At 42.1% G+C, this 144,179-nt stretch overlaps 1 protein-coding gene and 2 long non-coding RNA genes across 8 annotated transcripts; 1 reads left to right on the forward strand and 2 right to left on the reverse strand.

Annotated features, from left to right (window-relative positions):
• Nucleotides 1–4,223: 4,223 nt before the first annotated feature.
• Nucleotides 4,224–18,653, reverse strand: CA1H5orf47. 2 transcript variants are annotated; one of them, XR_006219862.1, is made up of 5 exons: nt 18,321–18,653; nt 10,209–10,294; nt 8,875–8,974; nt 7,217–7,255; nt 4,224–4,602 (listed from the first exon to the last, which is right to left on the reverse strand). It is a non-coding gene; the product is annotated as a chromosome A1 C5orf47 homolog (long non-coding RNA). The 2 variants fall into 2 exon arrangements; XR_001510346.2 differs by lacking the exons at nt 10,209–10,294; nt 18,321–18,653 and having other exon boundaries at nt 8,826–8,967.
• LOC102970701 lies at nt 18,580–26,941 on the forward strand. Its single transcript, XR_006219864.1, has 3 exons — nt 18,580–18,659; nt 25,435–25,627; nt 26,846–26,941. It is a non-coding gene; the product is annotated as an uncharacterized LOC102970701 (long non-coding RNA).
• Nucleotides 26,942–36,402: 9,461 nt separating this feature from the next.
• CPEB4 (cytoplasmic polyadenylation element binding protein 4) lies at nt 36,403–105,984 on the reverse strand. Of its 5 annotated transcripts, XM_042992077.1 has the most exons (11): nt 103,829–105,984; nt 83,771–83,852; nt 64,733–64,783; nt 55,358–55,381; nt 53,464–53,637; nt 50,224–50,313; nt 49,732–49,850; nt 47,452–47,566; nt 45,936–46,117; nt 43,030–43,260; nt 36,403–36,664 (listed from the first exon to the last, which is right to left on the reverse strand). In XM_042992077.1, exons 1-10 carry the CDS (start codon nt 104,951–104,953, stop codon nt 43,033–43,035), a joined length of 2,190 nt encoding a protein of 729 aa, XP_042848011.1. In that variant the 5' UTR covers nt 104,954–105,984; the 3' UTR covers nt 36,403–36,664; nt 43,030–43,032. The 5 variants fall into 5 exon arrangements, with proteins under 5 accessions (XP_042848011.1, XP_015393239.2, XP_042848030.1 ...); XM_015537753.2 differs by lacking the exon at nt 36,403–36,664 and having other exon boundaries at nt 42,705–43,260; XM_042992096.1 differs by lacking the exons at nt 36,403–36,664; nt 103,829–105,984 and adding an exon at nt 94,535–95,031 and having other exon boundaries at nt 42,705–43,260.
• Between the last annotated feature and the right edge of the window lie 38,195 nt (nt 105,985–144,179).

A 144,179-nucleotide genomic window follows, 5' to 3' on the forward strand; every position in this document is an offset into this window, starting at 1 on the left:
ATATAAAAAGACATTACCTAATGATAAAGTTGTCAATTTCTCCTTTACCATAGGTCAAACCATTCTAAATGTGTATACACCTAATAACTTGCATGAGAACAGCATTACCTTGATACTAAAACAAGACAAAAATTACAAAAAAAAAAGAAAACTATAAACCAATATCCTTCATGAATATAAAGGCAAAAATCTTCAACAGAATAACAAGTCAATTCCAATAATACATCAAAAATATATATATTACATCACAACCAAGCAGGGTTTATTTCAGGAATGCAAGGCTTGCTCAGAGTTTTATAATCAACCAATGTAATTCACTTTATTAGAGCTTCATGAACTTCTCCCAAGCCCCACCTCCTCCTTAATCCCTGGAAACCACTGATCTGTTCTTATTTTCTATAACTGTCCCATTTCAAGGATGGTACATAAATGGAACAATACAGTATGTAACCTTTTGTGACTGGCCTTTCTTTTACTCAGCACAATTCTCTGGAGACTCATTCAGGTTGTTGTGCATATCAACAGTTTGCTCCTTTTCATTGCTGAGTAGTATTCCATGGTATGGAGACACCAGTTTGTTTAATTATTCATCCACTGAAGGGCATCTGAGTTGTTTTCAATTCTTGGCTCTTATAAATGAAGATGCTATAAGTATCATGTATTTTTATTTGATGAAATCAGACCAATCCAGTTTGAACCCTTTGCTTAATTCTATGTCATTAAGACTTTCTCCTATGTTTTCTTCTAAACATTTTGTGGTTTTACATTTTATATTTACACGTATGATCCATTTTGATTATTTTTTTACATAAGGTGTAAGGTTTAGGTACAGGTTCATATTTTTGCACATGAATATCCAATTGTTTCAGCTCTATTTATTGAAAAGACTACTTTTCTTCACTGAATTGCCTTTGTACTTTTTCTTTATAAAATATCGAGACGTATGCTTCTGGGAAAATAGATATACTTTTCCCTATTCCTACCACTAAAACCTTGGATATTATATATATAACCTTGGATATTATATACATAACAAACATAAGAAGACTCTGAAAGGTGTAAAGAAGAAGACAGATCAGCTAAGAACCTGAGTACCCAAGAAGCCAGCAACCTGGAAATGCCAATGGGCACAAACAAAAAATTCCCAATAAAAGCCTGCTCCAACTGAAAAAAAATAGCTTAGAAAGACAGAAAATTTTAATAACTTCTCTTCTCCAGCCAAACACCACAGAAAAAAAACTGGATCCCAAATAACACCCATGGCAGCAAAGGCTGAGTGGAGACTTCAGACTTCCACCTTTCCCCTGAATTGAAATGCCCCCTCATAACTCAATGGGGTTATGTCAGAAAAGGCCGAGTAGGGAGCCAGAATTTTCAACCCCACTGGCAAGTAATGAGGCTTCTCTTTCTTCCCACACTCCCTTACTCCCCCCTTTCCATTGTTGACACAGTGTCAATGGACATCACATGAGCAGCAGGAAGGCAGGAAAAAGAAAACAGAGAAAAGAAGAAACAGAAAACATAAAATAAAATAGAAGAGTTAAACCCTCACATATCAAGAACTACCTTAAATATAAATGGTATGCGGTGCCTGGATGGCTCAGTCGGTTGAGTATCCAACACATGATTTCTGCTCGGGTCATGATCCCAGGGTCGTGGAATCTGCACTGAATGAGGAATCTGCTTAAGATTTTTTTTTTCTCTCTCTCCCTCTGCCTCTCCCCTGCTCTCTCTCTCTCTCTCTAAAATAAAAAAAAAAATGAAAAAATATAAATGGTATAAATATATCAATTAAAAGACAGAGATTGGCTGAGTGGGCTAAAAAAATGACCCAACTATATGCTGTGTATAAACATTTCAAATATAATGAAGGATATAGGCAAGTTGAAAGTCAAAGGCTAGAAAAAGATGTATTAATTAAAATAAGGGAGAAGTAATTATATTAAGATCCTATAAAGTAGACTTAAGAGTAAAGAAAATTACCAGACACAGGGAGGAACATTAATTATCTAATGATAAAGGGCCAATTCACAAAGAACACAGGGCAATACTAAATATGTTTGCACCAAGTAATACACAAAATATGTAAAGAAAAACTGATAGAACATAAAGCATAGACAAATACACAATTAAATAAAAAATGAAAATGCGACATACAAAAACCTGTGGGACATAGTTAAAGCCGTGCTGAGAGGAAAAATTATGACACTAAATGCATACAATAGAAAAGGGGAAATGTCTCGAATCAGTAATCTAAGCCCCCAATTTAAGAATACAAAAAATAAAAAATAAGCCCAAAGCAGGCATAGGAAAAAATAATTGAAATTAAAGAAATCAATCAAGTTCCTGGGCAGCCAGTGATGACAGGTGGCTGACACCAACTGGTCATCATTGTGTCTACTTAGCTGGTCAGTGTCTCTTCAGCGGTGGATACTTTCTCATGAGCACTGGCAAGTGATACAAAAACTTCACACTTTGTGCCCCTTCCCGTATGTCCATCCATATGCCTCTGTATCAGATCTTTTTGTCTCCAATATTCCAGTCCTTCCTACCACGCCCCAGATCAGATGACCAGGTCATCGACAGATTCATATGGATTCTCGCCTTGAACCACCCCACCTATCACACAAAGTGGATAACCATTTGTGCAGCTCACAACTCTGCCCTTTTCCCTTTCCAGTATCTTTCAGGGCCACTCTGGAACATGGCTATAGTACTAACACCCACAATGGAAAAATCCATTCGTAAACCAAAGCTCAGACTTTTCCTCCTCTTTTATCTGGTTGTATGGGACCGCTTACATGGCCACAGGTGCAAGCACAGGGAAGGGAACTAGTACAACTGATGTCGGTGACATGAGGACTGGACTATCTGCTCACACAGCCTGCTGCTTGTGCTGTCTGGCCCCACTTAGGAACTTTCTGCTGGGAAGTCTTCCTTCGCAGATGTGCTATTTCCATTTTGTGAGTCTGCTGCTGGTTTTTGTTTGTTTGTTTTTGGTTTTTGCCTCACGGCCAAGCGATTTGTTTCTACCAAAGCCTCAAACATGTTAAAGCTGTCTCTCAAATGGCATTTAATTTTATGCTGTGGACAGTATGACCTTGATTTATAATTCCACTATGGGGCCCCTTTGGTTGGCTTTTCATAAGCTTCATACTACATCTTTTCCCACTAATGATATCTCCAACACCAAAGGGTCTTCCAAATCATATAATTCAAGGAGCAGGACTGCTTATTTCCAGGGCTGGACCTACTGCAAAGCCCTTTCCTGAACTGGGTCCCACTCAAAGTTGGCAACCTTCTGTGTCAGCTAATAGATGGGCCTGGTCAATATTTCTAGGTGAGGAGCGTACTGCCTTTAGAACCAAAAAGGTCTACCATGCACGTGCTTCAATTTTTGTGGCAAGAAATTCAGGATGGATGTGGAATTTTTTTTTTTTAATGTTTATTTATTTTTGAGAGAGAAAGAGACAGAGAGACAGAGAGAGACACAGAGCACAGTGGGGGAGGGGCAGAGAGCGAGGGAGACAGAGAATCCGGAAGCAGCTTCCGGGCTCTGTCTGAACTGTCAGCACAGAGGCCAACGCAGGGCTTGAAAGCATGAACTGCGAGATCATGACCTGAGCCAAAGTCAGACCTTAACCAACTGAGTCATCCAGGAGCCCCATATGGGATTTTTTTGGTCTTGTGTCTTGTTTTGTTTTGTTTTATTTGTTTTTATCACAGGCAAACTCTTTTTGTCTTTTCCTCCTAAGTTTTCAGTTCCACAGAGGCCTTTAAAACAATGCAGGGAAAGAGACTGCATCAACAAAAAGCAGATAAAATGATCTACGTAACAGCTGATTACTACTTAATACTGAGTAGAAAATAATGGTTCTTCACGGAGAAACATTTCTAAATTATTTTCAGAATTCTAAATCTCTCACTTATTGACTGAAAAAAATAATGTAGCTATTAGTTAGGGGCCTGAAAAGGAGAAGAATGTTTCCTTTGATCTTTGCCCCAAAATTATCCTAAAATACTCCATATTACAATTAGGATTTGCATAAATTTTCTAACTTTCCTTAGGATGAAAAGATGTGTTAAATAACCATTAGTTTTAACACCGAAAATAATTGTCACTATGTAAATTGTAGGTTTTTATCATAAGACAATTGGGAAATTTAGAAAAAGGAAGCCAGAAACAATTTAAATGAATCGAAGTTTAATTTAAAGCAGTTATATCATAATGAGGGATGAATAAAGTGGTGGTTTGCAGACGCATTCATTAAAGGGAAACATTGGTAAATATAAATGCCTGCAATTGTATTGCTATGTCAATTTAAATTTTATGTATAAGATTAATTTAAAAGAATACAGAATAAGTACTAATTCACACTTGAAAAACACTTGCATAACGCTTGTGTGCATACAACCATATTTAATTAATTTGTAAACAAACACTATTAATTTATAAAGAAAGTAGTTTTTCTATTCAAATATTAAAGTCCCAATACCAACAAAACACACCAAAATTAACATATAATTATGATTCAATTTAAAGTTCCATCTTTAAACTCTTCACAATCTTCTTTGGTAAACGGATCCAAAGATAGGTTAATCCTAAATAAAAGATGACAAAAGTGATTCTTGTTACTATAAGACGGTTAAGAGTCACTAAAATATTTTAACTTTTCTAACATTGCAAAGCAACAGTTAGCCATTCTCTGTATTCACTGTTTTGGTAACTTTCACTTCCAGATTTTTCTTCTCCATTCCAGCACCGGCCAATAATACTGACGACTTCAACAGCCCCATTTACAGAAACTGTGTCACAAAAACTGTGTCACAAAGGCCTTAATCTCCAGGCCACTTCAAGGCACTCACAAGCCAGGGTACCGCTTGGGCAATGTCATCACTTGGCACTTGTGCCTTACTTCTAGGAACTCTGACATTGTTCCTAGCTGACTTATTTCTACACTCCTACTTTTTGTACCCCTACATTCTCACTGAACAAGGCCATTGCCCTCCTTTGGACTGCCAAGCCCCTGGTCTCCTACAAGCTTCATCCGTATCCCCCACCACCCCACCATCACTTCTCATTACTCCTGATTAAGCACCCAGAATCACTCTCTGAAACTGAGAATTGCTCTTCATCCTAGACATCACCGACATTCTGTTCTCCTCCTTTCCTCTCCTCCCATCCTCACACTGAGGTTTTCATGCACATCCACTGCCAGAACTACCTACGACCTTCACGCACCATAGACTGCACACTAGCCTCAGTATGAAACTTCAAGCTGCTCGCTTGGAATTTCTACCTGAACACCTCACTATCACCTAAAATTCAACATGCCAAAATGAAACTCAGTAGCTTCACAAAATCGGTTCTTTCTCTTGACTTCCTTCTTTCTTATCTCCTCATTCTCAGAACTCAAGATGATCTCTCTTATCTCCTATGGCCAATCCTTTGTCTCCTCTCCACAAACTCTGCCACTTCCATTTAAGTGCATTTCACTCACTTGGACTGCTGTTAGAATCCTTGGATTTTCATTTCCTATCTTGCCTCCATTCCAAACCTTTCCACATTAGTAACATCAGATCTGATGTAAATGCAGATCTGATCAATCCACTGCTCTAAAATGTTCTATACTGGTGATGTTTGAGGTATTTGCATAGTCTTTTATTAAGTTTCCACAAAATACTTATTAATTACAAAAGGAAACATAAATTTCCTGAATTTGATCATTGTTGGGTGGCTTTATGAAAGATATCTTTGTTCTTAGGATATACACACTTAAAGTATTAAGGGGTAATATTTTATTTATTTTTTTAATGTTTATTTATTTATTTTGAGAGAGAGAGAAAGAGCATGAGCAGGGGCGGGGCAGAGAGAGAGAGAGAGAGAGAGGCTGAGAGAGAATCGTCAGCAGGCTTCATGCTATCAGCGCAGAGCCCAACATGGGGCTCGATTCCACGAACCATGAGATCGCGACCTGAGCTAAAATCAAGAGCCGGACACTTAACCAACTAAGCCACCCAGGTGCCCCAAGGGGTAATATTTTAAACACACATACATACACACAGGCAAAGAGAGAAAGTGCCTAAGAATGAACCTGCAAATGTGACAAAATGTTAAAAATCAGTGAAGTTAGGTAAAGGTTATGCTGGAGTTCTTTGAATTTTTCTTGCAAACTTTCTGTACTTTTGAAATCATTTAGAATAAAGGGTTAAGAAAATGTTTCATGTTTCTTTACTGTCTATTTAACTGAGTACAAATCCTTGGTCCAGTGCTCACATAGGACCTTTTGAAATACAGTCTCAGTGGACTTTTATACCTTCCCTCACAAGGACTCCATAAACGAGCTTTGATCAAACTATATATTCCTGGACATTTTCTTGGACTCCATGAACTTGCTCACGGCCATGTCTAAAATATATTTCCCTCCCCCACCTTCCATGTACAAAAGTCTGATTTCTTTTTTCCAACACCCATCTTACTTTTCTAGTACTTTCCGAACCCCACTAAACTGGTGTCATCTCTCCCTAGAAATTTAATGAGCCCAGGTAATTAGCAAACCAAGACACAACTGAAATAAATGGAGGAGAGACGATGCGTTCGATTTAAAACATGTAATATTTCAAAATAACTGTAGAATAGCCTGAAGGAATTCAGAGGTCAAAGGCAGAAGAGAGATTTAGGGGTCATACATCAAGAAAGAGTAACTGAAGCTATAAAGTGGGTAAATTATTTTAGAATAAATATGTAAAGAGAGAGTCGACCCAACAACTACTCCTAGGGTAGCGTTGGATATCAAGTGGTAACAGAAGGGACAAATTAAAAAATACACAGAAAATACAGTCAGAAAGGCAGAAAGTGAACCATGTCATAGCTCCCAGGACACTAAAAAAGAAAGACTGAAAGTAGCAGTGAGATAATATTAAATGTGAAAAGTTCAAAGAGAAAATAGAACTAAGAGATATTAACAAACAGAAACACACAAAAAAACCAAAAACCGTGGACCATGGAAAGAGTAGTTACAATAGCACTGTTAAGACAGGGCCCAAATGAAGCTTGTTAAATTTCAACAAATATTTAATGAGGCCTTACTGGGTTTAAGGAAGGAAACAGGCTGGAATTAGCAATGGGTATACACTAAAAGTTGGAGAAGTTAAGATATAAAAGGGGAGGAAACAAAGTCTATACTTTATAATTATCATATAAATGAATTCTTACCAGAAGATGATAAGAAGATTCATCTTGTGTAATCTGAGTCTACGAACAACATAAAATATATGGGAAAATTCAACTTGGCCTCTAGTCCTGGTTTTCCCATTAATAAATACATATTAGGAAATAAGAGTCACAATACATTTCTAAATGTATTTCTATTAGTTTTTGTAATCTGGTTTAAAATTATAATACAAAATAATGAATTACAAGGATACTTGTTTATAACAGGCTATTTCTGGAAAAGCATAGCATATTATTTTAAATTACTAAATAATTCTTACAAGATTACTTGATGTTTAGTAGAAGCCCTCTTACTGAGGCACAAGAGACTGACAAGATCAAGGTTATGGCCAGAGCAAAATTAGATGTAATCTAATATGTTTATTAAAGTAACTGGATCTGGATTAACACTTGGAACAATGTCCAGGTTTCTTGCACGTTGTTCTGCCTATTCAAACATCTTTTTCTCCCAATAAATCACGGACTACTTTTTCTTCCTAATCCCCCCATCTGCCTCATTCTTCTCCTTAATTGAACAAATAAAACCGAGTATCACTAATCTGAACATTGTTCATATGCCACTATAGCAAACAACTTATGCTATTATTGACACAATATTACACTAACAGTCATGAGTTTCCAGTGTGACATTGTTTACAAAATGGCATTCTGTCCTAATTATTATCTTATGAAAATATTCTTCACAAAATTAAATTCTGCAGATTTACTGACTGTCAAAATAGAAGTTGCCATCGAGTGACTGTAGTAAGAGCTGTGCATTCAGCATGGTAACATGTGTATTAGGACAAGCATGTGAAGGAAAGGAAACAACTATTATGATTTATCAATTGATATGGCATTATCAGTTACATAAATTGTATCCAACTTAATTGTTTGAGAATCCAGAATTTCCAGTGACTTTAATAAATATACTAGATCACATCTAATTTTTCTCTGGCCACAATATCAACTCATTATTTTTTTAATATGAAATTTATTGTCAAATTGGTTTCCATACAACACTCAGCACTCATCCCAACAGGTGCCCTCCTCAATACCCATCACCCACCCTCCTTTCCCTCCCATCCCCCATCAACCCTCAGTTTGTTCTCAGTTTTTAAGAGTCTCTTATGGTTTGCCTCCCTATTGATGGAGCTTTAGAACATAGTTTAATTTATGAGTTGTTTTCCAGGAATGAAATAATGACATCAAGGCCATAATTCAAGAGCAGTTTTGTCAAAAGCATTAAATTATACTGCAGCATCCATGGAAAGGAAGTGACCATCAGAAGTGACACAGAATGTGTAATTTTATATTGCAGTTAAAATGTTTGTCTTCGTCAATATGGATGAGTTTTGTAATCTATATTAAAAAGCGGCCATTAAATCACAGGCAAGTGTGGTCCTTTCGCTCAGTAAATTCTCATCAACATTTACCTTCTGCTCTTCTCTACTCACACCTACATCGGCGGTCTAGCCTGTAACTCAGTGCTTTAACATTGTTTGTACTTTTTAATTACGATGAATAGTTGTAGCCTCATTTCTATAGTTCTGTACACCGCATGTGACAATTAGGAAAACTACTAGACTAATGCGACCCAAGGGTGACTGACCTGTTAGGAAAGCCAGTCTTCTTTCATACAATCAACTGTGTTAACTTGCTTTCACTGGGTAGTTGTTGGTATTTCAGCCTGAGTCTGTATTTTGCATTTTCTTCAAGCATTCTAGAAATGACTTTGTATACTTTATTCCATACTCGAACCTTAAAAATATAAACACAGTTAAGGAACACCGAGCAGAAAGGTGGAAATACATTTTGACAGAGGCAACTGGTAGTGACTGAACTGTTGTACCTCAGCTGAAACCACGCTAAGGCAATTCTAGCACTTACAGACCTAAAACTTAAATGTGACGGTTTTCCCACGATCAGTGATCTCTTCTGCTAATTTCCTAGCATTTCCTCTCTGTACTATTTAAATGAGCTACCCTGGGTGAAGGCAATGCCTATAAGGTCCTATCTAAATGGTTCTAACACATTCAATTTTGTTTTCAACAGTTATGAAAATACTGAATTTCTATCCCACTGGGAAATTACTCGATTTTTAATGGGCAAGTGTTTTACATCTCATCTAGTAATAGCTTCATACACTGGATTGTTAGGATTAATGAAAAATATACGTAAAGCACGTACCCCAATGTCTGGCATATTGTAGTTACAAGTAAATATTGGCTATTGCTCTTTTCTCTTCACCCAAGAGGAACTGATTCTCGGAAGAAATATTTCTTAGTATAGTGGGAAGATCAGGTGCACACTCAAATTACATTTGGGGTTAGTCACCTTGAATGCTGTTTTACACTATACACGGATTATAACTCATATAAACTCAAAGCTCAGAAACAATACAATTTGACGTGTCATTATCAACTAACGATTTCTTTAAGCTGAAGTGCTTAAGATACGTGGTGGAAAACAAAGATTCGTAGAGCTACTGATCTCGAATATGTTTAAAACACTCAAGTTGCCATGACATTTGGACAACCAGAGGTGAAAATGGTTCAGCAGTAAAGGTTCATCCTTGTTAGCTTTCCTTCTAGGAAGTAAATGTATGTCCCTTGTCTTTAAAAGAGCAATATGTCGTTAATACAGATACATTATTCTTTTCTGTGAAATCCGTGATTTTCTCCTCATATTACACTACCTATCAGAGTTTGTTATATTCTGTGGAACATATATTTTTATGCTTTGAAAAATCTCCCATTATGTTTTGATTAAAATGTGTTCATATCTTCAAACACTGGAAGGACTGTTCTCTATAGTTAATAAATATTTCCAAACCCAGTTCTATTTCTGCTAAATTAATTCTATTTTCTCATTTCAGTAAATTAAATTTTCAAAAGATGGAACTGTTTTTACTGTTGAATATCTTCACACATTTGTGTTTAGAGAAGTTAATCTAAAATTCAAATATTGCTCGTTCTCCTTTATAATAATATACCTTTTTCTTTTTCTTCATTACTTTCGAAGCTTCATGCAAAGGTATAGGGAAATCAAACTGTTTAGCTAAATTCTTCTGGGTTAAACCTAATTTTAGAAAAAGAGAGAGTGAAAGCTAAAATATCAAGGCCAGCACATATTTTAAAGGATTCACTATCCTGAGAACAAAGACAATTATAAATGTCTCCTGAGCTCTCTTTGGGGATTTTTACACTCGTTGGTGTATTTCTGATCACAAGATGCTACCAGTTTACCAACTAGCTAATACTATGCCGAGGCGAGAAAACCAAGAAAACTAGAGACAAACTCCCTTAGAAATGTCTAGAAATCCCTTAGGAATCTCCTTTCTTTTTTGATTTGAAAGGTGAGTCCCCAAAAAATCAGCAATAGAATAAACAAATACCAGAGGCCACATCTTAACCCAATGCATCTCCAAACTCTCCTTTCTTCTCCGTTCAACTCCAGACACACATTATGCTTTCAACTATTCAAAATGCCTGTGGTTCTTCAAATGTTTTGCTCTTATCCTTCCTAGCCTTTGCACATGCTGTTCTGTCTGGCTAAAACACTCTGTGTGCATGCATGTGTACACACACACACACACACACACACACACACACACCCCTGCCAGGCAAATTTCTACCTGCTCTTCAAGACTCAGCTCACACCATCACCTCCTCTCTACAGTCCCCTGAACAGCACTGGCTCTAGGAATGCTTAGGTCAGAGCACTTAGCACACTTTTATTTTATTTTTTTATTTTTTTTTAATGTTTTTATTTATCTTTGAGACAGAGAGAGACAGAGTATGAGCAGGGGAGGGGCAGAGAGAGAGGGAGACACAGAATCCGAAGCAGGCTCCAGGCTCTGAGCTGTCAGCACAGAGCCCAACTTGGGGCTCGAACCCACAGACCGTGAGATCATGACCTGAGCCGAAGTCGGACGCTTAACCGACTGAGCCATCCAGGCGCCCCCTTAGCACACTTTTATATCACATGTTTATAATGTGTTTCCTCCACTAGGCTGTGACCTCCCAGAGGGTAATAACTATGTGGATCTTAGTCATCTTTCTAGCCACCCTACCAGACACACAGTAGGTACTAATAAAGGTTTGTCAGGAATGAATAAGCTTCCTCTCTCTACTCACCAGACCATACTGCCTTCCCAAATATTAACTGTGAGAAGAAAACCCAAGGGCTTGTGTGTCCAAAGACAAAATCATAAAACACTAAGTATGTGTTCCCTGAAAGCCTTTATATTCCCCTATATTACCCACCTTATTCCTACCCTGCCATCACCACTCTATACCTGGCTTTCTTCCACTCATTCAATATTTAGCTTTCCAGGAACCTTCTCTGATTTCACAAAGCACCCTATATGCTCAGTAATCATAACGTTTACCATGTTGTTTTATTCTTTATTAGAGAGCCAATATCTAATACCATACACATTAGAAATGCAGTAAGCATTCCATTTGTTAGCGAATTAGAGTATGTTCTAAAATGGCATTGCCCAATTTCTTAGAAGCACACCACGAATTCCGTGTGGGGCACACACACAGCACTAAAGAACATTGACTCACACAGTGAGAAACTCATTCTCTCCCATTCTTTTTCATTCTAATTACATCAAGGAGAAAGTTTGGAAGTAGTATGTCATTAAGACTTCCCTGAGACTTGCTCCTCTCTCTTTATGACCACAGACCACCTTTATTAGACAAGCTGTTTGGCTAGAATTTAATAATATTGTTGTTTCTTTATTAGATTGCTTTTAATTAATTTCTATTTGTGGCAAATGGTACAGGCTTGCCGCTGAGGTAATGATGTAACGTGTTCTAAAAAGAAAATTTAGTCGAGAGGGGAAAATGCACATATTAAGTAAATATATTAAGCAAATGATAGTACAGATGAAATGCAGATAGGGCATAGGAAAAGAACTCAAGTCTGCGAAATCTCTGTTCTTCATTTACCCATACGGACCCTTCTCCCCTAAATGCCTAAGCCTTTGGAATACTATACTTGCATCATTCCAAATGTTTTCCATTTGTAAGCCTTTCCTAACCTACACATTACTCGCCGGGGTCAGGATAGGAGCCGTCAAGTCGACCTGTAATTATCGGGGATCTAAAACGTGTCAAGGAGTATAGGGGATGCGAAAAAGAGAAAGGACGAAATCATTTCTTCTACTCGTTTTGCATACTTCACTGAAGGTAGCTCCAGTACATACCAAAGGCTTTGTCCCAACTCGTGTTTCCAAGCTTCCTCTAGCCTTCTTTCTGCACAGTTTCTACACACTCAAAATACGCTTCTGGTTCTTCCCTCATCACTCTCCCTCATGGATCCATTCCCAGGGTTATGCTCACACATTTTTCCCACATATAATTCCTTCCTAGCTCAGCAACATGTGGGACTCTCGTGGAGTTTCTGCCACTGTGAAGTCTTCCCTAATTCTCTCATCCTCAAATTCCTCACCACTCCAAAAGCATTTATTTGGACCTCCACAATAGTATTTGTCATCCCCTATGATATATCAATTATGAATATATCTCCCAAGTTCTGTGAGAACTAACTTATCAGTCTTGCCTGAAATGTTAGATGAGTTTCCTGATTTGCCTGTCCCTGGATTTCTAAACTCCACTGCATCTTACAAACAGCCGAAGATAAATTTGCTTATCTTCCAGAAGTGTAACTGTCTCTGATAGCTTCACTCCACCATTCAAAAATCTTCAGTGACTATAAAATGATTGTCTCCAAGGCATTCCACAATATGGTCCAAAACTTGCTTTTCATTCATTCTACAAATATTTAGTCCATTCTCACTATATACCACTCACTGGAATAACCACCCCCTTCCCTTCAAGCCATCTCTGTTCGGTAAGCCAACATTCACTGGTCATTTATTCCATATCAAACACTGGGCTGGGCCCTATGCATACATTACATACTGCATTTAGTCATTATAGTGACTTATTAAGGTAGGAAATATTATCCCCATTTTACATAGAAGGAAACTGAGGATCAGAGTGGTTAACTAACTTGGCCAATATCGCACTGCTAATAAATGACAGAGCCAAGATTACGTCTTTCTGACTTCAAAGCCAATACCCTTGATAATTTCTACCATCCCACTAGGAATGTCTCCATTCATGTCCCTTGATTTCCTGCCTTTATGCCTCTCCTTTCCCTAAACTATCAAAGCCTTTTGAAGGGGTCCATCTTACAGCATTCAAGTCTACTAGCTTATATTCACATTATTCATTTAGAAGTTCCTTATGAGCGGAATATTTGTCTGATCCATCTATGTCACGAGCACGTAATCTAGTGTCCACAGTGAGGGACACGTTCATGTTGTTGAACAAATAATTCACCTGGTTCCCCAAGAAGAGCTAGGCATAAGCATTTAATAAATGTCCCTGTAATATTAATATTAAATCCACCCAAAACTGAGTAAAACGTAAGCACTTTCTGGCTTGGTTTAAATATACATCTATGCCCCTTAACTCTACTCCTGGTCGCCCAAGCACAGCAGGGGGGGCTCTGAAGTCAAGGGCTCCATCCTCTGCCCAGCTGCCTAGCACAGAAACTTCAGAGTTGGCATGAACCCTTCCTTCTCCATCTTTCTGTCAGTCATTGGTCCTGTGTGCCAGCTCCATTGCTCTGCCTTAGGTCAGGCCTTTCATCTTTGTACTGGACCACTGTGCCCCCTACCAGGGCTGTAGACTCCAGTGTCTCCCAGCCAACCCCATCGTAGTTCTCCTTCCTCCAGATCTGATCCTGTCACCCCTGCCACAAAGGAGCAGCAAAAATCCCAAAAGAGAAGCCAACTAGAGGAAAGACGGACACCTTAGGTCTGCACGGGGTAAAGTTACAACAGCGCAACGCTGCTTTCATAATCCTGCCTACCCAGTTACTTCTAACCGACATAGGTGGGGATCTCCAGCACGAATTCATGTATCCCCTCCCTTCTCCCCACCAGCTTCTTCACCTGCTTTCAGTGTTCTTCACTTCCAATCCACTACCTTGCTGATGGACTATTATTTGTCCTCGCCATTTGTGGCCCTAAAGCAATACAGGCTTTCTGTTGAATCCATTGTATTTGTCCTGGCTTCCTGCCAAAGCTGTAGAGCTCCCCACCACCACCACCACCACCACCACCACCATACTCTTTCCTCTTCTTAGAACAGGACTTTCATTTGTTTCTATTATTCAAAGAAGCTGGAAACCCAGGGCTAAAATGTTTTATACTACCCCCGGATTTTTTAATCCCCAGCAGAGGGGCCAGGAAAAAAAAAACCCCAAAAACAAAAACCTGAGTGCCTTTTAACAATGAGGCCATCAGACGGGCTTGAAGTCCACAATAATGACCCTGCTTAAGTATCTCTGAAGGCTTCCCACCACAGCTCATTCTCAGGAGTCAATCAAATTATACAGAGTACCATTTTATACATCTAAATTATCAAAGCAAATTTAATCTGGAAGGATACCAAACAAATATAGATTATAGAATATAGATTATAGAATATACAGAATATAGATTATTCAACTTGGGCTTCAGTCTTGCCTACCTCCAATTCAATCTCCCTTATATAGATAGCATGGCCTAAATTAATCCAACCTTATCACTTCTCTTGTTCAAAACCTTTCAGTTTAGGATTTCAGAGTCACTGAAGACAATGGGGAAGGCGTGGTAACTGACTTCCCAAAATTTCACCCCAAACAACTTCACCTTTTGAAAATTCTACATAAAACCACGCCCTCAGCATTACTTGAAGACACAGAACATTGAAACTGCAAAATAACTGGAAGTAAAATAAGAAAAATCATTGAATCGCAGAGCTATGATCCCATGTGCTCCCCCCCTCACCCCAAGCAGGGCTTTGCAGCCAACAGGGAAGCCAAAGGAAGGACACTAGAAAAAGTGCCTGCAGGAGGGCTAGAGCAACAGAAAGACTGAATCCACCCTAAATCTGAAAACACTAAGACAAAACCCTATGGATCATAGCACAAATTACAGGGAAGGGAGTTCAATGGTCAATTTAAAGGCCTAGACACCACATAAAGTACTAAACATGCCATTTAATGGGACTGACTCAATTTAAAAGGGCAAGCATGATTTAAAGGGACAGTGTTTCAATTGCATGGCTTCTGGGGGAGAAAAAGAACAAAAAGGAAGGATCATAAATTAGGTCACAAAGAAAACATCGGTAGTACCCATAAAGTGGAGACCTTACAAACACTCTGACTACAGTGCAATAAAACTAGAGTTTACTAACAGAAACAAAAAAGTCCTGAAAATTAAAAATGTTTTAAACTTTAACTCCACAGTGAGAAGGGTAATACAAACTGAAATCACAGAATGAAAAAAAAATAGTGACACTGAAAATACTACGTATTAGAATCTATGGGATTTATAATAGTGGTTAAAGGAAAATTCATTGCACTAAATATTTTTATCAATAAAAAGAATAAAAATAAATGAATGAAATGTCCTGCTGAAAATAAGTATAAAAAGAACACAGTAAACCAAAAGAAAGCATGTTTCATCTTTATTATCTATCTTCATTTTTTAATGAGGAAGAGACCAGAAAAACAAGATGTCTCATTAATAAATCAAAATCCTGGTTTTTTTTTTTTAATTAACAAAATGGACAAGACACTGGCTAACTTGCTCAAGAAAAAGGGAGAAAGCACGTACATACAGAAAAAAAAATGACAATTTGGAAATAAGCACTGAAACACAAGAAATTTTTTAAAATTTTTTTTTAACATTTATTTATTTTTGAGACAGAGAGAGACAGAGCATGAACGGGGAAGGGTCAGAGAGAGAAAGAGAGAGACACAGAATCTGAAACAAGCTCCAGGCTCTGAGCTGTCAGCACAGAGCCCAATGTGGGGCTCAAACTCATGAACCGCGAGATCATGACCTGAGCCGAAGTTGGACACTTAACCGACTGAGCCACCCAGGTGCCCCAGGAAATTTTTTAAAAATCATAAAATACCACTTGCGGACCTCTATGCAAACAGATTTGGAAACGATGAAATATAATTTCCTAGGGAAATACAGATTACTGTTAGACTTAGAAAGCTTGAAGAGAGCAATATCCATAGAAGGTATAAAGAAAGTTGTTAAGGAATTATCCCACAAAAAGCACTAGACCCAGATGGTTTCACAGAAGAATTCTACCAAACCTTCAAACACCAGGTAGTCCCACTGTTCTATAAATTATTCCAGAGCATAAAAAAGAAGGAAAAGTTTATTTTCATTCCTTTTATGAAGTAAGTATAACTCTGATACCTAAACCAGATGAAAATGTACAAAGAAAGAAAAACCACAGATCCCTATCTGTCACAAATACCAATGCCAAAACCTAAACAAATTCTTAGCAGAGTCCAACACTACTTTAAGAGAATAACACATCATAACCAAGTAGGCTTTATTTCAGGAATGCAAGGTTGGTTCAATACTAGGAAATCCATTTATATTATATGCCATACTAATAAATCTAAGGATAAAATATATTTATCTCCATAGATCTGAGAAAGCCTTTGACAAAAATTCAACACCCATTTATGATAAAAACACTGAAAAAATAAAAGTTGAAGAATACTTTTTAATATTTTAAATATAAATGCCTTGGTCCTCAAGCCAGTACCTTATATAATGGGCAACACTAGAGACATTTCCCCTAAGGTCAGGAATAAGGCAAGGATACCCCACAACCTCCACTACTATTCAACATTGTACTCGAGGTATTAGCTGATGTATGCAGTATTATGCATGCAGTAAGATAAAAACAGGCAATATTTTGATACATGGCAGGCATAAGAATGGGTAAAAAAGAAGTGAAATGATCTCTACTTACAAATAATACCATAGTATACCTGAACAGTGACAAAACTCATTCTAATAATAAAAGAATGCAGTGAAGTGCTAGGACCTAAAATTAACACACCAACAGGCTAAGTGAAAGAAGACAATCAGGAAAGCTCATATATTGTATGACACAATTTACACGAGATGTCCAGAAAAAGCAAATCTATGCAGATAGAAAGTTTAGCACTTGCTTAGGGCTGAGGTTAGGGGTAGGGGAGGCCAGTAAAAGGGAACAGTGAGTGTCAATGGATACAGGGTATGGTGCTAATAGGTACCCGGTTCTTTGGAGGGCAATAGAAATGTTCCAAAATTGAGTGTGGTGATGGTCGTACAACTCTGAAAAGCACTGAATTGTGCATTTTAAATAGGCGAGTTGAATGAACTCAATAAACTTTCCAAAAAAAAAAAAAAAAAAAAGCACATGTAGAGGGATGAGCCCTCAAAAGAGAGGCAGGACTTTTCCAGAAGGAACTGCTCTCTATCTTAACTGCGGTGGTGAGTTACTAAAGAATATAACCTTGTCAACCGCCTCAAAATGTATATAAATCAATCCTAAATAAAGGTGATTTCTGAAAGATCAAGAAGTTTCCTATATACAAACAACAAGCATTGAGAGGACTTTACGAAGAGGAACAGACGAGAAGGCCAAACACCTGGAATAAATTTAACAGGATATACGCAAAACCTATGGAAACGTTTCAAATAGAAAACATTCCCGAAGGACACCGAAGCAGATGGAAGAAATGTTTTCAGGGAGGAAGTGACTCAACAGGGTAAAGATGTCGGTTCTGCTCACGCGAATTTGTAAATTCAGCGAGCGCTAGGAACGCCGACAAGCACCCCGACGCCCCCCTCATTCTGGGGGACGCCGGCGGCTCCCTCCGGTGCCCTTCCCTGTCCGTCGGGCTGACCTCACATGACCGGCGTGTGCCCCTGGGCGCCCTCTCCGCCGCACGCGTGACGCCGGGCACGCGAGGGACCCGTCTTTCTGCCCCCCGCGCCGGCAGCCGGACTGACGGGAGGCGGAGCTTGGCCGCCGATGGCCCCAGTGCCCCGCCCCGCACCAAGGCCGCGGGCCGCGGCGGGGCGGGAGGGCTGACAGGACGCTGACGGAAGGCCGAGGCCCGAGGCGCCCCACCGCCCTGAGACGGCGGCCCAGGGGACGCGGGGGCCGACTCCCAGACCGGCCCCCGACGGGCGGCGCGCCCCGCTCCCGCACGCCCGCCGCCCCCTAGGCGCCACCTGCTCGCGCCGCAGCCCGGGGACCGCTCCGCGCGCTCGACGCCGGCGCCGGTGGGGCGGCCGCGGGAGCCCGAGGGCCGGGGGCCAGCTCCGCGCCGGCCCGGGCCGCCGCCCGCGGCTCCTCGGGGCTGCAGCCGGCCCCGCGCCCGGTGCTCCCGCCGCCCCGAGCCCGGCGGCGGCCCAGCTGCAAGACGCCGCCGCACCGGTGCGAGCCGAAGCGCGTCACGTAGACGAAGCGCGCCAGGTCCCGCTCCTGCTCCCTGCCGGCCGCCGCCATCGCCGCCTTGGTCGCGCAACCGCCGTGGAGCTTCCTCAGCGACCCGCGAAGCGCGACGTCCAGTGAGCGGGCACGCCGGCTGACTGAGGGGGGGGGGGGGGGGGAGGGGGGGGAGGGGGCGGGCCACGGGGCGGGGCGGGGAGTGAGGGGCGAGCGCTGGAGCGGGATCGTGGGGCTGGCCGTGGGCAGGGGATGTGCGTGAGGAAGGAGGGACGCCCGGTGATCACTCGGGAGACCGCCCTTTAGAGGGCGGGGGACCCGGAAGGGTTTCTTTGCGGGGATGGTGGACCACTCCGCTGGAGAGTGGTGTTGAGGTTTGGGGACCAGATCACTCGGGGGTGGGGAGCAGACCGTGGGGGCACAGCCCTCTGAAGAAATGAGCTGAACCAAGAAGAGGATGGGGGAAAGGAAGCAGGCCACCGGGGCTCCCTTTCCCGTGGCTGAGGGTGAGAAAGGTTTCAGAGTGATGAGCTGACCCCGGACTTGACCGATCTAGAGTGTCAGTCAATGAAGTTGGGGGCCTGGGGGGAGGGGAGGGGAAACAGCACCCCTTACTGCCACAGGGTTCCGGTGAGACCTTGGCATGGCATATGTTGTGCTGGGCCAAGGGCCTGAGGTAGGCGGCTTACTCATGCCGACTTGAGGCCCATCGCGGTTCTGCTGCTCCCCAGATGGATTACCTGGAGGCTACTTTCCCTCTATAAACTTTGTTTCCCCAGGGGCGCCTGGGTGGCTCAGTCGGTTAAGCGGCCGACTTTGCTCAGGTCATGATCTCACAGTTCGTGAGTTCGAGCCCCGTGTCGGGCTCTGTGCTGACGGCTCGGAGCCTGGAGCCTGTTTCAGATTCTGTATCTCCCTTTCTCTCTGCCCCTCCCCTGCTCATGCTCTGTCTCTCTGTCTCAAAAATAAATAAAAATTAAAAAAAAAAAAACTTCGTTTCCCCAGATGTAAACTCCGCATGACTGGGTTGTTAAATCAAAATAAGGCATTTTAAGCATCTGGCACATAGAGATAGTTCCCTTAGACTTAGACTTAACATTTCACATTTATTGAGTGCATAGCCTATGAAGTGCCCATGGTAATATCTTTACATTTATACTTTACAAATGGTTTTCCCATAGACCACCCTTTTAAATCCATCCAGCATTTTATAGCAGAGGAACTGAAGCTCCAAAATGAGTGACTTCCCCCAAAGTAATAGGCAGAGACATATTTTTCTTAAAATGAATCTTTTTCATTGAATTATAAATACGTGCAGAAAAGTGCCCTGATCATCAGTATCCAGATGGATGAATTTTCACACACTAAATATATCCATGTAATAGCCACCCACGTTCAGAAACGGTGCAATGCAGAAGCACCTCATGTCCTCACCCAGGCCCAATCCCTTTCCCTCCTTTCCCAATTCAAACCGCATCAGTTAGGTTTGCCCATTGTGTTTGACTTCCTTCACTCAAGTTGTGTTTGTGAGATACAAGGTATGGCACGAGTTTGTACATCATTTGACTACACCGCCATTTATTCATCGGTTCCACTGTTGGTGAACATTTGGTTGTTTCCAGTTTGAGGCCATTATGAATAGTCCTGCAAGGAACATTAAAATATATCTTTTGGGGCGCCTGGGTGGCTCAGTCGGTTAAGCGTCCGACTTCGGCTCAGGTCACGATCTCGCGGTCCGTGAGTTCGAGCCCCGCGTCGGGCTCTGGGCTGATGATGGCCCAGAGCCTGGAGCCTGCTTCCGATTCTGTGTCTCCCTCTCTCTCTGCCCCTCCCCCGTTCATGCTCTGTCTCTCTCTGTCTCAAAAATAAATAAATGTTAAAAAAAAAATTAAATAAAATATATCTTTTGTTGAACATATATCACAAGGGGTATACTTTATTGCTTAGGGTATTCATAGGTTCAGCTTTAGTAACTACTGACAAACAGGTATTTAAGTGGTTGTACAAATTTTCACTTCCACCAGCAAAGCATGAGAATTCCAGTTGCTCCACATGTTCATTTTGCATTGTCAGTGTTTTTCATTTTAGCCATTCTGATGGGTATGTGTATTAGGGCTTTCCAGAGAAACAGAACCAATAATGATGTGAGTGTATATGTGTGTGGAGGGACAGAGAGAGAAAGGTTTTAAGGAATTGGGTTACATTAGAATGTAGGCTGGCAAATCCAAAATCTTCAGGATAGGCCAGTAGGCTGGAGACCCAGGGAAAAGTTGATGCTGTAGTTCGGGTCTGAGGACCAACTGCTGGCAGAATTTTCCCTTCTTCAAGAGAGGTCATTAGTTTTCTATGAAGGCCTTCAACTGTTTGGATGAGATCCGTCCACACTATGGAGGATAATCTGCTGTCCTCAAAGTCTACCCCTCTAAATGTTAATTTCATCAAAAAATACCTTTGCAGAAACATCTATGATAATGTTTGACCAAATATCGGGGTACTGTGGCCTAGCCAACAAGACATGTGAAATTAACCAACACAGTGTGATATTGCTTTCTTGTAATTTGCATTTCCCTGATTACTTAGGAAGTTAAGCTCATTGGCTATTTGGATATCATCTTTTGTGTTTAAATCTCTTGTCTATTTCTATATGGGATTTTCATCTGGTTCTCGGTCGTTAAGAGGACTTTTTAAAAATATGTTCTGTATATTAGTTATTTGTTAGTCATATGTATTGTAATTTTTTTCTCACCTTGTGACTCACCTTTTTATGCTGTCTACGAACTCTTAATAAATAAAAGTTTTTAACTTTAGTCCAATACATCCGTATTTTTCTTTAGAATTATACTTTTTGTGTTTGATTTAATAGATCTTTGTCTATCCCAAGAAGTTCTTGGCTACCTTTTAGAAGCTTTATTGATTACACTTCACATTTAAATATTCAATCCACCTGGAATTGATTTTTATGAATAGTATAATATAGAGATTTAAGAATCATTATTTGTTTATATGGATATCTAGTTCATTTTGGCTAAAACCTCCAGTATAAGGTGAACACAAATGATAGTGAACATCCTTGTCTTATTTCTGTCCTCAAAGTAAAGTTTCAATGTTTTATTATTAGGTATAATAATAATTAAGTACTCTAGTCGCTATAAATTTTTTTTTAATCATGGTATTTGTCAGATTAAGGAAGTTCCCTTCTATTTTCAGTTTAGTTTGGTGTTAAATTTTATCCAATACTTTGGCTATAATCTATTGAGATGGTTATATAATTTTACTCCCTTTGTCTGTAAATGTGATGAATTGCGTCGATTGAATTATAATGTTAAACCAACCCTCTATTCAGGGATAAATCCTACTTGCTTGTGGCATATTATCATTTTATATGATTGATACACTTCTAAATTTTATTTTTCAATGTTTTCTTTAGACTTTCCACTTCTGTGTTCATGACAGAGAATGACTTAAAACTTCTTTCTTACGTATTTGGTAGAATTCATTGATGAAGACACCTAGGCATGAAGTTTTCTTTGTAAGAAGGTCTTTAGTAGTTATAGAATTATTCAGATTTTCTATTTCTTTTTGGGTCCATTTAGTAAACTGTGTTCTAGGATTTGTTCAGTCTGTATTTTAAAGCTTAGTAGCAAAAAATGTTCAAATATTCTTTTATTATCTTCTTAATGTCTCTAGGAGCATTGCAAGATCCTCCTTTTCATTCCTAATATTGATAATTTTTGCACTATTTTTTCTGATTTGGTCTCAACAGTAGACCATCAGTTTTATTAATCTGTTCCGAGAATTAACTTTTGGCTTTGCCAATTCCCTCTGTTGTTCTTTAATTCTTTCTATAACATCCTGTGATGGATACTTAAATCATTGATATTAAGCCTTTTTTTTTTTTTGTAATGCAGGCACATAAAGCAATACATTTTCCTCTGAGCATAGCTTTAGCTGCATGCCATAAGTTTTGTATTTCATATTTCCATTATTCCATTCAAAATATTTTAACTGTAGTTTCTTAGACATATGGGTTGCTTATAAGTATATTGTTTCATTTCCAAACATTTGAGAGCTTTTCAGTCTTTTTGTTATTTATTTTTAACTTAGTTCCATTGTAGTCAGTGACTATACTCTGAATGATTTCATTCCTTTGAAATTTTCTGAAACTTGTGTTAGAATGCAGCCTGTGGTCTACTTTTGGGAACTACCTGTGTGCAGTTGAAAAGTATGTGTATTCTGTAGTTGTTGGGGCGAGTGTTCTATATATGCAAATTCGATCAAATTTATGAAGTGTCTTATCTAGGTTTCTTTTTTTAAATATTTATTTACTTTAGAGAGAGAGAGTGCACACGGGCACACACACAAACAGGGGAGGAGCAGGGAGAGAGGGAGACACAGAATCCGAAGCAGGCTCCAGGCTCCGAGCTGTCAGCACAGAGCCTGACATAGGGCTCAAACCCATAAGCTGTGAGATCATGACCTGAGCGGAAGTCAGATGTTTAACTGAGTGAGCCACCCAGGAGCCCCTTATCTAGGTTTCTTAATGTATCCTTGTTGATTTCTTTTCATCTGTTTTGTACTATCAGTTAAATAAGGTCAGACTGTTCTGTAAGTTGCTGACAAAGGTGTGCTGAAAATCATCCTCTATAGCTCTGAATTTTTTATTCTCTTAGTTTTGTCAGTATTTGCTTTGTAGGTCTTTAACTGCTGTTAGACGCCTACACATTTACAATTGTTGTATCTTCTGGTAATTTGACCCTTTGATTTTTATGAAGTATTAGCTCTAATGATGCTTCTTGGAAAATATTCTGGTGGTTATTGTTTCATGGTATATCTCCATTATTTTACTTTCAACCTTTTTTCCTTATAATGTCTGTTGTAAACAGCATATAGATTTTTTTTGGTAATTCTACAATGTATTTTAAACATCATGAGACATTAACATTATTATTGTTTTATACAGCCAGTATTCATTTTGACTTACCAAATTTTGATAAATCTACCTTCTCTGTTGTGTTTTCATTCATTCCTACATACCTGTTTTTCCAAATGGGATTATTTTCTCTCTACCTGAAGAACAGCTTTAACATTTTACGTTAGTGTGGTTGTGCTGGTGATGAATTCACTTAGTCTTTTTTGTAACTACTTTCATAATTTTTTTTACATTTATTTATTTTTGAGACAGAGACAGAGCATGAACGGGGGAGGGTCAGAGAGAGGGAGACACAGAATCTGAAACAGGCCCTAGGCTCTGAGCTGTCAGCACAGAGCCCGACGCGGGGCTCGAACTCACGGACCGCGAGATCATGACCTGAGCCGAAGTCGGCCGCTTAACCGACTGAGCCACCCAGGCGCCCCTTGTAACTACTTTTAAAGAATGTTTTTGCTGAATATCAAATTCAAGCTCGCCCGCTATTCTTTCAGCACTTTGAAGAAATTCTATTGTCTTGTGATTGCTATTTCTTTTGAGAAGTCAACTGTCAGTCAGATTACTGCCCCTTTAAAAGTGGTGCAAGTTTTCAGGGCACCTGGGTGGCTCAGTCGGTTAAGCAATCCGACTTCGGCTCAGGTCATGATCTCACGGTCCGTGGGTTCGAGCCCCAAGTTGGGCTGTGTGCTGACAGCTCAGAGCCTGGAGCCTGCTTCTGATTCTGTGTCTCCCTCTCTCTCTGCCCCTCCCCTGCTTGTGCTCTGTCTCTGTCTCTCAAAACTACACATTGATAAAAAAAAAGTGATGCAATTTTCCCCTCTGCCTGTTTTTCAGATTTTCTTTTTGTCTTTGCTTTTCAGCACTTTTATCACGAAATAGTCGACTGAGTATGGTGTTCTTGTATCTATAGATCCAGCTTGGACTTCATAGTGCTTTTTTTTTTTTTTTTTTTTTAACGTCTATTTATTTTTAAGACAGAGAGAGACAGAGCATGAACGGGGGAGGGGCAGAGAGAGAGGGAGACACAGAATCAGAAGCAGGCTCCAGGCTCTGAGCCATCAGCCCAGAGCCCGACGAGGGGCTCGAACCCATGGACCGCGAGATCATGACCTGAGCTGAAGTCGGACGCTTAACCAACTGAGCCACCCAGGTGCCCCTCATAGTGCTTCTTGAATGTGTGATTTGCTATCATTTATCCGCTTTGGTAGATTCTAAGCTATTATTTCTCCAGCCGTTGCTTCTGCTTCATTCTTTCCCTTTTTTTCTGAGACCCCGCTACACATATTAAGTCTTCTTTTACCCTGTTCCATATATTTCTTTTGCTCTTTCCTGTGGTTTCCGTCCTTGGTTCCGTCGTCACTTCTGTCTGGTTATTTTCTGTAGACCAGTCCACTAGTCCACTTTCCACGAATTCACTAACCTGCCATCAAATTCTAAATTTCAGTTACGTTTTTCAGTTCTGGAATGAAATGGAAACTGAGTTTTCTGCCTCTGAATTTCTTCAGAATATTTTCTAGAACGTATTGATCAGGGTGGTTTTCCATCCCATTAGGATCCGTGCAACCACTTTTTTTCTTTCTTGTTTTTTGGTTACTTGATTTTTGAATCCTGGTGTTCTGGGGAATTTGTGCATGCCAGATAATGTATAATTAAAACTATAGATTATTTGAGAGTCTGGATAATATTTATCTTTCGTTTCTGGCAGGCAGGTAGGGTAGGGGAGTTTGAATTGATTTATAGCTTCGCTTGAGTCTTTATAAAGGTCGGTGTATATCTTGTTCAGTCTTGCTCCTTAGAATGTAGTTCCTCAGATGTCCCAATGTAAAGCCTGGGGCATTTACTAGGCCCTCCTTGGGTGACCTTGAATGCTAGGCTGCCACTCATAACCTGGGCAGCATCTGGGGAGGGGGGAGAATTATGGTGGAGAGTCCTCTTGGTGGTTCTCTAGTGTTTGATTGTCTTCTTGGCAGGAGAGACGCTGGACCTGACACAAACTAGTGCCCCCCCGGCCACCACAGGGGTGGGGCAGAGGCAGGGACCAGAGAAGACCGGCTTCCACGCCTCACCAGCGTATTCACTCTCACTGGGCCCACCCTGTGCTCCACTGGCAGTCGGTGGGGATGGCCTCTGACGGGACTGCCAGCAGGATGTCAAGAGAGCCAGGTGGGTGGAAGCATTTCCCAAAGCCAGAACCTTCTCAGGGTTCAGATCTCATCCCAAAGGACCCTCCTGAGAGTAGCCCCCCGGGGTCCCTCTCTCCAAAGCAGCCTCTGTGCCCAAGTCCCTTCCTCACCCAATGTCTTTCCCGCAGGCTGCGAGGTTCTTTCTAATGGAGCGGCTTACCCCACAAGCCACTTGTCACCCCACAAGCCCTCCAGTTGCTACATGAAAGCAAGGACCCTGACCCTTTTGTCCCCACAGCCTGTCCCCAGGCACTTAACGCAGTGCCTGACACACACGTTCCACACTCCCCTGTTGTATTTATGAAGAAATAACGAAATGAGTGGCTAGACGCATTAGAAAAGGCCAACAAGAGAAGGAAGTTGCTCAGCTAACTTCCTCCACCAGGTGGCAGTCACAGCTCCCATATAAAAGAGGATCGCCCCTTTCAAGGAGAAACCACTCCGTTTTTATTTTTGCCAAGGAGTTAGTAGCCTGAATTCAAACCACGGCTCTTTCCTTTGGCTTTTCGAAAGTAACACTTGGAGAAGGTGCGTTCCCAACCCGTATGTCCCGTGGGGCGAGTGGTCCTGGCTGCCTGCGCAGGGGGCAGGCTGGGGTAGTGCTGCGTAGAAAGACCAGGGGCAATTGTATAAGAAGGCATCTCAGCCCACAAGAGATATCTGCTCCTCCGTCGCCCCTCATCAAACAGCTGCAGGAGCTGAAAGAAAAACCAACGGATGCATATTCCTAGCCATGAATTTCATTTGGCCAGTCGTAGGCCTGGGGACATATGGTCCCCTCCCCACCAGGAGGCGGCCGCTGACGACTGTCGGATAAGGGCCTTCCCACCTCATCCGTGCTGAAGTGCTGTTCCTTCACCCTCCACTGGCTCTGACGAGTACTTCCCGCAGCTTCTGCCTCGTTCCTGGGAATGTACAGGGTGGGGGACCTGGACCGGTCCTTGCTGCTGAGCCCTAACTTCCAAAGAGCTAACCTCAGGGACTCCTTGAGAAAGAAAGCGGCCCAGGCCAATTCCATGTCAGGGGGTAGGAAGCAGGGGGGAAGGTAGGTTTTTTAACAGGAAGAAATTGTGATATATTTTAAAACGCTTACATTAAACAAATAAAGCTTTCACCCTCAAAATACAACTTAGAATTCTGTGTTTCCCAAGGAATTATAGGGGTTCCTCTTTAAGACTGGATCCTTTATGTGTTACAGGCAGAGGACGAGGTAATGGTACCTGAGTTTAAAATGGTACCAGAGGGGCGCCTGGGTGGCTCAGTCGGTTAAGCGTCCGACTTCAGCTCAGGTCACGATCTCACGGTCCGTGAGTTCGAGCCCCGCGTCGGGCTCTGGGCTGATGGCTCAGAGCCTGGAGCCTGCTTCTGATTCTGTGTCTCCCTCTCTCTCTGCCCCTCCCCCGTTCATGCTCTCTCTCTGTCTCAAAAATAAATAAACGTTAAAAAAAAATTTTTTTTTAAATAAAATAAAATGGTACCAGAGTTTAAAGGCGTGTGACGGTTCAATTCTATTCTCATACCTGTCAGCAGATTTCTGCGGCCTTTGTTTCACCTGAGATAAGGTCTCCCCCTCCCTTTTTTGGCCCTTTGTGAATGAGAGAACCACGGGATGGGACGCAGCAGCTCAACACTGAGTAAGTTGGGATTGAATGGATGGGAGGACCCCGCCCTGTGGGGAATGCAGAGAAACTTCACTAAACCTGGTGGCAGGGAAATCAAGTATTCCCTCCCTCCCCTGCTGCCTCCACCACCAAATCGACACCCACTCTCACCCATACACATGCACACACACATGCTTTGGCCCCTGGTTTTTAAGCCCCATCTCTAAGATTAATTAAATTGTCTGTGTCATTCATCTAGCTCATCTTCTTTCCGGAAAACCCCTCCGAATTAAACTAATGCTTAATCCGAATTAGAGCCCATCCAAGGCATCTAAGCACCGCTCATTACTTGCTAAAGCAGGATCTCTCTTGCCCTTTCAAACAAACAAAGGATTTCAATGAGACCTCCCAGGACAGGGACGGGAACGGGGTAAGAAGTTCCCTTTGTAAGCGACATGCTCCTTTGGAAGCTTCTGTGTGTCTAGGTAGGATTAGAACTGCCTCGTTTCCTCCGGGTTCCCCGAAGGTTTCGCTTTTGCAGAAGCGTGCCAAGGGAATGGGATTAGGACCGCTTGGTAAATTGTGCTTCCTCCAAAATTAGCACAGCGTGGACCCAAGTCGTTCTCACGTATCCCTCACTCCAACCTATAGCCTTCCCGTGCCCACCTCTCTCCGTTCTGCCATCACTCTGGCCCATGCCGCTGTCATCTGCCAACATCCACCGTCCTCACTCACAGACACCCCTGCCATCCCTTCCTAAATTGTTCTTCTGCTCCCACTCTAGCTCCCCTCGGACCTAGTCTCCACACCATCACCAGAGTAATCCCAACTCAGTTCCCACCCTTGCCCTGCAGCTCCCTTTCAGCAGCTCTGCGTCTGATTTAAAACAAAACCCAAAGCCTCTGCCCCGGCTAACAAAGCCCTGCTTTATCTGGCCCTTTGGCCTCTCTGAGCTCATGCCACGACCTCTTCTTCCCCTTGTTGCTGTGTCCAGCCACACTGCTCTTCCTGAAGTATGTCAAGCTTGGTCTTGCCTCAGGACTCTTGCATGTGCTGTTCCCTCTGCCCAGAATACCTTTCCCTTATATGTCACCTTGGCTTGTTTTTCTCCTTATTCAGGTCTCGGCTTAAATCTCGCCTAGAGATGCCTTCTCGAACCTCCCAGTTCAAGTAGCTCCACTTCTCGTCTCCACCAAGTTACCCGGTTTTATTTTCCTCGTGACTCTCAGAACATTTTCCTGTTTGTATATGTGTTTGTTGATTATCTGATTTCTGCTTCTGAATGTAAATGCCTACAGGACAGAGACTTCGCCCCCACAATATCCCCAGAGCCCAGAGCAGTGCAAACACTTGGATGAATGATTGACTGAACAAGGAAACCCCTCAATATAATTCTCCTTTGCAGATTTCCACCTTTGGCTAATAGAGGGCAAGTTCAAAATTCAGATGAGTGGTTCTGTGCATAATAATGCTTTATCTTTGTAAGGCACTGTCTCCTGAGAATGTCCTGGCAACTCCCCATGTTGGGAACAGGCATCGCATCTTGCCAGGGCTCAGAAGTTGAAATGACTCACCCAAACCTCTCTCTCTTACACACACAGGTGAGGTCTCAAATCCAGGTCTTTGTTTACAGGACGTAAACGCCAAGAGGACAGAGACTTTGCCTGTCTCGTCCCCACAGTATCCTCAGGATACATAATATCCTCAGCAGGTATTTGCTGGAGAAATGAGGGATACATGAATGAGCAAACTCCTGGGTAGAAGTCTCTCTGTGAGACGGAGGCACAGTCTAAAATAAAGCCGATTCCGACCTTTCACCCCATCTGGCTGCTCTGCTCTCCGTATCCAGAGGACGCTCCTCCCCTCTTGGCCCCTGGATCCTGGGTCTGAGAAGCTTCCAGCTCAGGAGGTGTGCGCACCACCCCTCCCAGCCACTATGCTCGCCCTGTCCTTGGGACTCCAAGGTTTAAAAATTCAAGGCTTGGGGGCGCCTGGGTAACTAAGTCGGTTAGGCGTCTGACTTCAGCGCAGGTCATGATCACATAGTTTGTGAGTTCGAGCCCCACACGGGGCTCTCTGCTGTCAGGGCGGAGCCCGCTTGGGATCCTCTGTCCTCTTCTCTCTCTGCCCCTCCCCCACTGGTTCTCTCCTCTCTCTCTCTCTCTCTCTCTCTCTCTCTCTCAAAATAAATAAACCTAAAAAAATTTTCAAGGTTTTCACGAGGCCAAAGTTCTTGCTTCTCCGCATGGTCTGTGATGCAGCAGTTCGGAGAAGCAGTTCTGAGAGCTTGTTAGAAAGACAAGAGTTTCAGGCCCCCAGGAGTGCTGAACCAGAGCCTGCATTTGAACAATATCCCTAGCTGAACTTGGTGCCCATTAGGACTGAAGGGCTCGGAGCTACCTTTATCTGGCATTCCGATCTCTATTTTGCTTGTGAAATACCCGAGCCTTGGGGCCCCATCAGCTCTCAGGCCCTCCTTCTGAAACACAGATCCTTTGGCGGCTGTTTTGAGAGCAGGTCTAGGAAAGAGAACTAATATCCAAATCCCGTGAGTCACTCATTCAGTACACATTTATTAAGCACTTACGCTGTGCAAGGCACATGACTGCTCCTGAGGACACAAGCGCGGGTAAGACAGTATCTCCCCCGCCCCAAAAAACCGGGTAAACAAATGATGTATAATGCTAATTACACATTGTAAGAAATACTAGTCCGAAGGTGTGCTTCTGATAACAAAGTGTGATGGGTGGGGAGGCGGGACGGGGAGACTTGAGAAGGAGCGATTCAGGAAGTCCTCTTGGAGGTGATGTCTAAGTGAAGTCCTGCAGGGTGGAGGACTTGAGTTGAAGTCTGAGGTCGGGGAGAGGCGGCGGGGTAGGCAGATACTTTCTCACTGAGGAGACAATTGGTAGGAAGACCCTGCCCCGGAAGAAGGGGCTTGCATCGGAGGAGGGCCGCAGTGTGGCTGGAGTGCACAGTGGAGAGAGGTGGGGGTGGGGGCCGGAGCCAGATCCCATAAGGCCTATGGGCTTGAGAAAACAAAAGCAGTTTTTCGGCTTTTTTTAAACATTCATTTGTTGTTGAGAGACAGAGAGACAGAGTGTGAGCAGGAGAGGGGCAGAGAGAGGAGGAGACACAGAATCCGAAGCAGGCTCCAGGCTCCGAGCTGTCAGCACAGAGCCCGACGCGGGGCTCGAACTCACAAACCGCGAGATCGTGACCTGAGCCGAAGTCGGACGCTTAACCGACTGAGCCAGCCAGGCGCCCCAAGAAAACACAAGCAGTTTTATCTCCAGGGCCATGGGATGTTGTGGGAGGGTTTGGCAAGGCAAGGGCAGAGCCAGATTTCTGTTTGACCCCAGCTAACATGGTGGGGTGGGTGTTGGGGGGAAGGAATTGTAGCAGGTGGAGGCAGTAGCAGGGAGGGTGACCGCAAGGAGGCAACACTGAGGCGGGGCAGGGGACCGGGCGTTCTCCTGACTTGGTTCTCACCACAGCCCTGGAGACCGGTGTCCTTGTCCCCTCCATACAGAGATGGCAAGTGTACTGTCTCAGAGAGGGGAAGGGACTTCCCAAGGTATTGGCAGGCCACGATGGCCAGATCTGGCACAATAATGGTGATGATAATGACAGTCTCCAAAGTTTATTGTTTAAATGCTGCTTTGTTTACGATTGCCTCATTGAAGACTTAACCTCCGCCCCGAAGATGGGGATTTCATTTTTTTACCCCTTCTGATTGGTGAGACAAACAATATTCAGAGCTGAACTGAAGTGGCCAAATTCACTCACCCAGAGGTGGCAAAGGGACAGAAATCCTGGGGTCTCACCCTAGAACTATGTCTCCTGTCTCTGGGGTATGAGCCTGACTTCTAAATCCCAAGTCACCTCTAGTACCCAACACCACGCCTGGGGCCACCTTTGCCTCCGTTTTGCCATTTATAAGGGCAAAGGGGAAATAGCGGAGGAAGGAAAAATCGTATTTGCTGGAAGGCAGCATGACGGAGCTGTCAGCTCGCAGACTCCAGGCCTAATCTCCAGCTCCTCCCCTTCTTTTCCTGCTTATTTCCCTAAAGTGAAAGATTCTTGGCTCACCTAAAACTCTCCAGAACACCAGGGTTCCAGGGCACCGTCCCTGGGAGTTTGTGTTCAAATCGGTAGCAGAGTCCTGACCCTCTGTGCAGGGTATGGTTCCCCACCGTGGGAGGAATCCCGTTCCCAACGTGGAAGAGAGACGGCAAGAACAGGGCGCAGCAGCGGCACTTGGCCTGGAGTCGCCACACTTTCCCCGTCACCATGGCAACCCTTGCCGGCTGGATGGGACAGAATGCTGAGAATACGCAGAAGGGAAATGATGTAGGACAGCGGCAGCAAGAGGGTTCCTGCCTGACGCACGCACGGCCACCCTGCCACCCTGTCCTGCCCCCAACCCAGCACAGGCACCAGCACTAAGTGCACAGAGAGTAATAAGAACAGCAGTCGTTCGGATGCTAATAATGATTAACACGTACTGAGGGCACTAACTGCCGGACGGAAACAGATCAAGGCGCCCAGAGACCCCACGTCTGAAGGTCGTGGAGCTGCGCTCTCCGTATTAACTCAAAGGGGAAAATGATATAAAATAAATACACCGAAATCCAGGAAAGATTCCAATTTTCTGCCATCGTGGGCAACTACTTGCCATCATTGCAAAATGTCCCCGACCCGGACGAGAGAGGAAATGGTGTGGACGGCTGTGGCCCCAGCTGTTTGCAGCGGGTGTGGAGGGTGGGGCTACTGACCTCTGACACAAAATTGTATTTCTTAACTGAATTCCACTGCCCGCCTCTTCCAGTTCTTCCCACTCCCCCTACTGTCCCCCTTCACCCACCCTCGTTCCGCACCCCCCCCAGGGACACCCCTTGGGGAGGACTGCTGATTCTGACTTAAGTAGGACACTTTAGGGGACTAAATCTGAGTCCCCATTTGCATCCTTTCCAGTTTTAGAGTGTCGAGTTTGCTCTTTGTTAGGTTTGAATTCTTTGGGGGCAAAGAAAAAGGAAGTTGCTGATGACTGTATTTGGCTGTGGCCTTAATGTCTCCCTCAGAAGGGTGTTGCTGCAAATCTATGTTCAAACATTCTAAGTTGGTTCTTCTAGGCTCTCTAGCATCACATCTGTTCAGAAACAGCTGTTCGGGCTGCAGCAATGATCAAAGCTGTGTATTCCGGAGCTCCGGTGCTCTAAAAATGGCAAACACTTCTCTTTCTCTTTATATATATATATATATGTACATGTACATGTACATTTACATATATGTATATGCATATAATATATTATATATGTCATATATATTATATATGGATATATATGATATATGTTATATATGGGGTATATATAATATATATGATATATGTGTATATATGTATATACGTGTATATATATATATGTATATAATCAAGAATATATATTCTCTGCAGAAATCTATTTTAATTATTCTGACATCTCAGTCCAGAAGCAAAATATTCATGTGCCATTTTAAAATTCACCAGGAAAATTCGTCAGTAAGAAGGCCTCTCCCTGCTCTTTTGGATTTCAGAGCTTTTTTTTTTTTTTTTAAGTTTTTATTTTGAGACAGAGAGAAAAAGAGAGGGGGAGGGGCAGGGAGAGGGGAAAGAGAGAGTCCCAAGCAGGCTCCACACTGTCAGCACAGAGCCCGATGCACGGGACTTGAACTCATAAACCGTGAGGTCATGACCTGAACGGAAATCGGATGCTTAACTGAGCCACCCAGGTGCCCCAGGACCATTTCTTTAAGTTTGTTTATTTGAGGGAGAGAGAGTTTCTGTGCACCCACGCGCGAGCGGGAGATGGACAGAGAGAACCCCAAGCGGGCTCCATGGTGGCCGTGCAGAGCCTGACACAGGACTCAAACTCACTGTGAGATCAGGCCCTTAGCCGAAATCAAGAAACACCTAACCAACTGAGCCTACCAGGCGCCCTGGATTTCATGATTATTTGGAGGAGATTACAAAGACTGCAGTCTCAAGAATGAGATGCGTGAGGGGAGGCTTGATTTGTACGATCTCTATATAGAACATGTTCAATTATAGTTCTATAGGAAGAAATAAAACCCTTTCTCCTGGGTGAGAGTTTCTTTGAATCTAAAAAAATATATCAGATGTATAGATGTATACAATATGTATGCAAATCTGTCAGTCTGTCTGCCTGCCTACCTGCTTATCCATTCACCCATTTGTCCATCCATACACCCACCCATCTGCCCATCCATCCGTCTAGCTAACTAGATATCCTTTCTTGACACCCATGTGATTTGGTTGGTCGGGTTTCTCCTTGGCTTTCTCAATTTAGGAGATGACATAACTACACCCAAAAATAGCTATCACAGCATTGTTAAAGACATCCTTGTCAGAGACAATAAAGGGCAATGATTTGTCAATGGATTTGTAAAATGGTATTCTTTCAGTATCAATTTCTTTTTAATTTTTAATGTTTATTTTTTGAGAGAGAGAGAGACAGAGCACGAGCGGGGGAGGGGCAGAGAGAGAGAGGGAGACACAGAATCCGAAGCAGGTTCCAGGCTCAAGCTGTCCGCACAGAGCCCGACGTGGGGCTCGAACTCACAGGCTGTGCGATCATGACCTGAGTCAAAGTTGGACGCTTAACCGATTGAGCCACCCAGGCGCCCCGCAGTATCACTTCTTGGTGAAACTTTAATGCAATTCCTCTTTGATTGGTTGGAAACTTAAAAGGGGGGTGAGGTCAAACAGGACCTGGGCGTCTGTGTGCCTGGGTTGGAATCCTGCCTGGCTTTGCAGACTGGTTAACCTTTCCGAACATTAGCCACACGAACAGTACCTACCTCGTGGCGTTGTGGGAGGTTGAAAAGAGGAAACGCCTATAGCAAGCGGGATGCCTGGCATCTGGTAGGCACGCCATCCACGCTAGTTGATGGGGGAGCGTTAGGCAAGCTGAGGGGCCGCACCCCCCCCCACTCCCACCCCCAACCAGGTGGGATGTGTGCTATTCCTTGGGCACTCCTGGCTGACCAAGAATGAAGGAAAGGGGAAAAACAAATGGTTAACCGATAGAGATCATAGTCCCTCAGGACCTCAGTCTCCATCACCCCTCCACAGTGATGTGGGAAACGAAGGCAGAAGGAAATGGCGGATAGAACTAACTTTACTTATAACCGGCCGCCTATTGACAAATACTTGAGGCTGGCAGAGTAAAACGTCCAGGAACTCCTTACGGTCTTAATGCTTTGCTGGAAAGAAAAACAACCTTAGCCTGGCAGTAGCCAGGCCTCCAGTATCCTGGGAGTCTTCTTTAATATATGAAAATCTCACTGGAAACTTCCCCTGGACTTTACCTCCCCCCAACCCCATAGTATATACCCAGTCTCTCCTCGTGGTCCCCGGGGCAGCTCTTCCTGCCCACGGGTCCCGTCCCCGTGCTTCAGTAAAATCACCTTCTTTTGCACCAAAGACGTCTTCAAGAATTCTTCCTTGGTCTTTGGCTCCAGAACCCCACTTTCACTCCAAAAAAAAAAAAAAAAAAAAAAAACAAACCTCATCACTAGCTGTTGTAATTGTTATTCTTACTCGAGAACTGTTCGTGATTCTGGAAGTTGGGGGTTCATGGTGCTGGAGGAAAGGGTCTTCCTTTGGTCTTGGTTGCCCGCCCCAAACTGATCGGTCTTTCACTGGTGGTTAAGTCAAAGAGAAAAGGTATGCATTAAGAAGTCTGCAGCTTCTCCAAGTGAATAGAAATGACACTTCAACTCCCTTGCCCCTACTCCTGGAGAAGTCCACCGAGTCTGGTCACTGAACCAACGACACACACTTAGGGAAGCCAGTAGATACACCAGAATCATAGAGATGGCCCAGACCCGATCAAAACTCCCATTCTCACCTGCAACTTTTGTTTTGTCTCCCTGTCTCGATACTTTCAAACATGATACCTTGCGCCCAGATTAGTTTTAAGAACGAAGCTTCTGTTTTAAAAGCAAATACCAATTGGAAGACAAAAAAAAAAAAAAAAAAAAAAAAATCCCGTCCATTGCCATCCCCGTGGCAGTGAGGTTTATGGGGAAAGAACGTGGGATTTGGTAGATGGGGCTTGAATCCAGCCTTTACCTCATACGGGTTGTGTAACCTTGTAGGACACCCAACTTCTCCCAGAGATAGTTCTGTCTCCTGTTCAGTAGCTCCCAAGGCAGGGGTGGGGGTGGGGGCGCGGGGAAGGGAGGGTGCTGGCTATGCTCATGTATGTAAGTGCCTAACATACCAAGGTAGTCAGCAATTACGGGTTCCCTCTTCCAGAATCAAACCATTCCCTCACTGCCGAGTCAGGCGAGCTGAGAGTCACCTGAGAGATGAGGCCATTCTACACCCCTACCCCCAACCCTATAGCAGATCTTTGGAATCAAATCTTCAGTAGCCGGTTAAACACACAAGGGGCCGCTTCCCTTTTCCCTCAACTATGAGAGGTGAATTATGCCTCCACGCATTCAGATAAGGCGGCTCAGGTCTGTACTGGACCCCGCCTAAGACCTTTTATGCAGTTTCACACATGTTTATTACACCCAGTTCTCATCCTGGCTCACTCACTCCAGAACACGTTTTGAACGTCCTGCCGCCTGTGGCGGGTTCTGCAGCGGGGTGGGAGGGTCATTCCTGGGGATGTTTGGTCCTTTTCTCTCTCGTGGTGTTGGGGGGGGGTGCGGTGGGAGACGAGTGGAAAATAATCTCTTTAAATGGTGACATTTGCTTCATCACGTTGACATTTTTATGGTATCGAAGCCCTGCTTACCGAAATAGAACTCCAATGAAAAGGATAAAGAAAGCTCGGGCTTAGATTTGGACACCGCTGTTCATTTTTAACTTCCTGAGACACAGGGCTCTTTTCCAACTCTGGTCACCGCACTGAATCACAGTAAGACACTTTTTTTTTTTTTTTTACTCTCCTTTTCCAGCCAGTCAACAATGACACCCAATTTGACTAGGAAAAAAGATTCCAACTTAAAATATTCTGACAAGGTTCAGGCATGCCAAAAACACAATGTTCTTTAATAAGAGACTGAATTGGTACTGCAGAAGAGTTCATAGTAGGGCACGAATGTTCATTTTCTGAATTCTTAGAGTTTATTCAAAGCCTGCGGTCCGGCTCTCAGAGCACTGGCAGGGGGTGCGGGGGACATTTGCGAGGGAAAATTTTCAAAGTTGGGAAATGACATGAATTATCAGGACCAGCATGTCACGAAGGGCAGATTCAAACCACAAGGTGCTTGTCTGAAGCAGCACTTGCCGTGGCACGCATGAGCAGTAAGGGCCGCTCTGAGCCAGGGAGAGGCACGATGAACAATCGCTTCCTAAGGTATGACGGTCCATTCTGCAAAGAAACTTCTCTCTTCTGGAACTGGGAGTAGAGGGAGGGGAATTAAGAAGCTAAACCGGAAACGGTGCAGGGGTTAGAAGCTAGGCAATGACTTCGAAGCCCCGTAAAGTTAACGTGGACAATGGTTACCAGCCTTGGGAATAACTAAGGAGGGACAGGACCAAGAGACGTTCCAGAACAAAAAACAGTAAGGTTCTTTGACTTCCTGATACTAGTAAACATACTAAAATGGAGAGCAATAGATCCCAAGTATGTCCCATGGGGCCCTGTGTTATCTGTAAACAGAGACCGTAGGCAAAGAAATTTGGTGGTGGGGGGGAGGCACTTTTAAACAAAGTAAAATGGGTTTCTTCATTGTCCAACCTCTCAAAGCCTCAGCAAGCTAATTGCACGATTTGATTTTCCACGAAACAGGGTGCCTTATTTTCTATGTTTATTTAATGACCGAACTTCACATTTTTTTTGTCTGTTTCTTATAGAAAGGATTACCTTACTGTTTTGAAGATCCCGATTTGGGAAATAAATATGGAGTTCCTTGTTTATTATTCTGCCATTCCATACTTCAGAAAAGAATTACTCTTTTGTATCATTGACATCTCCACAGTTCCTTAATTTCTAAAATCAGGAATTTACTTTCCCCATGACTTTCGATCAGACTTTAAGGGGGTATTTATCCAACTTTAAGAAAGAAATCCATAAAAAAATCATTTTCCTTTTGAACTGGGTGTGGATACAAAGCCATTACCAAAAGAGGTTATGAAACAACTTGATTGTTAAGGATGGTGAAGAATGGGGTAGAGGACTTTCCTTTTTGGGTGAATTTGGGTGAACTACCAGTGAATAAGAAAATGCAGCCCAAATAGCCTCTCACACGCTATAGATTCACCGTTCTGTGATTTAAAACACCCACGTGTTGCACCTACATATTATTTTCAGATTTAATTGTTATATCACTTACAGTTGATGTGCACTTGCCTAACATAAATATTTCTAAAAAAAAAAAATAAATAAAACAAAAATAAAACAAAAACCAAAAAAAAACCCCGGAATCTACTTATGTCTTTTTTTTTTTTTTTTTGCCCCTACTTTAAGTGCCTAAACCAACCCAGAACGCCCAGGGATGTTGTCGAAGTGGCAACCAAACACCACCCACATCTCCAATGTCCCCTGGGGCTTCCTCAGGGGCCCTTCACTGAACTGGGAACATAAGTTTTCCCGCTATTGTCAGCCAAAGCTTGAGTGACCCAGTATTCCCGGGGGAATATCTAAGCGCTGCTTAGCCCTTCAGGCTAAGGCCCCTCAGGCTCCCCTACAGCTGGAAGAGCTACAGGTTGGAAAGACAAGTTAGATGCAAAAGACCTCTACAGTCCATTTGTCTCAGGACGAGAACGGCTTCTTCTCGTCTTAAGACTACTATCCTCGAGGTGAGAAAGAACAGAAATTAAATTTGACAAGACAGAACATTCTCTGTGTTATGCTTCATGCCATAATAAGTCCTGAAGTTAAAAGTTTGAAGATGTGGTGTAAAACGTAAACGCGAATACATTGTGGTGCTCGGTAGTCCACGTGATTAACGAATCGAGTCAGAGATCGTACTTTCAATTCACATGCTACAGAGATTATTATCCCAGAGGCCATATCCTGTGACGTTAGGATCCAGGGAAAAACTAGGGGTTTGAAAGTCCAGACTTATTAACCAAGATCCTCTTGTATGGTGGCCAAAAATCAAGGCTCTTCATTAGCAAAGACCACAAATCAAACCCCCCACATATTGACCTTTCCTTACTTTTATTGGACATTGGCCTTCAGCAGGTGACCGAATGCTCGAATCCTGGCCGAGGCCTCCCATACGCACGGGAGGCTATTTAAAAAAAAAAAAAAAAAAAAGAAAGAAAGAAAGAAAAGAAAAGAAAGGGAAAAAAAAAGGACTCTGCAGGGCAACGTGTGAACTAATAGTACAGATCAAAGACAACAACCCACAGATATTTACAAACTTACACAAGCAACGCATACTTGCGACTGGTCCCTATATGGCTGGACATCTTTTCGTATCAGTATGTTCTGCCTTGGCCCGAGATATACACCTAATATTTTTTTAAAGGTTTCATTCCTGATCATGGAAGCATAACCTACTCATGTTGCAAATAAATAAGTATATTAAAAAGAAAGCTGAGTTAAAAGTTTTATTCATTCAACATCTCACATTACAAATATTTAAAAATTATATGCATACTGGTATAAATAGTCATTTGCAAACTATTTAATAACATTAATTTTCCACTAGCACTTCAACAAATGAACTCTTTTAAAAAAGGAACTGTGTTATATAACTTAAGAGTAGAACATACAAAAATAGGAACTTAACGTGAAAATGACTTTAATAAAAAATGAATTACCCTTATTTAAAATGCTATAATAAATACTACAACCTCCCCATACACAGTAAAAACTATATGGAAATTCAGCCAAGTAGTACAATTAACTGACATACTTAAATAACTTTTCCTTCTGATAATATGAGCAATACACTGGAAAAAAAAAAAAACATTAGGGATTAGTAAAAACTAGACACCCACTTGCTAAAAGTTTCACTTCCAAAAAATATAACAAAAATCTGATGAAAATTATAAAAACTAATTATACTTTAAATTTTAAAAATATAAAAAATAAAACAGTTGAATACAATATTGTCCCAATTCTTACAATGCTATCAATCACAGTAGCTTTAAAATAAGATAATAAAATAAAGCAAATGACCAAAACCTCTTTTATTCCATTTTTAAAAATAATCTCAAATTTACATTAGTAGAAAGATTGATTTCTGATTCTTTTCTTTAGAAACACCAGCAAGAAAGAGGATTACTCTTAACAGTAGAAAATGACATTTTTAAATGTCTGCAATTAAAAACAAAGAATTACACTGCAAAGATCTTTCAAAAGTTTGAAATAAGTATTGCACATAACTTGAAGTTAACTTGCCACAATTCATCACATTCAAGTTTTAAATCACCTTTTAACAGAAGATTCAACTCTTCAAAACAAAAGGGGTGAATTATCAAGTCTTTCCAACAGCACTCTCATAAAATGCTAAATTCGTTCACTGCAAGTTTTATTTTGCATTCTGCAGAGGTCTGTGTATGGAGAAGTATATATATTATACCAAAGCGTGGGGACCAGAAGGGGAAGGGAGAGAGGGTTCCTTTACATAGAAAATAATCAGAAACACTTTATTTTACATTGCAAAAATAACCATGTAATTACTCTGTAACTACATTGTAAGTACATGGCTGGTGCCATGCTAGTGTGCTAGAACTACATGCTTGGTAAATTGAAGTGATACCCTAAAATCTGTAAACTAATTCCATGTTAATTACGTTTTGAGTTACATGGTAACTCCCAACTACAATCCCGTGTAATCTGAAGGACATGTAATCAATAACGTTCAGAGTAATAGATAATAATTGTTTATGCCCTGTAAATTGAAGTGTAACCAAATAATCTGTAAACACGCTTGTCACACAATCACAAGTAAATATTAGTAGAATAACAATTTCTTACATTAGTCATGCATACTAACATTACACACCTGTCCCACGGCAGGCTATTTTTTTTTTCTTTATATATAATTAAAAGAGCAGACATCTCTGAATCAAACACTTAACATCAATTTATTAATATTAAAAATGGCTAAACATTCACCAAGAATGTCTGCGTTGTGAATAATTTTAAAAACTTAGTAAGAAGCTGTAGACAATTTTGTTATTTTAAATTTCTACCCTATGCTTATGCGTTTAATTTTTTGTCTTTTTAGGAACTACCGTGTTATCTGTCATTTTCATGCGAATTTTTTTCATTAATTTGTGACTTTACATAGACTATTTCTTAAATTATAGGTGCACCAATAGCTGGTGCTGGGGAAGGATGTTTAAGCAACATGCTTTCTCTTCTCTGCAGACTCTAAAATAGCATTGCCAGTGCACAACATTCATAATTTAAAATGTATGCAGAGCACTGAAATGTATAAAAAGCAGAATATAAGAAAATAAAATTTATTAAAATTATTTATATTAAAAAATGAAGTATATGAAGATCTCTCAGTAATAAAAGTACAAAAAGCTACTCTTTGCAATATGAAAAATTGAGGTATTGCATAAAGAGATATCCCGTCAGTGAAAAGTGTGCCTAAAAATGTTCACTGTTGGAAAAACAAGATATACAAAAGTAGTGCATAACAAATATACATTATGTGCATGACAAAATAAGTTAGCTACAAAAACACTGTACCGAAATTCAGCAGGTCATGTACAAAGGGAAAAATTATTATTCAAAGCTAGTTCTCAAACAGTGTTATTTCTTGTTAACTCATCACACCTGTTTACTGAGTAGGAACAGTACAATAGCACACCCCAAGCCACCTACAAGCATCGAAAAGAATAAAAAGAGGCAAATGAACGTTTCGGTTAGAATCATGTAGTTCAGGAGAAAAGAAAAAAAAGTCCCTGACCAGCTACACAAGAGCACCCTCCATTCGCATGACTGCTTTCCGTATTTGCAGGGAATTCTTTAAAAGCAGCTCCCTTTCTATGTCTGACCATTAGACAGCATATGCCTCCATTTTGACCTTTGGAACTTAACAGGTATGCAGTTCGTTAAAGCCTGTGCTAAAAATAAAGGACTGCTTTTCCTAACGATAATCAGCAGGGGTCATCAGCCAGGTGGTTCCACCGTAGTGCTGGGGCAAGTCTTTGGTTTTGAAGGATCCAAGACGGTACTGTTAGGTAGCACAACTAGCAGGATTTTTGTTAATGTTTTGCACACCGGTAATAATCCTTTTGGTGGTGGGTAGGGCATTTGATAAGAGAATGTCAATTAAAATAAAAGTTACTTCCATGACCAGGGCTTCAAGAGACTATTTTAAATTTACCCCTGAAGCGTACTGTTCAACACATAATAACGCCTTTCGAAGCTAGAATTTTATGTATAATAAAGCATGCATTACTTGATGAAGTTGGCACTTCAAACACTGACTATGTCCCATGCTAAGTTCTGAAACGGTAATGTTATTTTTATTTTATAGGAAGAGTAAGATAAACATACGTACCTTTGCACAGATTTACACAGTTACTTAGTTCAACAGTGCAAAACACTCTGCAACTACTTAACTTTTTTTTTTTTAACTTTTTTTTTTTTTCCGTTGTCTATGTTACAACTAAATTACAGGATACCCAAAGCAACTTTAAATCTAAAAGTAAGCCAATCGGCAGCCAATTTGTATATTGGTTTTGTTTCCCAGTTTGGGCTACAACTGTACTGTTAACGCAAAATCAAAACTGATGTCCTTGAGGTATCTCTAGATCCGTTCTGTTCTGTTTTGTTTTTTAACGTCAAAATGGAGAGCAAAGGCTGACACCTGATGAGTGTTTACTAAATTAGGATATAGAGTTTATATATAACATCAAAAATAAAATTTATACATTTGTTCTTCGGGGGGAGGAAATGCTAGTTTTCCCACCAGTTGTCATTAATTCTAGCTTTGGTAGGTTTCCTGGGGCCGTGACCAGACGAGGAAGTTTAAAAATAAATAAGTGCACTCCCCTCAGTAGTACATTTACCCAATTTTTACATTCTAAAGGTTTTTAAATGGTTGAAAAGAAAATAAACCTAGCTCTGCCTACTTTACTATTTTTTTTTTTTTTTTCTGCTGTGGTAGTAACTCGGAGGCGTCATGAAATTCTACTCGGCCTCGAAACCCTTACAGTTTGTTCTAATGCTGCTTCGATCTTGCTCATGCATTTGTGTTTGCTTTAACATGCTCTTTCCTGTTAATAATTGTTAACTTCCTCCACTGCTGTAAATGAATAAAACGGTGGGGGGGGGGGGGGGGGATGGCAAAAAAGAGAGGCAAAAAAGAAAGAAAGGAAAAGGCAAAAGCACTTCTCTGGGGGAAAAACTGTGTCAGGACAGACTGATAGTGTTACTGTTGCATGGTTAATTTTAATAAAAAGTATTCTTATATGTTATATTATTAACAATAATTTAATTAAAAACCCAAAATACTCTATTGTTTCATTTCTCTTTTAATATTTCTCTTTCTCCTCTAAGAAAATGTTACAGGAAGTTTTGGATCCTCTTGGTCTCCAGCAAAACAAGAGAATAAAACTTCCGTGCAACACGATGGCAATACGAAAAAGGAGTTCGTACGTACTGTTTTCAGTGACACGAGAATCTACAAAACGCCTATATTATAGGTCATTCTTTTTGTTACACTATTGTTAAGTTACGGGCTGCTACAAAAGGACATGCCAGCGTGAAGAGGGCGAGGAAGGGGTCAGAATTAACAGAAGAGTGCACTTATTCTGAGGCCTGAAAATGAGCACTGTAGTTACCCTTTAGTTCCAGCGGAATGAAATATGTCGCGGACGGTCACCGCCTTCCTTCACCAGGGGCTTGTGGAACTCCCTGCCAGCACGAGAATGAATAGCAGCCCAGCAATATTCACAGTAATACTGCAGACAGGTAACGTTAGCACAGAAAAATGGAGCAAATTTTCCACCACAACGGGCCCCCTGACATTCATCACACAGCTGATCATCCAAGACATATGGCTTAACTTCCACCTGCAATCGAAAAGAAAAGGAAGGCGTTTACACTTTTCAGTGAATGGTCCAGGCACCTCTTACTGTGGTGCGTGCACTTCCAACCTCTGTCTGAATCAATCTGTGCCGGGGTGCCCCGGAACAAGGGTCAGTAGCTCTTTTCCTGAAATTAAGGCAGTCCAGTCCATCCTTAAGGACCTGGTGAGGCTTTTGTACTCCTCATTTTACATTTCTGTCTTATTAAAGAACCACTTTTCAAAGGAAAAACAATTCGGCCAGAAATAAAGAAGGGAAGCCAACTGTTTAGAACATCACGAGATTAAACCCACAGGAGCATTTTTATAGACACAAACCATCGCTTTAATCAGTGGATCTGGATTTTTGTCATATGTGGAATTGTAATTTGAACAAAACCAACGAAGGGCTTCCCAGTTCCACAAAATAGCACTTCAGTATTCGCATCAGAGGGAAGATGCCTGACTTCTGTGTCATAAGCGTCTAAGTTGTAATAAAGGCTGGGTCACGGTTTCTATTTACAGTGTGCACATCGTGGGTTATAATCACCCAGACTCGGAACTCTGAGCAAACAAGACACGGCCGTAGTACTCATAGTCTAAAACCTCGCCTTATTCTCTGTCAGTAAGAATGGTTCAGTCTAAAAGTCAGAGGTGAATTTCTGAAACTGGGTCTGTTCCAGTGTTCAATAGGCCAACCTGTCATTTGAGTCTCTCAAGCATTAAAAATAACCTGGCTGTTAATTCACCAGTGAGAAAAGAGTTGGTTATTTTTAGTCGTAGAGAGACTCAGGGTTAAAATTCCCTTATACCAGGCCATCACTACCACCGGTGCCATCCGGTTGTGACAAGGAATCCTGACAAAGGTTAGCCATGAACAAAAGAAGACGAGTGACAGGAAGACGGGAAGAGCAGACAAACCAGAGCATTAGCCTTCTGGCCCCGAGGCCACTCCGTGACATCTATGGAGCTGCAAGAACGCTGGTCAAAGGGCTTGATTGCAGAGGAATACAAATGAAGTGTGCATTTCCATGACTAACCTTACACCTCTGACACCTTTGCTGGGATGAAGCGGCGAGACAGGAGACACTGCTTGGTCAGACGTAGCTATTTTTTCAGTGAACTAAAAGCATGTGGGCTTGTTAACTTATACTGCAACGTGTCTTGCCCTCTCCCTCCGTGTTTATGTTCGAATCTAGACCTTTCTTTTCATACGGTCACAGTATGACAGCCACTATCACCTTGTATTTCATACCGACACTGTAGCAGCGTATACATGAAATGAAACAAAAGCAGTAAGTGTCAACCACCATCGCCTTGATAGTTTCTACATAATGAATTGAGAACAGCACGATACGATCAATCAGTAAGGACTTTTTGGAGCACAATGCCTCAGAGTGTTGATATCTAAGTCAGTCCTAATGAAAGTGCCAGTCTCCCATGAAATAAGGAGCTAACACCAGAATATAAATCAACACACTGCTTCTTTCATCAGGAGGGTCTTTCTAGGGGGAGAAAAAAACCCCCAAAGAACCCCAAGTCAGCTGAACTAATCAACACCACGCTTCCTAATGTAGCTGATTCACATTCTGGTGTAATGGTGTAAACTCCTATCTCACCACAAGCTAGTAACCATTTGCTTCTGGCAGTCAGCTCACAGGCCACACTTTGAGCAGTGTCAGTGTAAGATACAGTTATATCTATCAGAACATCAACTCCTCAGGAGATGTTCCCGAGAAGAACATCAACTACTTGTCCTAGGTGCTAAAACATCTGGTGAATGCATGAAACACCAAACTAAGAAATAAATCTGTGAATGCAAAGAAATAAGACGGATAACGGAACACAGAGCTTCAAATACAGTAGCTTAGAAAACAGAGGAGAGCGCTCTCTCCGAGGTTTTCTCCAGCTTTTTAACTCAGAAGACAAACCAACAAAGAGGAATTTAAAGTACCGAAGATAATGCTAATTACTGCCTGATTTCAGGTGGTAGAATACACTAAAAAGATTATGATTTCTTTCACTTAATCTGTTTCAATGAAATATTTCTAACGCAGTCCTACCAGTGAATTTATTCAGTCATTTGTTACATAGCACACTGGAAAATAGGGCTTACGAGATAGTCATGATGTCTCGGGATTAAAAAAAAAAGGTCAGGGGATCTCAAGGGCATCAATATATAATATATTGATGTGATATAATACATCAATATATAATATATTATTATTATTATATTATATATTATATATAATATATATATAATATATAATTATATATTATTATTATATAATATATATATACTTATATATATAAGTATATATACTTATACTTATCAATATAAGTATACTTGATATTTATATCAAGTATATTGTACTTGATATAATGATATTTACTGAATGACTAACTGAATAAGTGAATGGATGGAGGTGATAGCTTAGGAGATTAAATCAACCACGGTAAATTGATGCAGGGCTCTGATTAGGCTACTCAAGAAACTAAGAGACAGAAAAAAATCACAGGAACCCTTAGATGCATTAAAGAATATACACCTAACTGGTCCTACAGGCATAACTGTCAGCTGCCAATTTTATTGCCATATTAAAATTCCCCCATTCCAATCTTGGTAATGACACACCGAGAGGGCCATTTCCAGAACTTTCCAGAATGTAATCTAGGACTTACCCGTTTATCTATCTCTCCATGCTGCAGCTGAACAAAGCGGGCACTGATAGCAGCTATGTAACTCTGTTGATTAGAGAATGCGACTCGCCCAGCTCCTTTAGGGTATTTCAGCTCAGGGTCGGTATCAATCCCCGCATAGCACACACCTCCATACAGACGATCCATTATCATGGCAAGCTCCACTAAATAAGAAAGGAACAAAGACGGCATTTGAAATCAGGAAAAGCCATCTCGCTCACCAAAGATTTCATCAAAAGCAGTTCATATGTATTCTGAGCTCACGTCCTTATGATAATTATGAAATCAATCTTTAATCTTTTAAATAAGGGCAGGGGCTCTGCTGGGTTTTTTTTTTTTTACGTACGGTCACTTTTAATCTTCACAACAACCCTATGAAGTAGGTAGTGATTTCCTGGGGAAATTGAGCCACCGAGTGGACGTTCAATCTGTCCAAGGTCACAGATGGTTAAGTGATAGTGCTGGGTCGGTCATCTTGGTCTGTCCGCTTTCTACCATGTGGCCACCATGGCTTTACAAGTAATAGTGTATTGCTTAATATAAATAATCAGGTGAACGCTAGCAAATTGACAGTATGGAGGTCGTTCTAGAATATCTCCATGAAAGCCTTGTTACCTTTCCCTACAGTCTAGTTTTCCACCAGTTTTTTATATAAAAACTTGAAATAACGAACGTATGGTGTTCTCCATGAGGCGTTTAAATTTTGAAACTGCATTCTCGTTCGTTTTTATCTTATCTCATTTATACTATTAAACCTCAAATTACTTGAAGTCAGGGATGAAATTTCTCCTGTAGGTCCTACTTTTAAAGACATGATGCACTGCTGAAAACCCTCCCATGTTTCAGAGCTCAGTAAAAGCCGGTGGGCAACTGGGGGCTTGGGAAATAAACCCTGAACATCTTGACATCTAGTCTACTCTTGAAGGGCTCTTCCAGATGATGACAAGAGTGATGCTCACTAACACCACACGGAGCCCTTGGCCCTGCTCATCACACTCAATCCTCAAAACTATCAAAACTCTTTATGAAGCAGATACACTTATAACTCCTTTGGACTGATGAGGACATTGAAAATTAGAGAAAATAACTTGTCCAACGTCACTCAACTATTAACTGGGAGCAGGGCACATGAATTCAAAGCCAGATACTTTGATTCTAGAATTCTCTTGGACATTAACTCAAATGCTTACGGAGAATTTTTCCTAAGATATCTTTATAAGGGGAGCGCCTGGGGGGCTCAGTGAGTTGAGCGGCCGACTTCTGATTTCAGCTCAGGTCATGATCTCACCATTCACGAGTTAGAGCCCTGCATCAGGCTCTGTGCTGACCACGTGGAGCCTGCTTGGGATTCTGTCTCCCTTTCTCTCTGCCCCACCCTCGCATGCATGCTCACTCTCACTCTCTCAAAAATAAATACACATTAAAAAAAAAAAGAACTTTATAAGGTTATTTCTTATGCTAAAGAATAAAGGGGGTATTTTTGTTTGTTTAATCATACCAGCTCGTAATGGTCGAGGAACACCACCAACAAATATAGTTTTTCGTGGGTCAAGAGGCTGTGAACCATCCATCACAAAGTCACTGTCACTGAGATTCCAAGGCCGAATCTGCACCTAGGGACCAGACAAACCAAAATGTCTCATTCTTAATGCTGACAATTTATGGAGAAATAAGTTTAAAATTACTGCAGAGTATCTGAAGAGCAACAATAATCCACATCATTATAGATCAATAAGGCTGTAAAATTAGGGGCGCCTGGGTGGCGCAGTCGGTTAAGCGTCCGACTTCAGCCAGGTCACGATCTCGCGGTCTGTGAGTTCGAGCCCCGCGTCAGGCTCTGGGCTGACGGCTCGGAGCCTGGAGCCTATTTCCGATTCTGTGTCTCCCTCTCTCTGCCCCTCCCCCGTTCATGCTCTGTCTCTCTCTGTCCCAAAAATAAATAAAAAACGTTGAAAAAAAAAAAAATAAGGCTGTAAAATTAGAAGACTTACAAATAGCATAGCCCAACCCTTCATTACATTTTTAAGAGTAAACCAAGTGATTTTTTTAAGTGAACCGATGTTAAGCGAACCAAGTGAACCAAGATGGAAAGTTCAGTTTCATTACCTATTATAAACTAAATCACTAACACTTCAATTATCGGTAATTAGCTGTTTTTCACACTATTTGGGCTTCCATCCCACCCGATCCCCCCAAATCTACATAATGTAAGTTAGCATGGTACTTGAGGTTAATCAGACTACAGTGCTAAAGGGGCGCCTGGGTGGCTCAATCGGTTGAGTGTCTGACTTCGGCTCAGGTCATGATCTCACGATCTGTGAGTTTGAACCCCGCAGCGGGCTCTGTGCTGACAGCTCAGAGCCTGGGGCCTGCTTCGGATTCTGTGTCTCCCTCTCTCTCTCTGCCCCTCCCCTGCTCATGCTCTCTCTCTCTCTCTCTCTCTGTCAAAAATAAATAACATTAAAAAGAAAAAAAATTAAAAAAAAAATACAGTGCTAATAAGTAAACTATGATTGTGTGCCCAATCCTACAAATGCAAACTACTCCTAATACTAACAAACCTGTTGCATTATTTCAAAAAGCATTTCAAAGTAAAAACATTAATATTTGCACATAGCGATGGGTCCACTGCTTCAGCCAACCAAGAATAATATTTGCACATAGCGATAGTTCCACTGCTTCAGCCAACCAAGAATCATGTATCTCATCCTAATTGTTTGCATTTATTTATTGTTACAAATGCCCATACCAAAGGCTATGGGTAGGTTCATAGTGGGGTATTCCCAATATGCCCATCAACAAAGTCCTAGGCCAGAGGTCCAAATTCAAATACTGTGAAGACTATGGGGGAACATAAACAAGTCAAGTATAAAGAGTCTAGGCCATGGGAACTCTGGGAAGAGTGTTCCTGACCTAGACAACCCCGAGGGAAGCTCCACTAATTACTGCTTGAGCAGTATGAACCCATAGGCACCTCCATTCTGAACTGCACCCCATTACCAGATCAACCTGAGTGATAATCAGTTGTTGATTTGCCAGATTTGTCAAAACAGGACAGTTGCTACTATTCTTAAAGACCAAATTTTTTGATAAAAAAAATTTTTTTTTTTCAAAAAGAAAAAACCAGGGGCGCCTGGGTGGCTCAGTCGGTTAAGCATCCGACTTCGGCTCAGGTCATGATCTCACAGTTTGTTGAATTCGAGCCCCGCGTCGGGCTCTGTGCTGACAGCTCAGAGCCTGGGGCCTGCTTCAGATTCTGTGTCTCCTCTCTCTCTGCCCCTCCCCTGCTTGTGCTCTGACTCTCTCTGTCTCTCAAAAATAAATAAACGTTAAAAAAAAATTAAAACGGAAAAAAAAAAAGCCACGTACCTTTCTCTATATACATAATTCATTTTACTTTGGGAGAATACCTTGTGCAAAAAGTTAAGGACATTTATTGGGTAAAATTTTGATCAAAGAGAAGAAGGAGATAGACAAATACGTATTTGTGATTTTTGAGTTCTATTACTCAGAGGAAATTCAGCTACTTTATCAAACGTATTATCGACTGAAGTCTTTCAATGGTAAAGATTTACCAATATTTTAATTAACCAAAAAATTCAATGTCAAAAGAATGCGCACGAATAATACAGAATGTCAATGTTAGGAGGTTGACAGCAACGACATTCTACTTACAAACTTATCCATTAACAAACACATCAAGATGTCTGTGGGTTTTCAAACCAAGCAGAGATGGAGGCAAAAACAAGAAGCTATTTTCATGTTAGACAACACTCACTGGCTTATCTTTGATAGTGGGACTGGACACACACAGGTAGAGCTTTCCATCTTCTTCAATACATGCATCAATCAGAGCCTGAACAGAGCTTTCATCTTGAAAAAGCAGGAATGCATAGCCTGATAAAAAGGGGAAAAGAGGCTTATTTGTTTCCCTTCTTTTTTTTACATAATTCTTCAACAGAAAGGAAGGATAAACCGAAACTAAGGAAGAGAAAAAGAGTAAAAAAAAAAAATTAATAAACTTAAATATTCCTACCTGAAGTCTGATAGTATCAACATTAAAGTTCAGTTTGGTATCTTGAAACGTATTTTGGAGTAAAATTTAATTTGAATAGAAAGTATACATTAGGTAGAAATTTTAAAGATGTATTTGGGAAAATATAAGTTTAACAACGGAAACTTTTATAGCAAAGATGAACATTTATTAAAAGGCTAAACATTAAACAATGTAAGGATACACTGTACATGTATATTAAATTTGGAGAATTACCTTTAGGAGGAAAATAGGATTTGCTCTCTGCTTTATGAGGCCAATCCACAATCAAAGGGCCAAAGCGACGAAAACTAGCTGTGATCTCATCTAAAGAACAACAAAGCAAAACAAAACAGTAAATTTAAATATTTTTATAATCATTTTGGGGAAGTGGTTTAGAGAAAAGTTTCAAATCTACTCTTTACAAGAACAGTACAAAGAACTCCTACACCTCCTTCATCTAGATTCCCCAATTGTTAGTATTTTACACATTTCTTGCCCTTCTTTCTACCTGTATGTATGCATGAAATCAACCTATCTACCTACCTACCTACTTACCTATCATTTTTTTTCTGACATCGCGCTCTATAACCCCAAAATACAACCACTGGCACCTGCTCAAAACAAGGCCATCTCCCCATCTACCACCAGGTAACCCTCCCAATCAGGAAATCAATATTCATACACTATTACTACCCAATTCACAGACTCCACCCAAATTTCGACCTATCCCAGTAGTATCTCCTTTTCCCTTTCTGATCCAGAATCCTATCCAGGACACGTGATATATTTAGATGTCCTGTCCCTAGGGTATCAGTATTCTCCAGTCTTGGAACAGCTTCTCATTCTTTGCTATCTTTTATAGCTTTGACAGTCTTAAAAGGATAGAGGCCATTCATTCTGTAGGATGACTCTCAGCCCGTACCATTTCCTCATGACCAGACTCATGAGTAGACTATAGGAAAATAAATTTCCAAAGAAGTTCTGGAAACGGTAGGTAAGCGTGTATAGATAAGACCCAGAAGGAGAGCAGGTCAGAGGAAAAGAAGAGATGGGAGATGTGCTCAAATTCCAAGCTGGTAGAACTGTTTTTCTCTCCTCCAGATTGTGAAACAGTACAGTCTGCGCTCCTCTTGATGCCTGTTTCTACAGTACCATTTAGCTCACGTAAGAGAGACTGGTAAATAGAGGAAGGAAATCAGTACAACCTAGAAGTTTTACTGGCTCACAAGTGATTTTTCCTGGGCATGGTGAGCTAGCATAGTGGGAGGAGAACTATAACCTTCCTCAGGAAAAGAAAAAGCCCCTAGCTTGTCTGATATGCTGGCAGGAGCCCTCCCTCTCTCTTGTAAGAAAATTACAAATGAGCACAGCGACCAGGGCTCTCTCGCTGGAGAGGTATACTCTCAACCTTGCAGGGCTCTTTTCTCGGGAGTGTTTGCACCTTCTCGGGTGCTGAGGTCCAGTTACATCTGCACTGCCTCCAAGCTTGCAAGCCAGCGTTTCTGCTCTAGTGGTTTTGTGCATTTTCAGTATTCCTTGAGGTAACCTCCAACCGTGCTGACCTACTTGCCTACATTGTCCAAGCTATCTGCGGACATTACTTTCCTTTTTGCTGGTGCTTCCTAATGAACTTTGGGTACAAAGTTCAACAGGTTCGAAATTAGCTGCTTCTAACCCTATGTCACCAGAAACCCTGTAATTGTTGAGGTACCATTCCACATAGCACAATATTCTCCAGGACTGCATATTTCATGTTATAGAAATAACTTATCAATATGCTTGGTCTTAAGGATAATGCAAGACGCCTACCATCATTCCCATTAATTTGGCTCAGTTTAAACCATCTCCTTTGCCAGGTTAGTTATATCTACCTGTGCTTCTAAGAGTTTTAGAAACTGCACATTTAAGATGGCTCAGTAATTTTCCAAAAAAATACAGACTATCTAGGCCAGGAAGGAGTTTATCCCAGGCAAGGTCAGGTCAAATTCAGTCGTCTCTCTCTTTTTGTATGTAAGCATGTAATTCACTCGTTAAACACCATCTGGGCTATAAAGACTTTAAAAGGTTAAAACACAAAACAAAACAAAAAACCACCTAGAACCTATGGTACTAGGGAAAATGAGGATTCCAGGCAGAGAAAAGAGAAGGCTGCACTTCGGAGCTTACTTAGAGAGGCCAATTTTGTGACCACGTGGTGAGCCCAAGATGAACACTTTGGAAAGCTGTGCCCTCTGAGGACAGGATGGAGACTGATTCAGTCTCACCTGAAATCCCAACACAGCTTCATAGATTAAACAAAACAAACGAAACAAAAGAGAACCGTGTTTATTTCAGTCTTTGGCTTTTTGAAACCTTTTTGTCTCAACCTTCCAAAAGATTGATCATCTTCAGGAAAATGAAGTGACTCAATACATTTAATCTCAGCCTAATGGGAAGCCATTAAACCTTATTATTATGACTTTACAGATTTTTAGAGAAAACTATTCTCCGTAACATTAATTGGTTGATTTCCATTTCCAATTCGGGAAACCAAGACAAAAGAGATTAGGACAAACAACAACGTCACCACCACCACCAAGGATATATGGTTGCTCTATGGTCTGCACCTTGGGTCTTTACTAGGTCATTTAGACCCACAGAGGAATAAAATATTACTGAACAATTAGTCCTCTAAATCTCTGCATGGCTGGCTCCTAATTCAGGTCTCAGCTCAAATATCACTTCCCTAAAGAGGATTTCCTTAACCACCTAATCTAAGAAGATATCACCATATCACAAAATAGCACAGTATCACACTATTTTCTTTTCAACACTTACTCTCTGATACTTTCTTACATGGTTGCACACTATTTTATCTGCCTTTCTCCACTAGAACTGAAACTCTATGCAAACAAGGACTTTCTATCTTGGTTATACTATAAACAAGCCTAAGAACAGTGTATGGCATTTTAAAAGCCTGTAAATATTTGACAAGTGAAAAAATACTCCTTGAATGATAAAACCCTGAAGATTCCCTTTCTTGTGGTACTCCTTCAGGCTTTATTTTCCAAAAGTTCACACTTAATCTAAGATTTTTAAATGTTCAATTAACCACATTTATGGGGCACTCATGAAAGGTAGGAAACAAATAGGAAAACACATAGTGGAATTTGGCCAAGGCAGCCCACATGGACGAAAACGCAGTAAGCACTGTTTGCCCACAACAGACTCCTTGAGCCGGTTTTCCCATGTTTACTCTTTTTCATCTAGCACAATCACTTGCTTCAGCTGGTTGCCAAAGTCCTGTTCCCCTTCCTCCGTAAACTACTCTCACTTGCCAGGATAGAGAGATAGAACAAAAGAATCATGCAAATCGAAACTGAATACCTGGAGTCAGATAAGATTGTTATTATAATAACAGCCACCACTACCTATGAGTTACCTACTATGTGCCACAGTAGGCACCGTGCAGTTAACAGTTCTTTGTAAATATACCTTCATCGATGTCAGGAGGTAATCCGCCCACGAACACCTTGCGAGAGTATCGTTCCACTCTCTCTCCATTCTGGTGAGTGAAGCAGTGAGGTGAACCCAGGCCACTATGAAGAGGTTGATCCCCACGGCCATCATCCAAGAATCCATCTTCCATTGGAAACAGTGAAGACTGACCTGGAATAGAAAGCAGGAAAAAAAGAAAACGCTAACAGCAAATGTTCCTTGCCACCGATGACCTCACCCAAGAAACCAGGAAAAGGGCAGATTCAATAAAACTGCTGCTTTTATTTTTCTCACTAGATAACAAATCGCTTAGATAGGCTCTTGAATTCCCATCGCTTTCAAGTCTCAATGGAGTCAGAGAGAAAAGCACACGGTTAAACAGAAGACTGCTCAACTAGCCCCCTGGGATCCAGAAACTTCAGGGAGGTGAACTAGAAGTATAGTAGGAGGGAGCACTCTCTTTTGGAAGCAGCTGGCAGTAGACAGCACTGCCTTGGCAGGGCCCCATGGTCACGGGCAACCTAGACATGTATACCAAGTATTAAGTTTGACTAGCAGATGCTAGATCACTTGAGTTTTTCAAAAACACAGAATGACGTAGCCTGCACGACCTCCTCTAAGACTGTCCTTAAAATGCACAAGTCCATTCTTAAAGTGAGCACTCACCTTAGTTTACCTGAGTGGGTTCTAATCGAAACCCATTTAATGCTGCTCTCCAACCTCACTGTCTAGTCTTACAGAATTTAAGATTCTTAGGCATGCTAACGATCTATTTTCTTTCAGTTTGAGTAAGGACCAGCTGCCACCGGTGCCAGCTAATTCTAAAAACTAGGCATTACGTGTGCGGTTTGAAAATCCTGTGATACAGAAAATATAAGCGGAAGAGACCAGAGATGCCCAAGCAGTTCACATTATTCCCCTGTGTACTTGACCGCAAAATATGAACGTTGCAAATCATAAGCGAAAACACAGAGCTACAAATAACTGTAGAATCTCTCGAGCGCTGTTTTGGGACTTTCCGGGCTGCCAATTTCCTTGCAGGTACTACCTGAGGAGTTTGTTCACAGATCCTACAGAAATGTAGCTGTCAGTGCTCTTCCTCCACTGAAACATTCCGATGTCCCTTTGTTGCCACACTTGCCTTCCTCTCGACCTTCCTGACTGAACACAAATAGTAACAGTGTACTCACTATGAATTTATCCCATAAAACTATAGCTCAAGGGCTATGTAATGAAGATAAAAAATGACTTTGGAGGTTATTTCCTATATGGTCTTTAAAAGTCACTTCCACTTTAGAGTTGAGCTATCTGACTATCCACCTTGCTTGTAAAAAGGCAAAGCTATCACAGGCGTCAAAAATAAGGTTTATTCAGGTACCTCTAGGAAATGGTTCGTTTAAATTCTCTAAAATTTCTCGAGTTTTTTCCTCCAGTGTTGGAAATGTATAGGATTTGTCATTTGTGTAGCTAATCTCATTCAGTATTATGCTGAAATTAGTAGAGAAAAGTAGACATAAGGTATTCAAGTATAACAGAGCTTCCAATATGATCAGGTACTTTGAGACTAGTCACCCCATATTTTCCTTTTTAAAGATCCTTAAGTTTCTTCTCCTAAGAAATTCCTTTCAGCAAGGAAAAAAGCAAAATAAATCTTCTGATACAAAGAAGTTGGGTTTATAATTCGGGGACATTATTGATTCAAATCCAAATCCTACCATGCTGACTCCTTCAAATTAGAAAGTCTATAATGTTGACTATGACACATAATGTACGGATCAAAGCTATGGTGCATTCCCCCGCCCCCCTTCCCCACAAGGGTTAGAAATTGAGTGAACTTGGGTCCTCTCCAAATACAACTGGTACATTCAAAAGTTAGAAACAATAATGTTACCTCTCCTTCGCCCATATGTCCTTGCTGCATGTCAAATGAGAAAAAAAACAAAAAACAAAAACAACCTTTCAAACATTGTCAAAATAATCAACTGTGATTTCAACTACCAGCTTTTGAAACTGAAAAAAGTTGGCTATGCTCCGCATTTCCTAGTAAATGTCTCAAAAACAAGGAATTTGGATGGTGAGAGGTCAATTTAATACACCCTTCTGACTTGTTTTTAAGTTCTTCGAGAACACTGTAAAGCTGTATTGAATTTTACTTGTGGTAAGAGAAGTTTTTGGCTATAACTGTCACCCAGGATCCAAACTAGGTAACATGTAACACGATCTAAACCGACTCCTACCATACTGATCTTACATTGTCCCAGAATTCCCTGCTAACTAGCAATTCAGCAAATATGTCAATATTTAATTCAAGACTTTTTCACCACTACAGGATAAATAGCAATTTTACACGATGGCTTGATTAATCCCTCATAAAGAAAATCATAACAAATGAAATCTTTAGGCAATTTATAAACTTCCTTTTAGCCAAAGGAAGTTTCTTGTCCCTTGTCAAATTTCCCACCATGTCCCAAACGCTGAAAAGCAAAAGGTCTGGCATTTTATTGCCAAGTAGTTACGGCTAAGAGAAGTATACAATATACTGATACGTATTTCCTTGAATATCGGGAAAAGGGCAGTACAAACTTTAGATCAAGAAGCTTTTGAGAAAATGGCTCCCCTGAAACCAACTGGCACTTAAAAGCCCGGCTTGTCCGAACACCTGAAACCAATTCAACAAACATTGCTTGAATGCCTGATCTGGCTGGGCACTACAGACAAAGCACATGGCCCTGACTACACAGAACTAGCAAACTTAAATGCCAGACAGCCGCATAAGCAAATAATGATAATACAGCATGCCTACTGCAGTGGTAGTTATGTGTTAGGTGCAACAGAAACAGAGGAGGAAAGCAACTGGCTCCGATGAAAGAGTCAGGGAGAGGGGGTGTGGCATTGGAGCAGGAGATGGGATGGCATGTGAGACCTTAAGGAACAAATAGAGGAAGGGCACTGCAGGCCTAGCAATGCAGCAAATAGGAGTGCTGTCATGGTCAGGAAAAGGTGCCTAGAACAGAAGGACATGGAACGAGTGAGGACCTGGCTGCAGAGGAGTGTTCAAACAGGAAGTCGGGGTAGATTTTTGAGTTAGAAGGTGGAGTCGTACCTTGAAGAAGTCATTATACAAACTGGTCGGGGTTTTAGTTCTTAGCCCACTAAATAAATGCTTAAGATGTTTAATTCAGTTGTAAGTGAGTTGTAACTTAGAAGCACTGTGTGGGTATTTTCCAAAGTGAGACTGTCTCATACAAAATACATGTTCTCCCACTAGTAGGTAACATTGGATTTCACCAAAATACTTGAACAAATGGATTAAAACCACATAAAATCTCCCTCCCTCAACTAGGTTTTCACTTTGGTAGGTCTTAAATTTGGGGTGAGGGGAGGTATTTTCTCAGTTAACTTGACATAGGTTGCAAAGACAAAGATATAAAAACAGGTGCTTGTTTAAGAACATTCTATTCCTATAACTACTTCAATGACAAGGGAGTTTGGGAAAACGAATGATTTGAAAATCTTGGTTCTGTCAAACTTAAAAAGTTGACTGATGCTACTCAGATTTCTAAGAAAACAAATGTTTGAAAAGAGTAGACTTTTAAAAGCTATAAAATTAACATAAAGCTCTCATAGCTTCCACTTATCAAAAATAAATACAGTTTCAGGAACAGTAAATGCTATAGATTAAAGGCAAAAATAAAATCTCAAAAATCTTTAAATGTATACTTCCAAACTTTGATCTTATACCACAAAATTAAGCTGGTTAATACACAAGAATTCATGGTTAAATTCTGAAAACTATTCAGAAATGCTTTCCCACACTGAGAAAAATAAGTGATACGCACACAACGCTTACAACCACAAAAACTGTCAAATGAGGTAGGGAAATTAATATAAATTAGTATCAAAAGATAAAAACAATGATATTCTAGAACACAGAAGAAAAGAATGTTTATTTCCACTTATTATTGTGCTGTTAATTATACATTATTTTTAATGCAGATTTTGACATGACAAAATAAAGTACACAGATCATTAAGTACAGAGTCCAATGAATTTTCCATAACATGAATACACCTATGTAACCAGAACCCAGATATTAACAGAGTAGTAAATGGTGCCACTTCATCCTACATAGGAAAGATGTAATAAGCATCTTTTTCCAAACTATTTCAAATTATACTTGGCTTAAGATTATGATGACGGAATACTTGAAACACAGGTCTGCACCACTTTATTGAGGAAAATGTCAGATTTGAAATCTCATGATCATCAAATGTTACATATTATTTCATGTTTCTCAAACATCCAAGGAAGTGGTGGGGAAAAAAAAAAAATCACTTAAATATGTGTAAAGAAATCTACACTTTGGAAAATTCTAGCTAAGTTGGCTGAAATAAACTCTGCCCAGATTCTTCCTTTAATTTTCAAAGGGTACACTGTTAAAGATATTTGTAAAATGCATGCTATTATTACACACAAATCTTCTAGTCCCCATATGATTTAAAATGACTACTATTTATATGTTTATCTACTTTTATTATAATTTCTTAGTTTTCACTTATAAAGTCCTCAATAATTCCATGTTCAGTATTAACATGATTCAAGAATGCTCTAAATGGACTGGAAACATTGTAGCTATAAATTATTTTTTAATGTTTTATTTATTTTTAAGACAGAGAGAGACAGAGCATGAGTGGGGATGGGGCAGAGAGAGAGGGAGACACAGAATCCCAAGCAGGCTCCAGGCTCTGAGCTGTCAGCACAGAGCCCGACCCGGGGCTCAAACTCATGAACCGCGAGATCCTGAAGAGCCAAAGTCGGATGCTTAACTGACTGAACAACCCAGGTGCCCCATAGCTACCAATTTTTATGATTTCTAGATGCATGCTGTTATTAGATCTATTGATAAATACTTTCTCTCCAAAATGTCTCCACAGGATTGCTTACAAATGCCCTACATTCATCATTAAATTCCCTCTAGTAACATTCCAGTACTCTGGGATGCTAGATTTGCAAAGAAGGTAGGGATAGACTTTTCAGATCTTTTTTCTATACATCATTATAAAAATGAAAATATTATTTGTTTCTTATAAAGTATCTTTTTCTCATTGTTTCTCATTTGTCAAACGTTTCTCGTTTCTTGTCAAAAAGAAACAAGTATCCGTAACAGTGAAACAATCTTAAGAAGTAAATACCTAGCATGTAGCCATTTTAAGAGTGGCAAATATTCATGTGCTGGTATCTAAAGCTCTCTCAGAGAGTTTCCATGAGTTTCCTATGTGTGTACTGTATGGTTCATAACGTGTAAATTTAAAAATAAAGAAAATACAAATAGGCATGTGGGAATTTGCATAAATCTTTTTTCTAAAAACCACAAGAACCTTCAGGGAGAAAAACTGGCACGGAGAAAGAAAGAAGGATTTCACTTCTTGTTTTATCCTTTTCTGTATTATTTACATTAATCAACTACATTACTGTACTCGCTCACAGATCGTTTTTGGTTTTCTTCTTGGTACTGACATTAAAAACAAACAAATGATATAGTAAAGAAAAGCAACTTTGTAAAGAAGAGGCTTTAGGCCATGAGGGATAAGAGATTACTACGTTTTAGGAGGCAATGAAAGACTGATCACACTCCAGCAACTCTGGCCTACCTCAGGCCTTTGGTCTACAACTCTCACTGCCCCCAAGCTGAGAAAACAGATAGCAATTCTATTTGGAAAAACAAGGGGAGAGGGCTCAGAATAAAAGATGTTATCGAACAACAGATTTTTTCAATAGGACTAAAAAAAAAAGTATGTAGGGGAATTAGTCAAATTAGCAGTCATTTACAAAGATATAAATCAAAGGCTGGAAGCTAAAAGAATGGAGATGGTAGAACCAAAAAGCAGGCAATCATCATAAAGACTGGGGCCAACAATTCAACAAAGACGCAAAGAATCATTTTAAATCATTTTATAAATCTACCCCTAATGTAATGGACGCATTGTCACAAATTTTAAATCTACGTTTCACAGTGAGAATCTCCTATGTCACGTTGGCTTGTGTTTACGCTAACTTGTTGGTATGATGTTCAAAGATACTGATAAGATGAGACAAACATATTATGTGTGAAGAGCTATTTTAGAGAAGGGCGGAGAATGTGACCCTAGTTTCTCTATATCCCCAACCCTCAGTTTTTTATAAAAATGGAGAGCTGATTAGAGAATAACAAAAGATAGCCTATGTATATATCATGACCACACAGTCAGATGTTCAGTAAATAGTGATTTTCTCCCTCCACAAAAGTAAACTCATGTGTCTATATTCTGAGGTTGGTCTTCAATAATTACTCTCGGCTTTTCATTACTATTCTAAGGCTAACAACCGCAGAGCACTTTAGAGTTTACAATGTTTTCATATTATCTTTTTCAGGAAGGCATCTTTCAACATGCTCCTTATTCTAGCAACTAGAACCATATTATATACATTTTCAGTAAGTGACTATAATCTACTTTTCTCCTGGGTAAATTATACCTTCTCTCTTTTCATAGATTTCTGTGTATGTCGCCACCCCCCACCCCACCCCGCCGCCCTGCAACCCTTAAGCAAACAATCTTCCTCCTCTCATTCCAAAGAACTATAATTAAGAGTTGTTGTTCTATGCTAACCTTTAAAAGATCTCTTATGAATCTCCTATCTGGGACAAACAAATATTTTAATGGATGCTTCCAAGTAAAAGACATCCACAAAGAAAAGGAAATACATACATGAATCTGTTAAAACCTAATATATTTCGCTGTTATTCTATAACTTTCCCTGCCAGAAGTTCTATTTTTGAAGCAGTTAATCCTATGGGCTGAAGCAGCGGAATGGGAGGTTGGGGAAAAAAAAGTGCCAAGCTCAGGGGCGCCTGGGTGGCTCAGTCGGTTAAGCAGCTGACTTCAGCTAAAGTCATGACCTCACAGTTCAGGAGTTCAAGCCCTGTCATCAGGCTCTGCGCTCTCAGCCTTGCCTGAACTCTCTTACTCTCTCAAAAATAAATAAATACGCATTAAAAAAAAAAAAAAAAAAAGTACCAAGCACGAATACTTTTATACAGAGGTGGTGGTAGTTGTATGTTAGTCTTCTCAGGCAAAATAAATTCTCAAGATGGGTAAAGGGAAAATTAATCTTTTAATCTGATGTCTGTCTCAAAGCTACACCAAGGAATCTGAGGAACCCGAGGATAGTCTGGCCCAAGCTCCTTTCTGACTTGGCTGAGAAACTGAGTCAGTTTCAGGCTTGCTTTTCATAACCATGAAATGGATGTTCTAACTATATTCCTATTACATAAAACTTATTTGGAAAAGGTATCTGTTCTGGGATGAATTGTGTCCCCTTCTCAAAATTCATATGCTAAAGTCCTAACCTCCAGGACCTCAGAATGGGACTATATTTGACAACAGGATCTTTCTAGAGGTACTTAAGGTTAAATGAGGTCATTGAGGTAGGCCCGAATCCAAAATGACTGATGTCCTTATAAGAAGAAATTAGGACACCATTCATGCACAGAGGCAAAATCATGTGAACACAGAGAGAAGAGAGCCATCTAGCCAAGGAGAGAGGCCTCAGAAGAAATCAACCCTCCTGGCACTATGATCTTGAACTTCTAGCCTCCAAGACTCGAAGCTGGAGTTTATTTTTTCCAAGGAAAAAAATGTCTGTTTAAACCACCAGTCTATGGTACTTGTTAAGGCGGCTCTAGCAAATGAATACAGCATCCAGAAAGTAGCTACGAAGTTTGGGGGTTTTATACACTTAAAACCCAAGGATTTCCCCTGTGAATGTCCCTTAAAAAAAAAAATCTCTACAACTGATAACGGCAATAAATTGAATAATTCCCCAGAATGTGCACTACAATATTCTCAGCATCGTTATCAATTATTATCTGTTGAATTATGCTTGCAGTGTCTTTTAAAAGTCATGAGTGGTATATGAAGGTCACTGCATAGTATGAAAACTGATGATCGAGCATGGCCAAGGGGGAAAAAAGTAATTTGATCTACCAGATGAGTAAGCCCTTTTTATCTCTGTACATGCAAATCCCAACACTACTCCAATATAAACTCAATATAAACTGCTGAAGCTGATAGACCACTCTGAACATTCTGAATCTTTTTTTCTTTTTAGTTATTGAGGATTTAAACCCTACTTTTTTCCAAAAAAAAACTTGGAGATTGCTTGAAAATTTCAAAACAAATTGTACGATAAAAATCATAGTCGAAATTCAGAGGTTCACGGGAGAAAGAGTAAACAATTCTTACACATTTTTATCCGAACAAAAGAGAAATGTCTTTCCGCTCAACAGTGGCTTGGAAGAAAAAACCTCTGAAACACTGCAGGTTACACGAAGTCGAATAGCTACATAACCACTTTTATAAAGGTTTTAAAACATGAACAGATGATTTATGGTGGGCAGGGAAGGAAAGCTCCTATAGTTCCTTAAAGTCTTAAACTCAGTAATGAATATATAGCAGCACAATGAACTAGGCTGTTATCTTCAGTTTTCAGAAAAGACTGCAAGGACATAAGACAGGAAGGGACTGTAATTCAAAATGAATATAGTAAGTTTCATGTTATCTATTTTAATTTTGTTTAATGTTGATTCATTTTTCAGAAAGAGAGAGAGCATGAGAAGTGGGGGGAGGGCAGAGAGAGAGGGAGACACAGAATCCAAAGCAGCCTCCAGGCTCCGAACGGTCAGCACAGAGCCTGACACAGGGCTCGATCCCACAGACCGCGAGATCACGACCTGAGCCGAAGTCGGATGCTTAACCGACTGAGCCACCCAGGCGCCCCTCTGTTAATAATCAGACAAAGAAAGCATGGTCAACTATAGACAATTCTTAGACTCCTCTTAATCCTTTGTTTTTTCCTTACAAATTTTTAGCATCTATTCCTAAGCATTCTAATTATTTTAATTTGACTGTGTGCCATGTATTATGCTAAGTGGTTTACATGCATTTCATCGTCATCTCAATTCTGTGAAATGGGTAGTATTTGTGAGTTTATCTTCATTAAGTACAATTAATGCTTTACACTAGATTTCCAAAACATGAGCTAAACTGACAGCAAAGTTACTAAAAACTCAACACATGAATAAGAGTAATTTATCTATAGAAGCAATCCACCATAGAAGATGCTTCATAAATCTGACTGAAGAGAACAGGCAATGCCCACATCTAATCAAGGTGACTGAAAACTGCCTCAACGTCCCTCCGTCCCCACCTTGTTTTAATTCCAGGATTTTAAAGTAATCTGCTATAATCTGGACTTTGCTACCGGGGAGAAAATGACCCTGTCAGCCAACTCCAGCATCCGGTCAACCTAGTTTTATTCCGTATTAAAAATGTATAAATTGGCATCTGGTCCTAGTTGGCTGGTGATTAAAAACTGACACTTGATCAAATCTGACAAAATCAAGTTCTAGGACCCTCTGAGATGAACACTAGATCTGAGACTATGGTAGTCATAACCCCACTCTGCGATCCTGCTTAAGGAACCAGTAAGTTCCCCCTCTTTGACATCTCTTTGTTCTTTATCTTCCTACCTTTCAGTTTGAGACCATATTAACCTCAGCCAGTATATCTAATAAACAAAATTTCCATGAATGTAACAGCAAAAACCATAGAGTCTGTGGACCAGTAAAATGTCAGAATATAATTATTTGGGGGAGAAAGTTACCTTTATTTTTCTTTGCCAGGTAGGGGTCACAAAAACTAATCTAGTCATAAAAGAAAGGATATTAATGGCAGGGGGGAGGAGGAAATATACTAGACTCTAAAAATTTTTAAGTGAATTTAGCTTTAAAGAAAACCCATGAGAGAGTCTCGCCTCAACAAAGATGGACCCCAGAGGCAAATGATCTAATTTAGCAACTGCATGAGGAAAGTGAGACAAAGAAGACTTGACCACTTTGCCTAAGATCACACATCAATATCTCAGATCTTGGGTTCACTGCCATTTCCAGCACACAGACTCTGGAACTCGTTCCACAAGAAAAGCTAAGATCCTGCTGTAATGGCAACCCCTTATATTATTCCCCCTTATCTCGATGTCATTATCACCACTGGGTTTGGTTTTCGGTCTACACACATTTACGCTGAAGTATTATATTTTGACATTATTTCTGGTAGCTGTAGCATGAAGAGTCTGATAATAAGTGAGGCTTTTATAAACTGTACAGTCTCCAGAGGATCTGACGCATCCATCACAATTCTCACAAATCAAATTTCTTTTCACTTTTCCTGACTCAACAATCCTATGTCCTTCAGAATACCGATTTCAAACATAAAAGCAGATCCAGTCACAAAAATAATTTGTAATCCTCCATTCATGATATACCATAGACAAGGAGTACAAGGTGGTGTGTTGGTTTTCTGCCTGCTTGTTTGGTTTGATTTCGTTTTTGGAATGATGAGAATATGGCTATTTAGTCAGGGAATACTTCTTCGAGATGGTGGGACTTAAACTTTGGCAGATAGAAGGCATTGTGAACACACAAATTTAAGATCCATATTCAATAGTGAATGAGTAGAAAAGAAGTAAATATGTCTTTTGAATTCTACCCAATTAAACGATAGTAGAACAAAACAGACACTTTTTGATTCTTTAATTCCTTCTATGAGTAGATGCCCCTTCCTGGTGAAATTTAGTCTGTTTCAGCAAATGTGCATAAAAGAGAACTCGATAGTACAATGGGGTAATATTTAGAACCAGAAAGGAGAATTTACCAAAGGCACCGTAAAGGCCAATAAAACTTCATCCTTCTTGTTCTCATTAGACAGCCAACGGTGAATGACCTTGTCCTTCACAATGTCAAGCCCTGTGGTCTCAGGCTGCTTTTTCTGGTTTCAGATCTCTGATTACCCTCCTTTTCCCCTGGAACATTTTTCTAACTACATGGAAATGGTTTTTATGTTGACATTTCAAAGGTCACTCTACAGAATCTAAGGGTAGATTAAACCATTCTTTATGTATCAGTATGTGATTCTCATTTATCCTGTCACCAATTTCAAGACAGAGAATCAGTTGGTTCTCAACGTTTAAAAAGTTCCTGCCACAATCAGGAGGAAAAATAATTATTCGTTATACAGCTAATAGATTAATAGCAACTTGCAATTATGATTACAGAACAAACTAATGTCATTTTTTCCACCGGTCAAAGCATACCTCCTATATTTTCTCATCTAGGACTAACTTGGTTCAGTTCTGTGAACTTCACTAGGGTAAATCAATTATCACTTACCATTAATAAGCAGAGAGCTATCGGATCCTGGATATGAATAGTTTAGACGACCTGAAGGTAAAAGAAGGCCGTTACTAAATTTATTTTTTTCAGAGATGGTTTAAACGTATTTGTAACAAAGCTGAATTAATAGCTTTAATAGGTAAGGTATTTTTAAAAAGCTTTATTATGGGATAAAACTTTGCTGTGCTAATGAACACAATGAGTCAGAGGACATGTCAATCAGCATGTTCACAAACATCCAAAAAGGGCAAGTTTGAAAGTGGGAAAATAAAATATCCCTCATATTTAATTAACTATTTGCTCTCTAATTTCCAAATTCCCACACAAAGTAATTTCCTTTATAACATTATGTTCTAACACAAACTCATCATGATAGTTTTTTTGCTCCATAAGTGTGAAAGTTTTCAGGTGTGCAGTTTTGTTTTGTTTTTTTTTTGTGGTTTTTTAAAAGTACGTAAGTAGCAGGAAGATTTCTCTATATAATTCATAACAAAAGTCCAGGCTTATAACTACATGTACAGACACACTAATAGGTTTAAATTCTCATTTGGGAGGAAATGCACAGAAGGTAAGCAAAACATATCACTGTACTTACATGTGACAGAAAATATCAAAGCCCAGAGCACAATGCCCAGAGCACAATAGGTGCTCAATAAATGCTGGGTTGGTTTACTTCTGATTTCGAGGTGATTCAAAATCTAGTTTTGAACCTACAGTGGACACCCAAGATGTCCATCAAAAGAGAATTTGTGTTGGCACTAAAATTTTTGGAAGCCACAGCATCTTCTAGATTGGTAGCCACAAATAAAGGGAGGGAAACAGCAGTGGGGTGGATCTCTCCATTTATAAGGAATTACATTTCTGTTTTGGAGGAGTTTCTAAATATCTACACCACATAGTACCATGTACTACTTCTGGGTACACACCATACCCCTAGTTCTACTCTGTAAATTATAAACATTATTAGGGCAACAGTTTTAAGTCTCCATATTCTACACGTTCATCTGCACCCGCCTTCATAAGAATGGTGGAAAACCCTCTACAAGTCTAAAGAACGAATAGGAGAACGTGACTGTTAATTATCTACCATGGTCAGCACTTTGTAAATCGGGGAATAGTGTGAGAATTTAAAACTGACTCCTAGGGGCGCCTGGGTGGCGCAGTCGGTTAAGCGTCCGACTTCAGCCAGGTCACGATCTCGCGGTCCGTGAGTTCGAGCCCCGCATCAGGCTCTGGGCTGATGGCTCGGAGCCTGCAGCCTGTTTCCGATTCTGTGTCTCCCTCTCTCTCTGCCCCTCCCCCGTTCATGCTCTGTCTCTCTCTGTCCCAAAAATAAATTAAAAAAAAAACGTTGAAAAAAAAAAATAAATAAATAAAACTGACTCCTAATTACAGACATTTCATTAGGAAATAGCACACTAAACTCTAATCCCACAGAATCACAGCAGACTCTCCGAAGGTACGGAAAAGTGGGTAAGCAGAGGTTCTCGCACGCCTTAAGGCTGAGGCAAGCCTTCCAACATGCCAGGAGGCTCTGTCTAGCTCCAGGAAACACTATGGGAACCAGAGCTAATATGTGGTCCTATCGCTCCGCTAGCCATACATTTACAACTCCTCAGAAAGGAACTTTAGGCCTCAACTATCTTTCGATTTCTCAAATTCTGCTTCTTTGAAATAGTCTCCAAAGAAACGACCTCATGCCATGAAAAAAAAGAAAACTGTGCTCTATTGCTAATAGCTTTAGTTAACCCATGTCCAAAACTTGGGAGTCTAATATGAAACAAAATCTGAACTTCATAATTTTCCTATACTTTAAGGCCAAATACAAGGATTATTATTAAGTTGTTAATTATTTCACTTAAATTTCAGTTTGCTCCTAGTTAGACTGAAGCTAGGGATGGAAATAGGAAAGGAGGAGGTAAAAGTTAATTCTGATATTCAATGTCTTCACGGAAGTTGGCTCAATTATTTAATGCTAATATACACAGCCAAGTATCCAAGTCGGGCGAATTCCATCTAACCTGCTTTTAACTATAAGCCTGGATTGTATGATCTGTCACAAGCATTTTTTTTTTCTTTTTTTTTTAAAGCAGAGACTGGTGACGCTGGAAAAAGAACATGACCTTAACTGTTAAAAAAGTTCGGAGCGGGTGAGTAGTGTTTCTGAATCAGTTAACTCAAAGTAGCAGCTGATTTTCTGTAATGGAACACACGTATAAATTTTATTGCTGCAAAAACCCTCTAGTAAATAAGAGAACTATGACACATACCATTTTCATTTGCCATTTCATTTTTTAAGTTGATGTAAGTCAACACAGAAACAAAAGTATTTAACTATATTAATCGAAGTTAAAAGGAAATGTTTTACTTCTAAGAACATATTCTATTTTTTTTTTTTTTTAATGCTAACCTTCCAGGTGAAACCAGGACTGTTCCATATAAACTAAATGCCTCTTATCTGATGCCAAGAAGGGATAATCAACAATGAGAATCCAAAAAGGACAAATGACCAAACTGGCTGGCCCAGTTTAAACAAACCAAGTTCCACCTTATCAGAAACTCACCTTTTGGGTATCTCTTTTAAGGAGAGAGAGATAAGAAGAATATTTCAACTTGACAGGCACAAAAATGTCCTGAACTCAGTTCTCAGAGTTTGCCTCAACGCGCAGCTTCTGAGGAGATCCTACCCTTTACCGCCAAGTAGGTGACCTTTGACCCCTTTCCTGCTCTTCCGACGACTTCCGAATGCAGTAATTCTACCCTTCAGCGAAGACAATAGGGCACTGAAGAATCAACAGCCAAGTTCATAGTTTAACTCTGAAAGTGATACTTGTTTTTAATTTTCTAACCTGGTCTTGTGATATGAGTCCTGTCAAGCTGGAATCAATTTTGGCCTCCAGGTAACAAATACACCTGTGACATTTTGTTAACCAATCAGTAATGTTTTCTACTTCGATTCAGAAAATATAAGCAATGATATTTTTTTTCAAAAAACTTTTTTTAAAACTTCATAATGCTTCCTTAACCTGACTGCCCTACCCTTCTGTAAATTCTTTCTACAATTAAAATATCTAGAGTCATCCATTGATGACATCCATTATGGATGACACGTATCACTTCCTTTCTGGAAATCTTCCATAAACTCTCATTTTAAGTGCCATGGGACATTCAAGTCTTCCATAAGCCTTTTCATTCTCCTTGTACACCCTTCATTTCTGTGCTAATATTCCCTCTGTTCTACGGATGCCAATTTTTACAGACATTTCTGCGGTTTCTATTCCACAGCTAGATCACTGACAATCCCTTCTTTTGTTTGACAGTACTCTTCCTTTGTTCCCAGGGGAGGGGATTTTTCAAATCTTTTCTTTTTTTTCTCTCTTCAGATTCACCCTTTTCCAGTGCAACCTTCCCCAAAAGGCAACCCCCTTTCTAGATTAACTCGCTAAGTTTTATTTCTAACTATGTTGCAACAGCCAACCTTGTTAGGTAATCATCTAAATTTCTTTTTTTTATCTCTTTATCATAATAGCCCCCTTTAAGAATTAGACTTTTACCTAGGTACCTTGAGTTTCCTGTTTGAGTACCAGGTAAGCATTGAATGAGTTCATTCCACTGAAATTAAAATACCAGCATTTTACAAATGAATAAAGTGAAGTAGAACAAAAATAAATGAGCTATCTGAATATGAATATAATCCAGTGTTTGTGGGTTTTGCTTGGTTGGTTTTTTGATAACTCATCTATCTATAAATATAAGCCAGGTTTTGGCACATTTAGAATTGAATTTCTCAAGGGAGAAGGAGGACACTGGGATTTCAGGCAAAGTGAACCTACTGGATAAAATTCAATCTTGGAAGGCTCTTAGTATTGATTATGTTATGAATATATAGAAATACTGCCTGGCTAGCCATCCTAATCTTAAGGGCGATTATGACAGAAAAATAGTAGTCCCTGGAGACCAGCTGGGGCATTTGGAGCCAGGAGCCCGGCATACATCATGCAGAAGGCAGAGACTATATTTGGTGCTATGACTCAACCTAGCCAAATACAGGCAACTGATACAGTGTGAGACTCTGGGGAACTACACTACCAAATTCTACAGCTCGGAAAAGATATGTACTTCAGCTAGCCAATTTTATGCCAGGCATTTGCAAGTTGCAGAACCAATATTTACCAACCAGAATAAGAACTGCTGGGGGGGGGGGGGGCAGAAGTACCCAAAAGAACACTATGTACTATTATACTAAGACGAAAACTAAAGTAACCTCGTCAATGAGATGAAAGGAGGGAGGAAGGACTAGAAGGAGATACTCTGATATATTAGAGTATATATATGTATGCATTACTTCCAAATTAGAGAAAAAGTTATTTTCTAAAACATTACCCAGATATTACTGCTACTGATGATTCGGCAGGAAATGATATAATAAATGCTACTATTTCAAACACAGAAATATACAAATATACAAACACCGAAAAATGTCAAATGTTCTATAGTGCTATTAGATTTCATGCCACAACCTTCTTTTTCAGTCATGCCAGCATTGTCGGTGACGTGTGTAGGCTAAGGAATGATAATACGGGATAACTGCAAGGTTGCCCAAAATACAGCCATGCAGTCCTATATAAAGTAACGAGTGATGTAAAAGTCTAAGTTTTTTTGATTGACTCACCCTATTAAAACCTGGATACTCCAAGGAAAAGAGAAGGGTTTTCAGTGGACACCATTAAAATTTTCTAACAGGAAAAGGATAAGTATATAGGCTTAGGCCCATTCCTAAGGCAGAGTAAAGATTTATACACAGTACCAACATACATACATACATAAACATACATATACACTTGTTGTTTCACTGCAGTGTCCCTGCTAATTTTCTTTAGCTCACATTTAAGCTCACATATAAGTCAAAGCTATACTGCCACCAACGAGTTTTTAAAGGAGGTGTTGTTGCTCTACCTGCCTTTCTGCATCTGCGGTTTTTACCAACACTGCCTGAGACTTGCAGCAAGATGGCGCTGTGGGGACCTAGACAACACAGAGCGAGGCTCAAAGAGATGTACAAAAAATTCAGTTTCTGAATACCAAATTTATACTTAGATGCAGAACACATATCAATAGGAACTATTGTAAAATGTGTTCAATACGTTCTATCACTTAATCGTATAATTATTTTTACTAATGCATTCCACTGACCTTACTCTATCCCCTAACCTATCTGTGATACCACCAGCCTCCAGTAAAGATGTCTCCATGCAAAATCACAAAGGAGGAACTGGCTGGAACTGACATCAGCTGGAGAATCTTGCCCCTCACCCATCCAAAGAGACATTTAAATCACACGTAGACACACTTCACGCTAAGCAAAACCCTTCTCTGAGAAAGAGCTGGCTTTCACTTTAAAAGCCAGGGCTTATTAAAAATTCTTGACTTCTCTTGCCTATCTCCCCAGGTTCATCTTTCCACACTGCCATTTCCCTTCCCACATTAGCTACTCCATTAACTTTTACTTCCGGGTAAACTTTTACTGGCCCATTAACTTTTACTTCCGGGTTCCACCCTCTTGTCTGGAATGCCCTCCTCTCTCTACTCCCAATGTCTCACCACTCAAGCCACCACCCTTCTGCCCAGGTAGCTTCTCATCCTATGGGAAGTCCTCCCTGCCTGCCCAAACCACTGGCTCTCTGGTTCAGACAACCTCATGCACTCCATACAACACCCTTTACACGATATTTGAATTACCTATCTCTAAACTCCCTCTTTCTCTAAGGCAACAAAATCTTTCAGGACAAATTTGGAGGTCTTGCCTCCCAGAGCTTCGAGCAAAGATGCTCCATAAATAGCTGAAGCAAATGAAGCAAAGCCAGCAACTGGTGGTCTCTCTGCCCCGGAACATGCAGTAGAAAGGGTAGAGAGGCAGACCAATTCCCGTCTTGTGAGCTAGGTCGAATTACGTAGCTTTTATGACCCTCGGTAAAACAAGTATTTCCATTTACTTTGCAAGGCTGTTGTTGAGAAATTCATGACACAATTTTTGCAGAATGCTCAGAAAAGTCCCCGGTACAGAAGAGGTGCTCTATTAACATTAAATCTTTTCCCCTCTGAGACCACAAGCCAGAGATAACCAACAATCTTCCACTTATGAAAGAAAGAGGAAGGATTTGTTTTAGTCAAATAAGATCCAAACTGAAAACTTGGAGAAGGGAGTGGCCATCTGGGGGATTTTTCAGCTTCAGAGAGATGAGAGCTTGCTGGTGTTCTTGGTTACAAACGGATGTGATTCTTTGGGGGAGTGAAGAGGGAAAAAAAATCAAACTCCTTACCTTTATAATAGCCAAATTGGCAAAGTAGCAGAAGTGTTTTAGGAAATGAAAACTGAAAATTCAACTGAAAAATGTTCCTTATAAAAAAACCAAGGTGGTCTTCCTTTTGTACCAATGCCTCAAATTTATTTTTCAATTGTGGTAAGAGATTGTAATAGTGGCAAAACAATAACATTTATCTGTAAGACAGTAAAGTCAAGGGGTAAATTTCCATAGATTATAGAAGGTTTCCTATAAAAAAGAAGGATGGCTTTGACTGGAACTCAGGGCAGGTACAAAGTTGCAAGACCTAACAAAAAGCATCTAAGAATTTCAGGCAGAAGGGGATGTCTAGAGAGAAACTAGCAAACAGCTGACCCAATTAAGGAATTCAAAAGATTTCCTACTGCCAGTAAACCAACAACAAGCCGGCAAGCAGGAAGGCTATTTTTATCCCTGCCAGAGGCCTTCTGACTCTGGATGCTACATTTAGAGGACAGAGCAACAAGATAACTTGCCTTAAGAGGATGTTATGATACCAGTGATTAATAGCAATTTTTAAAGCTTAAAAAACTAGGCATAGTTTTTGTCCAAATTTGAATGAACAAAAGCCAGTTTGAAAAACAAAAACAGAAAGATAATATAATGGAAAGAAAAGTGGAAAAACAGACCAACGGGTAGTAAAGTTTTAAGTAATCCAGAAAAAAGTCAAGGCAGTAAATTGAAATTCTCCTATCTTGGCAAAAGTTTGATTAAAAAAGGCATGTGTTACAAGAGACACATTTTAAAAGAACCAGTGAATAAACAAAGAATTAGCGATCTGACCCCAAGGTACAAATGATTTTGAGACACGGCTCTCTGTACTGACATGAACATAAAAGATCAAGACAAACTTATGAAATCTCTAGATGCCAGAAGCCAAGTTGCTTGCAAACGATTGAGAACTTTAGAGAAGAGTGATAAACTGCTCCTGAAACTGATTACTGAAGTCCAACCCCCAAAAAGCAATCGGCAGAGTCATTAACTGGCTTTCTGCATACATACCTATCCTCAACTCTAATCACTTATTTAATATAAAGTCTGATGACTTTATTGAACCTTAATGAAGAATGCACTTGAATTTCACACCTGATGCAATTTCACCTTTTGTGGTTTCTCAGAAGGCCCAGTTTTTATTTTCTCCTATCGATATTTAAGGCACTGAGGCTTCCTCCGCCTTACTAGCCTTCAAAACTAAGTAATAAACAAGCTATTATTCCAAGATATCTGCTAATTATTTGAAGGATAAGATGCATGAGGCCAGGAGTCTTTGCTTTTATTCCCTGATATATCCCAACAGCCTAAAATAGTGCCTGGCACATGGCTGATTCTTGATAGGTATTTGTTGTACGAAAGGCCTCCCACAGCTTTAGATTTTATATCCAAAGTGGTTCACAAAGTGAGTGAAGATGACAGGGGGGCAAGACAGCAGTGTATCTGAATCACTTGGAGGATACGCATGCTTGTCTCATGACAGACCTGGTGAATCAGAATCAGGGAAAATAAGCCACCTTGGAAACGTTCCCTCAGCGATCCTATTTTGACCTCTACCCTCGATAATGTAACCTTCAGTAAGAAACCAGCAGATTTGAGATCGGAATCTTTTACAGTACATTAGGATAAAATGCAGATCTTCAATTCTGACCCAGTGTCCTAAGTAAAAATTAAGAAACGTTAACGCCTATTCTCTGTCTAAAGCATACTAAAAAAAATAAATAAGTAAGAAGAAGAAAAAAAATGTTCAGGCTCTTTTTATGTTTTCCTCTTAAACGCCACATAATAAACACCCGAGCTACTAAACCAGGAACCAGGAGCTCTGTGTTCCTTTCTAGGTACCAGTTAGTTGAGTGATGAGTGACTTTTCCAGAAGCTGTTGTGTCTCTCTGAACTTCAACTTCCTCAACTGTAGAATGGAGATCACAAAACTCACATAAAAGGTTATGGTAAGGATTTAAGTTGCATAAATCCCAGAAGGGGCACGGAGTGAAAGTCAGAGAAACGGTATCAGAAGGACGAGCTCTTCCACTTGGAAGTGGTTGTTAACACCGCTTCCTACACAGGATGTCCAGGTCTATCTCAAAAAAGAAAACCGTAGCCTGGCATCAAATGTGTCCTCTGATCCACTACTACCTGGTGCATAGAGTGTACTCGAATATTTGTGGAACTGGAATATAAGCAGGAGCTCAAACCGTGGGCCTTAAAGAAGGCTGTCTCCCCCTGCTATCGGGGGCTGCCATGCTACCCAACCCCTTGTGGCAGGACTCCCCCGGACCCTAGCATTGCGCCAGACCTAGTCTAAACAGCCCACGCTCCTAGCCCGGCCTCGTAGGGCAAAAAGATGGTTTTAGACGTCAAAGTCCCAAAGTGCTATTTTGGTGGAGCTAATAATCTAGGGTAAGGCAAGTTCAGCTCCTCGTTCCTCTATGTCTCCATCGTCACCATCTCCTCTATTAAATTCCTCCTTACGCTACACTCTTTTTGGTAACGGGGTACATTCCAATGGCAGTGTAAAGAAGAACAATTAGGGGCACCTGGGTGGCTCAGTCGGTGAAGCGTCCGACTTCGGCTCAGGTCACGATCTCGCGGTCCGTGAGTTCGAGCCCCGCGTCGGGCTCTGGGCTGATGGCTCGGAGCCTGGAGCCTGCTTCCGATTCTGTGTCTCCCTCTCTCTCTGCCCCTCCCCCCATTCATGCTCTGTCCCTCTCTGTCTCAAAAATAAATAAACGTTAAAAAAAAAAATTAAAAAAAAAAATTAAAAAATTAAAAAAATTAAAGAAGAACAATTAAAGAAGTTCTCTAGAGCAGTGTTTCATAACCTTTTGTAATTATTAAGACCTACTTTAATCAAAATATTTCAGGGGTGCCTGGTGGCTCAGTCGGTTAAGCGTCCGACTTCGGCTCAGGTCATGATCGCACAGTTTGTGAGTTCGAGCCCGGCGTCGGGCTCTGCGCTGACAGCTCGGAGCCTGGAGCCTGCTTCGGATTCTGTGTCTCCCCTCTCTCTCTGCCCCTCCCCTGCTCACACACTGTCTCTGTCTCTCTCAAGAATAAACATTAAAAAAAATATTAAAAAAAAAAAAAGTTTCGGAGAGCCTCCCCACCACACTAACAAATGAGACCCCAACCCCCGCTCCCATGAATACTACCTGTAAAACAACAACAAACCACCTTAATAATAAAAGGCTACTATGAATTTAGCAACACCTTGAAATGTATTTTAATTACATTACATCAGCATCCACATGCTTCTGAAAGACAATCCTGCATATGTAAATGATGTATCTATCACTTAACTGGAATGCTTAGTCCTAATGGGTTCATAAGGGCCCCATCAAATAATTCTCATGGTTCAAGAGGCCCATGGTCCACAAACTGAGAACAAAAACATTCCATGACGCCAAGTTTAAACAAAGGCTTCCTAAACATAATATTTTTAGGCCTATCTCAAAAAGAAAAGATGCAGTCTAAACACAAAGCCTACATTCAGCTGACTACATTTATTTGATTCCTGGTATACCCTTTCTACAACTAATCAGTATAAAATACTGCCACGCCCAAACTCACACGAAATCCATTCGCTACTTTTCGTCATGAAGCTACAAAACTCTGCAATTTTGTCACTTAGGAATACCATGTCAGAGAGACTTTGTGGAATTGCTAACAGTAGTTTAGAGGTCATGGTGTTCAATCCTTCCATTCCCAGGTGAGGAAACCAAAATCTAGAAAGAAGTGATGGACCGAAGGCCTTATAACCGCTAATGGCAGAGCCAGGTTGGAGCACAATCCTAAATGCTTCTCTTTTCACTCCTCACAATTTGGGAAAGTCTGTTAGAAGGTAACAACTACTGATCATGTACAATAAAGAGATGGAGTGGCTAATTTAAATACCCGTATTTAATGAACCATACTAGGCATTTATTATTTGGAATATTAGGGCCAGCAGAAGTTAGATTTTTTTGTTTTAAGTTCTTTATACTTCAATTAATCACGACTGCTCTCCAGAATTGAGATTTGCACTTAGTGTGGGTTTCTTGAGAATGAAAAAAGGGTCCTCTAATTGGTTGATTCCTCCTTCTCTTTCCCAATGTATAGCAACTGGCATCAGCCCAACTGGATTCCAAAGAGATTATGGAACTGCTTTCCCTTCAGAGTTCCACTAACGTTCTTAATTGACTGGTTACCAGGTAATACCCAGAATAAAACAAAGCCTTGCTTTTAGACCAGAGCGCACTGGCGTGGGACTGAATTCAGAATCAGTCAATTAGACAAAATAATGAAGCCCAGAGGCAGCCTGGCCATCTCAATACCTGATTCAAAGAGTAGTAACTAGTTCAAAATTAGTTAAAAAGTACTCCTTTCGCAAACTTTTAGCGCTGAACAACAACAGACTCTTGCGAGAGTTTTCTCTCTTTTCCATCTTGTAACTTTAGTAGTGAGGATAGTGGCAACGTGAGGGGGAAAAAATAAGGAGCTGTGGGGTAGAGAAATTCACCATACCGGGTATGTGTATATGTGTATATATATATATATATATATATATATATATATATATATATATGTGCTAAATGAATCACCTGCATACATTAGTCATGTGGAAATGCCATGCCTATCAAGGAAGAAATAATTTTGTGGCACAACTGTGCAACTGATCTGTCCTTCCTGTCACTGAACTGAACGCGAAGAGAATCTCGGATATTTTTATGACAGCTCCAAGTTGGCAAATAACATATTCAAGGATTACAGATCACAGGGTCAAGGAAAAGTCTTAAGATCTTTGCAGACTACTCCCTATTGTATTACCCCATTATCAAAAGACTTTTCATTATGTAGCTATTAGTATTCAGGGCTGGTTTACTACCTGTCACGAAATAAGAGAGCAAGTCCCCTCTCCAGAGAATTTTAGAATATAGAAGGGAGACCAAAAGTACTGACACTACCAAAAGGTGCACATATACTATTATTTATTTGGAGGCAGGGCATGGACAAAATGGATCTCTATAAATATTCTCGACTTCCTTCTCCTATTTTTCTAGTGTAGGAAGCTCCCTAATATGTAACGCTGGCAAACTGTTGACAAAGTCGGAAGACTTTACTGCTTAAATATCGTTCTGATTTCATTTCTGAACGAAAAATAATATTATTGCCTGTCCATAAGGTAATACCTATACTTACTAAGTTGTACACAACACTGAAAGGGTAAAACACTGCAGAAAAGCACTTGTTAATGTGCTACCTGACTGCTGCCTTTTTTTCCCAAGTTACTGTTTTCTTGTTATTTCTAAGTGTTAACTGTCACGTGCAGTCGATTCCATCACCAGTCCCTGCTCTGAACGTACATCCAACAAAATTAAGCCACAACAGCCATAAAATATGTGAGCCTTAACGCAATTGTAAAGGGGGGGGGAAAGGTTGCTAAGTTAAAAGCTTCTTTTAAAGAAATGTTTCGGATCTTTAACCTTCTATAAACAGTTCACTCTCACCCCCCCCCACCCCCCATGCCCCTTTACCCTCACCTCTCACGCAGGTAAAATCAGGAGTTTAACAATGTTTTAAGAGGATCACTGAATTTTCATGGACTCAAAATAAGATTCTTTGCGCTCCATGCTCAGGATTAAGAGGACTGCTTAAGTAATTCTGGACCCACATCATGGATGACATAAGACAAACTCCCCCTTTGTGACAACTGCTTACATGATTTTCAGAACAAATAAAAACAAAAGTCAATATTCTATCACAAATGTGTGGAGGGGACAGGGCAAAGAATCTACTTACCACGACATGTTATGTTAATAAACTGGGCAGAGGAGGGTCTGGACATAGCACAAGGAGTGTTTACTATGAACAGAGCGGGTTTCAGTTCAGAGGCTAAAGGTCCAATGCTCTGTTCATACACATCACATTTTGTTCTCCCAGCCATCCCCACCACCCGCCCCCCCCTCTCCGAAAACAAAATAAATAAACAAAACCAAAAACAAAAGCAATCCCCAATCTGAAAAAGTGAAGCCATGCTGGTCAAAATCCACACCTTTGTAAGCTCTGCCTACACAGTGCTTGAGGAATCCAACAAATCCTGACCGGTAGTAAACCAGAGAGCGGACAGTGGTTCACAATTAAGAATATACCCTGCGTCGGTGATACAAAGGAAATCATGCCCCGCTACTTTGTCCCCTCCTGGCTCACAAAAGAAGTTACCTCAACACAGAAGCCCAGGTCCCATCCTGCGGCACCGCTAAGCCAAGCAAAAGAGAAGGAGTGTTGAGGATGTTCCATTTCAGCGGTCATAAAAGGGAGAGAGCGAAAGGAGAGGAAACCACTCGTTTCATTTCTAAACAGCCACACACACAGTTCACTGCAGTCGAGTTTAAATTGTATTTTTTGCTGTGTACTTAACTCTATTACTCACGAAGCTTCTAGAAGTAAGGCCACGTTCTTCTCTCTGGAGGCCTTAGCCACTCCCCTGCCAGGCTGCTCTGAGTTAACTTGGTATCATCCAAACAGAGCAAGAAGGAACCAGCCGAGTTCAGGAAGGATCCCGCCCGACTTTCAGAGCAGCTGCCTGGTGGACTCTGAATCTTCAAGACGGGTAATATTTAAAGATGCCCCCCAATTCACCAGAAGACATCTGACGCCAAGTAACAGTCATTTACTTGGAAGGTGAAATTTGATTAAGAATCACGAGCAAAATTAGCTGGTTTGCACTATCCGTTTCTTCTTTACGGTACTTTGTATCACGCTCTGTTAAATCTCCCTTAAAGGAAAACGTTCATCTTGTCCTTTACAAAAGCGATGGAGGCGTGGGGCGCAGAGTAGTGCATAGTAGTCTTTTCTCACATTGCCACAGGCAAACTGATTCAACTGGGATAAAGGTTAAATACTACAAGAAATGATATCCCCTCACTACCACTTGAAATAAATCATTTTAACATTACAGCAGCGGAACTTCTTTCAGTCAGAGCTCCTTTCGTTTTTATAATTTTATTCACTCCAAAATCCAATTTTATAACAATGATGTTAAATGTAGTCCTATTTTCAACAACTCTCATAAAAAGTTTTTGGAGCTATCTCAAGTATACATAAAGTCACTCTGCAATATATGTTCTAAAACATCTGTATCAGTTTGCAACATCTGTTCCTTAAACTACGGAATTAGATGGCTGCAATTTGGAATATAGGATTATTAAAAGAATTGGGGATCAAAGAAAAATGTAAGGCTTCCTGGCTCTTTTTTATGGTATCTATTTTTAAGTAGCACTAACTTTATCCTCCCCCCTACTGTAAGGAATTTAAATTATCCCAAAGGTCATTCTCTTACAGCGACATAAAAACTTATGCAAAATAAATGAAACAGGCTTTGTGTACTCAACTTTCAACGGAGTTTCATGATTTTCTTCTAGAGAGATCATTATAAATTCTTTTGCTTAGCAACAAAGAAATGAGGCACAGATGGAATCATCACTTGCCTACTCATTTAAGCATTTGTTTCAAACAAATCCACAGCAATGAAAAATGGGGGGGGGAGGGCCCCCAGATTTAATGTGTAATAAAGAAAGAAAAACGTATATCAAAAATATTTTAAAACGCAAGGTCACCATACCTTCGGCAGCCAGGAATTAAATACATCGCGTTTTTGGAGTAGATCCAGCTCTCAAAATGAATTCTTATTAAATGAATGCATGAAGCAAGTGTGGCAGTAATGTCTAAGTGTGTAACATACTCCCACTGCTTACCCTACATATGCAATAGATTTCTTGGGCACCACGGGATATGTAAAAAAAAATGGCACTTGAAACAACTTGCACCTCTGAATGCAATCCTTATTGCTTACATTCAAGTCAAGTATTTAAAATGCCTGAAACTCACTGGGTGGATACTTTTAGTCCCTCTTCCACAAATGAAAGCAAGATACATCCTGGAACAATATAAAGACAAGAACATTCCAATTTCACAATATTCTGAGGAAAAAATAGGATGATATCCTGACTCATAATTTAGTTAGTTGATACCTGAAGAACAACTATAATGTTTTGACAATTTACAGATTTGCCTTTATTCTCGCAATAATTTTGCTGTCTCATTTGGCTTTCTAGTGAAATGAAGCAAACTATATAGTAAGTTGCTTCCATATACAGGATTTAAAATACTCAGCGACTATTATGAAACTGTGGATTGTTTTACTCCATCTGACATCTGATAATTTTCAAGTACTATTTCTCTCTCTTTATTCCAGTGCGGCCTCCCTCTGCTTCCTCTCCCTAACAGCTACTTTTTGGTTTACATCTATACTCTTTCATTCCCTTCCCAGACAGAAAAGGAAAAAAAAAAAAGTCTCCTTAATTGTCAGAGGTCTTTCCTACCATACACTGAATATAATACCATTTTGTGAATCTTTTATTTCACTGTGTCCAGCCCATGCTTCAGAAGGCTGAAAACAGATGTGCTCGCATGTGGTTTTAATATATTTCACGCTACTACATTTCTAAACAGTAAGTACCAATTTCACAGGCAAGAAAAAACACAAATAACAGTAAGACAGAATATTCCCCCAAATGATCAGCTGACCACCTACAACAGTAAAAGATTCTTCTGTCCAGGTGAAGAAAATACTTGATAAGCCTAATAATTCTGTGGCAATGAGCAACCTGCCACTGGGAGATCAAAATTCAAAATCTGTCAATAGCTCACGCTCTTAGCTTACGAGACTGGGTGTGCAGTAAAGAAAATGAAATCGGTCTCTGGGGAAAGGCTTCTATGGACTATTACCGGCATTGGTTATGGAGAATGCAATATATAATTTCGTGGATAAAAATAACATACAGACATGCCAGCTGATCAGAGAAAGGACATGGAGATAAGGTAGAGGCAAGACCCTTTTCCTCCCAAAGAGCTAATCCTCTGTCCATGAAGAAAATGACAGTAGCCTTAATATTCTTGGAGAAACTACTTCAACTGTAATCAAAACTAATATAAATTATGAAATGAAGGCCAGGTACTCCTTTTGCACATTTGTTAAAAATGTTAAAAAAAATTTTAAAAAGATGAAAGGTTTTCAGCAAGCCAGTTGGAATCAACGACACGTTCATAAAGATACTCAAAAGCTATATTTGAAGGTTCCTAGGCCTATTAAGCATTTTGTCTGTTGACTGCAAAATTAAGTTTTAAACCACACTACATTAAAGGAGATTTTTTTTTCCCAAAAGGAAAAGCAAAATTTCGTTTTCTAGGTTTTTTTTTTAATTTAGATGAATAATATAGCCATATCAATCCATCCAACTTAAAGGTCTTATATCAACTTTAAACACATTCAACAATCACATTTCTATAAGGAACTGCAAACGAAAGATTAGAAATAAGTGAAGTCATTCATAATATATTTTATGAAATTATTTTTAAGATAAAATAAACCCAAATATAAAATTTGCTTCCATATGGTGGGCTCTTTTTAATTCTCAAATTCTTTTAATTGAATTCTCATACTTTTTTTCTGAGAGGCATATTATTTTCTACTAGTCTCACAGAATCAACGCTCATATTCTGTTTTCTCCATTTCTAAAGTAGCAGAGCAACCGGAGGGGTTCTTTATTTTCAAAATGGATTGGCAGGTTTTATATATTTACTTTAAAAGGACAATATGTTGTGGTTTTTTTTTTTTTTTTAAGATATTCAACTTCTGTTATCACCTTTAAAAAAAAATCTCACAATAGAATCACTGTTAAAATCAAGCACAGCTTTCCTAGTAGCTATCTAAACCAAGGGAGCTTGACAAGAAGTAAAGTATTTCCTCAAGCCAAACTACATTTCGGTGGTAATAGACTACAGTAATATAAAGTTCATCATCTTGGTTTAAAAAAAATCAAGCTGGGGCACCTGGGGGGCTCAGTCGGTTGCGTATCTGACTTCGGCTCAGGTCATGAGTTCGAGCCCCATGTAGGGCTCTGTGTTGTCACTTCAGAGCCTGGAGCTTGCGTCGGATTCTAGGTCTCCCTCTCTCTCTCTGCCCCTCCCCCACTGACGCTCTGTCTCTCTCAAGAAATGAATAAACGTTAAAAGAAATTTTTTTTTAAATACAAAAAATCAAGCATAACTATACTCTGACATTTTGGGACAAAGAACTCATGTATGAATTCTTTACTACTCTTTAAAGGAAAAAAGGGACAAAGTTCACTTAATATACTTAAGTCACTTTGGCACTTAAGCTTAAGTTCGAGCTAAGTTTCTCATTTGATAGGCTTGAAAATAGACTTAACAGATATTTAGTAATAATCTATACCATTTATTGAGTGCTTTCAAGGCTGGGCAGTGTGCTGGATCTCATGGATATATCATAGTATTCAATCCTCCCAACCACCATAAACCATAGCAACAGAATGGCAGTTGAAATCCAGATCCGACCCCAAAACCGATGGCCTTTCCGCTTTGCCGCACTTCCTTTTATAAATCACTATTTTTACAAAACCTTTATGTTTCCAGACCAGGCTGATCAGATTTGATGTTTTCTGTCATCGGACTTAATTTTTCGTTATCCCTACAGAATCAGCTTAAAGAAACTTGATTTGGGTAAAAGTTGGTAGGAAGAAATTGAAAGGGGAATATAGAATAAAAGCAGAACTTTATATGATGATTCAGCACACTAGAAGAAATAGAAATAAACCTGAGAGATATTCTGGCTGTATCTGATAAATAAAAGAAATGCTACTGTTAATCCTATTAGAATAATGTGTGCAAACTCTTATTTCTAACCTAAGTACTAGTTAGGGCTTGCTTCTTAGAAGCATCACGTAATAAACTGCTTACATCTGCTACCGTTTGGAAACTGTGTTTTCTCTGAAATGCGCTTATCATGAATAAATAAATAAAATAAAATATCATGAAATAAAAAGAAACAGGCACTTATCATGAAAAATGAGTTCTGATTATTTATTATCCCTTGTATCAAGTACATAAGAGGCTCTCTCCCGCCCCAAAAAAAGAAAGTTGCTGAAGGAATCAAATACATTAAGAATAAACAAATGTCCTTTACCTTCAGCTACTTTTTCTGTACTTAGCTTTTAATTTGGGGACAATTGCAGATTCACAGCAGGTTGCAAAACATAGTACAGAGAGATCCCATGTACCCTTTATCCGGCATCCTCAAGTGGTGACACCTTACATAAGTAGAGTACAAACCAGGAAACTGCCATTGGTACAATCTACAGGCCATATTCACATTTCTCCCTTAGCTTATACTTTTAATTTAAGAGTGTGTAGTTTTTCTGGTGCTAGAAAGGGCCTTAGACTCTCCTCACTCTTCTGATGAGAAAACAGACACGTCAAAGAGGCTGATCCCAAGTCAGAGTGCTAAGAAATGGCAAAAATAAATTCTGAACAAGAGATCATCTTTCCTCAGAAACAGACTGTGTATCTGGGTTAGAGTCACCCGTCAGAATTATATGGGGAATTCAGTAAAGATCTTCAAAAATATTCTTAATTATGGCAAAGTTATCTCAACAGCTGGATGCACACTTTTCTCACATATTATTTTTCATCTCCCCAGACCTCAAAAAGCTCTCCTGAAAAAAATGTACCATTGTTCGTCTGCTGAAAAAATACTTAAAAGTTTGACTGCAGCAGTAATATAATCAACCAAACTCAAAGGAAAACCAGGCCGGGCTGGTCACCACTTAAAGCAACAGGCTGTCTTGCCACCTTTGACCCTAGTGCAAAGCTGTGTCTGGCACAAAGTAGGATCATAAACACTGAACAAATGAATGGATGAAGGAGTGAACGAACAGGTAAGTGGGATGACCAAATGTATCCAACGTTCCAAATTTCTTTAAAAAAAACAAGCAAACAAACAAAAAAAAACCCAACCCTGCTTTCCAGTAAACTGACATTTATGTGCAGAAAAATATCTTATTTTGTGGGGTAGTTTTCCCAAAATCAGAGCTGGGGGGACTGTTAGAGAATACCCAGTCTGGTAATTCTCAGTCCTGGTTACCGGTGAGCATCACGTGAGACACTGAAAAGTTGACATGCCAAGTCCCATCCCATAGGTGGAATGGAGTCCAGGCATCTATATTTTGTTTTTAAAGCTTACCCATTATAAGTGCCTTACTTTAACAGTGAGGCTAAGCCTCTTACTATAAAGATGAGAAATTAAGGCCTAGGCAAAAGAAAATGTACTATTCAAAATAACAGAGCCAGTCAGCAACAGAATTGAGACCGGAATGCAGAAAGAACACTATTTTTTCCTAACATAATCCATAAAAACTATTTCAATAATAAAACTTCATTTTAACTTGGAAACTACTGGCCGTTTTTAAAAATGTGAAACTAGACCAAAACCTCTATCAGCATTTGGACTCTTACTAGTGTCCAGTCACTATCAAGAGCAGAGACACATAGAGGTTTGAGACACTGAGCACTTTTTGCCTCAGATGTAAAAAAAAAAAAAAAAAAAAAAAATGAAGTGTATGGTTCGTGTCTCCCATTAAATTAGAACTCTTGCAGCTCTCTTAATGGGTACTGGGAAGGGCCCACAGTGGATGCCCACCAAATACGTTTGATTTTTTCACAAGAGAGGTCCATGTACAAAATTGATGGAACTGACTACATACAAAATATGCACCCATAATATTTGCCGTATTGCTCACGAGATTACATAGATAATACAAATGTTTAACTGTTCGCTAAAACCAAATAGTTAGATTTTTTAAATTACCTTTAATGGAATCATTTTCAGCTCTCATAATGTCAATGAGGGAACTCTCCAGGGAGTGCATGTCAAATGTCCTGGGGCGATCCTGCAAACACAAACAGCCACAAACCACTTTTAAAATAGCTTTTACTTATAAAAGGAGACAATAAGCTGCATCCGATGGGACACAGATCAAAAAGGGGCAATTTTACTCCCTCTATGTGTAAGGTACATTATTACTACATTTTATTTTTAACACTTCCAAAACATCAAAAGCACAAAAAGTACCCAGGGTTCAGCAGAGAGTGATTTGATTTCTAGTAATTTCAATTAAAGCTTTACTTTTACTAATAAAGCAAAGGCAACTAAAACCTGTTTCCATATAGTCAACAACATGAAACAAATGCAAAAATAAAATTCATAACCTGTCTGCCACTTAAGATTGCAGTAACATGGCAAAACTTGACAAACTTGTTTCAGCACTTTAGGTTCCGAGCTGCATTCAGTAGAGATTGCTACCGAATAGCCATATGCTTGTAACCCAAAGTTTGGAAATCGTTATCCAATAGTCTTTTGACCACTAAGTGGCAAAGCAGTCTTGATATTGCTGCCATTATTTTAAAGGGAAGACAGGGGGTCAACACTGTTGATCTAAATCCTGGCTTAACCAAATGCATTTCAAGAGTGGGTGAGAAATCTGAAAATACACAACGAACCAACCGCTCTGGCATTCTTCTGGAGGAAAAGTACTAGAGATAACTAAGATTAAGTTTAGCCTGACAAGTGACGAGTAGGAGATGAAAATATTTTAAAATTAAACTTTGAAAGGAAGCAGTAATACAGGTTTCGGAACCACCCGAAGAATAAACAGGTGCACATACAGAGACAACTGCCAAACGTCTTAAAGAAAAGGGGCTGGGGCGCCTGGGTGGCTCAGTCGGTTAAGCGTCCGACTTCAGCTCAGGTCACGATCTCACGGTCCGTGAGTTCGAGCCCCGCGTCGGGCACTGGGCTGATGGCTCAGAGCCTGGAGCCTGCTTCAGATTCTGTGTCTCCCTCTCCCTCTGCCCCTCCCCCGTTCATGCTCTGTCTCTCTCTGTCTCAAAAATAAAAATAAACATTAAAAAAAAAAAAAATTAAAAAAAAAAAGAAAAGGGGCTTCCAAAGGAATTTGACAAGCGGGAGTCTATAACCTTCTCTTCAGCTTTATTTTCTCTTACATTACTTTTTAACTCAAAGCTTTGGCTTTTTAAAAAAAGGTTCCCCTGGGGCGCCTGGGTGGCTCAGTCGGTTGGGCATCCGACTTCAACTCAGGTCACGATCTCACGGTCTGTGAGTTCGAGCCCCGAGTCAGGCTCTGGGCTGATGGCTCAGAGCCTGGAGCCTGCTTCCGATTCTGTGTCTCCCTCTCTCTCTGCCTCTCCCCCGTTCATGCTCTGTCTCTCTCTCTGTCTCAAAAATAAAATAATAAAACGTTAAATAAAAAAAAAAATTAAAAAAAAAATAAAAAAGGTTCCCCTGATTTTATCCCCCACCCCTTTCTTTCAATTTGTGGAATCTCACTTTTCCTCTTTCCTAGCAAACTTCTAGAACCCTAAGACTGATAGAGCACGTTCTCCACTGGAGAGCATTTTTTGATCAACTTGGCATTTCTCCTCCGTCCTTCTGTAACACCACCTGTCCTATTTCCCTGAAATAGGGATCACTTCTGACCACACTCCACCATGTAGACATTCAGAATGTTCTCTGAATGAACTGTTTTAGGATACCAATTTCTTTTTTTTTTTTTAATGTTTATTTAGAGAGAAAGATACAGCCCCGACACCAATTTCTTTACCTCTGCAACTTGAGGAGCTCAAGAACAGTTATATTTGAATATAATCCAATATTTAAAACAGAGCATTACAGGTTTTTTGTTGGGGGTAGACAGGATGAAGCTGGGGATGGGGAGCAGAAGCCTTAACACACTGTTCTGCTCTGACCTGGTACAACTCCCTCCAGAATATCTTTCTCACTTTTCTTCCCGGTTCTTTCCTCATCGTCTTCACCTTCTCAATATGGTCTACAGAGAAGCAGGAGGACACGTGGCCAGAATTAGAATTTCTAAAGAGTAGTGTTCACAAAAAGGGAGACAACTGCTCTGTTTTTTTATCCTTCCTCATCTCAAGCACTGAATCAAATCAAAACTCTTGAATTAAATCAAAACTGCCTATTCTTTTGGAAGCTAGGTGGATTCGAGGCATAACTTGCGAAAGAAGTTAAAACAAAATTCCACTGTCTTATTCTACAGTTGCTGGATTTGTCCCCTGTTCCGAAATCTACGAAGCACACCGATAACTAGGCCATCCACTGTCTCTACTACCTCCGATACAAAACCAGTGTTGGAGGCAAGAATTCTCGGTGTCTGATAACTTGCCTATGTCGTCAGTTTCTCAAGGTCAGGAAGTATGTCTTACATCAAATGTTCCCAATGGGTACAACTCCAAAGGGTGGCGGTGTGCCAAGATATTCAGCGCCTAAGCCCACAGGACTGATGTAGCAGGAACTCCCTAACAGATGATTTTTGTTTCAATATTATGTTTTCTATGTGTGTCATGATATGAAACAGGTTGAGAAGCTTTGCCCTACATTTCTGTATCACTGTGCCTCACCCAGGATCTGAAAGGTAGAAAGCACAAGCGTTTGCTGAAGCAATGAATAAATAAATGCCTTCAAGTAATTTTTAAATATTTAAAATATTTCTTTCCTCCTATTTCCTTAAGGTTTGTTCTTACATTTTCCCTTTCCTGCCTTAGAGTTGTAGGTTTTCTTTTGCCAAAATAACTGTCCTGGGTGGTGGGGTAGAGGATACTCAGCCTGGTGTTTTTTGTTTTTTGTTTTTTTTTTTTAATGCAACTAAAGCAGTAAGCAACCTTGTGAATTTCCAGAACTTGCATTTTGCCAATCACTGAATAACAAGATCACTGAAGAGAAGCAGTTTGTTTTGGTTTATGACAGTTGTTTCCATTAAATAAAGAAGCTTCCTGCATCCGACTTCAGCCCAGGTCATGAACTCATGGTTCATGAGTTAGAGCCCCACATCGGGCTCTGTGCTCCAAGTTTGGTGCCTGGAGCCTGCTTTGATTTCTGTGTCTCCCTCTCTCTCCGCCCTCCCCTGCTCAAGCTCTGTCTCTCTCTCAAAAATAAACAAACACTTAAAAAAAGAAAGAAAGAAACTTCCTTTTGGGGCACCTGGGTGGCTTAGTCCGTTAAACATCTGACTTTGGCTCCGGTCATGATCTCGCAGCTTAGGAGTTTGAGCCCCACATTGGGCTCTCTGCTGTCAGTGCGTAGCCTGCTTCAGATCCTCTGTCTCCCTCTCTCTGCCACTCCCCTGCTTGGGCCCCCTCTCTCTCTCAAAAATAAATAAACATTTAAAAAAATATTTTAAATATTATTTTAAAAAAACAAAAAATAAGCTTCCTTTTAACCTGTTAAGTTTCTAAATGTGGTACTGAAATTTACCAAAGCCACTTCATTACCTCCTCCCCCAGCATAGTGCCTGAAACATAAAGATTTTTGCTAATACAACCATTGACTTGTAACTGGTGGAACATATTAAAATTAAAATCCTAAATGAAATTTTTAAATTTTCAGTAATGCTTTATGGGATTAAAAACAAACAAACCCTCTATCCTTTTTACATTCATACTAACTTTCATTTCTCACGATTTAATACAAGATTAACAAATAAATGCCAATATACAAACTCTGATCAATTGGTATTGATTCTCAGATGCGATGTGTTGAGAAAGATTTTCAGGCTCTGTGTGGATTCAAGAGGGAATGGTGTCTGGACAGACTGCTGATGATTTAAGTGCAAGGTACAGACCCAATGGCACAAGTACCACATTCTTGCCAACCGCCTAATATGTATTCCTTCCCACAGTCCAGCCTTATTACAATTATTATAAATGACTACATCCGTATAAATTTTATTTCTTATGATGCCTTGGCAATTCAAAGAGTTCAAAAGCCACACATTTTGTCAAGTAAACATTCTGTTCTCAGAGAGGGTCTAAAGTTTATCCTTCTTGATTTACTCCCTCTCACTGGTCTTTTCCATTGATTTTTGACCCTCTAATTAAAATAAAAACAAAATCTAACATTTAGGGGCGCCTGGGTGGCTCAGTCAGTTAAGTGTCCAACTTCAGCTCAGGTCATGATCCCATGGTCGTGGGTTCGAATCCCGCATCAGGCTCTGTGCTGATGGCTCAGAGCCTGGAGCCTGCTTCAGATTCTGTGTATCCCCCTCGCTCTGCCCCTCCCTCACTTGTACTCTCTCTCAAAAATAAATAAAAAGTTAAAATATTAAAAAAAAAACCTAAAATTTAAGTGAGCCACTAGGAAATAGATGGAGAAGTAGACACAAATAAATAAACCCAAGGAATAAGAACACAAACGATGTTGGTTTTCCTACGCAATAACCAAAGTGTCAAAATAAGAGGGCTTTGATTTCCCTATTTCATTCTTTGACTTTGCCTTTTTTTGATTGCTAATTGGGCCAAATATCATAATCACTTATCTGTTTTCTAGGATCCATTTCCCAGAAAGTAAACTATAAAATAAAAAACTCGCTAAGTGACAGCTCTCCTAGATTGAATTTGAGCTGATACCCAAAATATGAACATCAGCATAAATCGGTGGAATGAACATTGGACACTAGGAAGCCCCAACTCCTCCACTGGTGGGTCATGTGAGTTTGGGCACTTTCACCTTTCAGACCTCTTTGCTGATCTGAAAAAGGAAAACATTTGATTAGATCTGTAATGACCTCTTCCTAGCTCCAAAATATATTTGTATTCCAGCTTTCTGATGTCCTTAGTTTGTGGTCTCCCAAGATTTAGTTTAATTATATTGATGACTATTGGCAGGAAGCAAAAATGTAATTGGGAATGACTAATGAAAGCTCATCATTTTGTGCCCACGAAAAGGTGAGAGTCAATCACAGGTTAATAAGAAACGAAGCCTTAAAAGTCTTAGCAGGACAGTCGTTACATTTTCTTATGCTATACATAATGGAAAATAAGCTTTTTAAATAAAAAAAAATTTACTTAAAACAATTTGTTGAAGGGGATGTGCTGATTTCAGGTGAAAGGGCAAAGACTCTATAAAACAAAAAACACCAGAAACCATATTTGCTTCAACATACCATCACCTGTTTCTCTTGGCAGCCTAAAGGGAGAAAAGGCAGAAAAACAGAACTATCTTTTACTGAACACCTACTAAGTTCCTGACATTATTTTAAGTACTTTATTTTTAAAAATTTTTTTTTAACGTTTATTTATTTTTGAGAGAGAGAGAGAGACAGAGCATGAACAGGGGAGGGTCAGAGAGAGAGGGAGACACAGAATCTGAAACAGGCTCCAGGCTCTGAGCTGTCAGCACAGAGCCCGACGCGGGGCTCGAACTCACGGACCACGAGATCATGACCTGAGCAGAAGTCAGCCACTTAACCGACCGAGCCACCCAGGCGCCCCTTAAGTACTTTATTAATACTGTCTTAATTAATCCTCAAACCTCCTTCTAAGTTAGATGGCATTATTCCCGTTTTCATGATAAAAACTAAGACTAAGGAAAATTCTGTTTACTGCACAGACAGGTTCCTGCATAGTTCAGCAGCTTAGTCAGGATTCAAGCCTAAATCGCCCTCCAGAGCAGGCAGTAATTCCTTGGGTAAGCAGTCAAAGGACCACACTAATTAAGACATACATTTACACAGGGGTGCCAGGGTGGCTCAGTCACGTGTTCGACTTCGGCTCAGTTCATGATCTCACGGTTCGTGAGTTTGAGCCCCACATCGGGCTCTGTGCTGACAGCTCAGAGCCAGGAGCCTGCTTCCGATTCTGTGTCTCCCTCACTCTCTCCCCCTCCCCTCTCAAAAAAAATAAACGTTAAGAAAAAAAATGTTAATAAAAATAAAACAAAAGACATGCATTGGTATAAATGAGATACTCTGCTGTAAAGGTCCAGGGAGCAGGAATGTGCTGGCAAGTGCCCAACAAATTGCAGGCACTGGAATATTTCTCAATAAAGAAAGAAAGAAAGAATAAAATGTGTAAGAGTATGTATAAGGATAATCTAGGATTATATCAGAGGTACCAAGAAGATACGAAAAGAAGCCTCATCTTCCTTCTTTCTGTCGAGGTGGCAAATAGATATGGTGCACAAATGAAAAACCTACCACAAATGCCACTCTAGGCTTTCTACTGCCAACCACAGGAGTAGAAGTGGTAGTAACAGTAGTAATAATACCACTAACCTTAGTAGCTAACACTTATCAAGCTCTAATGCTTTATATATATGATCTTCTTTATTCCTCACAAAAATCCTATACAGTTAGGTATGTTCCGTAATTATCCCTTTTCACAGACGAAGAAACGGAAACTTAGAGGGATTAAATAACTGTATCAACTCGAGGTAAGTGGAGGGGCAGAATTTGAACCCAGGCCTTCCGACTCTAGAACAGGTGAGCTTAATAATCCTGAAGGAAGATAGAAGAGTACCAATTATTTTCAAGGCTCAGCAAAGCAAACCTGACTATGACACTTGGACCTCATTTTATTTTGTAATCCTAATTGTTATATTTAACATATAGAGTTGCAGGTCAGTAACCGGTTGGTTTCAGTTTCTGTCATCTGTACCTCACAGAACAATTTCTAATGGGAAAAAACCATACAAGCTAATATGAAAATCCAAGTTGGTAAAAAATAATGTTCTGATAAAACAAATTAGTACTTCAAACAGCAGGACACGTCCTTTTTTTTTTTTTTTTTTTAATTGTTTTAATGTTTATTTTTGAGAGAGAGAGAAACATAGTGTGAGCGGGGGAGGGATAGAGAGAGAGGGAGACACAGAATCCGAAGCAGGCTCCAGGCTCTGAGCTGTCAGCACAGAGCCCGATGCGGGGCTTGAACTCACAAACTGTGAGGTCATGACCTGAGCTGAAGTCAGCAGTTTAACCGACTGAGCCACCCAGGTGCCCCAGGACACGTCCTTTTAACTTACACCTGAGTGATCCTGACTCTGCCATGGCAAAATAGGAGCCTTACATCAGCAAATATCTGATGACATGGCTTTTCATAACATTCCAGGAGTAGCCAAAAGAAACACATGAACCTGTCGGTCTATTGACACAGGAAGAACAACTAGACTGCAGTTACACCACAAACCAAAATCATCATTCATGGCTTTTTTTTTTTTCTTTTTAACATCCAGATGGATATTCTAAAACTTGAGAGCGTATGAGAGACGGTGATTCTCAAGCTCGAGAGTCTATCAGAATCATCTGGAGATCTTGTCAAAACATAGATTAGGAGGTCTACCCACAAAAGTATCTCATTCAGTAGGCCTGGGTAGGATCCACGAATTCACGTTTCTAGTAAGTTTCTAAGTGAAGCCAGGGACCACACTTTGAGTGGCATGGAGTTAAGCAATTACCTTCAACAGGTTAACTTCCTTAGATACTTGGGGTTGTGTTTGTGAGTTACATCCTGGCTGACTGGCCACAATACAGTCCAGCTTAAATAGTCTACGTCACCCATTTTAAGGTTTCTGCATAAAGCGAAGGGATTGCTCTCAGAACCCAAAACAAAGCCCTCTCCAAGCCCCGAGACGCCTAACTTGGAAAAAGATTACAATCAAGTTCAATTTCAACAATTCAACCACCCTGACCACTCTATTACTGGTTCTTGTCTGTTTATACTTGAGTTAGCATGTTTTTGCATTAGTAGACTGGATCTAACACACAAAAAGTACTTAACTGAATACAGCCACATTATTAAGAACCAGAGCCAAAAGTCAGCTACTACTCCCTTCACTCACTCTCTCCCTACAAAGACAGACAGCACTGTGATCGCCACTTCCCAGACAACTATGTATCTATATCAGCCAATGGAAGTTTCTCTTTCTGGCTTAAACTTTCCCTAGTGAAGAAGGGAAAAGAAAATATTTTGGTTTGAAAGGAAAGTCTATGCCAGGATGTCAGCTGCCAAAATAAATAGGAAGTCTGGGATGCCAGTAGAGTCCATAATTAATCAAAGGTACTATGGGAGTTTTAATCCAAGATTTGCCAAGATGTGAATGTTCTTCTTGGGTTAAATATGTAAGCCCACAGGCATCAAAAAAGACTACCTAAGTCAACTTTCATGAGTCCACTTCCAGATGTCCCTCATATCCCTGTGCAGAAACGAGTCCCTTTTTCCCAGCCCCCCTAACATGCCACCATTCCACATGATGCTGACAAAGTTCCATCACAGCCATCCCCCCAGTGGGCTGTGAGCACCACTCATCTACACAGCCACAGATATGCTGCACATGTGCAGAGTATAAGTCCTTCATTATTGTCACCACCGTTATTAAAGTGGCCAACACGTTCCTCCTGGTTCAGTGTTGTGCATCTTATGTGAGTTATGTATGATACACATACGTTGGTTCCTCACAACCATCACATAAAGTGCATACGATTATCATCCCCATTTTAGGTAAATGATGCTGTAAGAAGTTAACTAATCGCTCTCCCAGTCACACGGTAAGTGGTAGAGTCTGACGTCAGAGAAGCTTAGAAACGTGATCCATTTAAGTAAGCCTCATCGGGACCTAGAAATTTCAATGTGTAAACGCCCAGCAAGAATGAAGTCCTTTGCTATATACAGGGCCTGAATGCAGAGAACAAGTGTCAGAGGTTAAAGTCAAAGAGGTAATTATCTGCAGGAGAAGAAACCACACTCAGCATCATCTCATATTTCTTCACGTGTTTCCTCTTCCATCAGTACTTTCTGATTATGACAGCTTAATAACTAAGGCAGAATCTTAAGAGACCATAGGCTACCAAACGCTCCCTATAAAAAACCATAACTAAATGAGTGAATGTCGTTGGTGTTTTACTCTGATTGGATCAATAGCTCCATTTGCTCCCATGTGAACTGATGAATCGGATCTCTCCAGAAAGCCTTCAAGAAGAAAATTTTACTCCACCTTCACTAAATAAACCACACTCATTTTGAGCATTAGAGATCCTTGAAATGGTAAACACTTCTTGTCACCACTTAACTGAATTTACAAAACAAGCTGGCTGCCTTTCCAGACTTGATTAGTCATTCCTGGGTCGACAGACCCCTTCTTTTTGTTGACTATTTGTTCATTCTCACCTTGCCTGGCAGAGAGAAATAATTAAAGTCTACTCTATTCTAAGACCTGAGTTTATTATGTTTTTAATATAATTTATGGACAAATTGGTTTCCACACAACACCCAGTGTTCATCCCAACAAGTGCCCTCCCCAATGCCCATCACCCACTTTCCCCTCTCCCCCCACCCCCCGACAACCCTCAGTTTGATCTCAGTATCCAAGGGTCTCTTATGGTTTGCCTCCCTCCCTCTCTGTAACTTCTTTTTCCCCTTTCCCTCCCCCATGGTCTTCTGTTAAGTTTCTCAGGATCCACATAAGAGTGAAAACATATGGTATCTGTCTTTCTCTGCCTGACTTATTTCACTTAGTGTAATACCCTCCAGCTCCATCCGCATTGCTGCAAATGGCCAGATTTCACTCTTTCTCAATGCCAGGTAGTATTCCATTGTATATATAAACCACATCTTCTTTATCCATTCGTCAGTTGATGGACATTTAGGCTCTTTCCACAGTTTGGCTATCGTTGAGAGTGCTGCTATAAACACTGTGGTACAAGTGCCCCTATGCATCAGCACTCCTGTATCCCTTGGGTAAATGCCCAGCAATGCTATTTTTTAAATTTTTGAGGAACCTCCACACTGTTTTCCAGAGCAGCTGCTCCGGTTTGCATTCCCACCAACACTGCAAGAGGGTTCCCGTTTCTCCACATCCTCACCAGCATCTACAGTCTCCTGATTTTGTTCATTTTAGCCACTCTGACCGGCGTGAGGTGGTATTTCAGTGTGGTTTTGATTTGTATTTCCCTGATAAGGAGTGACATTGAGTATCGTTTCATGTGTCTGCTGGCCATCTGGATGTCTTCTTTGGAAAAATTCTCAGACCTGAGTTTAAATGACCACTTACTAGACAAGTGATCTTGATGCCACAGCATCTGTGAACCTTGGTTTCATCAGCAAAATGAAGATAATAAATCGCGGTGAGGAAAAAGATAAGGTATCTGAACAGATTGTGCAAAATGCCCGGTCGTTAGATCTATTCAATAAACAGTCTTTCTGCCCCTTCTCTCTCTAGTGAAATAGCAGAAGAGCCTGAAAGTAATATACTAAATTAGGAATTGTTATATCTGAATAATTCAGCTGCTCTGTGCTATTTCCTGTAGCGCATTTTCATAGGAAACTGAAATGGAAAAAAATATTTCTCCTACTTAATAAACTACTCAGGGCAAGAAGTCACTAGCTTAAGGAAAATAGGTAAATACTACTAAAACTCAACACTAAGGAATGAAGTCATTTAGCCCCTTCTGGCCCTTCCTCTGCCTTTGGAAGCTTACTGCCTATCAGAGTTCCTCTGTTCCACGTCTGCTGGGCCGGATCAGGTCCTAAGTCAGCAAGGAAAATGGTCACCCAAATGCACAATCTTTATTCCTAAACTGGGGCCCGTGTCCTATAACCCATGACATCTTTTTTGGGAACCTTGAGAGCAACGTCAAAAAGCAGCCTGTGCCCAGTGTCAGCCTTTCTGGGCCCTCACAATTCCCACCCCCATATCCTTAGCTCCCCAGAGTTTCCTGAGCAGAAGGTACTTCTGGCCCAGACTGTACACTTCAAGAAGTATGCTTGCCTTGGTCATGTACTCCCAGTGCGTAGACCATTGAAAGTATCAGACATTTGCAAGAGGTGAAAAAATCTGATGCAGTCCAACAAAAGCCCCAAATCGCTCAATTCTTCTTAAAAAACAAAAACAGACAAACAAAAATACGCCCCAAAAGCTCCCAGTCGTGTCCTGTTCTCTCTCCTTTCAGAGATCCTTCTCACAAGTCCACAGGAGCCTGAACCTGGGGAAAGAATAAGGTGGATAGAAGAAAACTAGACCATCCTCTCCCAAATTTTCGGTCATCGATTGATACGTTTTGGCATTTTTGTTGGATCTCTCCTTTTTTTTTTCCTGATAGCCAAGTGACTACCAACACCCTTCTCTGCCCAGAGGGAGGAAATGAAGCCAGCAGTGATTTCCTTGGAGATTAGCACCAGCTTGAGTGGTGAAACAAGCTGAGCAGGTGCCACAGAATGTGGGCCTTGCTTCAGTTTCTCACTATCTTTTCTTTTCTTTTTTTTTTTTAAGTTTATTTATTTTTGACAGAGAGAGAGGCAGAGAACGAGCAGGGGAGAGGCAGAGAGAGATGGAGACACAGACTCCGAAGCAGGCTCCAGGCTCCGAGCTGTCAGCACAGAGCCTGACGCGGGGCTTGAACCCACAGACCGCGAGATCATGACCTGAGCTGAAGTCAGATGCTCAACCAACTGAGCCACCCAGGCGCCCCTCTCACTATCTTGGCTTAAAAACACCCATGAAGTGTTGTTGTTGTTGTTGTTGTTGTTGTTGCTGCTGCTGTTGTGGTGGTGGTGGGGGGCGGGGAACAAACTCCTAATCTTTTAGAGACACATACTAAAGCATTTACAGTTAAAATGATACACTATCTGGAAACTGCTTTAAAATAACATGAAAAGTGGGGCGCCTGGATGGCTCAGTCGGTTAAACATCAACTTCGGCTCAGGTCATGATCTCACAGTTTGTGAGTTCGAGCCCCGCGTCGGGCTCTGTGCTGACAGTTCAGAGCCCAGAGCCTGCTTCAGATTCTGTGTCTCCCTCTCTCTCTGCCCTTCCCCCACTCACACTCTGTCTCTCTCTCTCTCTCTCTCTCTCTCTCTCTCTGTGTCTCTCAAAAATAAATAAATAAATACATAACATTAATTAAAAATAAAATAAAATAAAATAACATGAAAATAACATAAGAAGATACAGGAGACTGTCAAGTTGATCATTGTTAAAGCCCGATAACGTGTACATGGGGCTCTGTTATACTATTTTGTCTACTATTGAATATGCTTAATATTTTTCCTAATAAAAAATTTAAAAGTCATGAGGGAAAACACTTTGCCAAAATAGAGACCAAAAAAAGTCAATAATTTTTTTAGCAGTGTTCAAGAAAGTGAGAACATCATCTAGCTTTGAATTCCACTATCATTTAAGTACGGTGACTTTCTTTTTAAAAATTATAGTTTGGGGCGCCTGGGTGGCTCAGTCGGTTAAGCGGCCGACTTCGGCTCAGGTCATGATCTCGCGGTCCGTGAGTTCAAGCCCCGCGTCGGGCTCTGTGCTGACAGCTCAGAGCCCGGAGCCTGTTTCAGATTCTGTGTCTCCCTCTCTCTGACCCTCCCCCGTTCATGCTCTGTCTCTCTCTGTCTCAAAAATAAATAAATGTTAAAAAAAAAAAAATTATAGTTTGGTTTATGAAAGTCTTCTTTAAAATTAAGCTCAAATTACCAGACACAAGTTATACAATGGTTTTCATATTTTAAGAAGACATGCTAATTGCAAGATTTTGAATCAATATTTCTATGTGATCACCTGTCAAAGCAAATGAGAAAATGAAGGATCAGGAAGGTTGAGTAGCTTGCCCTAGGTCGTACAGTGAGTGGCAGAGCCATATTTGGAACCCAGCTCTGACTTCCATACTATAATTAGGAGATTTTTCTGAATAGCAACATTCTTATGTTGACTTTTATTTTAAAGGTTCTTACAGATGTAGGGGCGCCTGGGTGGCTCAGTCGGTTAAGCATCCGACTTCAACTCAGGTCACGATCTCACGGTCTGTGAGTTCGAGCCCTGCGTCGGGCTCTGGGCTGATGGCTCAGAGCCTGGAGCCTGCTTCCGATTCTGTGTCTCCCTCTCTCTCTGACCCTCCCCCGTTCATGCTCTGTCTCTCTCTGTCTCAAAAATAAATAAAAACCAAAAAAAGTTAAAAAAAAAAATTTAAAGGTTCTTACAGATGTAAAATAACAACAGCTATTTTACTGATGAGCACTCAGATGAGTTCCTCAAAAACACCTGGAAGAACTACTATTAAAAGTATGTTACATAATATTTAAATATAAATATGGCTTTAAAATGTATAATACTGAGGGATTAACTATAATGTAGTTTAGATCTATAAAAAAAAATGATTGGGATATTTCTGGTAAATGTTCAGCAAACAGAAATTGCCCAATCTAAATACTCTAAAATATGAAAAGTATGGGCATGGCTTAAGACTTTGAACTTTCATTAATTCAGTTTGCAAACATGAGAGAGGACCTGTAAGTGGCTGATGGAGTTTTCTCCTTTACGTGTCATAAGGCCTGAATTCTGTTAACCATAGGTTAAAGTTTGCCTTTTGTAACACCATTTTCCCACAGAACTTAAATAAGCACATGTTGCACACAAGCATATATTTATAAATGTGACCATTAATAAAATATTTGAAAATACCATTAACACATTGCTTTTGTTATAGCTAAAGGTGGATCTTTTAATTTGCCTTAAAGTTCAAAACAGCTCATGGAGGGGCACCTGGGTGGCTCAGTCGGTTAAGCGTCCAACTTCAGCTCAGGTCATGATCTCCTGGTTCTTGAGTTAGAGCCCTGCGTTGGGCTTTGTGATGACAGCTCAGAGCCTGGAGCTTGCTTCAGATTCAGTGTCTCTGTCTCTCTCTGCCCCTCCCTCTCTCTCTCTCTTTCTCTCTCTCTCACTTCTCTCTCTCTCTCTCTCGCTCTCTCAAATAAACATTAAAAAAAATTAAAACAGCTCATGGATTAAAATGACCTGAAATTATCAATTGCTAATTGTATTTATAATGAGATTAAAAAAAAAAGTATGTTTAGTATCATTCAGGGACTAGCACAGATCAGAAATAAATTATAAATCAAACCAAAACAACTTTTATGAGACATCTAGTCTTGCCCCTGGTCGATAACATAGGAAGTGCTCATTAAATATGTGCTAAATAAATTAAAATATACAAAACAAAACTGAATTCCAGAATAAAAGCTAAAATATACCCAATTCAAATCCCTGGTACCTTTTCCTATCTCTTACCAAAAAAATCACAAATTCTCCTTTGAAACAGTCTCCTTTAATGTATACAAAGGCAATGAAATGTTCTAAATTGCTCAAAATAACTACAGGTAAAATTTTTCAAAGTACTGAAAGATACAGTCTGCCAATCCTAATGAAATTTTAAGCGTATACACAATTATAAAACTTCTCAAGAAAATTGATAATTCTGCTAAATGTTTTATCTGTCCTGGATTGCATCTAGCTCATTCAAAAGGAGTAAAATGTAAATAAAATATATAGCATGAGAGAGGCGGTACAAAGGACTGTTAAAAATCTTTCGTAGATACCGTAATTGTAAGTAATTTCATTGTTTTGCTAAGAACCAGAGGCTGTGCTTCACTCTACTTCGTGTTTGTTTGGCGTCATAAAATAGGCTTTCTCGATAATTTTTCAAGTTTCACCTTCAAAAACTGATTAAGAAGAGGACTGTACCTTTATCTTTCTAGCTACTAAGAATTTTCTGAAACCCTGAAAGTGGAACCCCTTCTGTTTCAATAATATAAAATGTGATGAGAACCTATACTAATTTTGAAGTTAAAAAATTACACATCGCTATAAATTTATCATGGTAAAAACGTACTTTAATTTCTGCAAGAGCAATTTTCTCTGAACAATTAAATTTTATAAAATGAGTCTGTCAGGAAATATTAAAATGAATGCTCATGTTATGGGCTCCCTGCCTTAATTCTATACATTATCTTATCTGTGCTGGGACCAAAAACTGAAGTACAATGTAGTGTTGAAAATATGTGATAATGGATCTCCAAGCTTATTTTCCTTACAGCAAGATAAAGTTCTTAAAAAAATAAACACGGGGTGTTAAATTTAAACTAGGCATATGTTAACTTTAAGACTACTTTTCCAGGGGCGCCTGGGTGGCTCAGTCGGTTGGGCGTCCGACTTCGGCTCAGGTCAGGATCTCACACTCCATGGGTTCGAGCCCCGCGTCGGGCTCTGTGCTGACAGCTCAGAGCCTGGAGCCTGTTTCAGATTCTGTGTCTCCCTCTCTCTCTGACCCTCCCCTGTTCATGCTCTGTCTCTCCCTGTCTCAAAAATAAATAAACGTTAAAAAAAATTAAAAAAAAAAAGACTACTTTTCCATTCTTTCTCATGAACACCAACAAGAATTATTCTCAAAAGCGTAAACCCATGAACCAAGAGCATCTTTCTAGTTGCAGCCAGCAACAACCAAGTTCATGAGGCTTGCTATAAACAGGTTTTTCCTGAAAGACATAGAACGATGTGTTGATCATACTCCATGGCTTCTGTGAAGACAACAAAAAAAATAATAAAAAAAACCACTCTACCCTGCCCAAGTTTTGATTCCATCAGAAAAGCAATTAAACCTAGTTGAAAGGTTTTCTACAAAAAGGCACAAAATTGTATCTGGTAGGCTTTTTCCAAAGTTGTTCCAATATCTCAATTCTGCTGGAGCCAAAACAATCCAACCCATACTTTATAGTTTAAAAAATGAATTTTCCTTCTTCTAATATGAAGGAATACAAAGTAATAGAAAATGTTTCCTATATAAAGATTCCCTCCCAGGACGCTATTAAAAAACCAAAACTGTAATGAGGTTGCACTTAGACAACTGCAATAATTCACCATGACTTTCAGAAGTGAAGCAATGCAGTAACTTTCTGTTTTCAAATATAAGATGCCATATATCATTTTAAGGATCAATAAACTTACAACACAAGCAGAGTTATTAAAGTGACATGAGTTATTTGCCTGGTTAAGACAAATCCATGGTGACTGTGTCTTAAGTAAAAGCAAATGGGCTCTAAATCCCAAAATGTCTCCCTATCAAGTTTTAGGATGGTCTTTAGGAAAGATTTTGCCCACCCCCACCCCCGCCTTTTTATTAATTAATTAATTTATTGATTGATTGTCTATTTCCTGGTATTTAGCTAATGGAGGTGTGAGTATAACTGAGCTGAAGATAAGAGAGTATCAGAATATATACTATACAATTCTCCTTTACTTTCCTGTAAGGACAGAAAATAGGCACCTCTCCAAAGAAGTGCTGTATTCAAATATAATTATTGGCAAGTGCCCCAATATATTATTTGGTTTGGACATTGAAATTCCAGGATGTGTTTGGCAGGACAAGGAATTTTTTTTTTTTCCTCCTTAATGTAAGAGTCAAATCATGCCTTTAAGAATATGGACCTTGTTTCTTCATTTTAAAATTGGGACAATAAAACCAAACCTCATAGGATTGAGAAGTCCTATGCCAGTGCCTGACATATAGTGCATACTAAAAATAAACAAAAAAAATTGACTTGAATATTATCTAAGCTTAACATTTTAAAGTTGAGAAGTATATTCTATTATTTTATATTATTTTCCACTTTCGAAACTTACATCTTTTGATTAGCATGTACCAACCATTCAAACTATAAAATTTTTCCTCTCATCTTACTTGCTTCTAGGAGGCATTCTCCCCCAAAACCTGTATTATGTTTATGTCAAGAGGCACTGTAGTATACTGGTTAAAAGCCAAATCTTGTGTCTGAAAAGTAATAATAATTTCTACCCCATAGGATTGTTGAATGAATTAAATGAGTTAATATATGTAAAACTGAATATCATAAGCATGTTAGCTATTATTATATTAATTATACAATATATATAATTATATTAGGTATATATAATTATATACATTAGTGGTATCTGAAAACAGGATTTGAGGCATGTCATTTGAGTTCGTATTAATTAAAGCTTTAAACTAAGCAAAAACAAAACAGAAAACTAGAAAAAGACCTTATTTTTTGTAATACAAAAAATATTCACAAAATACAATGCCTTGCCATATCAGTTATTTAGAGGATTATTCACATATTTGAAATCTCTGTTCTTGCTCCGCAAACATGGATAAAAGAGAATGTTAAGGCTGGACAAAAAAACTAACTGAAGACGTTATCCTCAATTTCAATTCACTGTACGTACTCAAACCTGCACTAAACAAATGTGAAAAACATTCTGATTTATTTCAAGTTAAAACAAACATTGCCTGGTGTTAGTTACGTATCAGGTGAATTCTTTCCTTTCAATGTAACAATACCATGCTGGCCTTTGATTGAATACTAACATCATAATGTGGCCATGTAAGCTGGATCCCGTAACTTCTGTGGTGCATTTCCAGATCTCTACACAACACCTTAGGAATTCTTGACAATAGCCATCGAAACTGAATTACTAATATCTATAAAATTTCTTTCCTAAAATGAATAGCTTTTAGGGTAATAAATTCAAAAATGGCAGCGGTTAGGAAAGAGTGTGGTTGTGGTTGCAGCAATTGCAATTTCACAGTAGCTCACTTCAGGATCATAAGGAACTTAGGCATCACCTCCATCATCCCCCACATTTTATGGAGAAACCGAGGTCCCCAAATGCTATGATATTGATAGGGCCAAGACCATAACCTAGGTCTCCAGGCTCCCAGTCAAGTAAGTGTTTCTTTGAGTTTTTCATATTAAATTTAACCAAGTAATCCATACCAACCCAAAATGGCATTTTTTCTTTTTTGCCAAAAACCAATTCAAAAGAGTAATTGTTAAAACACACACACACACACACACACACACACACACACACACACAGAACTACATTCATTTAAGTAAGCACTACAGTAGTCAGTTTACTAACTTCGTGTGATTTTTTTCAAAACCCAATCAGGATTTTTTAAAATCCCTTGTTTCTATTGTGACTTTCAAATCACCACCACACTTGCTCTTGGCTCCCTGAACCCCACTCCCTTTCCTAAAAATGGTGGGGACGGTGAGCAGTAATCAACAATCTACTTTCTAATCCTACCACATTTGAGCCAAGTATATTGACTCATCCTTTTTCCCATCCTCAGCATAATAGACAACAATCCTAAGGGAAGAGTTAGTTTCCTAGTTAGTTAGTTTTAGGATCAATCTTAGTCTATTCTATTATTATTTCATATACGCCTCCAACTGAACCGAAAGATTTCACGTTAAACACATTCCATTAGCCTCCCCAAAATACTAATAATGTACATATATATAGTTTATTCATTTTCCGAATTTTTTATTTTTCCCAAAGCAAATCTTTATCAAAAATCAGTAAACTGAGAACAGAAAATAAAGCATGAGGTCACATAAGTTCATTCTGTCACTGTATAGTAGTAAAATAAAGTGTATTCAGTTCTGAACCAATCTTAATCAGTTGAAATGTACAGAATGCCATCTCAGATCTAAAAATTAGCAACATACGAATAATTCATAAAAGTCACCTTTGCACTACATTTTCCTTAAATGTATGTTCAAAAGAGTACTAAAAGCAACTTTTTTAAAAACAGACTTCATGAAATTGCCAATATCTAAAAGAGCCTTTTTTTACCTAACCACTAACACAAGATAACTGCTCTTCAGTTTTGAGTAAAGAATCCTTTATAAAAGCAAAAGCCAACAGCTTTTTGATACTTAGGCAAAAAAAAAAAAAAAAAAAAGTTTAAAACTCTAAAATAAACTTAATGGAATATTTTAAGATACATCCTAACTGTTACACCTGAATCCTTCAGGGAAGGGACATTTAATTCCTCGGAATGACATAGGATTCTCTTAGCAGACTTCCCCTCCCGCTAAGCAAATGATTAATCAAAACAGATAATTCTGCTTGTGCTGACATCATATTTGGGGACATTGCAACTATTTTGTAATCTGCTTTAGCCCTTGCAGAAACGTCTCTACAATAACCCTCTATCTGTGGTGCATGCATGTGTATATACACACACACAATGTACATACACACATATGTACATACACAGGTATACAGGCATGTATTTTAATCCTTGTTTTTTTAACCTAGAATTGGCACTCGAATCAGCTGTGTGCTTTTGCACAAGTTATATCTTTCTGATACTCAATTTTATCCCTCTGCAAAATGGGGATAACAATAGAACTTACCTTGTGGGGTCATTGTGAGGACTGACTCGGTGTTAGCTTATTATCCCATATAAATTTCCTAAACACATATAAACAATCATACCCCCAAAGTGTACAAACTTAGTGGGGCATCTGATGCTCAATTAACTATGAAATTCCCTTTATGTCCTATCTGTCAACTAGACCGGCTGCTCATTAATTCAAAAACATCAAACAATGTGACTCTTACAGAGTAAAGATACACTGGTGGCCAGAAAGACAAGTGATCTTTGCCTGGATCTATTTTTAGGAACGGTTTATCTACACCCCTAGTGTTAACACTGGAAAATAAACAAATGGATGAAAGGCATCATGAAAGAGTCACTCTGAGATCAACAGTTTCATGGTATTTGAAAATAAATGGGGATGAAGAAAACATTTAGATCATTTCTGTACCAGTCCTTACTGAACAGGGCAGGCCGGAATTTGCAAAGAGGTTTAAGAGGAATTGCTGAATTGATGAATTCAGACTGTTCACACTGCAAGGTTCAGAGAGGTTCCAGGTTTAAAATGTAACCAGGGAGAAAACTATAATTCAATAGTTGGTTTTCACTGAATCACTACCCTACACTACAGTGGAGGAAAAACATGAATTCTGTCATCTAGTTACTTCATGCAGGCAGAAAATGATCATCAGTTTCCACAGTGAAATATACTTGTATCTATACATTATTTATTCCCACCTAAAAAAGTAGGGAAAAAAACAACCCTGCTGATCCTGTCAGGCTAGAAAGGTATTACAGTTAATAATTCTGACATCATTAGCTATCTGGTATTCATAAGTACGCCAATTCATACTATTATCTATGGGGGAGATTACAATTAGAAATTTCCCAAAGAAACCGCTGAATATTTTGTTCCAAATTATACTCCTGTCCTGCCAAAATAACGTCTGGTAGTTAACTCATTTTCTCAGAAGAGTTCTGATATGCGCACGAACAATTCAAACTCTCTTTAGTTAAACAGATACTACAGCAGGCAATTTCCTTATTCATCTTAATCTATAAATGGAACATAATCTTACCGGAAAAGGAAAAATGTTGTCAGCCCTGTTCAAGCTATCTTCCATCCAGGATTTAGGAGCAAAGGCAGAGCTGGGGCGAGCGTACTTCTGCAGCTGAATATGATTGCTTGCAAAATTTTTCTTCAAAGGCGAGATGGAGTTCAGGGGCGTTATTCCTCCATTCAGCCCTCTGCGGTGATCTCGGCCTTGGGAACCTCCCCAGCCACCATATCCACCACCTCCTGGGCTCCACGAAGAAGATGGTGTAGGAGAGGGGCTCTGGTAGCTGCTCCACGGAGAGGGGGGCTTGTTAAGATTATTCGCCAAATGAGGCAGCTGGTTAAAAGCAGCATTTCTATGTGTGAAAGGCGGGGGATGGGGACTGGCGGGAGACCTCCTCTGCTGCTGATGCTGGCTGTGATGATGCTGGAAATGAGGGTGATGAGGGTGGTGCTGTGACAGAGGCCCGATCTGAGGGGAGAAGCTGCCTCCAAAGCCAGGGCTGACGTGATGGGGGAAATTCTGGAACAACAGAGCACCGTTATTGGCCGAAGCAGCCGGGACCCCTCCCTGGTGAAAGAAACTTGCATCTTCGTTGATGATTGTAGAGGAAGAAGGTGCTATCGCTGCCGACCAGTTACTGAAACCAGTAAGGGACGATGCACTAGACGTCAAGGGTTGGGTCGAAGTCCCCAGCCCCGTGGCTTCTTGATAATCAAACCCTGTCAACACTGGCGATTCGATTCTTATTTTCTCCTTCCCGTTGCCGTTTTCCGAAGAATTGTCCCCTTGATTTTCTTCCGACTTGGTCTTCTCGGTTTCAGGCAGTATTCCGGCTTCCTGACCTGGACTGGGGGAGAGCTGCTGCTTTTCTAAAGGGTCCTGCTGTTCCTGTTGCTGACTTTTTGCTTTTTCTGACCCCAATATCTCATCCTGAATGTTATGGGTAGCTGGAGCGGGAAAGAGCCAAGCTGACCCCGCACTGCTGCCATTGGCAGCTGTGTTATTATTTATAAAAGCAGCAGGGCTGGGGGTGGCATTTTGGTGATGGTGTGGAGGCTGCAGATGTGGATGGAATCTGACTGGAAAAGCAGATTTATTCCCAGTATTGCTTTGCACTAGCACTCCAAACCCGTAATCCCCCATTTATCACTTTTAGGATCAGAAGCTTACGATAAAAAAGGGCAACCCGGTGTCCCGCGTCTTTGCGTCCTCCACCCGAAATTTAAGTCGTCTGTTTGCAGTGTCTTATTTATATAGCTAGCTCAAAGATCGCAGCTTATCACTCGAAATAGTTCTGATTTGGAATTCTGGTCTCTGAAAGGAAAAAAAAAACTAAAAAAAAAAAAAAAAAGTCTCTTAACACATGGACATGAATCCGACTGGGCTTGTTTCTAGGAGGGAATAAAAACGAAGAGGGCAAAACTCAAGTCTTTGGTTAGTAAAATAGGCGCTTTCTTTTTCCAAAGGAAAATGTACATGAATGACAAAAACACAGCTTCTCAAGCATCTATGGATGTAGAAGAATAAGCCTTGCGCGGAGTAAAAATATATATATATATAATTTAACAATCACATATGGTCTTCCTCAGCAGTTTAGATTCACTCACATAAAAATTAGAATAGGGCTAAGAGGAGAATACGTTCTTTTCTTGGCAGCTTGGTTAAAAAAAATCAGGAATAATTTAAGAACATTATATATTATATATTTATATATATAGATTATATTAGGTTATCTGGGGCGGGAGGTGAATTCCTGGTTGCGGGAGAGGAAATCAGCATTGACTAATGGAAAGATGATCGCAGGGAGGTCTCTGCTGTTCCCGGTCCTGTTTCTGCTCTTTCACGGGGCGCAGTTTTGGCCTCGGGGGCTGTTCCTGAGGCTCTGGGTGCAGATCTTGCTGCGGTCGCTGTTCCTGGGCTCCCCCCCGGCCTCCTCTCCCCCATGAAAGGGGTTGGAAACACCCGTTTCTCCCTCTTGGGGGGATCGCGATCAGCAAGGATTAGCGAGACTCGACGACAGGGAGCTGGCGGCCCGGGGGTGCGGGGACCAACGGGGCGACCTGGAAGGTCCTGCAGTTTCGGCCTCTTCCCCTCTCTGCGGCTCCGGGGTTTTTTTCCCTCATGGGACCCAGGGGCGGTTTGTTCAGTTCTCTCAGTTCGATTCTCCGCAGGGGGGGTGGGGGGGTTGGGGGGGGTGGGGGGGCAGGGAGAGGAAAAAAAAAGGGAAAACCCACTAGTGTAGTTATTCTAAAAGAAAAGGGCCTCCCCCCTTTGTGCTCTCTCTTCTTTCCCTCAGATTAAAAAAAAAATCTATAATTTAGAAGGCTTTTGTTTCTCCTCACGGTTGCTGGGCCGTCGTCGCCGCCGCCGCCGTCACTTTGCCCCGGTCCCGCAGTCCCCGCTGTCGTTGTTGCGGACTCCGCCTGGCTCTTCTTTTTCTCTCCTTCTTCCTCCTCTTCCTCCTCTGCTGTCGCCGATACCGCCGCCGCCGCCGCCGCCACCGCCTCCCGGTGTCCGGGTCCCGCAGCCGCGGCTGAGTCCTTCTCCTCAGGACCGAGCCGAGTGAAATGACAACCAGCTGGAAAGACCGAGAGACACTTCCGGTTCGAAGAGGGAGGGGTGGGGTACCGAGGGCACCCCGCCCACCTGTCGAAATACCAATCAGCTGTTAGAATTTAGACGAGGCCACGCCCCCCAGCTCCGGTCCCCTCCCAGGAAGGTCGAAAGCTTACCTCGAGAGACGCCCCTTCCGTCTGCGCCTCGCCCAGTGAGGCCTGGCGACTGGAACCCGCTCCCCCACCCAGAGTGAGCGCAGCAGGTTGCCATCTTTAGTGTGGGCACAGGACCCCTTCGCTGTTGATCTCCCCTCCCATCTCTTTGCAGGAGTTGCATGTAGGGACGCACGGAAGAGAACGGATCCCTCGAGCCCTAAGAAAAAGAGCCAGGGTCTTGCGGATCCGAGTGGCGACCGGTAAAACCAAGGATGAACGGGAGGCCTGCCCACAGTAAAGGTGGGTCCCCGGGCATCACGTGCTTTGGCCCGAGCTCCGCCCCAGAGGGATCTGGAAGGGGAGGCGGGTCTCCCCAGCCTCTGTGCCGAGCCTGGAACTGCGTACGTCCTTGTCCTGCCTGTTGACCTCACGCGGGACTCTCCCTTCACCTTCCATTCCACCACCCCCACTCCCCAGCGTGGCTTAGCTGGGAGACTTGGTGCAGTCTATCAGGCACAAAGATACAGCTGCTGTAAACGTATGTGGTTGAGACCTCTTCATCCTATTCTAGTCCGCTCTCCACACCGTACCAGAGAGACATTTCCAACACGAAAATCTTACGGTCTTCCTCATCTGTTCAGATCTTTCTATGAAAAAGGCCAAACTCCTTAGTCTGGTATTCAAGGCCTTTCCGCTCTGTGGGCGGTTGTATCTTAACACCTCATCTCCGAACAAATGCCCCACACCAAGCTGCTCCAAACACCCTCCCGGTGCCTTTTAACATGCCCTTTTCTTCATTCTCCACTTGGTAAACGCTTGTTTTCATCTTAGGAATCCGTTCAAACGCTACCAGCTCTGCCTCCTGAATTCTCTTAACGAGCATCCATGGCCCATTAGTCCTGTGTGTCTCATGCTCGTTTATCCCATCATTGTAATGGCTGCTTATGTCTGCCAGACCTGGGCTCATTGAGGAGAGGACCTTGTGGATAGGAGGACATGGGTGAATCAATGCTGAAGAAATGAATCAACAAACCAACTACAGTGGACGCTATCTGGAATGACAGCCCCCTTACCAAGTCTGAATTAATTCATTCCTTTTGCTGTTTGGAGTTCACGCCTCTCAAACTCTTATCATTTGGGTGATTCATTAGCTGCTCCAGCGTTGGTCTTGTTCATCTTTGCACATTCCCACTTACGACCGCCATCGGGGACTAGGGTAATGCCTCACTCTAAAGATGATGAATAAGTGTTTCCCTTTAGTAGGAAATGAGAAATGCAAAATGAAGGGAAGGAATCACAGTAGAGCCAGAGTAGGAAAAAAAGAGCGGTCAAAAACTTAAGAAGCAGCTCACGAACACGGGTGGCTTCCACTTCATTTCTATTAGCCTTCCCTGAATGGTCCTAACTTCTTCTGCCGCAGTTCCTGCATCCTCCAACACTTCCATGTAGAACGCCTGTTTAGAGCCTGAAGCCGTGATTTTTATTCTCTTTCCTTCTGTCACGACCATGAGTCTTACCTCTGCAATTCTATTTGGAGTTCTTTGGGCATGGGGATTGGGTCTTAGTCTGCTGTTTGTTCCCCACGACGGGACATACCTTGAGTCTTGCCGGTTCGGTTCCACCAGAGTGTCCAAGGTGTCATTTCTTCCAGAATGGTTGCCCTGACCGCCCCTCTCTCTAACATCTCGTAGACTCCTCTCTTTACATTACTGCTAGTTGGGGGCGCCTGGGTGGCTCAGTCGGTTAAGCGTCCGACTTCGGCTCAGGTCACGATCTCGTGGTCCGTGAGTTCGAGCCCCGCGTCGGGCTCTGGGCTGACGGCTCAGAGCCTGGAGCCTGTTTTCCCATTCTGTGTCTCCCTCTCTCCGCCCCTCCCCCGTTCATGCTCTGTCTCTCTCTGTCTCAAAAATAAATAAACGTTAAAAAAAATAATAATAAATAAATAAATAAATTACAGCTAGTTGTCAGTGGGTTCATTTCTTAAGGGCAAAGGTTTTATCTGGTTATCTTTGTGTCCCTAGTGGCCAGCGTAGGATCCGGCACAGAGCAGACTCAGAACACGTTTGTTAAGTGAATGAATGAATGTTCAGTACCCAGTAGATAGTTGAGTCTTTTGGAGCTACCAATTCTCCGTGGCTAAAATGGCAGCCATGACTTGGGGGGAAAAGGACTGTCTTTGGAGCCCAACAGTGTATTTGAATCCCACCTCTACTTCTACTTCCTGGTTGTACAACCCTGGGCTTTACCTCTATGAGCCCCCACTTCCTTATAGACCAAATATGAATGATGTTTTCCTCTCTCACTAGGTTAGTAAATTACACGAGCTACATGTGAAGGGCTGGGCTGAGGTTTTTTAAAATATCAGTTCCTTATTAACATATTAAGTGCAGAGAACTTGTACTTCACAAGCGTCTTTTGCCTAGAAGCAGCTGTGAGCATGACAGAATCTAGGAACCCGTGTTGCTTTATAGGGGGAGGAGGCAGACCTGAGCCACAGTCAGGGTGCTGCTAGGTCAGCCTGTTCTTTTAAGACTAAATCAAGTATGGGCAGTAGGTTTAGGCTGGACTGGAGCTAATTGTCACTATAGACATCAGGCTCCTGGTTAGGGAGGAGAAGCTTGGGAGAAGGAAGAGGGAAACAATTCTCTTGGATCATTTGTCTGCTCAGAAACCCAGGATACCCACCCCAGGGCTGCCCTCCTTAAAAACATTCTGGCCTCGGAAACTGGCCTAGGTAACCATGACAACAATTCAGCAGCTCCATTTAGGATCTCCAAAGGGATCTACAGTTGTAGATGAGTGCTGGCTTGAACGCTGTGCTGGCAGAAGAGAGCCCCTCCATGAAGCATGCTCCCTGAGAACCTTTCAGTTTGCAGAGAAAGCAAGCTCTGCACAAACATTAAGGTGCTACCGGATAAAAACAAACAAAGCGAAACAAATAAACCTCCCTCCCTGTCCAGCAAGGAGCTGACACACCTTCAAGAGAACTTGTAGCGTAGTGAATGCCTGTACCTTGCTGGCTGTTGCCCAGCCCCCTCTGGGGTTTGAGGTCAACCACACCCCAAACCCAAGCCTCCCAGGAAGCATGGCCCTAATATCTCCTTCACCGGCCTCTTTTAAAGCTTGGCAGGTGATATAAATCTCACCCCGTAATCACCCAGAGTGAACTCTGCCCCACTCCCAACTCTGATGTCCTCCACCACTGCCCTTGAAGCATCCGTCAGCCTTCCCAACAGCACACACCCCACTCCCCAGGGGCCTGTCTGGTGACTTTAGTAACCAGCGCCACCACCCAAGGCCACTCATGTTGTGCACTGTGCAATTCCATAAGGCGCCATGGACTATTATGGGAATGCCACCCCCTGGAGTTATACAATGTGGCGGCCCTGCTTCAGTTCATCTGAGTAAAACGCAGAGGCACCTTGTGAAACGATGACACCCATACAAAAAAAAGTACACCTAGGTACTACTGTAAATTATATGAGCACATTCTTATTGCATGCAGAAACGTTCAAAGCAGTTGATCCATTTAGAAGTTAGAGTTGGTGGCCCAGGAGCTTTCTGTGATGGAATTGAAGGACACGGTGTCCTTGATATTGTTGAGTAGTGAGCTGTAGTGAGAAGGCAAGTCTGGGCAGGTTCATGGTCCCGTCCCCTAAGAGATTAATACCCAGCTACTTGCCTAGCTTTGTTAATAAGCCTTCTAATGTAGTGGTAGAATATATGTTTTACTGGAACTAAGAAAATATAAAAGTAGTATATTCAGAGGCAGGTCCTGTGAAGGTAGAGGAAGAGAGAAGAGTGGAATTACTTTTGGAATATCTTCTTGTCCACAAGCATCTGGAAGCTTACTCCCAGAAGGCAAGCTAGACAGAAAAAAAAACCAAGTTCCCAAAGTAGGTTTTATTAAACCCCGCCTCCGATCTCCACCCTGTTTTGATATTGAAAAGTGTACATGTTTCCTTAAAAAAAACCACTGTTTTGTTTCGTCTTGTTTTATCGTTAATTGCTGGGTTATATTTTCCCTTTTTGTTTGTTGTTTTACAATCTGCACAAACCCTCTGCGTCTTAAACACTGTTTTTTCCCTGCTTTCTCATTCAAGGTTATTATCATTAACATAGAGTCCATATTAACAAGCCATTTTGGTGGGGGTGGTGAAGTCAGTTCCTCCAATGCACTGTTACTACCTAAATGGCTTGGAAAGGTCCTGGACACAGACATGCTTCACTTGAAATTGCCTTCTCCTGGCAAAGATTTAGGTGAGCAGGAACAGGGGGTTGACCTTCCAAACTGTGACATGCATCACATGGGATGACTGTTGTGGCCTCGGCCACCTATGTGGATGGGCTGCCGACCTAGATCACCCCTTGCTGTTTTGATTGGACACACTCCACCTCCCTGCACCAAACCCTGGCCTTACTGCTGAACAGCTGCCATCTCATACCCTGTGGATAGGCCGGAGGATTCTCACCTGTGAGACTAGAAAAAGAATAGCTTTTTGGAGCTTGCAGGGAAGATGTAGGGCCCAGAGGTCAGACCCAAATTCTAGCCCCAGCATAGCCATAAGTTCATAGGCACTGGTTCAATTTGATGATTTCCTTTCAGCCGGAATTTTTACTACCGAAAGGGTTTCACTTTGGAACTCTTAACCAATAAAGGTTCAAAGAAAGGCATTATAAAAAAAAAAAAAAAAATTTGCTAAATTCTTTACTAAGTAACTAACTTCTTTTATATCCAAATTTCCTGGTCCCCTATTCCTGGAGTATACATATTCCTGAAGAACAGTTATGCGTTGATTCATAAGCATCCAGCCTCACACTTTAGTGTGCACTGGGCCTCTTAGCAGCCTGTCAAATGCAGATTTCTAGGCCCCGTCCCCCCAGGATATTCTGATTAAATTTTCTCATACTGCTTTCTCATAAATTTTAAAGTACAAGAGATTCTCTCCAAATTATGTAAGAGCACAGAAAAAAACAAAATCACAATGGCCCAAGCAAAAACAACTTCCTTTCTCACATAAAAGGGATTTGAGAGAATCAATAGAGGGCTGGTGGAGTGGTTTCAGGAAGTCATCAGAAGCTGGGTTCCTTTTATCCCATTCCTTCCCTCCCTAAAATGTAACTTCTGCCTATGATCCAAGGTAGTTGATCAAGCTCCAGCCATCACATCTGTATTTTAGACTGAAGGAAGGAGGGAAAAGATGAAGAAGACATGACCCTTCTGTTTGAGGACACTTTTTGAAAGACCTACACATCACTTCCGTTTTCCTTCCCCTGGCAGGAACTTGGCCATATGCAATTTGGGCAAAAGAGGTTGGGAAGTATGGTCTTTATTTCACGCTCAGGTGACGCGTTAAAAAGTGACACTCTATTATCAGTGAAGAATAGGGGAGGTGAATACTGATGGATGAGGCACTTTGGCCTAGAGAAGTTCAGTGTCCTACCTGAATTGTGTACTCGAGTCAGTGCCCTCGTTCTGCAGTTGAGGAAACAGGTCCAGGGAAGGGCCGTATCTAAAATCAGTTATTTTGCTCAGATAGTTTGACCCAGAACTCTTCCTCTTCCCAGTGGTCCTCAAATTCAGCGTGCTTCAGAATTATCTGGAGGACTAGTTAAAACTAGAATTTCTGATTGAATAGATACAGGGTAGGGCCAAGAATTTGCATGTCTAACAAGTTTTCAAGTGATGCCAATGCTGCTGGTTTGATGGAACATGCTGTGAGGACTAGTGATCCATTGAATGTCCCCACTGGGCCTTCAATTCACTGTGACCAGCCTTAGTCCACCTCCCATTTTCTCTGGTTTGCTAAATGGTGCCATGATTCATTCTCTCGGTTGGCTAAGCCAAACACAGGAGTCATCCTAAACTCCTCCTCTCTCCTCCTCCATCCTCTTAGAGTTGGACCCCAGGTTTTCTTCATTTCCTCTCTTCAGCATTTCCTCCTTCTCTCCATCTCCTACTTTGGTTCAAGTCTGCTCAGGTCTCACCTGGATTTTTTTGCAGATGCTATCTTCAGGCTGAATACCTGGCTCTGCTCACTGAATCTTTCTAAATGGGGAGTCTAATTGCTCTATTGTTTAAACACTTTCAGTGGCTTTGTGATGTATTCAACTGTATTTTTCAAACCTCATGGATTTTCATTCCAGCCTCACAATTTTTGCCATATTGGGGTAGCTCCTGCATTTAATAGGTTTCTTTAAGTTGGCCTACCTTTTAAAAAAACTTAAAAACTTGTTCAAGGTAATGTGATTTACCACTCAAAAGGAACAACAATTATCATTCACTAGAACCTAAAAGTATGTTGTAACATATAAATATTGAAAACAAAATAACGGTGTGAATTTCTCCTAGATCCCAGATTACAAATCCAAGGCCCTAATTTTGCGGGCTTCTTCCTCCTTGTTAGAAAGGAAGGTTAATAAGGTTAGAAAGGTGCTAAAGACTTACTAGCCCAATCTTGAAAGGTCTTCTTTACATAATTAGAGGGACTGAAAGAGAATGGAAAGGGAACTCAGTTTCTCACTGTGCGACTTAGGAGTACACACTGCGTTGTCTGGGACGACGTGCAACCATCTCGTGTACCCCACTAGAAAAGGACCCACTGTCTGAAAAGCACTGCCAGACTCCTTAACATCGCATCCCATGCACCTCACCAACCAGATGATGGTTCAGCATCATTTTGTGCAGCTCCCCCAGAACCTTGTTCCAACCATCCTGAAAAACTTGAGGTTCCATGAACCTGCCATCAGTCACAAATACCACTTGTTACAAGTCACAGAATGCATGAGTAAGAATGACCTAACCAATAAGAGGTTATTTTTCTCACACATCAAGGAGCCTAGAGGTGGGCGGTTGCTGGTGGGAGGTGACTGGTCAGTGATGTCAGAGCTCTGGGTTGGAATCTCTAGATGTTCTTGGCCTTTCCTTCAGGGTCTTAAGATGTTTGCCACAGACCTAGTCTGTGACTTTCAGAGGCAAGAAACTAAGGGCTTCAAAGAGTTGAGTTTCTGGGCATGAGGTTTCTTCTGATCAAGGAGAGTAGGTCTTTCCCAGGGGCCTTCAGCATACTTCCTTTTACATCCTTTTGGTCAGAACTAGGTCATATGCCATGATCTAGAGCAAACCTGGGCCCACCTTTCCTGAGACCAAAGAACTCCCAACATGAAACAGAAAACAAAATCAGAATTCTGCTAGCAAAGGTAAAGGGAGAGTCTTTGGAGAAGTCAAAAAATGTCTCCCAAGCTCATCACACAACGTCCTTAAGGCCTTTCCATGTGTGTCTGTTTGCCAACAACACTCACTTTGCTTGCCAGGGGAACTCCCACTCAAGCACCCTCGTTGGCCTCCTCTGACCGCCCAGCAAAGGTGGTGTCTTCTCCTAAGTTGGCAGAGACACTTGGCCATGTAATTGACTATTATGTAAATGACTTTTTAGATCCCAGTCACTAGAGCTGCTCCTCTGGGTCAGGCACTCTTTTCTCTTTTGTATCCTCCGGGCCTGACATTATGCCAGCACATAGTAGGCCTTTAATGAGTGTGTGATGAATTAAGGTTGAATTTTTTCATTTTTTTTTTTTTCTGACACACAAGCCACGAGTAAATCCAAAGTCATACATGTTAGGTTGGATTTAACAACGAACACGCTTTGGAAGATCTTATAAAGAGTACTCTAGATTTGATCGTTGCTCTTTTGTGTTGCTTTACGAAAAATACGGCCATCTCCTATTAGTATACACCAAGTTTATATTGGCATAACACTTCTACGATGCTGAAGATCTTTCTGGCAAATCAGTCACTGTAAATCCTGGAGAGTGGTTTTATAAACTTAGTAAACCACTTCAATCTTGTGTAAGGCACATTATACAGGGTAATAGCTTCGTTGGGCCAAGTAAGTTTAGGTACAGTTCCACGATTGCATTAAGCTAGCCTGTATTGATATACCCTCAATGTTAAACAGCTTCTTAATGAGGTGAATTGCCTTGAAGCCATTGGATAGTGCACATACACACACATGAATACGTGTAAAGTCATCACCACCCCCAAAACAACTACAGAGGCAGTAATTATATAATATTAATGATCAATATACAGTTGGATGTACCCGTTTCTAAGGTAGCTGAGTTGATTCTCAGTAATGGGTTTCCAGAAAGGACCCGGTCCCCACAAAAGTACCTTCAGGTTCAACAGCCCATGTAAAATATAATAAGTGCATAAATAATTTAGCAAGAGAAATAGGTAGCATTATGGCCACACTTCTGTGTGGCTGTTATTTAAGAGCCTGGCAGCTTGGCAGTTAGAAACCACTATGTCCAGGGTGCTGTAATTCACCATTTGCTCAGAGTTAAAATGAGGCAGAGGAGAGCTCCAGGCCCCTCGCTCATTTTTTATTTAGAGGCGTTTTTTTGAATCCATTCGGCCATTTAAGTTCTAAAAATAGAAAAAGGGAAAAGAAATAAACATGATTCAAATTTAGGAATTTAGAGGCTGCTTGGAGCCCTCATTAGGCAGGGTCTGGGAGGCATTTTCTAAGCAACGTTCTACAAACTTGCAAGTGCGTGGTGCGAGTTTAAACATTCATTTCATTGTGCTTGTGTTTCTTTTTAATCCCTAGATGGTGGTTTACGAGGCAGAGTTTTTCGAATTCTAATCTTTTTATATGCTCAAGCACATAATTTTTGCTGTATTATTATATTACCTTTTCTATTATTCACCCAATGTTATTTGTAAATGGACTCAAGTTTTTAGAACTTAGCTAAATAAGTTGAAAAGGAAAATGTTGTGGACCAATATAAATAGAAAGAGCAACGTCATGTCATAAACAGATGCTGTCATTTACTTTTTCCTAACACACTCTGAAATAAACATATATGGACTCAAACACAAGTCTAGTAATTCAGGGTTTATGCTGAAAGCATCTCAAAGGACTGTCGGTGGCACTTTTAGGGAAGCACTGACTTACTGGTTAGGAACGCACACCTTTTAAATGGGGCAGGATTGATCTCGATCCCATTTGCCAGAGTGCCATTTGCCATTTGCTGGATGACTCATGAGCAGGTCTGCTTGTCTTTCTGAGCCTCAGTGTCTGCATCTGGAAAACAGGGATAAAAATTGTTAAGCAGTTAGTTGCGAGGATAATATGAGGCAATGCATGGAAAGCTCCTGTCTGAGCTCCCCACCTAGAGCAAATGTCCATGAAATGTCAGCTATGATTATTACTCATCTGTGATTGGGGAGATGTGGGTGATTACAGAGCACCAACCGCCAACAAACTCAGTTCAGAACAAATAAAATACATATACAAATAAAATAGTTTACGATGTGACTTTGTGGTAGGCTCTGGGGACACGCAGATGATTCTCAAATTGATGGTTATAAAGAGCTCATGACAGCAGGTGTATAGGAAGTGCAGTGAGAGGTATGTGCTCAAGTCATTTTGGCAGACCAGAGGAGAACATGATGAAACTCAGCATCAGGAAAAAAAAAATCCATACGTCAGGCCTTTGCTGATGGGTTACGGGGACATATGTCAGTACTGGAAGGTACCAAGTAAATTGGATTTCTGCTGGAAAACAGAAGATGCATGAAATTCAAACGTACATACAGCAATGGAGACATATCATCATTTACTTCTGGGCTTGAGTGACATGAATGAATTGGTGAATATCATTTTCAAAACCAAATAATGGTGAAGCAACATATAAATGGGATTTTGATTTTCTTTCCTTCCACTGAGGTCACAGACAGGTGGTTCACGGATACTTTAGATTGGGCTTGCAGAGTAATTTACCTTTTTTTTAAGTTATTACTTGCTATCATGTAGAAATTATGCAATTTCATAAGAAAACCAAGACTTGTATTTTTTTTTTTTTAATGGAAGATGTGGCCATCTGGATTCCTACATATGGCAATTTGGGGCTGGAGTTAAGAAGTTGTTACTCTTGTAAGATGGGGCGTTTGCTATCTAGTTCGTCATGGTCCCAATCCATCCAGCTGATAATGCTGACTAAGGAGTCAGGCAAGTGGGACCCTGCCTTTGGCCCCATGCCTTAGACGCACCACTCTGTCCCCTCTCCAAAGGTGCCCTTCTTCAGGCAGCCAGAAGTTCATTGAGCCAAGGGATGCCTGCATTACCTCTTATAAACCATACTACTGGAGCCGAGGGACCCTGGAACTCCCTGCCCATATGACCTGTGCCGGCTTCCAGAGCCTGTAGAGACCTCTTTGTCCGTTAGTTCTTCCAAAGGTGAATGGCATACATACCCTGGGCCTAAGGAATGGAAGAGAAAGCTAGGGTGTTTTTGTGGGGAGGGAAAGGAATGAAACTTGAATGTGCAGGCCAAGGTGCCCATCCACTTGCACGAAGTCCTTTTCTGTGTGAGCTCAAGTCAGGTATGGGAAGAGTAGAAGAGTAGATGGTCTGTTGCAGTGTGTGTGTGTGTGTGTGTGTGTGTGCACGTGTGTGTTATCTTGGGCTAGGGACCAGTTCTCTCTGTATCATCATCTTTAGGTAAGGAAGTCTGAGGAGTCCGAGAATTCTAACTTTGAACTTGGCCTTACAGGTCATTGTAAAGGTGTATTTGTCAATGTAGGAGACTACCCGATACTTCAGTTTATTAATTCTATTTATAACTTGTAAGTATTTCGACATATGGTGGATGGACTTCCATTTATACTCTTTCCCCGGGCCTGCAAATGTTAGCAAATATTAATAGTGGGCCAGCAGGTGGATTTCACTTCTTTCTCTTTGCTGCCTGACCCCCATTAGTACTTGAGTTTGTGGCTCCCACTAAACTGTGAGCTCCATGAGGGTGGCATCCAGCCATGCCGCCCCTCGCCATGTATCCAATTAATGTTGAATGAGTGACTAGGTAATCTGAGAGCAAATATTTCAGGTTAGTCCTTTTGGAACTACTTTCTTCTGTCATCTATGTACACACATCGCAATTATTTGAAGTTTTCTCCTTAGAAATATGATTAATCTCTAGACTTTTTAAAAATTTTTTTTAATGTTTATTTATTTTTGAGACAGAGAGAGACAGAGCATGAACGAGGGAGGGTCAGAGTGAGAGAGGGAGACACAGAATCCGAACCAGGCTCCAGTCTCCGAGCTGTCAGCACAGAGCCCAACGCGGGGCTCGAACTCACGGACTGTGAGAGCATGACCTGAGCCGAAGTCGGCCGCTTAACCGACTGAGCCACCCAGGCGCCCCCTCTAGACTTTTTTTTTTTTTTTTGGTGATTTCTATTTTTCTGATTTAAAATGAATTTATATGCATGGCAAAATAATCCAAAAGGTTTAAACAAGCACAAAGAACCTCATGCATTGCCCTAACTCCACGGACGCCACCATTATTCACATTCTGATATCTTTATTTCCAGTCTTTTTTTCATCCATTTCTTTTCATAGTTGAGACCCTGCCCAGAGATTGATGACAGTAAGCTGCCACACTCCAACTATTTGAGCCATGTTTCTGCTGCTGTTTGTCATCCCTGTGATGCATTTTAAAAGATAAATTGCCTAAGAAACTTCTCGATTTCACGGAGAAATATCGAAGTGAGGAGTGTTATGAACACTTTCCAGAGAGGTGAATGACCAGGTTCTAAATTTGTGTGTGGGGAGAGTTCATGATATATTCTACTTACCGATTGTTCATCATTTTTATCAACATCATGATCGCCATCGAAGGTCAACTATTAGCCATCTAATTGTTTACAGCCTTTTTCCGTGGTGCTCTGTCTGAAAAATGCTGCCTACGCTTGGCCTGTTCCATTTCGAAGGTGACAGACTGCCCTGTGTACATGCACGTGGTTCAGTCAGCAGTCCATACACATGCATCAGGTGACGCACCCTTGAGATTCCAAGACTATCCAGGCCAAGTGGGGAGAGATGACTAGATTCCAAATTGCAGTAAGCATGACAAGCCAGTAAAATAAGGGTGCCATGGGGACACGGAAGAGAAGCTGCTTTACTCAGCCTGGGCTCCGGGGAGGGCTTCCAAGAAGAGGCGAAATTTGAGCGCTGTCCGGAAAGCTGAGCTAGGGGTTGGCAGGCGTGGAAAGGAATTGGGTGTCGGGGTGAGGCCCCTCAAGGGTGTGGCTGGTGAAGAGGAGAGCACCTAACCCACACTCATTGACAACTGTGTACTATGTATTGAAGGGCCATGCTGGATCCTCAGAAGATAGAGATGGACAGATTAATGAATGACTGACTATATGAACAGACCTTTGGGTGACATCCCACCTGATAGAACATTTCAGATCTACATCCTAATAATGAAGCCTAAGTCCGAGGCATTCTAGAATATCCCTAATAAAAGTAATTTAAAACACCCTCTACACTCTGGCAGTGCCTGTCAAAAACGTACACAGCCCATGACCCAGAAATTCTATTTCTTGGTTTCTGCTGTAAAAAAAAAACCTGTTCAAATAACTTGCTTGTGTAAAAGGGTATACATCACAGCACTCTTCGTAAAAATAAAAAATAAAAAAAAAAATGGGATCAACCAAAATGTGCAGAGATGAATGGTTGTCAAAACTAGGCTATATCTATCCTATGGAACTGTATGGAAAGTTAGGGTTAGTAGATTTATATACGCACAGTAAAAGCTCCAAGACAGCTGAAGGGGCGGGGGGGGGGGGGGGGGGAAGTCAAGCAACATACATACAATATATCATTTGTGTAAAAAAGTGACTTTTACATTGTGCGGGCACACAAATATCATGTTTCCTATAGTTACAGAGATACACAAGTTTTTATTAGTTCGATAGAGACACATTTCATACAAACACTCAGATAACAAATTAAATGCTTTACCAGAGGACGGTTGTTGAACCGCAAACCCGTGGCTACCTGTGAGGGAGGGCAGAGATTGGAGGAGAGTACAAAGAGCCTGTATTCTGTGAATGAGTTCTGCAATTAAAGACTAATTACAGCAATGAAAATGTTCTAACTTTCGTGATAAATCAGTACCACCTATCTGGGAATAAATTGAGCAACGTGAAACAAGACACTAAAATGTTCCTAGCCTGCGAGTGAGTCATTTTCCTTTTAGAAATCCATCCAAAGGAAGTAACCACAGAGAGCTGCAAAGATTTTCATATAAAGATATTCAGTGCAGGGGTTCCTGGTGTGGCTCAGTCGATTAAGCGATTAAGCATCTGACTTCGGCTTAGGCTTGTGATCTCAAGGTTCGTGAGTTCGAGCCCCATGTCGGGTTCTCTGCTGTCAGCACAGAGCCCGCTTCAGATCCTCTGTCTCCCTCTCTCTCTGCCCCTCCCCTGCGCACGCTCTCTCTCTTTCAAAAATAAACATGAAAAAAAAAAAGATGTTCAGTGCAGTACTATTTATCATAGTGGGGGGGAAAAGGAATCATCTGAAGTGTTCAATTAAATGGGTAACACTTAAGTGGTAAGTTTTCATATGGAATGTTGGGTAGCCATCAAAACTTGGTTGCAGAAGAATTTTTATTGACTTGTAAAAATGTTAACAAAGTACTATGAAATCAGAATATAAAAATGTGAAGATAGTATGATCCCTAATATAATACAAGCACAAAGGCACATAGATAAAGCCCATGAGGGTGGGGTACAGGACCCAGGAGAGCAATTTGACTGGGTCTCATGTTCACTTAAGGTCTCAAATTTAGCCTTTTGACACAATCTCTCTCTCTCTCTTAATGTTTATTTATTCTTGAGAGAGAGAGAGAGTACAAGTGGGAGAGGGGCAGAGAGAGAGAGGGAGACAGAATCCAAAGCAGGCTCCAGGCTCCAAGCTGTCAGCACAGAGCCCGACCCAGGGCTCGAACCCACACACTGTGACATCATGACCTGAGCTGAAGTCATACGCACAACCAACTCAGCCATCCAGGTACCCCTCGACATGATCTTTAAATGCAGTTTTATAAATAATCACAGGGATACTCTGAATAATTACACTTACTCACAGATATACTGTTGCCATTTAATAATCATGTGACTCTGTTTGTGGCATGTAAACATTTAAAATACAGCATAATTTTCCCCCACCCTGCTATACAGTATTGCTTCACAAATAGAGGAAGCCCCGACTGCTCACTCACTGAGAGGGCCTGTTCTGCCACGGGCACACAGGGGCAGAAGGAAACACCCCAAGTAGGACTGTGCACTCTTGGTGGTGGTATTATAGACTTTTTAATGGATAGTTTTCCCCTTTTCCTAAATTTTCTATACTGAACGTGTTGTATTTCTTTCATAATTTAAAAATAGCTCTAAAAATAGAGTAAAAATTAAAACAAAAAACACACAAACAAAAAAAAAAAAAAAACGGAAGAGGAAATGTCCTTCTCTAAAACACAAAAGCAGCTCCTGGTTCTAGAATGTGCCACATCAGGATGTCCCCAGCCGGAGACCGAGGCAGACTGGCACCAGGGCTGGACAGAAAGAATGCAGCTGGACCCTGCTTCAGTACGTCACTGAAAGGCCAGCGGTGACTTCTGCCCCCACCCCTCCCGACACTGCGCTTCTGTGTGAGGCCAGAGCAATTCTGCAGGCCAAGGGGGCAAGACAATTCTGGTTCAAAGCAGGACCTGACAGTTGGAGGGGGTGGGGAGATAATCCAGGCTCCTGATAAACTGGGCGAACCTGCAGCCCTAGTTCCGTGGCTCTAAATCAGGGTGCGTGGGAGCCAGGAGGAGCTGCTCATTTGCAGGAACAAATGGGATACTCAGGTCGGGCTGATAAATAAATCCCTTTATCAGGGGACTTCAGAATAGGATTTATTTGCATGACAGACAAACAGCACCTCGGATGGCAGGCACAATAGGGTGAGAGAAGACACGAATCACTAGATTAGAGTAGAATCTCTTATTAATGGATTCGGGCCCTATTCTTGACAGGTTCAGGGTGTGTGTGTGTGTGTGTGCGCGCGCGCGTGTGTGTTTTATAGCCAACAAAAGTGAATGCTCCTTCCCACCACCCTCCACCCTCATGCTCCACGATTTCCTTTTTCTCCCCCACTAACAAAGTGGGTGTAACTGGTTCTATCAGCAGAACCAGCACACTGGCGTTCAGGGTTTCCCCTCGTGAGGAAATCGCTCCTGCCTCCTTGCAGGAGACACACACGCACTGGTAGGTCAGGGAGAGTATCTAGTGGCGAGCAGCTGGGGCCGGGAGCCAGCACACTCATTAGAGAAAGCTGCTGCTATTTCTAGCCTGCCTCTCTTCAGTGAAAGCAGGTCATTACAAACACAGCGCGTTTTTGCATATTAACCAAATTAAAATAATAATATGTTCTCTCCTTTCATGTGCTGTACTGATAAATCCCAATTTATGAATGAAACATGCTGATTAGTTAGTTAAAAAATAATTAGTCCCAGAATGTGTTTCTGAGTCGGAGACTTAATGAATGCACACAAATACGTTTTCCCAAGTCCTCAGCCCATTAGTCTTTTAAAGCAAAATATTCATAAGACGCGTTCGTGAGAGACACATGATGAAGTAGCCTGATTTTATTTTTCTTCCTTTCTCACTGCGTGGGGGTAAAATTTGGATGTTATTTGGTGCCTTTCAGGCTGGGTCACTTTAGAGATATGGATCCAAGCAATGGCTGTCATACTCGATTGGGTTTTGACATTCAGAGTGCTGAGAGAAAAGGTCTCAGCCCAGAAGCTCCTTCTTGTCCTGGAGAGGACCTTCGAATTCTGTTATGGAGCCTTCATTTCTGGGGTCCAAAGGTTAATTACACAAAGACTGGGGCAGCTGAGAATCAGGGGCTAGCATCCCCAAGACCAGGGTGCGGTCACTTAGATTTTCATCATGTTCCTGCATCTGGGAAAACCAGTACTGGGTTTTGGACAAAATCTAGGTATTTGGGCCACTGAGAATCAGGGGGTTCCAGACACTCCAAGGACAGAGGAGCAAAAGGATGACCACCTAGCTAAGGGCCTTTAACCTGAAGACCAGCTGACCATTTCTAACCTGGGAGGCTGTGCACGGCACAATTGTACCTTCCTGGGGCATTAAATTCTACGGCTTGTACTGCATTGTATATTGTAAAAAACCACCCTTGAAAATTCCTTACCTTGCCCAACGGATGTATGTCACAAATAAGATGGTTAATTTCCATTGTTGGACCAGACCGCTGTTTCTTTGATTGAACCTCCTGCGAACTACAGGCCTGCGTTTAGGAACTTTGTTTTGGACTCTCTTTCCTGCGTCTCTGCCTTGACCTTTCCTTTGGCCCGCAGTTCACCCTCTTGAAGTCTGTCTAATGAACATGCCCTCACAACTCAACTCAAGCATACTCTCCTCTATGAAGCTCTCTCTTAGCCCGCCACGAATTGATATTCCCTCAGTTCTGTGTAAAGGCTGGGATCTGTTCTGATGCGTTGGGCAACCATTCAGACTTGTCTGTCTGCGCCAGTTGTAAGATATCTTGAAACTCCACTCGATCCCTCCTCCCCACTCTGTGGTCCCACAGCACTCTGCAGGTATCTCCATCTTTGTTATCCTGGGTTTTCTTTGTTGGTTTTTCCTTTTCTGCTTCCCTACCTGACTGTGAGTCAAGAGAGGACAGGTTTGACTATCATTCATCTCTGTAGCTAGCCCAGGGCTGGCCACTAGAAGGTATCAATAATGGAGAGAGGGAGGGGACAAGGAGAGAGGAAGATGGGTAGAAGACGAGAAACATGGGGGGAAAGGGAGCTGGTGTATTTTGGGCCCATGTGCTGATCACCATGAGGAAGTGGCCGCAGGCTATAAAGCTGTCTTTATAGACACCTCCCCCAGCCATCTGCCCCCAAAACTCTGGCACAAGAAATCTCTGCCTTTCCTAGAAAAATTTCAGCTCCTATGCAAATGGTATATAAGTGTTGAGTATTATCTGCGTTTTGCATTTGGAAAGAAAAAAAATCTTTTGCACTGGCCTGTGTCTGTTTTATTGTCCGGCCCTTTGAGGCTCTGGTCTGTGAGTGTCTGTGCCAGTGTGTGTGGCTGAGAATGGGCGCTTTATGTGCAAAGGAAGCAAGGCTTTTTTTGGCCGGTTCTCTGAACCCAGCTGCCAGTCACAGGGCTGGCTGCCTCAATCCGCATCAAGGAAGTCTCAGTCTGTATTTGAGTCCTGTGTTAAGGAAGCCGCTGCCTTTCAGAGCAGGCCTCTAGGACATCCCTCGAATCGGGAGTGCCCTGGGCCATGGAAGGCTCGCAGCCCAAGTGCCAGGCAGCACAGAGGAAGGGTACAGAGCCTTTATGTGCCTTTCTCTTCGGGAAGCTCCGTGCTGCCGTGAAAAGGAATCAGGCTGACAGTGCAAATCTGCCTGCGAATCTTCCGCTGGGCGATCTCAGGCAGGCTTTTCGACCTCTCTGTGCCTCAAGTTTCCTCATCAGTAACATGGGGAGAACAGAATTGCCACCTTGATAGAGTTGCTGTGACGAATTGACACAACGCACCTGATCACGTTTTGTGAACGGAAAGGTTAAATGCATGTGTCGGTTTGTTAACAGGAGATCAAAATGGGGGTTTTAGCAGAGGCACCAAGGTGCGACATCGGCTACATTTCACGGGCGGGGCGGGGCCAGCCAAGCGAAGCCTTTACAAAAGAAAAACCCAAAAACCAGTTGCACACTTCTCCAAGCTCTTCACCACTTTGGAGGAGAGAACTGGGTTGGGCTGTTGAAATGTGGGGAAGAGTTTGTGAAAACTTCTTCGGAAAAGGAGTTTGTGCTTCGGCCTTAGCCCTTAGGCCATCGGGGACTCTCAGAGAGCTTGTGTCCTGTGCCCGGCCGTGGGGGGTGGGGGGCCTGGGTCTGGCGCATGCTCTTGGAAGTGACCGTGGCTGATGGCAGCAGAGGAAGGGAAGTAGGGATATGACCCTAGGTGGCAGGTGAGAGGTTGTAATCATAGGTGGTCACAGCAGGGACGTCTCCAGAAAATCTAAATGTCAACCTAAAACATCTGTCACACTCAGAGAGTGCAAAGCCATCCTTCGACAATACACACAACTGAGAACTTTTCTATCCCCCTTACCTTCTTGGAGGATCCAGAAAACAGGCTCGCAAGCTCACGGAGGAGCAGAAATGCTGGCCTATCAGGAAGAGGAGAGGAGACAGAGGTAACGAATGGAGGCAGTGTCCCTGAATTAGGACGATCACTGGACCTTCTATGACCTAACAGTGATTAGGAAACTCATGGGCCTGACCATATTCTCATTCTGGAGCAAGGAATAGATTGCACACAATGAGTAGGTATAAAGGGAAATGATAGGCCAAAAATAAGAAGTTGTTTTATAGGAATCTTGCTTGTTCGTCGTATTGGATACATTATTATCACTTATCCAGCACGAACCATGTGCTAAGCGCTGTGCAAAGCACTTTTTATATTCTCAAATAACCCACGGATGTAGGAGCTGTCCCCATGTTCATTTTGCAAAGGAGGGAACTGAGGTTCAGAAAAGTCGGATAACCCGCCATAGGTTGCAGGATGGGTGGGAAGGAGCCGGGATTGGGAGTCAGGTCGTCAGGCTCTAGAGTTGCCCTACCCCCTCCCACCTCAGTAGGCAGTGTCTCAGTAGGCAGATCAGACAAGGTATTTGGTGAAGGGCTAAAGTTGTCCTTCATGCCTCCAAGTGCACTCAGCTAAAAATACTTCAAGAGCGCACAGGAATTCTCAGCAATCCCTTTGGGGAGGGACTCTAAGGAGACATGCTGTTTTGGTTAGAATGACTTGGTTTTAAATATCAAGACTCACTCAGGCTAGCTTAAGGCCAACAGGGAACATGACCGGGAAGACACAGGGATGTGTTCCCATCGCCTGTCGGGACTCTCTCTGCCTCCTTCCCTCTCCTTTCTGTTTCTTACTCCTCCTCTTTTTCCCTCTGCACATTCCACAGTCCATTTTGCAGAATGTGGCTGCCTCCGATCCCAAGTTAGGGGCAGGCTCCTCAATGCCAGCTCTGCAGAGGCTGAATCCTGATGAGAAGTGCGGAGACAGTTTATATACAGTGAATATACACTGAGTACCTACTACGTGCCAGGCATTATCTTAGACATTTGGGATGTAGCAGTGAACAAAACAGGAGAGAAAAATCAAATCAAACAACTCCCGGGGGTGGGGGGGCGTCCCCTCCAGTGAGATTCTGATTGGTCTCTTTAGGGTCAGCTGACCTCTTCCCCTGGTCCGGTCAAACATGCCCGGGGGCGGGATCACAGAGTAGAGGCTGGTGGCTGGAAGCCCAGCCAGGAGACTGAGCTAGGTGTGGAATCCAAAGCTGTCAATCCCTGAAGCCATCCCAGCCAGAAGATTTCAACCTACAGTTGAGCTAGTTCTAGCAAAGTTTCAGCCCTTCATAGCGGCTGCTCTCCTCTGTTAGGTCCCACTGGCAGCCTCTCTCGGGAGGGTCCCCACCTCATCAGCCTCGTCCCTGGTCTCTTTCATGCCAGGTTTGATACACATTGTCCTTTATCCCACCCTTTTGTGTCGGACAAAGCCAGATCTTATTTCCCTGTTGCTTTTTGTTCGTCTCTCCTCCCTGAGTGAATGCCTTTCAGTGGGGAAATGGGGCGGTTTTGCCCTGCCCTGGTGCAGGCATCGAGCGGAGGCAGAGCGGGAAATGGGAGCCCACCCAGAGAAGAAACTATATACTGGGGCTCTTGTCCCCCATACGGTCCCTTCTGAGCCACTGACACTGCTTTGTACAGCTGGGCCTGGCTGTGGGGACCTGGCTGAACAGGGCCTTGTCAAAGTGTCCTCATCCTTCACTGTCCTGCAGGAGGGAATTACGGCAACCTGGACAGTTAGAGTCCTCCCCTGCTTCCTGTTTGATGGTCACTGTGATCAGCTTCGGTCCTGCCAGCTGCTGCTTTCCAATTGGCCGGGTTCTGGGCCTCCCACCTCCCTACCATGGGTACAGCCATTTTCTTTCTTTCCTTTTTTTTTTTTTTTTCTTTTTTTTCTTTTCTTTCCTTTTTTTTTTTTTTTTTTCAACATGAGCTACTGCACACTCCGTAATGGAATAGATTACATCAGACCCTGCATTTGCCAGCCTCAGCGCTAAGCTAACTTCTCAGAGGACACCAACCTGGTTTATATTGGGATGGAGTTCACAGTGCAGAATCCGCCCCCCCGGGGGGGTGTGGATTTCTGTGGGATCCCCAAGTATTGCCAGTTGCAAAGTGTGGCATTTTGAATTTTCCTCATGGTTAAGAACAGGAATGTCCGAGTAGGGGAGACCAGGATTCAATCCTGCCACAGCCACTTGATTTGCACAGTTGCTACGCATGTGACTCAACCCTTGGTGCCCCAGCGTCCTCATGTACAAGGAGGTTGATAGTAGTTTCCTCGTTGCATAATTTTAAGTTTGAAGTGGGACAATGTATGTCAGGTGCTCAGCCTGGTTCCTGGCATGTAGTAACGACCCAACACCCTGACGGCAACTGTCAATGCGTTCGTTACATCCCTCCTCCAACTCTGTTCCCCCCACGTAATCTCCACAGAGACGGTGGGCTGGAGCCAGGCTCTGGGGTCACACAGACCTGCAAGGTTGCCTATTCTAGGGTTGCCCTGAAGACTAAATGAGATAATGTACAAAATTCGAATAAGCACGTGTGCTATTAAGCATGTTCACACATCTTACTGATTTAATCATAGCACCTCCAAGAGGTAGGTACCATTATTCTACGGATTTTACGCACAGGGAGGCCGAGCCATCAACAGGGGCCTGACGTAATTGGCTCCAGGGTAGGAGCTAGGATAAGGATGAGGCAGGAAATGGGTAGAGAAATCATGTCTGTTTACCGCGTCAGTCCCACGCTCAGCCACACGGCCTGAAGTGCCTGGCACCCAGTAGGAGTTCGAAACAACGTGAATTGCATTTCTCCATGCTGCAGATCTGTAACAACAAGGCTACAGAGCAGAATGGGTGTTTGGGACAATATCTGTGTGAACCATTAGGGAGTAAAATCAAGCCGATGATACGACCAAGTAAGGTTGAGACAGCACCTACTGTGCGTCAGGGGCTCTCCTGAGGACTTGGCGTGTGTCATTGCAAATTAGTCGTGAGAAGCACCACATACGGTAGGTGAACACACCCCCGTGGTTTGTGTGAGTTCTGTCCCCTTAGACGTCTGAGATTCCTGATCTCACACGAGGGCCGAAAACCACTTTTTCTTAGAACTGGCAGGAAAGACTCTTGTGAGTGGCCCAAACTGAACAGCAAACAGGATGTGCAAAGATTTGGAAGGACAACCTTGTCATGGCCAAATTTCCAGCCTTATTTTCCACCGGTCCAGAAAAATATATGCACAGAGTAAAGCAGTATCCAGGCCGAGAACCTGGAGGTGTCAGTCAGGGACTGGCAGGAAACAGATGGCACACTTAAATTAGTGATTCGAGAAGAGTTTAATAAAGGAGCTATTTACAAAGATGTGGGGAAACCACAGGGGTAGTGCAGTTCCCTGGGGCCAGTAATAGCTGAGTGCTGTCACCTCCCCTAGGCCTGAAGGGAGAGGGGACAGAGCGGTGACCTGAACTGTGCCGAAAGGCCCACCCTGCAGGAGCTGTGGCTTTTGGTAGAGGGACCCAGCCAACCCACAGTGAGCCAGCAAGGCAGAGGCAGGGGACTAAATCCTGCAGCCTTGCTCTCCTCCCTCCTTCCCATCGCCTGCTCAGGCTCCCCATTGTTTGAGCCCAACCAGGAACCAGAGGGCAAGGAGGGTGGTCCAAAGATTCAATCCACCTAGATAAGCCTCCCCAGGGCACAGAGCAGAGTGGAAGAGGTGGGAGCGTGGGACTGGATGGACAAAGGGAAGATTTCTGGAACACTGCATCTCAGCTATAACCACAGAGGCCATTGACTCCCTGGGACATTTGCAGGCAAAGAGAAGTTTGGGACCTCCATGGTGGTGGCCCGTTTCTAGGTTTGTGGAGTGGGATGGTGGGTGCACATGCCTGGCAGACTTGTGCTGGCCAAGCCAGGAGCCTGACGTCACCCTCTGTCCCTTACACCTTGAATGGGGTCTCTTCACCAACTCGAATCGAATGGAGTATTGAATCTCATTTTTTCTTTATGGCTACACTCTTCAAAGCCAGAAATAGCCAAAGGGGACTTTGCAAGCCCAGGACTGTCTCTGACTGCAAACGCAGTCATGTCCTTTAACACGGGCATAAGTTTTACTTCTCCTATGATTTCGTTTCTGATATTTGTGTGTCCGTCCCATTGTCTAAAATATAAACCCCACAATGGCATGTTTTATTCAGCCCCACACGCCCAGAACTTGACACGAGGCTGGCATTCTGTAGGATCGCAATAAATATTCGTTAAATCTTTATGTCCTGTAGTCCTCGGCAGATTCCAATTTAACCAGCATTTATTAAGGCCCTACTACTCTTCGAGCGCTGTGTCAGGTCATTTTCATATCGATTCTCTAATTTAATATTCCCCACAGCCCGAGTTTCTTATCTCCATTTTTACAAATGAGGAAACTGAGGCTCAAAGAGATGAAGGAGACAGAGCCTGGATTTGAACAGAGTTCTGCTTCCCTGGCCTAATGCTCTTTCCTTTCCTGCTCAGATGGTGTCCCTTGATTGGTCACCGGACAGTTACTTCATGCATATGCATGAGCTGACTGCATGAATGAGCCCAGTGGAGCCCCTGTGTATGTGTGTGCTTTGCGAAGCTCTGAAAGATACCGATGGTGCTGGCCCGCACACAATGTTTGCCCCAGTTTGATGGCTGTAGCCAACGAAAGTGCTCCTGGGTATCCTCCCCAACAAGTCTACCTTACGCCTGTCCTGCAGTGTGAGCGTGAGATCAGGTCAGATGGGGGCTGCCCCTACACTTGGCTTTTGAATGCAGGAGCCCGGCTCTCTCGTACATAGCTTGCTCCCATTGATTCAAAACACACATATTTCTGAGTTTCCTCTGTTGACCATCGAAAACCGAAAACGGTCAGGAGCTTACCCTTTGGTTGTTCTGGAGCCGCCAAAATTCGAATCGGCCAATAAAATTCACCTGTCTCAGAAGAGTCCCCAGTATGCCCCCATTTACCAGGAAGAGAACAAAAGTTAAAAGCTGGTCCTTATGCATATCCCATGTGCCCTGAATTTGCATATTGGCCTCTCCATGTTCACAACGGCCCTAAAGGTGGGAACTGTTTTTAGTCATATTTTCCAGGTGGTGGGCCCGAAGCTTTAGGGTGGTGGGGCCCTTGTCGAAAGGCACACAGTTAGGAAGTGGCAGAACCAGGACTCCGGGCAGACTTGGACTTTTGGCTCTTGCCAAAAGACGGGAGCAGCCCAAGGGAGCTTTCTCCAGCTTCTAAGCCCGCTGGCCTCAATCACAGGTAGGATCACCTCGATTCCTTCTCATTACCTTCTGCCCTATTTTACTGAAGATTCAGGGCAGATTCAGATCTGGCCTAGAAAAACATCATTCTGACCCCTCAGAGAAAGAAAGAGAGGAATGTGTTTCCAGGCTGTTCCGTAGAACCTAAGGCACTTTCATGACAAGACTTTCTCCTTTTTGCTAATCCTCGGGACACTTTGTCTTCCCCTTCCTACGGCCCTGTCACAGCCTGCCTTGTTTCTGCCCTGTCTCCCCCTCTAGGCAGAGGGCTCTTCCAGGGTGGAGTCTGTGGCCCATTCGGAGCCTCCCGTCACACCCAAAGTCTCAGTGTCCATCAATACGTACGAGTACCCATTGTATGCCAAGTTCCCTATCAGACACTTTCATAGCTGTGACCGTGCTTCTATTTTGTGGCCACCCATGCAGAGCACCTTGGAGGATTAGCCCATTTTACAGATGGGGATGTTGAGGCCAGAGAGGTGAAAGAACTTGCCCAACGTCACAGAGCTAGTCAGTCAAGGACATTTGAGCACTGGCCTGTTTTGCCCCACTACTGGCCATCTTTCTGCAACATCACAGCTTCTGAGGAAGTGCTCAGTAGATGTTGGTTGAATGACAAAGGAAGGAAGGGAGGGAGGAGGAGAAGGAGGAATATTGAAAACAGTTCAAAGACAGCAAAATAAAAGAGAAACAATAGACTATGGCAAAGCAGTAAATTGGTAGAACATGAAAGAAATGGATCTAGGGTCTAACTTCCTTTCTTCTAAGGTCGTGAAAAGAAAGGCATACACTAACGATCAGAGAAAGAAACATGGAAGCAGCTGGAATTTTAGCTTCAGATGGATCTTTCACCAGGCTTCCTGGGGGGATGAGAAGACTCAGTCACAACATCAGGACGCATTACAAGGCACGTGTGCTCTATGTTGAAACGGTCATATTCTTTCCAATGAACTTGAGCAATTCGTATATATACAGTTTACATATATGTATATGCACAGAGCAGCTAGAGAAGTCACCACCGTTGGAGTTAAATGACCAAGGTTCAATTTCTAGGTCTGTCCTTCCCGAGCTGCCCAGCCTTAGGTAGACCCTCTTATGTCTATCAACCCCAGTTTTCTCCTCTGTAACATACGCTTCACAAGAGTCCTCATTTCACAGGGAGTTAGTAAATCTAAGTAAAATAGGAAATATAAGCCCCTACCAGGGATTTAGTTAAATGTTTCCCACATTATTGCATCTAATTAATTCATTTTATTCATTTAAAAACAAATTTTTTTTGAACATTTGTTTATTTTTTGAGAGAGGGAGGGAGCATGAGTGGGGGAAGGGCAGAGAGAGAAGGAGACCGGGGCTCCGAAGTGGGCTCTGTGCTGACCGCAGAGAGCCCGATGCAGGGCTTGAACCCATGAACCGTGATCATGACCTGAGCTGAAGTCGGACGCTTAACCGACTGGGCCACCCAGAAGCCTGTAACTGATTCATTTTAAATGAGGAAAAGGAAAGTAGCCTCCTCTGCTAGCAGCTCCAACACCGTACCTGGGATAGCACATGAGGCAATTCAGAGCAGTAGGGGTTTCCATGGGGTCTGGAGCCAGACTATTGGCGTCAAAACCTGGCTTTGCCATCGCGAAGCTGGGTGACCTGGGGCAACTTACTTAACCTCCTTTGGCCTCAGTTTTCTCACCTGTTAAGTGGGCATAACCATAGGACTTGCCTCCTAGAGTTCTCTTTTTTTTTTAATTTTTTTTTTTTTAACGTTTATTTATTTTTGAGACAGAGAGAGACAGAGCATGAACTGGGGAGGGTCAGAGAGAGAGGGAGACGCAGAATCTGAAACAGGCTTCAGGCTCTAAGCTGTCAGCACAGAGCCTGACGCGGGGCTCGAACTCACGGACCGCGAGATCGTGACCCGAGCCGAAGTCGGCCGCTTAACCGACTGAGCCACCCAGGCGCCCCTAGAGTTCTTAAGAAGAGTATGGTCCCTTGGAATCCTGCCTAGCACATAGCAAGTATTCAGAAAACGCCCGTTATTACAGTATTAGCATCATCATTTTTACGTTCTGAGTGTTTTTGTTAGGACTGCATTTCAGTTGTTGCGCCCTCTCCTTCACCCGCCCTCCGCCCACATCCCCACTGCTGAGCTGGGGGACCCAGATCTGCAGGGCAGAGAGGCATGACTTAGGCGAGGAGAGAGCCTCGTCGTCTTTCAGTGATGTCAGGAGGGTTCCTTATCAATAATTGAACAGTTTTTCCAGGAACCCAATCTAGAGAGTGCAGTGCCCTGGCTGCAGCAGGGCCTGGCTGGCTGGGGCCCCCGGAAGCCTCTGGGCACAGTGGGGATTGTGATCTGCCTGCTCTGTGGGCAGAGGGTTCTGCTTGCTTGCTGGATGGGCTCCTGCCGCAGGGTGAGACTTGAGACCCGGGCCTCACTGCAGGGCCTTCACACTGCCCCCAGGTCTTGCCCCCGCGGTCCTGTTCCAGCAGCCCCCAAATAGATGGCCCTGTTCTTCACCTGGTATGCTCAAGGGATCCCAGAGCCTGTAAGTCATTCTGAACACTGACCCCCACCACTGCTCACTTTCAAGTCACCCACAGGCCCTGATGACTTTGTTTTTAAATATAACCCAAATCTGCTCGCTTCCTCCCTCCATTTTCGTCTCCACCACCCTAGTCCAGGCCTGCTGGGGCCCCCACAGAAGCATCTTCCTGGCTTCCCTCACCTCCACGTGCAACCCCACCCCCAGCCCCAGGGTGTATACACACACACACACACACACACACACACACAGCAACTAAGAGTAATCTTTCTACGATGCAAATTAGGGTCCCGTCACCTCCGTGCCTAAAACGCCTTCACGCTTCTGTGATGCTCTCAGGAAAATATCAGCCCTCCACATGCACTCAAGGCCTGTGGTTAACCTCTGTCCAACCTCACTGGAAGCTCTTCATCCATGACCTTCCCCCCACCCCTCCCTCGTATCAGTCCCTGTCACAAAGACTTCACACCTCCAGGCCCTCACCCCTCTTGTTCTGTCTTCTGTGTCTGCCTCCTACTTATCACGCAGTTCTCAGATAACCACCTCCTCAGAGAAGCCTCTCCTGACCCTCCTGATCGAAATCAGTGACCCCACACCCCCACCCGCCTTCCCTCCATGGCCCCTGAATATTTCCACCGTGAGACTCATCTCGACCAGAATGATTTGGTCAACCTATCGGCTTCCTTATTTATAGTCCATCTCCCCCACTAGAAGGAGAGCCCGTGTGGACACGGATGCTGTCCGTCTTACAGCTGTATCCTTAGGACTTCAACAGCTCTGGTGCCCAGCAGGTAGGCAGTAAATATTTATTAAATGGATGGCGGGAGGCTGGGAGGGTGTGGAGTGTTGTGGAGCGAGCACTGGACTTGGAATCTCGAGTCCTAGGTCTGAGTACCAGCCCTGTGACCTGCTCTGTGTGTGTGTGCTTAAACCCCTCATTATACCTCTGAAGCTGCAGCTGGAGTCAGGAGACCTGGGGTCTAGCTGGGGCCCTACCACTTGCCGACCGTGTGACCTTGGGCCGCTTACCTTCTCTCTCTGGGCCTCCTTTCCCTTCGCGGTCAAATGGGGACTGTACTGTCTACTTCACAGGAGACTTGTCAGTGGAATGTATGAATGGAGTGTATGGAGCCGGAGTGTGGAATCCATGCATGAAGACAAAGTCCGGCACATCGTGGGGGCAAAGAGGGGGAACCTAGGGCCTGCCAGATCCTGTGGGCGTTCTGCACATAGCAGGGCAGATACATCCTGTGTTCGCACCACGGAAGCCACAGCCAGAAAAGCAAACAGCAACTATCCAGCCCCAAAGCCTTTTAGATGGTAACCCACTTCAAAGGCGCCAAGCCAAAGAAACCACCCCCAAAGTATGTGTTGCCTCCCTTTAAGGAGGGAGAGATCCTTCTGGACTTCATCGAGTTTCCCTTTTGGAAGGGGCTGCTAGGGAGCTCAGAGACACCTTGGAGCCTCAACCACAGGTTTTCCTCCTGCAGTGTGAGTGTCCGTTATGCAAACTGGATATAACCCAGTGGATAATTCATGGTATACAATTGGCTCCCCAGAGTCCCCTGGGGAACCAAAGGGGCCATTAAGTGAAAGGCTTTGAAGTTGTAACATTTGCTTTGAGACTTTGTCATAACACTGGCTGGAAAAGAGGATAAAGGAGATAAAAAAACATCTGTAAGATGTTTAGTACTAAAGTCAGAGCTGGTGGCCGTTAGGGGGGTGGCACTTAATCTGATAGCACTAAATCAGCTGACATTTCGATTTTACAGCTATGAACTCCCAGCTACAGAACACCTTTACTGCTGGGACCCCTGTAGGAAGAATTCTTTTTATTATTGTGACTCTCGAGATCTCTAGTCCAAAGCCCCCTCCTCCCCTTTTTCTTGTTTTTGCTCACATTGCAACAATTTATTTCATAGCCATGACCAGGAACTCATGGCTGCGCCGGGGGTTAAAGGCAGAAAGGGCCATCAATGCTTAGCATGCATGTTTCCACCTGCTTGCCAGGATGTTGCCTTTTTTTTTTTTTTTTTTTTTCTTTTTCTTATCTGTGAATGACATCCTGCCTCCATCAGATGTAGCCTGGCTATCTCTCACTCCTAAAGCTGACCTAGATTAAAAAGAAGCCCCTGGTTGGAAAAGAGGAGGAAACTTGCATAATGTCACTGCCTACCAGGTCCCTCCAAATACCCGACCGTATTTGAGGAAGGTAGGACTTATTCCACCCCACTTTTGTAGAGAAAAACAGTCTCAGTGCCATTCAGTAACTTACCAAAGGAATAGAGCCAGAAGGCGGCCACGCTGGATTGGAACCTTGATCTCCACAACTCTAAAGACTGCAATCCTCCACTGTCTGGAATCTTTTCTCAGGCTTCCGTTACTTCGGAGCCCGAAGCAAGTTTGAGCTCGCCACGTTTGCATTTGTTTGCAGACTGGGCTCCTGAGTTGTGATTTACTTTTCAGTGTCCATTCCTCATTTTGCAAGCAGCCTGCTCCAGACCTCTGACTTCTCTTAGTTGGTCAGACTTCTCATCTGTAACCCAGCCCACGATCCTAGCAGAATCCAGTCAAAATAAGTGATCTGCTCTCAGGGCTGCTTGAATATTTCATGGTGGCCTGGTTGGAGGCGGAGGACAGATCATTCTGCTCTGGGGGCAGGCGAGGCAGCTAATGGGTCAGCCGCAGGCACCAGATGTCCAGAGGCTGGGATAGATGACCCATCAGACGAGGCCAGCAGACGACGATGCTTCAGGTTAAACATCTTGCTAAGGATAGGGCTGCGTGTTTGTAAGAGGTCGTGTTTTTAAATGCCTGATTTAGGTGGTCCCTTGACCCTGGACTTGGAGGACAAGTTGGTTTTAGCATTGCTATAACCCTTATGGCCTTATAGCAGCCCTTGAATGATCTTCTAAGAAACACACACGTACCTACCCCCCAGAGGAGGCTGGTGGAGCCCCCAATCTGCAGGTGGGTAAATTTGCTGCCCACAGAATTTAAATGACATGCTCTAGCTTACCCTGGAGATAATGGCAATTCTGGGATCTGATCCTGACTCTCTCTGTCTCCACCTAAGAGAAGTGACCAGTGATTGGAAAGGTCTTGGGACATAGAGAGAGAGGGGAAACCTAGGTTCTCTTGCCATGTCTTCCACTCACTGCCGATGACCAGATCACGTTCCCCTTCGGAGCTGCAGCTTCCACTCCGAAGAGCTCTTGGGATCGACGATGTTATCGCCAACATGACTTTTCCTCCCAGCAGCAAATTAGGTGGGGGCTATGGCACAGAAGGCAGGGAGGTGGACCAGAGGGATGAGAAAGCCATTCTAATTCTGTGCCTGAGATCTCCCACTCAGAGACCATGGTCATCAGTCGTGGGTGGAGAAATGAACTGCAGACCAGGAACCTGATTGTATGTCAGCTGTGTTTTAAGAGTTCAAATGAGGAGGGGCGCCGGGGTGGCTCAGTCGGTTAAGCGTCCGACTTCGGCTCAGGTCGTGACCTCGCAGTCTGTGAGTTCGAGCCCCGCGTCGGGCTCTGTGCTGACAGCTCAGAGCCTGGAGCCTATTTCAGATTCTGTATCTCCCTCTCTCTGACCCTCCCCCGTTCATGCTCTGTCTCTCTTTGTCTCAAAAATAATAAATAAACATTAAAAAAAAAAAAAGTTCAAATGAGTTCAAAGGTGGGAGGTGCTTCGGGCTAGAAGGCCAGCTCTCCACTTCTCACTCACCCAGAGATGATTTATTGAGTGCCTACTGTATGCCAGGCACTGAGCTAGGTCCTGGGGACCCGAGATGAACAAGGCAGACGCATCCCTTACCTTTTGGGGCCTACATTCTAGTCAGGGAGGGGAGTACTATCCCTAAAAAAGGGAAGCTTAAGGAGTCACCAGGGTTCTTCAGGAAACAGAACGGGATGGAATGGAGGGACCAGTAGGAGGCATGTCCAGCAGAGAGGTGACGGCGAGTGACCTCAGAGCTGGACCTGAGGATGAGATGGAACCAGCTGGGAGGAGAGGGTCAGACAAGGCTACGTGCCCAAGTTCGGACGCCTTCAGCTGAAAGTAACAGAACACCCAAACGCAAGGTGGCTTAACTGATAAGAACTTTTCTGCCCTCCCTGAGGCTGTTTGTTCTTCTTGCATCATCTCCTGGGTCCCGTGAGGATCCACAGGGGCAATGCGCAGGAGCCTTCTAGCCCACCGCTCGGTAATTTAGGAGGTGCCCAATGATGCCCTCCTTTCTCTCTTGCAACTGGGGAAAGACTCAAACGTAGTTCCCCAGGGATAGAAAGGGCCTTTGGTTCCAAACCCCTTCCAAACCCACTGGGGCTCAGGAAACCCCATCTTGCATTTTGCCTTTGAGTCGCCAGTCCCTAGAAGCGGACCTACTCTGGATCGTAGCTTGGCCCCACCCACCATGCGGCCCAACGCGCTCGCTATTTCAGTCACAGTCACTAAGTGCTCCCATCCAAACCTCTTGAGGCTACAAGGTACCAAATGTTTTGAATTAATTGGCTTCTATTTTCCTTCCTGTGCATGTGCCTCGGTGCCTTTTTAGGGCAAGATTGACTAGAGGAATCCTTGCTGAATTCTGGAAGCCCTGATTCAAACTTGGAGTTAATTATCTCTAATATGCTGTGCAATTCCCTCTGCATCTTTTATGACATGGAGGGGAGGCACAATTTACCCAAGTCTATCATTTGAGGCTTTTAAAATTTTTTGCTGAAGGAAAGTTATTGGGTGTGCCTTATAAAAGTATCCATCCCATCCGTCATTGCATGTTCACGAGATGTTTATTGATATTGAGGACACGCCTCTGTGCCAAGCATTGCACTGGGTCCCTCATAATTCAGGTTAACTTCTCCCAAGTCTGTCAGGTCAGTAGTCGTATCTCCATTTGGCAGAGAAAACAACAAAACGATAGCAACAACAATAACAACAACAACGATGACAAAGTTCAGACTGAAGAGAAGGTTGGAAAAAAAAAACAACAGAATGAAGAGAAGGTTGGCATTTTTCATTCTCACCCCTACTTGCTCAGATGCACGCCTACCAGGAGCTGTGGACCTCCGTGGAGAGCAGTTCCCAATGGATTTCACTAACACGGTTTCTTCCTTTGCTCCCTTGGCCCAAGAGTGGGTCCCAGCCTCCCTTTGTTGCCTCACCATCCCTGGTGTGTCCCCTAACTTTCTCGGCACCTCTCTATGTGGTCCCTCCCCACAGATCGCTTCCTCAGAACCGTGAGCAGTGAGTGGCCTTTCCTCCAGGACCGTCGCTGATCCACCTGTGCAAGAGGATGCAGCTGACAACAAAATGGTGGCTCTGAGACTCCACATTCTCTGTCCACTGTCGCTGTCACGCTGTCCTCCTGCCCCTGTTATCCTGAGAACTTGTTTGTTTGTTTTTGAGGAAAAGAAAGAAGAGCGCCTCCTTGTATCTTTGAATGTCTCTGCAGTTTTTATAGGAAATTTAGAAGGAAGTGGACCTTTTTTTAGAATCCAGTGAGAGGGTGTGCGTTTCACGTCCAAAATTCTATTCCAATTGGCCCAACCGGGTGATTGCACCCGGTTCCTTTGAGACTCTTGTCCTACTGGAGACGCAAAGATGGCTGTGGGGAGCCATGGCAATTAAGTTTCCTAGGGGTGCCATTACATAATAGACACCCCGGGGGCTTAAAACAACAGATATTTATTGTCTCCCAGCTCTGGAGGCCAGGAGTCTGAAGCCAGTGTCAGCAAGGCTGTGTTCCCTCTGAGACTCTGGGTAGGATCCTTCCTTGCCTCTTCCTAGCTTAGGGTGCTGGCGGGAATCTCTGCCCTTCCTTGGCTTGTCACTGCCTCTCTCTAGCTCTCCCTCTGTCCTCACCTGGCGTTCACCCTGCGTGTCTGTGTGTCTCCTCTTCCTGTAGGGCGCTGCGTCCTAGCACATTAAGGCCGTCCCTACTCCAGCTTGACCTCAACGAATTACGCCGTCAACAGCCCTATTTCCAAATAAGGTCTCTTTCCAAGGTACCAAGGGTCAGGACTTCAATGTGGCTTTTTGAGGGATGCAATTTAATAATAGCAGAGCTATCACTGAAGTCCCACCAAAGGGGATCCCACATGGAGACTGACTTAGCAAAAATGATTTCAGAAAAGAAAAAATCAAGAGTTACAGTAAACACTGAAGGGCAACCTTTCCTTCCTTCCTACTTTCCTTCCTTCCTTCCTGCCTCCCTCCCTCCCCCCTTTCTTTTCTTTTCTTTTCTTTTCTTTTCTTTCTTTCTTTCTTTGTTTCTCTCTCTTTCTTTCTTTTCTTTCTTTCTCTCTCTCTCTTTCTTTTCTTTCTTTCTCTTTCTTTCTTTTCTTTGTCTTTCTTTCTCTTTCTTTCTTTTCTTTGTCTTTCTTTCTTTCTTTTCTTTCTTTCTTTCTTTCTTTCTTTCTTTCTTTTCTTTCTCTCTTTCTTTCTTTTCTTTCTTTCTCTCTTTCTTTCTTTCTCTCTTTCTTTCTTTCTCTCTTTCTTTTCTTTCTTTCTCCCTTTCTTTCTTTTCTTTCTTTCTCTCTTTCTTTCTTTTCTTTTCTTTCTTTCTCTTTCTTTCTTTCTTTCTTTCTTTTCTTCCTTTCTCTCTTTCTTTTCTCTCTTTCTTTCTTTTCTTTCTTTCTCTTTCTTTCTTTCTTTCTTTCTTTCTTTCTTTCTTGACTGTAGGCAATGTTTCTGCACATCAGCTCACATCAGTTCATGTTCCCATTTGGACTCACAAGGATGGCAGTGGTGGGGACTTGGAGAAGTACATGGTGGGGTGAATCATCATTCTCATAGACCTAACAGCATCTGCATGTGTGTTCAAGGTGTACGTATGTGTGCAGTGACTGGGGGATGTGGCAGACTTAAAAAAAATCCCCTTGTTTTATCTTTCAGAGTAATATTTACTGATCTGTGCCAGTCTGTGCAATATGCAAGAGCAAGAGTGCCAGGGTGGAGGGACAAGAGAAGGTTGGGGCAAGTGGGGAAGGGTCTGGACAAAGAGAAGCTTTGGAGAGGCATTTGACAAACGCAAGAATCAGCACTTCCCCCTCCCTCTCTCCCTCTCTTCCCCTCCCCCCCTTCTTTCCTTCCTTCCTTCCAAGAAGACTATTGATCTGTTTTATGGTCAGTGATTCCCACATAAACGAATATATAAATGATTTAACCAATTGGTCAATCAATCAATCCCGAATAAATATTTATTAAGCACCTATTATGTATCCTGTTGCAGACGATTTAAAAGGATATGCAAGTAAGGCATGGTGCACACAAAGATGACTGCTAACTTCTGCCTCTTCTCCCATAAAGAGTGGAGTCTATTTAGAATCTGGACGGGCCTGTGGCTTGCTTCGATCAATAGAATTCAGCAGAAGTGAGCTGTGTGACTCCGGAGGCTGGGCCTTAGGACATCTGCAATTTCTGCTTTCACACCTCTGGAATACAGAGATGGAGAGCCCTGGAGACAGAGGTCACGCATCGGCTCCCTCTTTCCTTAGCAGGAAATAGTCCTGAGCAGTGGCTAGGTTCAAATCCACTGGCCTCTGTTTTTTATTCTCAGAACATCTGAAGCCTGGGTGATCATTCCAATAAGCACGGTTGGTCACATCTCTACTTAAGACCCTTCACGGCATCCCCGTTCATCTAGGAGAAATCTACGGACCTCATGACTTGCTCCTTACTCCTCCAGCCTCCCCCCTCCCCGCCCTCCATAACATTTCCCTGTGAGTTCCGGGAATACACAGGTGCTACCATGCACCATGTTCTTACCTATTTCCAGCCTTTGCTCCCAATCCTCCTTTGGCCTGGTCACCCTTCTCCTCTTCTCTGCTCAGCCAATTGTGCCAAGGTTCAATTGTCACTTCCTCCAGAAGCTTTCCCATCTCAAGGTGCTGATCCTCCCATAGCTGAGAACACCCCCTGTTTACTGCTGGAGCCGCCCTGATCAGATTCCATTGTAATGGCCTGTTTATGTGTCTGGCTCTCCCACCGGACGGACGGAGAATTCCCTGAGTATTTGTGTCCTCCGAGCTGGCACAGAGCTGAGCTAGGGCTTTTCCCGTGCATTACCTCATTTCTTAGCTACACTATTATCATCAGCATTTTTATTATTGGTGTGACTTCTCCTTTTGTAACAGCGTGCTCCTGGGGCAACACTGTCCCCCCAATTCCATAGATGTGCTTCGGAAAAAGCAAACAAACAGTATTTCAGAATTGAAAAGCAAAATAAAGAAATAGGCCCAAAGTGTATATACAACTTCCTCTGGTAGTGGCTTAAGTGAGAGGACAATTAGTCCCCAGGTAGTGTTTACAACGAAAACAAGTCCCAGAGGACATATAGGGACCCTGAGGAGTAGGACATTGCACAGGAACCTCAGGGAGTTTCAGTGGAAACCAGCTTCTAGGAGGTAAAGCAGCTCGGCTTTAGTCCCTACCACCTTGATTTCAGACCCCCTTGCCCAAACTGCTTGCAGCCTGGGGGTTCACTCCCGTGGCATACCCCTGGGGGTGGGGGTGCCCCATGCCTCCGTCCTGGGGTAGTGTCTCAGCCTACAGAGCAAGGACTGTAGAGAAGTCCTATAGCGTCCCAGTGCAGGCGGTCCCACGGGAAAGCTCAGATTTCCCTCCATAAGCTCCCACCGTCGTATCCCTGCCCGGCCCCGAGGACTCCTGGCTACAGATTTGGGAGGTGGGGGTGAGGAATAAATGCTACTATATCCCCCACCCTCAGCATTGCAGGCTTTGGTCCCCGGCGGGTGTTGGGGGGGCAGGCCTGGGTGGGGGAACGTGCAAAACGCCAACTGGGACAAGTCTGGTGATACAAATAGGCGAACCGGGTCAGGGGTAAGGTGGTAAGGAATGGTGGGGAATGAAAAAAATTAGACCACTCAGCTCCTACTCATACTCGCCATGAGGGGATGTTGGGTCTGTGGCAAGAGCCTGTCGTGTTTCTTCAGAGGCACCTAGAAGCTGAAATTTTAACGTGACGTCTCCCCATATTAAATATTGAACATGAGTTTACAAAAACTTAAAAGATCTCTTACCAAGTAAAGCATAGGAGCACAGGTGTCCAGCTAGTGGCCTCTCTTCTACTGATGTGTTGTGTTCCAAATTATAATCCATATCTGAATGTTTGCCACTGCGGAACGTCACAGAATCAATCTTTTATGCCTCCCCAGTTCTGGGTCATTGATAAATTCATAGGTGGAATGAGGCGATGGAAAGATTTGAAGAGTCCGAAGAAAGTGCGTTTGAATCTCAGAGCCGCTGTTTCCTAGGTATGTGCTGTTCCCTGAGCTTCACTTTTCACATCTGTAAAATGGGGACAATTGTGACAGATCCTGTTGGTTACCGGCAAGTAGCCATCCCCTAACCCACCCCCAGCCCCGGTGTGTTCTTGCAAATAGAGAATAATTTTGTTCAGGCACTGGAGGAGCACAGTGAACTCAAGGAGACGAGCTGTGTTAGCTTAAGTCTTCGTCAGACTCTATCCCACTTTGCCCAGGATTTGCCTGGGGACACGCATGAGACCCAGGTTTGGGCAATGAATGCAGAAGGGAAGTCTGCTGAGGACGTTCCTGAGATACGTTTTCCTCCCTCCTGAAAGAGAAAGTGTTAAGGAGCAAAGACCCCCTTTCTGCCCTCACCTTGTCCTTTCGGTTTGGGACACTGCAAGGTGAGTATGATGTGAGGTGCTTACAGCCATGGCAGCCATTTTAGGACCATGAGGGAAAGGGCAAGAGAATCCCAGAAATGGCTGCTCCACAGTCCTGGCCATATGGAGTCTGCTTCCAGACGTCTCATTAAGAAATAGCAAATGTCCTTATGGTTTAAGCTATTCTTTCTCAAACTTGAGTATGCATCAGAATCACCTGAAGGGCATATGAAAACACAGATTGCCGGCCCTACTCCCCGAGTTTCTGATTCAGTAGGTCTAGCGCGGGCCCAAGAATGGGCGTTTCTGACAAGTTCCTGTGATAGTGGTGATGCTGGCGAACCACATTTTGAGAACCACTCTTTAAGCCACTGTTAGCTGCCCATCCTAGGACTTGCTGATGAAAACCCCCAACGGATCGAATGACACTTGAGAGAGGCATTTGGCCATTCGTGGAGATACCATATGTATCGAGCTGGCAGACCTTAGTTTCTCTCGTTCTCTTTCCTTTTTATCTCCGGGCGTTATCCTACCGCTCCAACCTGACACAGGTCCAGCTTGAACTGAGAGTCTGCAATACGCCAAGGATGTAATTTCTCGAAATAACGTCCATTATGCTAACAGCAAAGACAATAACATTTCCACTACATAACTTCTTTTTTTTTTTTATAAGTTTATGTATTTATTTTGAGAGACAGAGAGAGAGCATGCGTGAGGGAGGGGCAGAGGCTGAGAGAGACTCCCAAGCAGGCTCCATGCTGTCAGTGCAGAGCCGAAGGTGGGAGGTGAACTCACCAACCGTGAGATCATGACCTGAGCCAAAATCAAGAGTATGACTCAACCTACTGAGCCAACCAGGCACTCTTCCACTAATGGAAGTTTGAATGGAAACCCTCACCTCCAGCGTGTTTGACAAACCTCTACGAAAAGCGCGTGATGGGACTGGCTTCTACCTTCAGGATAAAACGTCAGTTTGAACCAAATATAATCTGTTGGGACATAGCTCTGATTTTGCCGTGTAAGGACTTGTGATCAAGAAGTTCCCTGTACAGGTCTTCTCAGAAGCCTCCCACATGGTGACCATGGCCCTCTCTCATTGACTAGATTCCCATGCTTCATGCTCAGAAACCAGTGCAAACTATTTACCATTATCTCTCAGCTGAGACAATCTCCTCAGAGCACCCTTCCCCAGACCTGCCTGCTGTCCCCCTGGAACCATGCTTTTTCTCCTCTTTTTCCCTTTTCACAGACATCTCCATTCCTGCTTCCTATGTGCCCTTTTCTCATTCTCTAAGCCCCCCACGTTTGCCTTTTTCACACTGTGCTGGCCTTTTCTGCCCAGTAGGAAGGGACTCAGGGGAGGCAGCGTGAATCAGTAGGAACAGTCTGGAAAAAGCACCCTTAGAAAGCACCCCGCCCTGCTCCCAGTCTAGCTCTGGCCCTCTCTGGGTGCAGTCAGCAGGTCAAGGGGCCTTCCGTAGAAGCCAGTCTGTAAAACTTGAATGCCTATATCCATCACCTGGGGATCTTGCTAAAATGCTGATTCTGTCTGGAGGGAGGAAGCGCTGACATTCTGCAGGTACCATAGATGTTGCTGGTCCACAGACGACACTTGGCCTAGCAGAATTCCACATCCTAACTGCCAGATAAGGCAGCCGCTAGTTGGTGAGTGGTTGCTGAGCTCCTGAAATGCGGCTAGAGCCAGCTGAGATGTGCTGGCAAAGCGGAACAGCACAACAAGGGCAAATTTCTCATAAATACCTTTTTATAATTGATCGCAGAATTTAAATGCCGCATGTGGCTCGCATCTGTGACTCATGTTGCATTTCTACTAGAGATCACTGTTCTAGATCATGCTCCGTACTTGGGGACCAGGGATGTCGTGCTCAAAAGGCTAAGAGCCCATTTCTGGAGACTGCATAGACTCCTTCCCCAGGTCTGTCCTCCCGAAGGCTGAGCAAGCTGCCCTTATGCAAACCCTGAAGGCCAGGGCAGGCCGAAGTGCAGCTGTTGGTGGCGAGACGGGGCGGACGATGGGGTCAGGACACCAGGCTGGAGAACCCTCAGGCGTTCGCCTATATAAGGCCCATCTCGGTACAGGACAGAGAACAAGACTGGGGTTAGGGGCCGCTTGGAACCAGCCTTCCTAT

The sequence above is a fragment of the Panthera tigris genome, chromosome A1 (assembly GCF_018350195.1).
Source record: "Panthera tigris isolate Pti1 chromosome A1, P.tigris_Pti1_mat1.1, whole genome shotgun sequence".
NCBI classification, from domain to species: Eukaryota; Metazoa; Chordata; class Mammalia; order Carnivora; family Felidae; genus Panthera; species Panthera tigris.

Bases quoted from the DNA above. Each gene is read 5' to 3' on its own strand.
- CPEB4 (XM_042992077.1), bottom strand. From the start codon at position 104,953: ATGGGGGATTACGGGTTTGGAGTGCTAGTGCAAAGCAATACTGGGAAT. The intron at 50,314-53,463 runs GTATATTTACAA...GTTGTTCTTTAG, and splicing joins ACCTCCTGACATCGATGAAG to ATGAGATCACAGCTAGTTTT. The intron at 49,851-50,223 runs GTAATTCTCCAA...CCTTTTTATCAG, and splicing joins ATCCTATTTTCCTCCTAAAG to GCTATGCATTCCTGCTTTTT.